At 36.5% G+C, this 144,179-nt stretch overlaps 1 long non-coding RNA gene across 1 annotated transcript; it reads right to left on the bottom strand.

Moving 5' to 3' along the window:
- Nucleotides 1-23,526: 23,526 nt before the first annotated feature.
- Nucleotides 23,527-140,733, bottom strand: LOC309849037. The gene is made up of 4 exons (XR_014303444.1): nucleotides 140,505-140,733; nucleotides 110,957-111,024; nucleotides 36,880-36,928; nucleotides 23,527-23,710 (listed from the first exon to the last, which is right to left on the bottom strand). It is a non-coding gene; the product is annotated as an uncharacterized lncRNA (long non-coding RNA).
- Between the last annotated feature and the right edge of the window lie 3,446 nt (nucleotides 140,734-144,179).

Here is a 144,179-nt window from a genome sequence, read left to right as displayed (position 1 = left end):
TTTTCTCCAAGTCCTTAATATTTCTTAGTTCTGCAGCCATATTTCCCCGCCTTTTCATGAGGTCTTATCATTTGTTGTGAATCCAAGGTTTGGCAATGTCTCTATGGTTTCCAAGTTGAGTAATGGTAATATTAAATTTAAATTCTATACGATAAGGATAAATAATGAAATTCTGTACCTCAGATCAACTTTGCAACCTGTAATTTTTCATAACTAATTATAATGAATTCTTGACTTTCTTTTGTTTTTATGTCTCTTTTTTGGGGGGTTGCTATTCTCCAACACTAGAGAGTAGAATTATTGTTATATATGAGTTTTTTCATCCCCTCACTAAGACTTACATCCATAAAATGTTGCAAAACAATTTTTAAATAGGTTTGGAGAAGAGGCCATTGTGTAAATATGTGTAAAATTGGAACATAATTAACCTCGTAAGATAGTAGTAAGAATAAAATGTGATGGCTAAAATGTTTTAAATTGATATATATCCCACAAATGAGATCTATTTCCATGAAATTATGACTAAGATTTTATCTTATATTTAGCCAGTATCTTTACCCACAAAAAAAGTGAGAAAAAAGTTCCACAACATTGGGGCACCTGGGTGGCTCAGGGGGTAAAAGCCTCTGCCTTCCACTCAGGTCATGATACCAGGGTCCTGGGATAAAGCCCCCCATCGGGCTCCCTGTTCAGCAGGGAGACTTCTTCCCCACCCCCCTTCTCTGCCTGTCTCTCTGCCTACTTGTGATCTCTTTCTGTCAAATAAATAAATAAAATCTTTTAAAAATTTTAAGAAATAGTCTCTTCAACAAATGGGGTTGGGAAAATTGGACAGCCACGTGCAGAAAAATCAAACTGGACCATTTCCTTACATCACACACAAAAATAGACTCAAAATGCATGGAGGACCTCAATGTGAGAAAGGAATCCATCAAAATCCTTGCTCAGCAGGGAGCCTGCTTCCCCCTCTCTCTCTGTCTGCCTCTCTGCCTACTTGTGGTCTCTCTATCTCTCTGTCAAATAGATAAATAAATAAAATCTTTAAAAAAAAATTTCCACAACGTTCATCTGTCTGGTTTCCTCTTCACTCTACATCTTGGGTACTGATGTATGCCAGTTCTTAAGAACAATTTAATCAGGACTCCTGAGTTTGGACCCAAGCACTTATAGTGGGAAAAGCTCTCCAAATTATCAGAGTGCACAATGACAACTTAATGTTGAGTTGAAAAATAATTGGTGAAGATCTTCCAGGACAATTTTAGGCAACAACAGTCATACCAGAAACCTTCATCTTCTGTGTGAGTTTAATTAGAATGTTTTCTTTTCTTTTTTTTTTTTTAATTTTTTATTTTTTATAAATATATATTTTTATCCCCAGAGGTACAAGTCTGTGAATCACCAGGTTTACACACTTCACAACACTCACCAAAGCACATAATTAGAATGTTTTCAATGTCTCATTTTAAATATAATAGTCTATAATTTTAGATATTCTCAAATTATGAAAGTACCCTTCTATTCTTTCTTTTTTTTTAATTTTTTATTTTTTATAAACATATATTTTTATCCCCAGGGAGTACCCTTCTATTCTTAACAAAGAACTTTTCTGTATTCAGAAATTGATATATTTTTTAATCCAGACAGCTGCTTTAAATGTCTTACTTTCCTCTGTCCCATTTGATGTTTTTATCCTGAATTCTACTTGGATCTTTATCTTATTTTTATGTATATCAATATCTTACATATTCATCCTATTACTTTTTATCATGCCATATTATTTTGCCTTAAGCTTTGTTTCTAAAAGGCATGGCTTGCTAGGCATAACTTGCTTTAAGGTATCTTAAAGCAAGCTTCGGCCTTGAAGTCTAGAAAACTAGGTTTGTATCGTTTCTTTTGCAATTCCAATTATAAACTGTTTTCACCTTGGGCAAGTAATTTAACCTTTCTAGAATGAGACCTCTTATCTTTAAAATGGGGGTGATAGTACCATGTATCTATCTATTAAATAGAACATTTTACTGAAAACAGTTTGTAAACTGTAGAGTTCTAGGTAAATGATAAAATGATAGACGCCTTGTAAGTTTAAGAATTAGGACTAAAACCCAGGTCATCTAATTCCTAGAGCCATGTATTTTCCACTCATTCTTATAATTTTAAAACAATGTGCTAAAGTAGGCTTTTGGGAAGCCATGGATTTCTCTGTCATTATAGACAAGTTAATCCTTCTCAACAATGGCTAAAAGGAAGAAGAAAAAACATGGAGACAAGAAGCCATATTCTATTTCTGTATGCATTTGTCTCTCCATGAATTTGTCTTTCAATTTCTTCCCAAAGCCCAAACAAGCTACAGGCAAGTTTCCTATAGCATCTGTGATTAGCTAAACAGAGAATATGAAACAAATTAAATAATGTCACCATGACAACCAATGAAGTTACGTGGTACTCATCCACACTTTTACTGTATATGTTTGGTAAATACTTGACCTAGAAATGTTCATGCAATGAAATTTTTGAATTATGATTTCTACTTCCTTCTTTTTTTTTTTTTTTAAGATTTTATTTACTTACTTGACAGAAAGATACAGCAAGAGAGAGAACAGGGGGAGTGGGTGGGAGAAACAGGCTTCCCACAGAGCTAGGAGCCCAATGCAGGGCTCAATCCCAGGACCCTGAGAACATGACATGAGCTGAAGGCAGACACTTAATGACTGAGACATCCAGGAGCCCCAAATTGTACTTCCTTCTTAAACCATTCTCATTATGTTTTCTGTAAGGTCTCTTTCTTACAGTTTAAATTTACACAAGAAGTAGAAAAATTATTGTGTTGTAATAAAATTAAGCAAAGCAGAACCACAGAACTTAAAAAAGGAATGTTCCTCTCTTCCTGCTTACACCAAGATATTGCTTTCCCAGAGTAGTTGCCATTAATAGTTTCATGTGTATATCCTTCTAGAGCTTTTATTAGGCATATGTAAATATACATACAAAGACATTCCCATTTTTAAAAAAGATTTTATTTATTTATTTATTTATTTTAACAAGAGAAAGAGTACAAGTGGGCAGAGGGAGAGGGAGAGAAGCAGACTCCCTGCTGAATGCAAAGCCCAATGTAGGGTTCGATCTCGATCATGACCTGAGCTGAAATCAAAAGAGCTGGATACTTAACCAACTGAGCCACCCAGACACTCCTACACACTTGAATTTTTTAATGCATTCACATTATGTATATGTGTGTGTGTGTGTGTGTGTGTATTTATTTATTTATTTATTTATTTATTTTTAAGAATAGATTTCCCAAAGGCGAAACTACTGAGGACAAAGACATATTTGTATTATTTTATTTAAAAAACATTAACAGATTTTTTAAATGTATCTAAACAAATGAGAGTAAGGATAAGAATGGAGAGGAGTAGGGAAAAAAGCAACTTTTTCAGTTATTAAAGGTCTCTTAAGAGTTCCTTTGAAGCCAAATGCACCATCCTTTCTGCATTTCTGCAAGCCAGTAGTGTCTGTATTCTTCCTTAAGCTAACTCAAATATAGTTTTGCACTTGCAGCTGAAATGTATCTAACTAGTAACAATCTACAGGGAAAGGAGGTCAAGTCCGTGGTTCTAGGAAGCCGCAAGCAGTGGACTCTTTCCCCTCACTTTTTGCTCCAGGTTCATTTCCTTGGTATTATCCTTGAGGTTAGGTAAAGGCACTCTTCAGTTTTGTACTACTATTCACCTAGGCTGCTGCCTTTTGATGTGAGTGACTACAGCTCACTGCCTGCTACTTCGAGAATTCACTCTAGAACTCTCTTCTAGGCACAATTACCTTAGATATCACATTTTATCACAAAATACCACCTTGCACTTCCAGTTTTCACAAAGATTATTAATTCTAACCTTTCTTTCAGCATTTACACATGCTCTGTCTCTCCTCAGGGCTTAGACCCAACTTAGTGATGCATCTGGCCAGAAGACCAATCATTAATGCATAATTCTGTACTCCAAAGTTTCTCCCATTGTTTTCCCAGGATACCCTTCTTCTACCAAAGCTTTCCTTCCTCTGTCCAGTGATTCTCTAACCTCCAAACCAGTCTGGTTGACACAGACATTGTGCAACATTTTGAAGTTTTTGTTGCCTCAATAAATGTCACTAAACATATTTTTTCCAAACGATAACCTTCAAAAGGAATAAAGCTCATAGATCCATTATGTGTCATTCTCAACAGTAAGACAATGACATTTGCCTAACATAAACTTGGATGACAGATTTACTCTGTCATCACAAGCATGGACATATATTAAGTTTATGCACTGATTCCAATTGATAATGGTACAGCTGTCAGTAGGAGACACAAACTCAAAAATAACCATTGGAGAAAATAACCATAAAGGCTATTCTTATAAAAAAATTATGACTCTGACAAATATATTCAGATAAGTTTAGTGGTTATTCATTTACATATCTGGCATACATTCAGAATACTTAATGCATTTCTTCAGGGTATGATGCATAATATTAAAAAACTATACCAACATTATGTTCATTTATTCAATTTAATTTTATCCAATATCAACAGAAACTTGGGAGAATTTGCTGAAATTATAACATGTCTAATTAAACATCATCACTATTGCTTCATTCTAAAACATGTGAGACTTTTTTGGCTATTTGAGGTCATTTGGTTTTCCAGGACTTTTAGGATTGTTTCTTCTATTTCTGTAAAAAACACTTTTAGAACTGTGATAGAGATTATTAAAACAGTAGACTTTAAGTGATCTTACCACACACAAAAAAAGTAATTATGTGGGATAATCATTATGTTAATCAACTTGGTTGTGGTAATCATTCTCTCTCTCTCTCTCTCTCTCTCTCTCTATATATATATATATAATGTATATATTATATGTATATAATGTATATATAATGTGTATATAAATCATAATGTGTGTGGGTGTGTGCATGTATAAATCATCACATTTTACACCTTAAAAAATCACATCATGCAATCTAAATATATATAACTTTTATTTGGGAATCACATTCAATAAATTAGGAAAAAATAAAATGTAGGTGAGACTCCACTGTCCCAACTTCAAAATATTTAAATCATCAAAATATTTAAAATGACATCAAAATATTTAAAGGAAAATACTTTAATTAAATCCTTAATTTAAAAATAACTGACTAGCTGCAATGATGGCCATGTGTGCAGTATTTTCCCAGGCACAATCTGTGCCCGGTTTTAGTCTCACATGAATTCTGTGATTGGTTGAATCACAAGATTGTCACTAATAAAACTGAAAATCAGAATGATGAGAATGTTTGCTACCTCTCTCAGTATGACACAGGGCTGAGAAGTGCAGAATGGATGACTCAACCTGTTTTTTTCAGGCAACATCTTTTGGTTAGGAAAAATATGAAATGATATGAAAACAAGCTGATTTGATTACAGACCAATCACAAAAGTGACTTAGGAGATGTCTAAGAAACAGGGTCTATAAAACTAATAGAATCACTAAAGAAAATAAATTCTAGGTATAGTAATTAGGGTTAAGCAAAGTAACTCTGAGGAATAACAGTTCTCATGTGGACAATCTCATAACATTGCTCCACCAGGTTTTGAAAACTTTATGCCTTTATGCCTATTACCAAGCTCAAAACGTGATTTTGAGGATACTAAGTAAGAGCTACTAAAGGGACAAGTATATCTATGGTGAGTGTTTTATTAAGTTCCCAGAGTAAAGTGTATATAGAAAGTTGAAGAGAATATAACCCATTTTGGCATTAGAACATAAAATACATCATTAACACAAACCTGCACATATCCATAGATAATTACACATCTATACAAATACATATGTCCACACTAATGTGTTTATTATAGAGCAAAATATAAGTATAAAATTATCAAAATGTAATCTTTTACAGGATTTCTATATCTGGCAGAAACAGACCAATTTGTGACAGAATGATCCTTACAACCACACAAGTGCGCACACGTGCACACACACACACACACACACACACACACAGATAAAATTTAAAAAACCATCTATGTAAAACATTAGGAAGCTACCATTGCAGGCAGAATAACTTCCTGATGAACAAAGAACTCATTAACATAATAACCTCCCAACATTATTTTTCTCCTCATTTCAAATGCAGGAATTAAGCTATCAGCAGTGTCATGGATTGGGGGAAAAATAATATTGATAGAGCCTAATAAAGTAAAGTAGCCTAAGTAAATATCTCAGCTTTAAGTTGAAACCCATAAAGAACAGTAACGTATTATAAACCATAAATATAGCAAGTCTCAAAAATATTGGAAGTCAAGTTGAATTAATTCAATCCAAGAGAATAGGGTAATCTCCTTCTATAGAAAAATCTAAAGAAAATAACCTATAGAAATAGACAGTATCATCCAAAGTCTTAACAATTTTTATACATTTGACTAGTATTTAATAAAAAATTACCAGAATACAGGCACCTGGGTGGCTCAGTGGGTTAAAGCCTCTGCCTTCAGCTCAGGTCATGATCCCAGGGTCCTGGGATCAAGCTCCACGTTGGGCTCTCTGCTCCACAAAGAGCCTGCTTCCTCCTCTCTCTCTCTGCCTACTTCTGATCTCTGTCTGTCAAATAAATAAGTAAAATCTTAAAAAAAAAAAAAACTGTTTCTTATATAAAATAGGTATAAAAGAATAATTTAAAAAAATAAAAAGAGATTAGCTTTTATTTATTTTATTTTCCTTTTCAGGGATGATGCCTTACTTAAAACTACCAACTAAACAATGCTTTTCAAACTTTAATGCACTTACAGTGTACCCAGAAACCTTGTTAAAGTGTACATTATAATCCAGTAGGTATGGAGTGTGGCCTGAGATTCTAGGTTCCTTATAAACTCCTAGGTTAGGCTGATGCTGCTCGTCCTTGAGTCACACTAGTAGGAATGTCACAAAGAACCAGGATTTGAAAGTCTAAGAAGAAAATATCAGAGGACATGCTGTTATTGTTACTTCTCAAATGATCCAAGGGCTTTGTTCCTTAGAGAATTTTTTTAAAAAATCAATATTTAATAATCTAACAATTATTGCTCATTAATGCCTTTGATGGAACTAACTGAAGGAATACCTATATGTTTCTTGTTTTCTTCACTAAATGCTTAAGAAGTTGGGTCCCTGGGTGGCTCAGCCAGTGAAGTGACCAACTCTTCAATTTCAACTCAGAAGATGATCTCAGGTCATAAGATTGAGTCCCATGTCGGGCTCCTCATTCAGTGCTCTCTGCTTAAGATTTCCTCCCTCTCCCTCTGCCCCTACTTACAACACAAACTCTCCAAAACAACAACAACAACAGCAACAAATTTAAATGTTTAAGTAGCAAACATTCAAAATACTCTAGGATGGGAAAAAGAAGTCATATATGATTGCTTTCTAAGATGGTTCCTACCTCCTTTAATACGATATTACACGGGTAACCTTAGAATTGAATTCCTAATAAAATACACATCTATCTATATTGATATCATCCATATCCATATCTATATAGGTAGCTACCTGCCAAACAATGGTGACAGTTTTTTATACTAGAATATGAAATATTTTTTGATGAAAGATGAACATTAAAGTATGACATGTTACAAGTTACTTTCTTTTATATATAAAATATATTTTGTTAATTTTTATGACAGCTAGTTAAATTTCAGGTAAGGAAATACCAAAAGACCTCATAATTAGGCACTACAGCTTCTTACATTCTTCAGAAAAATATTAACAGAACTCAATTCAGAAACAAAATTATACTAAAACATTTCAAATTGTATAGAGGAAAAAAAGTATTAGAAAATGAAAGCAGGTCATAAATGCTTCAACAAAGTAGAAACCATTTATGGTCTAACACTACAAAGACCAAAAGTGTGATTTAACCCCACTGATTACAGATTCTAGGCAACTATTATAATCACTAAAAGCTAAGAAATCCTAGGGTTCCATTGCAAATAGTCTATAACTCATTGTGCTTTATTTCAAACTACAGAACAAAGAAAGAGGGGGAAAAAAAAAAACCTTCTGCAAAATGACAATCCTAAAGTAAAACACTTTCAGCTTAGTATAGAGGCTTCATGACTGATATGGTATCCAAGGCAACATAGGTAATAAATAAATGGTAAAATTTAAAGTGAACCATCACAGAAAAATGCAGAATCTTAAACTACACACAAGGGTCTATATTAGCAAGCAGTTTTTAGCTAACTCTAGAATTTCTAACATACACAAAATGTCAAAAATATATTATAAAAAGATCTACTTCTAAATAGTTTACATAATAATCCATTATATATTTCTACAAAAAATGTAATCAATAATAATTTTATGAGCCTAGTTATACATATAATACATGTGGACAGTGCATTACTGGAAGAAAAATGTCTAAAATTTTCACTGGATTGACCTTATTTGGAAAAAGTATGCATATGAAAATTCTATTTATGATGCAATATAGTTATAATTCATAAGTAACAGTTACTATAGTTATTCTGGCATTATTTTAGTTATTCTAGATACTATGTTCATGTTTCCACTGTACATATTGTGTAGTATTGAATTTATCTATTATTTTGATAAAGATTTGTTTATATGTTTGGGGTACATAGGTGGCTCAGTTGGTTAAGCGTCTGCCTTCTGCCCAGCTCATGATCCCAGGGTCCTGGGATCAAGTCCTGCATCAGGCTCCCTGTTCGGTAAGAAGCCTGCTTCTCCCTGTCCCTCTGACCCTGCCCCTCAACTCTTATTCTCTCTTGTTTGCTCTGCTCTCTCTCAAATATATTTTTTTAATCTTTTTTTTTTTAAGATTTTATTTACACAGTGAGAGAAGGAACACAAGCAGGAGGAGGGGAAGAGGGAGAAGCAGGCTTCCTGAGGAACAGGGAGCCCAACGCAGGGCTCCATTCCAGGACCCTGGGATCATGACCTGAGCTGAAGGCAGTTGCTTAACAACTGAACCCCCGGGTTCCCAGATTTTTTAAAAATCTTTTTAAAAAACCATTTTTTGTTTATATGTTTGTTTCTGTCACTCCTTTGTGAACACTTCAAAGGCATGGATCATATCTTTTTCATCTTTGTATCTCCCCATTAGCATTAGTTCCCCAAAATGTTAAATAAATACATGATCACTTGAGAGTCTTTTATGGTTAGAAATGATACTTTGATACCCATTAAAATAATTTTCAAGTTATTAAGAAACATATCCATTTTAATGTGAGCATCAGTAAGTCAATGGCTTCTCACTTCAGGAATTCAGAACTCTTTCCCTTTCATTTAGAAATATGGATAAATTCTCATACCATCCTACCCATTCAATCTTATAGTCAAAAGATAAAGCAGTTGCCTACAAGGACCTGCTCCCTCTCTCCTGCTGTCATCTAATAAAAAAGTTGCTTATCTTTTTTTTTAAGATTTTATTTATTCATTTATTTGACAGATAGAGATCACAAGTAGGCAAAGAGGCAGGCAGAGAGAAGAGGGGGGGAGCAGGCTCCCCGACGAGCAGAGAGCCCAATGAGGGGCTCAACACCAGGACTCTGGGATCATGACCTGAGCCGAAGGCAGAGGCTTTAACTCAGTGAGCTACCCAGGTGCCCCAAAAGTTGTATCCTTTAATAAAAATTTATTTTTCAAGATGTACTCTGTGTCTGACACTGGGAAAATATATGAAATACATAAAGTTTGAACTCTGCAAACTTTGTTTACTATGCAGTTGGAAAGAATTGATGTATAACTAATTATTTTAAAAAGAGCTATTCTATACATTGAAAGTGCTTGAAATATGCCCAGGAATCATTTTCTTGATTTAATCAGCTATTTTATTGAAGAACTAATAATCTTTCATTTGTAATTACTCATCTTGGAAAATTATTCCAATAACACTACCACTGTTCAAATACAACTGAAATTCATCCCTTGCTATTATCTTTACAGATTTTTTCAAACTATACACAGAAGCCAGTTTTACTACTTTATAATTTAAGTAACTCAAATTCCAGTTTGGATATCCACAACTCATGCAGCTTCTTCTCTTCTATGTGTACTACTAACCAAAATCAAATTAAGTGAATATTAATATTTAATGATTATCTCTATTAAAATAGCCTGAGCCCCATCCTATATATAGGGAAAATCTAACCTCAATATTTTTCTCATAATTCAATTCTCTGCTTATGATGAATTATTATTCTTGTTCTTATTCCTCTTCTATGGTTATAACCTTCTATTTAATCACCTGGACACAGAGTAGCTCACATTCCTTTTCCTTGATAAAAAATAAATAAATAAAATAAAAAGCAGACAAACAACCTTATAGGTACTAGTGTGTAATAGGCTTTATTATAGCTTAGAGAATAAAGTAAAGAGGTTATTTCACAGCAAGTGACACTAAACAGTAAACATTAGACAACCACTAGAAATTTTTCAGTCAGTTTTTAACAGGGAGTATATTCTCATTGCAAAAAGTACAAAAGGATGTGGAGAGAAAACAACTCCTCCCAACTAGTCCTCTAGTTTCTTTCTCCTATGGCAATCACTGCTGCTGATTGCTTGTTTTTCCTTCCAGAAATAGTCCTCATTAGGAGGATTTTCACCGCCTAGTCCTCTCTTTGATAGCCAATGGAAGAAAGACCCCATCTTCCTCTGCCATAACTTTCTTAAAATAATAAATGGGTAATTTTATTTTTTTAACTGAAACTGTTTGAATTACATTACAGGGAGAAAAAGTTTCTCAAGATGAACCAGTGTCAAGACTGAAATCATTTACAACTCAGCAACTTTTTCTTTTAAATTGATGTATTGTGGTAAAATGCACATAATGCAAAATATGATATTTTAAAGTATACACTTCGGTGTAACACAATGCAAAATTTGCTATTTTAAAGTATACAGTTCAGCGGTGTCAAATATATTCACAATGTTGTACAACCATCACCACTACCTGCTTCTAGAACTTTTTCATCACTCCAAATAGAAAACCACAGCTATTGAGCAATCACTCCCCATCTTCCTCCCCTACAGCCTTGGCAACCACAAACTGGCTTTCTTCTCTGTGGACTCGACTATTACAGATATTCCATATAGATGGAATTATACCTATGTGGCCTTTTGAATCTGGTTTCTTTTACTTGGAACATTTTCAAGGTTCATCCATGTTACAGCACATATCAGTACTTGATTCTTTTTCATGGTTGAATAATATTTCATTGTGTGGCTCCATCACATCCTGTTTACCCATACATCCACTGATGGGCATTTGGATTGTTTCTATTTTGTCCTATTGTGAATAGTTCTGCTATGAACATTTGTATACACATTTTTCTTTGAAAACCTGTTTCTAATTCTTTTTTGTATATGTATAGGAACATAACTGCTAAGTCATTTGGTAATTCTAACTTGTTGAACCCTGTCTCATAACTTCTTGATGTCATCCTTCCTTACAAAATTTTCTTGGACATTAAACCCTATCTTTTCCTTTAGTTAAATGTGAAAAAATCCCAAATTCACCTCATCTTCTTGGGCAGAGGAGTTCAATCCTACCTTAATATCTTTATCTCCTTTCTGATAATAAAATGAGCCCATCTTGACTAACCCTAATTGTCTAACAAATGGTTAGCTAACAATAAGATTGTTCTGTGCCTTAAAAAAAAAATAGCACTTTTCTGATATAGTAAAAAACCAGCCTCACCAACTATATTCACTAGCTATATTCACCATGATTAAATACCGAACAGAATTAGTGTTTCTCCATGGCACAAGGTTTCCTAACATAAACTGAGTAGTATACAATTGATTAAGAAATGTTATCCAAATCACACTGACCGGCTTTGGTTATGCCATGGTCGCATAGTAGAAACTAGATTTGAAAATGCAGGATACTACATTATGCCAGAATCGACAGATAATTTAGGTCATGAGGAAGGTGTAGTAAGTTCAAAAGGCAGAAATTTCACTGGACATATTGCCTGATTATAGCTCACCAAAAAACATAAACTAATAATATCAATTTAAGCCACAAAAATACATCTTTTAAATTAAAAAGAATTCTCCAAAATGATGCTGGGTCAAGTGAAAATACATTAAGAAGAAGATAGCACCAATTATTTTTTTTTAATCAATAAAAATAAAAGAGGGGGACAAACCATGAGAGACTCTGGACTCTGGGGAAATAAACTAAGGGTTATAGAAGAATGGGGATTGGGGGGGAAGGGGTAACCAGGTGATGGGTACTGAGGAGGGCACATGTTATGATGAGCCCTGGGTGTTATACACAACTAATTAATTGTTGGACAATACATCAAAACTAATGATGTAATATATGTTAGCTAACTGAACATAATAATAAAAAAAGAACACAATATATCAAAGGCCAAGTATGAGGACAATGGTATGTTCAAATATAAATGCCTTGAGTTATAGGTATTTATTATTGAGATGCATAGGAGAATAATAAAATAAACTCAGCTTCCAACTTCAACTTTTATAAAGATTCAAAGAATCAATCCTAATGGAAACTAGGGGAAAGAATTTCTAAAAATCACAACAGAAATAGACACACACACAGTGGAATTAATAAATCTAAAAGCTAGTTTTTTGAAAATTTAATAAAATGCTGAAACTACAAACAAATCAATCAAGAACAGAAACAAAACCTAAGAACTAATCACATAATGGAAGAAAAAACATTACAAAATAAAATGTTTTAAAATTGTCACTACACAGTAAATGATTTACTAAAAACAAATTGCCAATGCTGACTAAAAATGAAGTAGAAATCAAAAGACAACTGATGATCCCAAAACTGATGTCTTTCCATAGGGTTTGATGTAATTCATCTTAAGTTCATGTTCTTTGTAGAAAGCACTAACTAAAGAACATCTACAAAAATTTGAAGAGCCAAGTGGAAACACTGTATCCAAAATGTCTGATATCAAGATATCAGAAGTTAAGGCAGTATGGTACTAATGACACAGGGACAGACAACAGAACGGAACAAACTAGAGAGCTCAAAAGTTCCTACTCAAATATGGAACTTGCTTTATATCAGAAGTGGCTATGCGTATTGAAAGAAATGTAGGCTAGTCAATAAATAGTAATTACTAGAGTAATTAGTTATCTGTATGGAAAAGTATGGATTCCTAAATCATATTCTACACAGAAGCTAATTCCAGGCTAAACTGAGAACATATTCAAACAACTATTACTAAAATTGTTTCACTAGAAACATGGTCATTAAATCCGTGAGTCAAGTAACAATACTTAGTATCACTATCATACAATATTGTTTAGAAGCAATGATCAGTACAGTAAGACATAAAGCAAAAATAAAGTGCATGCAGGTGGGGCACCTGGGTGGCTCAGTGGGTTAAAGCCTCTGCCTTCGGCTCAAGTCATGATCCCAGGGGCCTGGGATTGAGCCTCGCATCAGGCTCTCTGCTAAGTAGGAATCCTGCTTCTCCCTCTGCCTCTACTCCCTGCTTGTGTTCTCTCTCTCTCTCTAAAATAAATAATAAAATCTTAAATAAGTGCATGTGAGAAAAAAAAAGACAAAAATACATTTGCCACTGATGTCACTGTATTTCCAGAAAACTTGAGGGCATCATCCAAAATTATATTAATTAATAAACTAGTATAGAAAGTACTCCTGCTCCATTCAAGGGAAATCCCACTCTGTTTCATCGTTTTATTATTTATTATTCTTCACTACTGGGATCATTAATAGTCTATACACTGTTGCTAAATAAACATACTTAAAATGTTTTGGGGTCATCCAAAATGGTACACAATTTAAATTTCTTTTATGTAATATTCCTCTAGTGAGAAACTATTATATGAAATAAACTGGTGATTGTATTTTTGCAGCTATATTGCAGAAACAGCCCTTCTTATCATGTATTTCTTTAGTATCATTTTGGGTGAAAATGTCATTATACAAAAAAGAAGTCATTCAAAAGGTGCCATAACTTTCCAAGAACCCTTATGTGAAAAGTCATAAACTGAACAGGAGTGATGTGAAGCAAGTCTGTGTGGACAAGCAAACATGCCCCATGCCACTAGCCAGTTCCTCTACCTCTCATTTAGGAACTCACCTTCCATCAACCTTTAGTTAACTTAACTTAATTGCCTTGTAGTTAAAGAATGTTGCTTGTCTGATATAAATTATTTGAAATTCGTTGAAACTTGTTCTATAAATCCACAATGTGGTTAGTTTCTGCCAATGTTTCATGTGTACATGAGGGAAAAAAAAACGTGTATATTCTCTAACTGTTGGATGCAGTGTTCTGTATGTGATTATTTCAACATGCTTGGTGATTGCATCAAATTTCTGAAGACTACTACTCTTTTGCAAATCTGGAGGTCTTTTGATGGTATCTTCTGTTTCATATTTTTTATTATATCTATGGTCATTTTTATTATTTCAAAATTACTTATTTTATAATTGATATCCAGAAAAACCCATTACTTTAAGTTAATTGTATTCTAAATATGCTTTGTTGTCTCCAATGTCTACAGCTAATTAATGATTATTTCCTTTTGTATGTTTAATTTTAGATTGTAAACTCATGTTTGATGAAATTTCATCAGTGGAAAACTTAAAGGACCTAAGTTAGAGTGATTTTATATTTGCTTTTTCTAGGTATTACCAGTATTGTCAATCAAAGACCCATTTTTAAATATTAATATTTATTTTTTGCTAAGATCACAGGAGTATATAAATCCAAGTACAAATCTTGTGAAGACAGAACTATAGTGACAAATCATTACAGCAGGATTTCTTTAAAATGCCTCCAAAGAAAAAGCCAAGATAGGCCAGCTTGCCTATCATCTTATTAGCCAGGGGCAGACATATATAAGGATGTAGTCTCTTAAGAAATCTAACTTTGAGGTGTGCCTGGGTGGCTCAGTGGATTAAAGACTCTGCCTTCAGCTGGGGTCATGATCCCAGGGTCCTGGGATGGAGCTCTGCTCAGCAGGGAGCCTGCTTCCTCTCTCTCTGCCTGCTTCTCTGCCTACTTGTGATCTCTGTCTGACAAATAAATAAATAAATAAAATCTTTAAAAAAAAAAAAAGAACTCTAATTTTGAATGTTTTAATTTGAACTCCCCCTTTTTTAGGAGCCTTAAGTCTTAAGTTCACCTTCATGCAGCCCTTATGACCCAGGTCTCCTGATCACTAAGATTTATAATACTCCCTACAAATTCAGCAGAACAGCCTCTATTCAGAATTTTTTTTTCTATTTTCATTTTAATTTTCAAGTTCCTCTTTATCTTTGGCCCCAGTAAATCTCATGTATTTCTTCTGGGATTAGTTTTGCATTTAAAGAATGTAAGTCGTGTATTATCCAACATCTTCATATATTTTTGTTAAAGCTATTTAAGAATATTTTATCTACCTGGCACTGATGAAAATACACCAAATATTACTTTCTTATATTCGATCTTCCTTCTCTCATATTCTTGCTTCCCCAGAAGAACCCCTGAGAATTCTCGACCCTTTGAACACATGTGGATCAGAACAAGCTGTTCTTGCAGAGAAATCTCCTTCTGATTACAAATATACACCTTCATATGAGAGGTTAATCAAACACAACCAACAACAAAAAAGAGAGCAGAAAGTGAATAATTTCTTTTTCTTTCTGCTCATAAGCCTGCTCTATCTTTCTAATGTTATGAAGAATAAGACATTTTGCTATTTTAAGCCAAAGGCAAATCTAAAAATCCTCTGGGCCTCTCTGATCACCCAAAACTCAACATCTTTTTTCTATTAGGACTGCTTTTCATCAGACACATCTTAGAGAAAGTCTTTGTCTACATTGCTATGCCACCATCCTTCTTCTTCCTACTATCTCTAGTAATCTATTTAGAAATTGAAAAAAAAATACATAACCATCATTTTAAAGTGTCGTACCTTTTTCTTTGATGGGAAACAGTTGTAACTTAATAGCAGGGTGTCCCTTGGGCATAGCAACAACATGATGTAACTTGACTACTACTTCCCCCACACCACCTGGAATGTGCTGTGCATATAGTCGGTGTCCAATAATAACTTGTTCAATAATTTATTAAATAATTATTCAACTGGCATCAATTCCCTAACACCTTCCATATGTCAATGTCTTCAGCTAAGTAAAACACTATATTTTAGAAGAATGAAGGCAAGTGTTCACTAACACTGCACATTTGCTAGGTGGTGATAAACCAAATTTGTCATTTTAGTTTTTCCCTGGTGAGTTTCTAGATTGTGTTATCCTTTGGCTTGGCAAATTTATATATTCTATAAACTTCTCTACTTTGTTCTTGAATTATTGATGACTCCATTTGAAGGAAATTCTTATGTGTTTTTAACCTTTTACAAATACAATAAACAAGCCCTTAGTTTTAGGTCCTTTCAAATCAAAACTAAAAAAGAAATAAAGGAACTCTCTAAAAGTCTTCCTTTATTCAAAGAAAAATTATTGAGGATGTCTTCTATTTCTACATCATGTTGAAATATTCTCTTTTCTACTGATATGATTACATTTTTTCAACATTATCAGAGGCCTCTACTGCCAGTTTTAGCTATGTGAAAACAGGCAGCAATTTTTTTCATCATTAAAAGGAAAGTGCGGGGCTCCTGGGCGGCTCAGTGAGTTAAGACCTCTGCTGTTGGCTCGCATCATGATCGCAGGGTCCTGGGATTGAGCCCCACATCAGCTCTCTGCTCAGCGGGGAGCCTGCTTCCTCCTTTCTCTCTGCCTGCCTCTCTGCCTATTTGTGTGATCTCTGTCTGTCAAATAAATAAAATCTTTAAAAAAAAAAAAAAAGGAAAGCATATAGCCCTTTCATTTATTCAGGGTTTCTTATCTACCAGCCTCATGTTGCCATTTGCGACAACATGGATGGAACTAGAGCGTATCATGCTTAGCGAAATAAGTCAAGCAGAGAAAGACAACTATCATATGTTTCAGAATCAGGAAATCAGCCAAAGAAATCACAGGGTGGCCAAGATAGATGTTACCAAGTTCATGTGAGATGTATAGAATAATGATGAGAGGGTTGAGAACAAGAACATAACTAGAAGGGGCACCTGAGTGGCTCAGTCAGTTAAGCATCTGCCTTTGGCTCAGGTCATGATCTTAGAGTCCTGGGATCCAGCCCTGTGTCAGGCTCCCTGCTCAGCAGGGGAGTCTGCTTCTCCCTTGCCCTCTCCCTTTCCTCCAGTTCATGCTCTCTCTTGCTCACTCACTCTCTCTCTCTCAAGAAAAGATAAATAAAATCTTTGAAAAAAGAATATGGTACTGGAAGATTGCTGAAAGCTAGCATATAGACAGAAGTAGAAGGGAGGGACAGCTGGGATTTTTACAGTGAGGCATGCTATAGAAATTATGAAAGTGAATACTTCAAAAACACACCAGTCTGGTAACCTTTAGAATTGGGGCAAATGATATATCTAGAAAGCAAGAGAGAGATTCAACCTATTACACAGAAACTGATAATTATAATATCTGTAGTCAACCAAAAGATATTGTCTGTTGTCAACCAAAAGATATTTACTATTTGAGAAATAAATAGAAGGGAGGTTCAAACTATTCAGTATAACAGATTATTCTTAATTAATTTTGAAAACATTTTCATCAACTTGGTTAATTTCTAATAATTCTCCAAATATATTTTACTGTGTATAGGGATGGCCCTCCTATGTTCTAAACAAATTAACATATCACCTCTTGATCTTGATAAATGAACAACTCTCTCACAGTTTCAGATTAACTCATTTCAGAGTTAGCTATCCAATATTTCTAATGTAGCTTTATTTCCCTTAGATATTTTTAATATTTAAATAACTAATATATAAAAAGGTACAAGTACATATGTTAATGCTTCAAAAATGTTAAAATAATCCCTAATATAATTTTTGAAATTATAAACCATTTTAACATAAAATAATTCATTGATACAGAACTTTAAGTTATTCTGAAAGAATGACTTTTTCTTGAGCTCTATTTTTATGCTGGATTCTTATTCTTTAAGAGGGAGAAGAAAAAAAGGATTTTTAAAATTATGGCTATAAAGAATATGTATAATATTTTCTAAGCATCATATACACAAATTAGTAGCATCATGGTAAAGACCTTAGAATCCAGTTCTACTTCAGCTGTGTTAAAGCTGCTTCAGATATGATGAGCTTTTTCATTGTTGCATACATCATAAAAGGTTCTCTTTTTTAAATAGTTCTTCATTTTGAGTAATTTCTATCCATTCTCATATTTGGGTTATACAAGACTTTCTCAGGTTCAAGTTTCAGAAACAGAATTTAAACCTGCCTTATGAGAAAAAAAAATTGTGTGCTGGTTCACATGACTGGGGATTCAGAACTAGAACTGGTCTCATTCAAACCTAGAGTCAGAGGTCAATGGCCTCTCTGTCTCTCTCTGTCCCTAAGATGATCAGGAAGCAAAATATAGCTATAAACAATTCTAGTTACCAACCCCATAATTAAAAAAAGAAAAATTCTGTTACCTTTTCCTGCTTTGTTTAGAATGTATGTAGGGGAAGGGATGATGTATCTATAAAAGGGAATTCTAACTACCCAGCTTTGCCAACCCTCAACCATAAACCCATCCTTTTGGCCATAAAGACAAGATAGTTTTATTGACCACTTCACTAGATCAATGAAGGAATATGAATAGAGGTGGAGAATTAATGATACCAAATAAAGAGAGGAAGCCCTGTTACAGTAAAAATATAGATGAAGTACATGATTCCTCTTACGAAAATGACTTTAGATGCCCCTTTCCTACCACCAACAAACATCTATATAAGAAATTCTGTGAAAATCATGGACATCTAAAAATAAGTCTTAGTTGTCTATAACACTTAACATAAGTGAATATAGCATGATGCTCTTTTGAAGAGCCAAGTTCAGCCATTCACCAGCAGGATCCTTAAATCCTCAACTGAAGGTGGGTTCAGAAGAGCTTTGAAGGTGTCCAACGCCATGGTCTGTAGGAAAAATATCACCTGCTCTAATTCCCAGCTGTGTTATGGGACTGAGGATCACTGTCCAAATATGACAAAGTTAGTACCAAGAAACAAACTTGAAAAATATCCAGGATCCCAGTCTCTACTTTTCTATGGTTGTATGTATGACATTTAGAAACTCCCAAGGCTATTTCCGATTAAAATGGTGGCAGTATCCATCTCCCTTAAGATCCCTGATGACTCTGATTTTAAGGGGAAGAAAAGGGATTAAAGATTAGGAAGGAAGTCATCTGGTAGTGCTGGCAAATGAAGAATTGGGGATGAACTGTCGGTTTTCAGAAAGGTATTTTCAGGTACAAGTTATAAACACACAAGCAATAGAAAGAAGTGCCATTTTAAGTGGAAATTCACAGAGAAAATGGCACCTAAAGCAAAAAAAAAAAAGGTAAACTCAAAGTGGCCTGAAAGAGGCTACCAGCAGGTGACAGGAACTAGTGAATCTGGCTATGTAAGTTCGCATCTATGACCTAGTGAACCAGTAACTGCAATAACTGCAGTGCACAGTTATCTTAAAGTCCTTATTCACGGACTTTAATGTCTGCATCTCCTGTGGACCTATGTCTGTTTCCCATAGTTTTTAATTATGGAATCTCCTTCCTTCCCGTGTGTAATAATTTGTGACTGAAAGTCAAAAACTCCATATGAAAGACTGTGGAGTCAGTTTGAGTCTCTGGCTGGGCTTCCAGGCAGGAAGTTATGATAAGGCATAATCCATCTGATATTGCGATGCTTCAAAGGAAAGCTTCAGTTTATATGAAGCTTGTTCTTTACAAAAGGTTTCTCTGATTCCAAGGTTATGGTCCTTCACTAATACCAAATGGAAGACTTGGGTATATACTAGGCCCCTCCTCCTTGGACTCTAGTGTCTGACTCTATAGACCCCAAGACTGAAAGAAGTTTTTCTCAGCTTCTAAGAATGTTAACAATCCCCATTAAAATGGGCAAATGCTTTGAAAGGAAAAGTGGTACCAAATGTTCATTTTGCTTTACCCTTTTCTTCATTTGTGCTCTTGGCCTCTTGAGTCCTTGCTGACTGGACAGCCCCCTGATATTTTCTGACAGACATTTTTCTTTAATTTTGTCTATATTTTCCAGGTAGTCTCTTAAAGAGAGGAGGTCTATAACAAGCTAGATTATAATTTTAATATCCCCAAACAAAAGTCTTCTTTGATCCAAGAGCCCTGTCAACTTTTCACACCCCTAAAATTTTATTATAATTTCATACTCAATGCCATCTAAAATAATACTTTTAATCTAAGTTTTTAAAAATGTAAAATGTTTACACGTAGGTGATAATATCCTTGAAAGTCAGATTTACATCATACATTTTTTAAATATTTTATTTATTTATTTGACAGACAGAGATCACAAGTGGACAAAGAGGCAGGCAAGGGGGTGGGGAAGCAGGCTCCCTGTCAAGCAGAGAGCCCGATGTGGGGCTCAATTCCAGGACCCTGAGATCATGACGTGAGCTGAAGGCAGAGGCTTAACTCACTGAGCCACCCAGGTGCCCCTACATTGTATACATCGCATATGTCCCCTGAAGGATTAAAATATTTGATTGGAAGACTGTTTGTATGTTATGCAAAGGTAGTGAACTAAGCACTAGAATGATCAGTTTCTATTTGTAATACCAATAGGGTAAGTCCCTCACCATCTCTTACAAAACATTTTCACTCAGAAATCCAAGCTACAAACATATCTACATGTGCACATACAGATCCATATACAAATATAATACAATGACCATGCCCATACAACACTAATTTATGCTAATTTTATCTTTGCAATATTTTACTGATACATAATACATATAAATATGTGTATATGATATGTGTATTTTAATCCTTTGCAATAAACAATGTGTATGTGTCAATGAATGTATATTCGTGTTTTCCCCATGACTTGAGTTCTCAACCACTGAGAACTGGTGAAGCATATTCTACTGAGAATCCCAGCCAAAATAATAAACATCACAGCCAAGACTGCTCTATCATTCTACCCAGTGTCAAGTATATTCTGCAACAAGTATTGTTTACTCAGCTGTGACTTCTTTTTCTGCCATTTACTTTGTGGTCTGGCAAATAGTATAAACACTACTGGATATCAAAAGTATGCAAGTGATAATGTTGAACTCCTTCAAAGAGAAAGAAGGAAATGCATCGGGCTAAGTATGAAAACTACGAGGTTTATCATGATTCAAGTTGCCCTCTGCAAATGAAAGACAGCTTCAGAAGGTAAAGACGAACAGATGACTTTGGATTTGTGAAAGTCATGTGACAGAATGAAGGACATCATAAAGATCACTGCAAACTGGGACAACTGAGCAAATATGTTATGGAATCTATCTGGAATAAAACAGGAAAGAAGAAAAGTTACGATTTCAGAGGATGTGAAAATAAAGGAATATGGATTGCTACAGTATGAAACTAGAATACATCTCCACAGAGAGTGGTTCAAAGCTTCTTCTGGGCTCTATAGCACTGATTTGGCTGATGTTTCTTTTGAATTTGTGCTTCTCTGTATCCCAATTCCTCACAGAGACTGTGTGTACACAGATGCCCACTCTAGTAGGGGATGGTTTAAATAAAAATGGCAATCCTTAAAAAAGAAAAACTAGCACTTAAAATGTATAGATTTGTAAATATCATCAAAACAAATTTTAAGTTAAAAAAAATTTTACAAGAAAACAGATATGGTATAACCGCACATCTTTTAAAAGCCTAGAACTATATAGATATATCTGCATTTTCCTCTTTACTTATATCTATATGCTATGAAAAGCTGTAGAAGGATACATGCTAAATTTTAACATGTACATAAAGGGAAATGAGTGATTGGAGGTGAAGTTGAGGTTGAAATTTAAAATAATACTGCATTCTACTTTATATGTAAGTATTGTTTGAATTTGTTGAACAAATTTGTACTTAAACATAGAAATATATTGGGGCACCTAGATGGCTCATCAGCTGAGCATCCAACTCTTGATTTCAACTCAAATCATAATCTCAGGGTCATGGGATCAAGTCCCATGTTAAGCTCTGCCCTCATCGGTACCTGCTTGTCCCTCTCCCTCTACTCCTCCCCACAACCTCTCTAAAATAAATAAATAAATAAAATCTTTTAAAAATTTAAATATAGAAATGTATAGAATAAAAGGGTATATTCTCTATTTTGACTGATGCATCCTTTTTTGAACCATTTAATGCTTTACTTTAATAAAAACCTATCATGATACTTATAACAAAATTCAAGAATGTTATAATAACAATTATTATATCATTTTATTTGCTGTCATGGAATTGAAAAAATATGGCAAATGGCCTATTTTTTCAGAATATTAAGAATATATATTATTGTTATCCTTAGTAGTATAGACTCTAGCTCTTACCACCTGAAACTTGTTCTGGTTGAACTTCTGAAGAACAAGAGAATCCTTAAAGAGAGAGAAAAACAGAGACAGGTAAAGAGAGACAGAGACAGACAAAAAAAGAAAAATTATGCTCCATTGAAGAGAATCATTTACGTTTGGTTAAGCAATCTATAGGATTTTCTACTAGAAGAGTAAGTAAAAGCCACATTATTAATATATTGCCAAAACTTCTACAGAATTAGCCTAACCGGTGTAATATTAACCAGTAAAGAAAATCTTTCTGTTTATCTTTAAGAAATTACTTTCTCCAAACTTGAGCTGAGTTAAAATTTTTATATTTGTTTCTTCTTTTTTTGATCATAATGTGGGAATGTGGGCAAATGCAATTTCTTGTAAGAGTCAAAAAGAAAAAAAGTGGTTTCTAAAATGCAGTCTGTGAACAATGGTAATAACAAAATGTCAACTAGAAAAGTATATTGTCTCTTCATTTAAGCATCATCACAAAAGAAAGTTCATTTATTTGTTTGAAGTCATAAGGAAACTGACAGTAACATGAGATATTTCTTCAATCCAAAAAAATGAAAATTAGATATTTAAAAAACACTGAATATCTAAAGTTGTTGTTTCATTTAACGCATTACAATTTACTTCCCCAGACATAATGATGGGCTTCCTATTCATTGAGTGAGCAGTATTTAACCAGAAATATTCAGAGCCTTGAGATTTCTCATTAATCATGATCATCATTTCTCTACCCCCAACCCCACCTCCAAAAATCACTGTTCAGTGGTTAAAAACCAAAACCAGGAGATTTAAAATTGGCCAACTGAGTTTAACAAACAGATTCAAAATCTATTTATTTCAATACTGCTTCTTCTGTTGATACTCATATTTTTCAGGTTCTTGTTTAAATTATACTCCACCTATTACCTAAGTTATACTGGACAAGTTACTTAACTTTTCTGGGCCTCAGTTTCTCATATGTTAAATAGAAATACTGATTGTAACTAGAAAGGACAGTGATAATGATTAACATATCTAATGTGTTCAGAATGGTACATGCTACATAAGTGCAAAGAATGTCTTTATTGTTGCTGTTGTTTGTCATCATGGTTATTGTTGTTGTGGACTTTATAAAGAGACCAAATACCTTTGCTCGTAAGTTTTCTCTCTTGACTTACTGATGTACCCAGGGGAGAACATTAGTTGGATCCAAAAAATCTCAACCTGACAAGAAGAAGAGCTTATAGTTCACAGATTCCAGAACATTCTTAAATAAGCCAGATGATCTAAAAAACAAAACAAAAAAATGAACAAACAAAAAGCAGAAACAAACTCATAAGTACAGACAACAAACTGATAGTTATTAGAGGAGAGTGGGTAAGGGGATGGGCAAAATGGGTGAAGGAGAATGGAAAATACAGGCTTCCAGTTGTGAAATGAATACGTCATGGGAATAAAAGACACAGCATAGGGAATATAGTCAATAGTATTGTAATAACTTTGTATGGGGACAGATGACAGCTACACTTATGGTAAGCATAGCATAATGTATACAGTTGTCAAATCACTGTGTTTTACACCTGAAACTTATGTAACATTCTGTGCCAACTGTACTTCAATTAAAAGAATAATAAAATAAAATAAAATAGATTGAATTACTTAAGTCACCTGTACATGTTTTGGAGGATACATTTCTCCAAATAGAGCTTTGGGGGATGAGAAGAGCTTTATGTTTCTATTAGTCTCTAAAGCTCTCCTTTTTAGACTGTTAAACTCAATTTTGGAGAGAATAAAAAATGGAAAATTTTGCACGCTGATTTTTGTGTTTCATTTATAATCACTGAAATATATTTTATTGTACACTGAAGACAAGGATGACAGGATGCTGCCCTGGCCACCTTTAGGTTTTCTTCCCATCTGGGTTTTTTGATTTTTTGACTTCACTTGCTTTCTAAACACCTACTCTCTTAACCCCAAGTTATCCTAGCTAAACTATTTAGTTTGACTTTGACTGCTTATCAGAGGTCAATGCAAAATAACAACAACAAAAAAAACCCTAACTTGATAGGCAATTGCTCTCCTTCTCATTAAATTCTGGGTTCTAAAAAGATAAAGAGATTGCACAGAAATGGCCCAGAATTGCTAGTGATAAGCAAAAACAGCAATTCTGAGAACATTATGATTTGCAGTATTTTAAGGTGCTTCCTGTTTAATTATTGCATTTTTTTAAGGACAGTGCTTTATTGACAGCACCATTTCTGATACTTATCAAATCACAAAATAAACTGAAATATGGCATTCTTTCCAAGCCATGAAATTATCACTAGAGCAATTCCTTAAATGGTTGGAAAGAGTAGATGTACACACATTCAAGGCCTTTACAAATGACATTGGCAAAATATGTCACCTATAAAGATAAAAATGAAAGTGTCAAAATATACCATGCCTTTATATCTGAGAGAAAAGCAAAAAAAAAACTTTTAAAAACATTTTATATTAGGAGCATTTTGTTTTCCTTTGATAAAATTTCTTACAAAAATTTTCTAAATAATAAATTAGCCAAAGTTATATATCTCTATAAATATAAATGGCAAGCAAATAAACACAGGAAAAGAAAAAGCAATTGGTAAAATATAAATTTATTCCACTTCTTTAAATGTCAGTATTTTTTATTTTTCTCTATCCAGATCAGGCTGTATCAAAAAATCCCAAAAAGTACAACTTAACATATAACAGAAGTTTTTAAATTGTCCAAAAATTATTTTTAAATGTGGGATTAAAAAAAGATGATACAAACTATTCAACAAAAGATATTAGATTTTTTTTCTGAATAGTAAACTTTTCTAAGTTCTACTCACATCATAAAACACATCAGAATAAATTCCATATCCATTAAAGAAATAGCTATAAATATTAAAACCATGAAAAAGTGGTATCTGGATAGCACAGAACTTTCACATCACAAAATCATTCCACCAAAGGAAAATAAAGAAATAAATAAAATTTTCTACAGCTCACAAAAAGACAACATTAAAATTCTGCAGAGCAAGGAGGAGAAGATGGCAGCAGAGAAGGAGAACTCCAAGCTCACCTCATCCCACAAATACAACTAGATAATTATCATATCATCCTAAATACCCCAGAAATTGATCTGAAGTCTGGGAGAACAAACTCAGCAAGTAAAGGTAGAAAAGAGGCCACACTGAAGAAGGTCAAGAAGTGTGGAGACGCTGCTTGGGAGAAAAAAGGATCATGGCTACTGTGGTGGGGAGAGAGACACAGTCACAGAGAAGTGTGAGAGACAAACACACAGGGTCGTGGTCAGGGGAAAATGAATCCCCATAGCAACTGGCTTGGAAAGCAAGAGGGCCTGAATTTCACGAGTTTTTGCAACAAGCAAGGCTTCAAACTTGGAGTTTTATAGGTCAACATGCCTGGCTCTGAGAGAACTTATAGAACACTGGGGCTGCTCTTAGAGAAAAGCACAGGGCAAAGAGCCCCCAAACAGACAGCATGGAAACAGCAATCTGAAGAACACCTGGGGCACAAAGTGCAGAGGTTAGTTGCTCATCTCAGAGTGTGTTCCAGAGAGGCAGCATTCACACAGAGACCCCTGTGGGAACAAAGGAACTATCAGGCGCCACTTGCTTCCCCTGCCCCTCAGGATAAGCACAGAGCCATCTGTGGGAAGCAGCACAGCAGGATACCAGCTGCTTAACTTGCTTACACCAATCCCAAAGAAACAAATTAATGACCAATCCCTGGCCACCTGCTTTCCAGAAGAATTACCTCCCCAGTCACACTTGCCCTAGTCCCAGCACAGCAGGCCCTCTTCCCCAGAAGACCGGTCTAAATCCCTGGCAATACCACATCTCCTGACCTGGGAGTTTTGCTAGGCTTTGGTTCTAATAGCAGCAGTGACAGGTCTCATTTCATAAGCAAACCAGAGCACACCTAGTTAAAAGGCATCACACTCAGGCTAAGGACCAACGTTGCCCATACCAGGTAAAGAGGGCCTCTGAACACAATTGGCCTGAAGGATAAAGTGGCCAGGACACAACAACAGAGCATATGCAGCAAACATGGGAGACACTCCGGGAAGTGCCAAACTCTCAGGAATAGAAGACATTACACTGCAGGGCACTAAAGGACCTCTTCTTCATAAAGCCATTGCCCTTGAGAGCTAGAGACACAGCCAACTTTCTTAACACATGGTAATAGCCATAGAGACTTAGACAAAAATGAGAAGATGGAGGAATTTGTCCCAAATGAAAGAAGAGGATAAGACTATGACCAGGGTTCTAAGCAGAACAGATATAAGTAACATGCCTGATGGAGAATTTAAAGCAACAAGCATAAGGATACTCAATGGACTTGGGAAAACGGTGGAGAACATCAACACAACCATTTACATAGAGATAAAGAATAACAGCAGAGATAAAGGGCTCAGTAAAAACTAAAGAAACACATTTGATGGAATGAACATCAGGCTGGAAGAAGCAAAGAAACAAATTAATGACCAAGAAAACAGAAAAATGAAAAGTAATCAAACTGAATAAAAGACAGAAAGAAGAATTATATAAGAGAATATATGAGAATGACTTAGGGAACTCAGTGACTCCATCAAATGTAATACCATTGGTATTGCTTAACTGACTGAGCCACCCAGGCACCCCAAGGTTTTACTGTTTTGAATCAAAAATGTTAGCAATTTTTTTTTTTAAATAACAAAGTTGGCAGGGGGTAGTATGATTATCACACTGATATACTCTGTGACTATAGTGTAAGTTTCCACAGGTTTTCTGGAAAATAATTGGTTGTGTTAAAATCTTGAAATTTTCTGAGCTTTGATGCATAAAGTTTGCCTTTAGAAATTTATCCTAAAATACAGAGAAAAGAATAATATAACCATCAAATTTAATAATTACTAAAAATAAAAATAAAGAACCCATGTATTTACTATCAGAGAAATGTCTAAATAAAACAAAGAACACCTATATTATGAATATTGTAAACCTTTTTTTAAAAGATTTTATCTGTTTATTTATTTATTTGAGAGAAAGCACACAAGCAGGGGGAGGAGCAAAGGGACCAGCAGATTGCCCAATGAACATCTCACATGGGGCTTGATATGGGACTGGATCCCAGACCCTGAGATCATGACCTAAGCTAAAGTCAGATGCTTTAACTGATTGAGCCACCCAGGCGCCACTGGAATATTATGAACCTTAAATGATAGTGTCACAAAAATTTTAATAAAGTGGGAAAATGTTCATTGTGTTATATTGTGAAATAAGAAAGATATATATATATATAGATTTTTTTTTTTTTAGTGTCTGGGCAGTGAGTGAAAGGAAGGATATGTATTCTCCTTGTGTTCTAGGAGCAGCAGCAGACAGCAGGCAAGTAATTTCAGTCACAGTTCTCTGTATTAGGGCCAAAAGAAACCTACTGAAGACCAACAGACCCACAATGGGAAGCAGGCGAACAAACATGAGGAAGAACAGATAATCCTCAGATTGAATCCAAGGCTCCCTGACTAACATGACTGCTGTTCATCCACAAAGAGGAACTTCAGTTTTAGTTGGGATAATTCAGTGTGTTAGAGAAGAATTAAGTCAGGAGGCAAGTTTTCATGCCACCCTGCTACAATCTATGTTGATTTTTGCAAAGGACTCAGTTTGCAGCCTTGGATCCCTCTTCCCCTTCAATCCCACAAAACTACTTAAAACAGAGCCCAAACCTCTTGAAATATCCTCTAGCTACCTTATGGATTTGCTACTACACACGAGTTCCTTAATAAGCTTGTTAGGCTGAAACATTCACATCCAAAATACAACTGCTCAAAATGCATTGTGACTAAAACCCTTCTATTGAGGGGTAATAATGTCTTCATGAGCCAATGCATATTTAATGGGTGGTACTGGGTATTGTTTTTGTACTAATATTAATTTAATGAGCACTTCTGTTTGTTACAGATTAGCTAATACATTTTTTATTTCCTATACTTTGGGTCAGGCCCTTAAGTAATTGGCCTCTAGACAATTTCACATGCAATGCACAGTTTTTTAATGGAGGTCTAAATAAAGTGTGGTATTAAACAGTCTGCTTATGAAAGAAAACTTCTAATCTGATATCTGCATCAGATGATGTACCCTGGAGGGTTGCCATCTGCTTCATGTATTTTTAATAATCTCAAGATTAGGTTACAACAGTTCAGATCTACACTGTTCTTGGTTTTATTTAGTTGTGAGTTAAAATGAGTGACTGTAAAACCACAAGCAGCAACTCCATATGACTGAAAGGGATGTGGGGTGAAAACCCTCAATAAACTTATAATGTCCTTAAAAACAACATATAGGGGCACCTGGGTGGCTCAGTGGGTTAAAGCCTCTGTCTTCAGCTCAGGTCATGATTCCAGGGTCCTGGGATCGAGCCCCGCATCGGGCTCTCTGCTCAGCAAGAAGACTGCTTCCTCCTCTCTCTCTCTCTGCCTGCCTCTCTGCCTACTTGTGATCTCTGTCAAATAAATAAATAAAATCTTTAAATATATATATATATACCTCAAATATGAGCTTAATTGGAAATCAACAAAAGTGACAGAACTTTTGCTTTAAGAACTTGATGAAATTTTACAATATTGAGGCAGCTTTGATTGAAAATATTAGTTGAAAAATATAAAATTTATTTAAATATTGAGTTTTTAAAAACAAGAAAAAGCTGGGTCACCTGGCTGGCTCAGTTGGAAGAGTATGCAACTCTTAATCTTATGGTTATGAGTCCAAGCCCCATGTTGGGGGTAGAGATCACTTAAATAAATAAAACATTTATAGGAGTACCTGGGTGACTCAAGTCAGTAGAGCATCTGCCTTCAGCTCAGGTCATGATCTCAGGGTCCTGGGATCGAGCCCCACATCAGGCTCCCTGCTCATCCGGGAACCGTCTCCCCCTAATCCCCTCCCGCCCCTCCCACTCGTGCTTTCTCTCTCTCTCTCTCAAAAAAAAAAAAAAAAAATAATAATAATAATAATAATAAAATCTTTTTTAAAAATAGGGTCGCCTGGTTAGCTCAGTTATTAAGTGTCTGTCTTCGGCTCAGGTCATGATCCCAGAGTCTTGGGATCGGGCCCCCACATCAGGCTCTCCGCTCAGCGGGGAGCCTGCTTCTCCCTCTCCCACTCCCCCTGCTTGTATTCTTTCTCTCACTGTGTCTCTCTGTCAAATAAATAAAATCTTTAAAAAAAATAAATAAATAAGATGTAGTAATGGAAAGTTGATAGGCCCAAAATAATATTCTTGCTCCTCCTAAAAAACTATATAAGGGAATATCAAACCTTCTTAGTGAGTATGTCAGGCACAGAGGATACTACTTTATCTCTTTTAGATCACTGGACCAGTATTTCACTAAAGGACAACGAAAGGTCATCCCAAGTGATTTAGAGAATTAATGCCTGCTGACAAAATGATTCATTCACTCCCAGAGAGAAAACCACAACTGGGAAAATACACAGAGCATCTTTCTGTGATCTTGCCATTTATTTTCTGTGTAGAAATAGCAATTTTTTGTTTACATTTTAAATTTCCTCCCTTCACCAGAATATCTTTTCTTAACTCATTATAATTGGTAGTAAAAAACCACATTCTGTGTCAGTGCAGTTTTAAACTGGGATATTATCTGACAGAATATGTTTAGTAAAATTATTAGGCACATCATAATTAGACATATTACAAATTTAAAAATTAAAAATTGTATTTAAAAATCCTAAATATTACTTTTCTGTGTATTTTAGTATTCTTATTGAAGAAATTCATTTTCATTTCTACACTAAAAAACACAGAATGAAGTTAAAGGAGAAATGTGAAAACATTTCTACACACACCCCTCAAAGAAAATCACTTAACAGCAATTGATGTTGATGTACTGTCTTCCACTTATATATATCATCTATATATAAAATTAAAATCATGATATGCTTTTGATGGACTCACTACATAACTATTTTGTTCAGTTAATATTAACTATTCTTTAATGTCATTTCAAATGACCATGTCATATGGCATCCCACTGAACAATTTCTTTAACTCTCCATTGCTGCCTATTTATGTTGCTTTCAGTATTTCACTCTTACTAATAACATACTTTTACAGAACTATTCATTCAGCTTTCTGAATGGACTCATTATAATTCCTAAAGGCAGAAAACAATGGGCCCAAGAGACCCTTGTTACATATTACTAAATTATTTTCCATTTGGATTCTAATAAATTACATTGACTGGCAATATAAAATCTCACCCCTATCTCATCAGCATTAAGCACACTATTATCTTTTAAAATACATGTTACTCTGGTGCTTGAAAAAATATTTTATGAATTGGTATTATCATGAGCGTCAACCCATTCCCACATGTCTGCCCATGTGTATTTATTCTTCTATAAATGTTTTTGTTCACTGTTCAAAGTTTTCTTAGTCTTTAGAAAATTTGCTTTCTCATGTTTGTCTTTTCTTTACCTATGGGTATTCAACTTTTTCTGTACTGCTTAAAGGTGGAAAAAAATTAAAACAATATCAGTTATATTGCAACGAGCATGAAAGAAGGGCATGGAGAGGCTTCATATCGTCTCTCAGTTTAAAGCCAAGGCATTTCTGTGTAGCTCAAAGCTTATGTTCTATTTAAAAGAGAGAAGAGCAAAAGGAAGCTAGAAGGAACTCACAAGTAAAATTATATATTTAAGGTACTTTTTTATAACATTTTTTTATTTTATAGATAAATTCAGGCATGTAAAAGCTGGTTCATGATATGACCAAGACTAAAGACTAAAACCTGGGCCACTGGACCCCAGATTAATATTAACTCACATTTGGAGAGACAGAATCTTCTAGAACCCTTTGGCACTGTGCCTCAGGCCTGTTCCAGTCAAGAGCCAGAGAACAGTGTTGATTTGGGTATGGGGGAAATGGTATTAAATCCATGGAGTGGAGAACAGAGCCAAACTGCCTTTTGTCCCTCTCTTCTTTGCATAGAAGACTTGACTGATGTGCAAAGTATAAATAATATACTGAGATATTCTGGTTGATTTTTGTCCTAGGGCTTAAGATTTGGCCAACTCACTGCGCCAGAAGGCAGTATGACAAAAACTGATTTGAATGAGACACTGCCTAAAATGGTTATGATACAAACCTGATTAAAAAGATTTTGGTAAAACCCCAATAAACTTTGATTTCTGATGAGGCAATATTTAAAGAAGAGTACTTAATAGCAGAGAAAGAAATTATAATAATTGAATCAAGGCACAATCAGCAAATGCTTGCACTGGGAACCTACCTGGTTCTTGAAAATTCCTGTTTTGATAAATCCAACTATGATTTCCAAATCTTCTGGTATTCTTATGAGTTTGTGTTTCTTCTTGTACAAAGATAGCTAATAGGTTATATTATATGTTTCAATTCAAATCATCTGAATCATTGTACATAGAATAATTCTGAGTCAGCAGTAGGAAACATCAGAGTTACAATGATCATCAGGCCATGTCTGCCATCTGTCCAGCAGAGGACAGCAATAGCCACACACTGGTCATGTCTCTGTGCCACCACCAATAATCAGAAAATGGTGTTGATCGACCTAAAAAAAGTAGAGACCAACCAGTTTCCCTGCATTGTATGTATAGCAGGCTTAATGAACTACACACCACATCCAGATCCTGTTCCGAGACACCTTATAGAAAAATAAAAGCCATCTCAAAGCTTTCTTCCCAGGACTTACTTTTAAATCTCCTTTAAAAGAAGTATAATTTCTAATTTAACTTCTTAGTTATTTCCTTTACAGACTTATTTCAAAACTGTCCTCCAACATTTTGTACCTATGATGACAAAAAGGCTTTTTCTTGGTCCTCTCCAGTTCACAGTGAGTTCAAACTGGCATGAACAATCACCATAGTTATAATTATAGCAGTTAATCCATTCTACCTTCCAGAAGCACTAATTGTTAACGGTTATGAACTGTTAGTTATTACTAATATCTGTTAAGTGAAACAAAAATAAAACCCCCAAATAAGAGTTATAGCTCTCAAGAAAAAATAACTTGTAATTGAAATACAAATATAGCCCTGAAATAGCTTTTACATTTATCAGGAAAAAGTAATTTGTACTTTTGAAAATATACAATTTACTAACAGCTCCTATAATCACAGCCTTTCTCCATTGAGCATAGAGCACATGCTCATAACTTTGTAGTCTGGCAGTTCATTGAACCAATCTTTTTTTTTGTTGCTGCAATTTACATCTTGATTTTAACACTCATATATTCTAAAAGGACATGAGTGAATAAACTGAGTTTTATTCTTTAAGGTATCTTCATATTCAACTCATGTATCCCTTTTGAAGTAAAATCCATCCATACATTACTATTTCCAGCACACATACTAAAATTTTCAAGGCACATGTCAGGCCCCTGGAAGAAAATAACTCATTATGATGCCTGTAAAAAATGTCTTCTGAATCCATTCACCCAGATCTCTTCTGATTTTCAAACCCACATTTCCAACCTTTGTGTAGACAACTGCATCAATGCCGATGGTCCCCCTTTTTATTGAGATATCACTAACCACATTTAGCTTCTGGTTCTCATTCTTCCTTTTTCCATTTATCTCACATAGTAAGTCATCAAGTCCTTTTCCATAATATTATTACACCCCTTATTCCTGTAAAGAATCACAACACTAAGCACCAAATCAGGAGACTGAATCCAATTATCAGCCCCAGTCTATATTCTCGAGTACAAAATGCACTTGACAGATATTCATATATGAAACCCTGGCAGATTGCACTCAGTATCTCAGTTTAAAGACTCTGAGTCCACGGGATCTCTTGAAACAATTCTCATCATCCACTGCCACTCCCGTAACCCTACTAAGCCCAGAGGTCAGTGGAAGGAACAGATGGCAGAGATTTCAGGGTTCCTTCCTTCCTTCGTCTTCATTTATAGACCGCAATGAGAAATTTCAAATGGCAAGTCCTTTCCCCAACACCAGCAGTGCCCTTTTGGAAAACTCCTTAAAACTTATGAGTACATAGCTTTCTCTCACCACCAACCTCCACCCTAAACAAAGACACTGGAAAGACAGTACACACCAGAGGGTCTCAAGAGGGACACCCCACCCCCATTTTTATCCTAAGTGAAAACTATTTGTCACACCTTGCCTCCAGAGCTTGTGAAATGCATCTGCATTCTCCAATAATGGAGTGCTCCTTGGAATGGAAAGGAAGTAACTCTTTTGGGGACTAGGACAGTAAATATACAAGATGAGCCTGAAGTCATCTTATAGAGCCAGAAAGTAAAAAAATACCCCCCCAAATAATAATAATCACAATGATGGAGATATGTCAGAGGGACTCACAGGGACATCAGACGTGCAGAACCAGGAGATGACAGGACACACAGATCCATGAGACCAGATCTGACATGGAGAGCTAAAAAATGAGGTGGGCACACAACCTCCAATGAGTTAACCCAATGACTGCTTGTCTGGAATAAGACGGGTAGATGCACCAGCTACAGGAACCATCCTATAAGCTGTCAGGTCACCACCATTCTTAAATCGGTTTTAATGTCAAAAAGCACAGAGAGGAATTGGACTTTCATCCCAAATCGTCTCAAGCTTTTGACTTGGAGTGACAGCTCAGAGTGATGGAAGAGGCAAATTAGCTTCCGATTTGTTCTACTAAAGAAGTCATCTTTTTAGGACTAACTTTGTGGAGAAAAGTCCCTGACTATAGAGAGAGCCAAGGTGGGAAATGAAAGTGGAATACATATGGAGGTGATGTATAAACTCCTGTTTCCCAAACCCTAATCCAGCCCCTTTCAGCCCTCTATACCATACACGCTTCTGACCTCAGCAGTAAACTATTTCTACATTATGCAATATTCACTGAGAAACACAGAGCAAATACACACCCATATGTGCGTGTTCTGTCTTGAATAAACAACAGATCTAATAGTACAAGAATAATTGTATTACGTTTCTAAAAATTTCATGAGGAAATGAGTCTCTGGTTTATAAGTAGATGTGTCTGTATCTTACGACGCTGCTGCAATTCTTGCATCATTTTTTCCACAAGATTATATGTATTTTTTTTTAGATTTACACTTCAGACTGTAGAGAGAAAGTAGCCCCTGAAGTTTGATGTCATTGAACCATGGAAGAGACAGAATCTCAGATCACTTAATCAATCAAGAGATCATCATCCTTAGCCTCTCTGGTTCATCTGGAAGTTGAGGAATGCAAAGGTCCAAAGGGGAACTCTCACTGGATGGAGGCAGTGAGGTGGAGAACTTGTCAAGAGCTTATTTTATCCATGGGAATGGACCAGGTCTAACAATGTAGAGCAGGGGTCAGCAAACTTACAGCCTGAAGGCAAAATTTGGCTTTGCGTAAATTGATTTCCTAATGCTTTGCTGAAACACAATCCATTTATTGATACATTGTCTATAGCTTCTTTCACAGCAACTACACAGTTGAGCAGTTGCAAAAGAGACAATAGGGCCCACAAGACTAATATAATATATTCATTACTAGTCCTTTACAGAAAAAGCTTGTCCATCTCTAATGTAGAGAAAGTGCAACATACTGTTACCTAGAAGATTCATAGTGTCATCCTAGGACTGTTTTCCTTTTTATTCCTGATTTTTTTCATAACCAATATTAAAAAAATATTCCACCATGTCTCGGTTATATAGTAAAGCAAGAGCAAAGTCCTTTCTCTAAACTGGGGCCAGAAAGTTGAAGGACAAACTGTGCCCCTGGAGGTGACAATGGGAATAGCAAATAATCCCAAGGGGATGGTGACAGCCTCAGAGTGCAGCTGGACCATGAGATTCTTCTCCAGTGCCAAACTCCAAAGGCAGTGTTTCTTCCGAACAACAAAGGTGTATTTATTTATTTGCTCTTTCACTTTTCTAATCAGCTACATTGGGATAAGATAACACCTAAAAAAAATTCACTAACTTTATGCATACAGCCTTAAATATGCACGGTGTCACACCACCACATGTAGTATCAAACAGTGCCATCACCCCAAAAGTTCATTCATATTCTTTGTAGTCAATACCTTCCTTCACTTCCTGGCCCCAGTGACCAGAAATCTGCGTTCTGCCACCATAGTTTTACCTTTTCTATTTTTTATATAAATGGAAACATAAAATATAGCTTTTTAAAATGAAAACTGCATATATTTAAGTCATACAGCATGTTGGACACACACGCATACACACAGAGTGAAATAATTACTACAGTGTGCTAAGTGAAATAAGCCAGACACAGAAAGGAAAAGAAAAAAACAAACCCTACTTGATCGCACTTCCATGTGGAATCTAAAATAAAGTTGACTACATAGAAGCAGAGAGTATGACCATGGTTATCAGAGAGAAAAGAGTTGGGGGACTTGGGGAGATATTGGCCAAAGCTGCAGCTATGCAGGATGAGTAAGTGTAGAGACTCAATAAAAACCACGAGGACTACCACTAATAATCCTCATTAGATATTGAAAATCTGCTAATAGATTTCACATACTCTCATAACATCAAAAAAAAGGTAACTGAAGTCAGGATATGGTATATTAATTAGCTTGACTGCAGTAATCATTTCACTATGTAAAAGACAGTGTTTCTTTAGTCTTATTGTGTCTTTATTTATAGTTTATTTCTGACATATTTATGAAAAAATAAAGAAGTTTCCAACAACAAACCACAAAAGATAGAATTTTTTTAAGGGAAGACTGAAGAGGAGATCCAAAAATCACAGAATAGCCTTTCACTAAGAATCATATTCCCAGCTGACCACATACTCAGAGCAAGCTCTATCTTCAAAGCACTACTGCTAAACCTACAGTAATATAATCAGGACACAGTCTGCCAGATGATAATACTATTTACAATCCTAGATTCTGTTATAAAACATGAATGGTCTTCCTGTGTGTTTAGTAGGGCTAGCTCTCCTTCTCATTTTCTATTCACTCACTCATTCATTCAACAAACATTCTCCAGTCATTCCCGTTTGGGCACCTGCATTCCAGGAAGCACAACCACAGCACAAGTCAAACTCTTTCTGGAATTTTCCTGGGGCATGTAGTAGGCTCCTATGCCCAGGCAGAAGTTTCCCAAATGTACATAAGATAAAACTATTTACAAAGTGCTGACTTTGTCAATACTGAAGAGCTCAAAGAGCATTTCCCATGTTCTCTGCCTTTTGAAAATGAGCTCAGAGAGTGGAGCAAACATGAGCAACCAAGAAAGAAAGACAGAAAAGAAAACAGTAAACTGACAGGAAACTGCTTCCATTTTTGAGAGGAATGTTAGAAGAAAGACATCTCGGTGAGGAAAGCAGAGGAAGTAGGCACTGGCTAAAGGGACAAAAAATATTAGACAAGTTAGTGAGAAAATAGTAATGAATCTACTCACTGTGTCTGGGGAAGAATTATACAGACAGTCTGAGCTTTTACAGGGTCTCCTAGAAAAGAGGAGGAAATTAAGTCAGTAAACGAAGACTCTGCCAGCCAAATATCACCATTCCTTCAACAACTCAGATAAAAGCATCATTACTGGGGCACCAAACTGAACAGGCCTCCACCATCATTTTCTCCAGAGCCTTGCTTATCCATCCTGGGAGTAGCTTCAGCTCAGGTGCCCTAACCTACAGGGTGGGTAGCCTGTATGCTTCATGGTGGCAGAGACACTCGGGGCAAATGAGATGATGTTATATCTCAAAACATTCAGTTAACATTTAATAATTTTAAAATGAAATAGTTATATTTCATTTTTTAAAATCTTGATGAAATGTAATATGAAAGCCCCTTACTATAGAAGCAGAATCCATTCAGATGTGCTACAATAAGGCCCTCAACCGCATTCAGCTTTGCAGGGAAAAAGGAAGAGTTAGAGTAAGAACTGGTGTGTTAGCTTGAGTCTCTAAGGTGATCAAGAGAGAAAACAGAAACTTGTGACCAAAATGAATGCTCTTGTAAGGAAAGAAAGAAGAATGAATGCTGCTGAAATCATAAAAGCTGATTATTTGTTTAGATAAAAGGAAAGAACTTCAAGTAGATTTCTTTTTTTTTCTTATTTTTATAACCCACACTTAGCTTTCTATTCAAAGCTTCCTAGTCTATACTTGTTTCTATAGAATCAAATATACTTAAAGTTAAGTGGTGAGCTTTAATATAAATCAGTCACTATGTAATTACTCAAAAGCCATGTTCATAACCATAAAGGAAACTACAAAGCTCTCTAAAACTCCTTGCATGCCGAGAAAACATTTATTTCTTCCAGGGTATCGTTTTTTTTTTTTTTTTTTTTTTCAAATTATGTTCAGGCTTGCTAGATTTTCATGGAGATTTTCATAAACAAAGCAGGGTTTCAAATGGTTTTGTGAAATTCTATAATTTGCTAGAGGATATATTTCTGACTTGTTCCTTTTTATTTTTCTGCTTCCAAATTACATTTTCATTTATACTTGTTGCTCTGCAGTTTCCCCTCCTTCCAAAGCAAGTGATGAGTGAACCGTTTTGTAAATATTTATTGAATAGCTAGCACGGCAGCCAACATAGTGTCTGGAAAATACTGCTCAAAAAAACAAAAACAAAAAACAAACAAACAAAAACTACTGAATGCAGCTGGAATACGTGGCTATTCTGAGGGCACCCCATAGCACTTTGGGAATAGGAAGTATAAGAAAAGCAGGTTCTATATCTAGTCAGGTCTAGAAAACAGAAAAGTCTCATGAAAGTGGCATAGAAAATTATCATGGAAGTTCAGAGCAGGCAAGACACTCCCTGTGGGGGTATCAGAGATGCACTCTGACAAAGGAGGCCTTTGAGCCTGAACTGAAGATCTCTTCAGAATCTGGGTCTGTGCAGGCACAGGCTAAGGCCATCATGGGCTGAAGAGGACATGGAAAAGCACAGAGTTGCCAGTTAAAAGACAAAGAATTCTACACAGAGACTGAAAGAAGGAATAACATAAAGGCAGGAGAGAAAGTGATCGACTAGATGCTCAGTTAAGCACATCTCAGTCCTGCAGGGAGACTGTGTTGAGCACCTACTGGATAGATCCAAGAACTACTCGTGCACAGACAAGTGAAACAAAATTTCTGTTCCTGAGTTACTCCCAGTTAAATGGTGGAGAGCAACACATAATTCAATGTTATCAATATAAGTATTATGATAAAGGGAGGCACAGAGGTGAAACAGCTGACTTTGGGGAGGCTTCCTGGTAAGACAGAAATGAAACTCAACCTTGAAGGATAAACAAGAGGCTTTCAGGCCAGTTGGGAGGCATGGGTCAGGAGGCCCTTCTGATCCAAGTAAGAATATGCATGTGCAGGCAGTGAAGTGAGGTTTCTTAAAATTATATTTCAACACGCTCTTCCAACATGGATTATTAATAACAGACCTATTTATATTGTGTTATTAGCACTTACTTTATAAGTAGAATATTAAGTTTTCATTCACTCTACAAATATTTATTGAACCAAGCTTGGTCCCACAGTGTTCTCTGCTCTTTTAATTCCTCCCTGGCTTATCTTGTGTAGTACTCTCTGCCCACATTCCAGTCTTCACCGTCTTTACCCAGCAAACTGCTATTGGCCCACCAAAACCATCTACCCAGAGCCCATCATTTTAATGAAACCTGTGCTAATACTTCAAACAAATTCCTCCACCTCTTTTAAGTACCCCACACACTGCCTTTGTATTATCTCATTATACCCACCTCATTTGCCCTACAGAATCACATTTATACCCCAATTTTTATAGGAACAAATATTGTGTTTTATTACTTTGAATTCTATACAAGACTATAACAATGCTTTGCACCACCAGCTTTTGTTGAAATGAGTTGTCAAGACCATTCCAAGAATAAATCAAATACATGTATGGGTCAATACTGTCCCTACTTCCAGGTCTATGCATGATCCATATATTTGTATATACAGATCCTTACATAAACAACTATTGACTTATATAAAACAGTATCTTCAGCAATACTTTCCATAGTATTTATACTACTTTTCTCCAAGGTATTTATCTGTAAAGTGGAGATACTAGAGAAATGAAACCTTGGAAACCATACTAGAAGGGTGACAAAGCTATATGACTCCAAGTATGACATTATGGAAAAGAAAAAATTATAGTGGAAAAAAAAAGTAGATCAAAATTTCCAGGGTTTGTGCACCAGGTGTGAACTTTGATTGCAAAGGGAAAAGTGGGGTGTGATAGGGTGTGATTGGGGGAGTGATGAATATGTTCTAAATCTTGACTGTGGTAGTAATTGCATGACTTTATATATTTACCAAAAGCCACTGACTCTATTCTTAAAATGTATGTATCTTACAATATACAACTTATACCTAAATAAAGATATTTTTAAATATATATTATACTAAGTGTGGTTTTGATTTGTATTTCCCTGATGCCGAGTGATATGGAGCACTTTTTCATGTGTCTGTTGGCCATCTGGATGTCTTCTTTGCAGAAATGTCTGTTCATGTCCTCTCCCCATTTCTTGACTCTTAATCTCACAAAACAAACTGAGGGTTGCTGGGGGGAGGGGGTTTGGGAGAAGGGGGGTGGTGTTATGGACATTGGGGAGGGTATGTGCTTTAGTGAGTGCTGTGAAGTGTGTAAACCTGGTGATTCACAGACCTGTACCCCTGGGGATAAAAATATATGTTTATAATAAATAAAAAAATTAAAAAAAAATCTTCAGCTTTCTGCCAGGTCCCCTGGAAACCAAATACTTTTGTATATTATATAGATTTTAACAAACTTATTAAGAAATTATAACTTTGATGAGGACAGGTGAATTTTTATATCATGCAGAAATAATCCACAGATTCACAAATAAAATAGTAAATATTTTGGGGAAGTTGGAAATCTTATATGATATTTGTCAGTTTTGCTGAAAATTCATATTCTAAAGACAGGAAAAAACTTCATATGCACTATGGAGTATTATGCCTCCATCAGAAAGGATGAATACCCAACTTTTGTAGCAACATGGACCGGACTGGAAGAGATTATGCTGAATGAAACAAGTCAAGCAGAGAGAGTCAATTATCATATGGTTTCACTTATTTGTAGAGCGTAACAAATAGCATGGAGGACAAGGGGAGTTAGAGAAGAGAAGGGAGTTGGGGGAAATTGGAAGGGGAGGTGAATCATAAGAGACTATGGACTCTGAAAAACAATCTGAGGGGTTTTGAAGTGGCGGGAGGTGGGAGGTTGGGAGAACCAGGTGGTGGGTATTAGAGAGGGCACGGATTGCATGGAGCACTGGGTGTGGTGCAAAAACAATGAATACTGTTATGCTGAAAATAAATAAATTAAAAAAAAAAAACCCTTCAGCCATGACTTGAGATATGTAACAATCACTGTAGCATCCCCGTAGGGGAATTAGGCACAAGATAAACAGAGTGGGGCCGAGAATATTTATATACCAAGAAAATTTTAGCTCTTTTTAATAAAAGGGAGGAAGGGGAAAGAGAAGAAATGAGGAAAGAAAGGCTAGTGACCAGGAACTCAGAAAATTTGATCATTTGATCACTGGAACTTAAATTACCCTTTAATTGATTTCAATTCTGCAGTCCTAAGTTGATGTTGAAAGAACACACACTGGAGGGAGTGTATAGGCAGTTAAACAGTGGGGCAGTGATGAAACCAACACACAGGAAATGACTTCAGGATATTAGAAATGGAAATATGCAAGGGAAGGAAACTCTGGTGCTCCAAGCCACAAAGGTCAGATATTACACAGGGATATTCTAATATTAGTCTCCAGTTAAAATTCTATTTTCAAATCTCATTACCAAAGAACTCCACAGTACATCCATTTTCTGTTGTCTAGAATTTCATTATCATGAATGTTCTATTCCCAGTCAAGACATCCTGGAAAGCAAAGGCCTCTCTAATTCAACCAGGAGTTGAATTAAGAAGTAGAAAAAAATCTTTGGAATTAGCTGCTTAGTTTTAAGGAACTATTAAGTATTTACCTCACCCTTTCTTTATCACAAAATCTTGTGTGTGTGTGTGTGTGTGTGTGTGTGTGTGCACATGTGCACGTGCTGGAACACTGGATGGGTTTCCCTGAGCAGATGACTGAGATGATGTGGCCTAGAGTTTGAAGTCAGTTGTTTACTAGTATTGTCACTAAGGGATCCTGCTCTCTTGTCCCTCCTTGCCCATTCCCCCATTTCCTTTGGTGACCTTCTGTAGGAGTCCCTAAAATACCAAAATGCAATGTTGTCAAGACCCAGCTCTTCTCATCATTGAAGTTTAATTTTTCACATGTCATATTTACTTTTGTGAATCAAATTCCACTAGATATAAGATTGAATCAAAGACAAAAAAGAGAAAGGGTGGCTTGAGCCCTGCCCTTGGAACCATCCACTCGGTTGAAGGTCCACAAACTTCTGCACAACGGATAGAAATACATGTCCCACACATACTCACAGCACCCTGCACATGCATTAAGTACAATTCCATTCACTGTAATGTAATTATCTCTTTATTTGTCCTCCCACCCCGCAAGGACTATAAATTCTATGAAGGCAATGATTACACAGAAGAATATTCTCTTCTTACACAGAATTAATATCTGGCATGACTGTGAAACAAATGATTGTAAAGAAGTCATTTCACTTCCCACATGTAAGTTGAAAAAAAGTTTCATTTTCCTATATGTAAGTTGAAAAAAAAAAAAAGCTTCTTTGGGGTTATTGTGAGGTTTAAGTGATATATATAAATATAATGAAAAAACCTTCATAAAGAAGAAAGCTATATGGCATCTCTTTAGTTCTTAAATTCATCTAATAATTAAAAACTTACTCTATTGCAGAATAGCTCACTATAGCAAGCACCACTATAATGAAATAATTTCAAGCTCTTATTGACAATCTATGTTTCTAAGCAACAGGTTAGGTAGATAAATACAGAAAAAAATACAGAATATGAATGATCCTTTCAAATTTGTAATAACAAATTGTCTGGCAGTGAGATACAAAAGAAGAAATTGGCATTTATTTCTTGCCCCATGCTTTTGAAAATTGGGAATAAAAGACAAATACGACACAGGCGGAGTCAAGATGGCAGAGAAGTAGCAGGCTGAGACTACTTCAGCTAAGCGGAGATCAGCTAGATAGCTTATCTAAAGATTGCAAACACCTGAAAATCCATCGGCAGATCGAAGAGAAGAAGAACAGCAATTCTGGAAACAGAAAAACAACCACTTTCTGAAAGGTAGGACCGGTGGAGAAGTGAATCCAAAACGACGGGAAGATAGACCCCAGGGGGAGGGGCCGGCTCCCGGCAAGTGGTGGAGCAAGGGAGCACAAAATCAGGACTTTTAAAAGTCTGTTCCGCTGAGGGACATCGCTCCAGGGGCTAAACCAGGGCGAAGCCCACGCGGGGTCAACGTGGCCTCAGGTCACGCAGGATCACAGAAGGATCGGGGGTGTCTGAGTGTCGCAGAGCTTGCGGGTATTGGAACGGGAAAGCCGGCTACAGAGACAGAGCTGACAGTAAGCTCACAGCTCGGTGTTACCTTGAACCTGTCGCAGGCTCGGTGAGCTCGGAGCGGGGCCGGAGGTCAGGCAGACGAGAGTAACTGGGCGCTGTTCTCTGAGGGCGCACTGAGGAGTGGGGCCCTGGGCTCTCGGCTCCTCCAGGCCGGAGACCAGGAGGCCGCCATTTGTATTCCCATCCTCCAGAACTCTAAGGAAAGCGCTTAGGGAACAAAAGCTCCTGAAAGCAAACCCCAGCGGATTACTCACCCCAGCCCCTGATAAGGGCGGTGCAATTCCGTCTAGGGCAAAGACACTTGAGAATCACTACAACAGGCCCCTCCCACAGAAGATCAACAAGAAATCCAGCCAAGACCAAGTTCACCTACCAAAGAGTGTGGTTTCAATACCAAGGAGAGCAGCAGAATTCTAGAGGAGGAGAAAGCCAAGCACGGAACTCATGGCTTTATCCCTGTGATTTTTTTTAGTCTTGCAGTTAATTTAATTTTTTTCTTTTTCATTTCTTGTTTTTTTTCTCGCCTTCTGGTAAAATTTTTTTTAACTTTTACCTTTTTCTTTTTTAACGTTTTTTAACTAGTTTATCTAATACATTTATTTTTTCTTTTTTATATTTTTCTTATTTGTTTTCCTTTTTTTAAAATTCTTTTCTTTTCTTTTCTTTCTTCCTTTTTGAACCTCTTTTTATCCCCTTTCTCCCCCCTCACGATTTGGGATCTCCTCTAATTTGGTTAAAGCATATTTTCCTGGGGTTGTTGCCACCCTTTTAGTATTTTACTTGCTCCTTCATATACTCTTATCTGGACAAAATGACAAGACGGAAAAATTCAACGCAAAAAAAAGAACAAGAGGCAGTACCGAAGGTTAGGGAACTAATCAACACAGACATTGGTAATATGTCAGATCTAGAGTTCAGAATGACAATTCTCAAGGTTCTAGCCGGGCTCGATAAAGGCATGGAAGATATTAGAGAATCCCTCTCGAGAGATATAAAAGCCATTTCTGGAGAAATAAAAGAACTAAAATCTAACCAAGTTGAAATCAAAAAAGCTATTAATGAGGTGCAATCAAAAATGGAGGCTCTCACTGCTAGGATAAATGAGGCAGAAGAAAGAATTAGTGATATAGAAGACCAAATGACAGAGAATAAAGAAGCTGAGCAAAAGAGGGACAAACAGCTACTGGACCACGAGGGGAGAATTCGAGAGATAAGTGACACCATAAGACGAAACAACATTAGAATAATTGGGATTCCAGAAGAAGAAGAATAAGAGAGGGGAGCAGAAGGTATACTGGAGAGAATTATTGGGGAGAATTTCCCCAATATGGCAAAGGGAACGAGCATCAAAATTCAGGAGGTTCAGAGAACGCCCCTCAAAATCAATAAGAATAGGCCCACACCCCATCACCTAATAGTAAAATTTACAAGTCTCAGTGACAAAGAGAAAATCCTGAAAGCAGCCCGGGAAAAGAAGTCTGTAACATACAATGGTAAAAATATTAGATTGGCAGCTGACTTATCCACAGAGACGTGGCAGGCCAGAAAAAGCTGGCATGATATTTTCAGAGCACTAAATGAGAAAAATATGCAGCCAAGAATACTATATCCAGCTAGGCTATCATTGAGAATAGAAGGAGAGATTAAAAGCTTCCAGGACAAACAAAAACTGAAAGAATTTGCAAACACCAAACCAGCTCTACAGGAAATATTGAAAGGGGTCCTCTAAGCAAAGAGAGAGCCTACAAGTGGTAGATCAGAAAGGAACAGAGACCATATACAGTAACAGTCACCTTACAGGCAATACAATGGCACTAAATTCATATCTCTCAATAGTTACCCTAAATGTCCCTGTCAAAAGACATAGGGTATCAGAATGGATAAAAAAACAAAACCCATCTATATGTTGCATCCAAGAAACTCATTTTAAGCCCGAAGATACCTCCAGATTTAAAGTGAGGGGGTGGAAAAGAATTTACCATGCTAATGGACATCAGAAGAAAGCAGGAGTGGCAATCCTTATATCAGATCAATTAGATTTTAAGCCAAAGACTATAATAAGAGATGAAGAAGAACACTATATAATACTCAAAGGATCTGTCCAACAAGATGATTAACAATTTTAAATATCTATGCCCCCAACGTGGGAGCAGCCAACTATATAAACCAATTAATAACAAAATCAAAGAAACACATCAACAATAATACAATAATAGTAGGGGACTTTAACACTCCCCTCACTGAAATAGACAGGTCATCCAAGCAAAAGATCAGCAAGGAAATAAAGGCCTTAAATGACACACTGGACCAGATGGACATCACAGATATATTCAGAACATTTCATCCCAAAGCAACAGAATACACATTCTTCTCTAGTGCACATGGAACATTCTCCAGAATAGATCACATCCTGGGTCCTAAATCAGGACTCAACCGGTATCAAAAGATTGGGATCATTCCCTGCATATTTTCAGACCAAAATGCTCTAAAGCTAGAACTCAACCACAAGAGGAAGTTTGAAAAGAACCAAAATACATGGAGACTAAACAGCATCCTTCTAAAGAATGGATGGGTCAACCGGGAAATTAAAGAAGAATTGAAAAAAATCATGGAAACAAATGATAATGAAAACTCAACAGTTCAAAATCTGTGGGACACAACAAAGGCAGTCCTGAGAGAAAAATATATAGGGGTACAAGCCTTTCTCAAGAAACAAGAAAGGTCTCAGGTACACAACCTAACCCTACACCTAAAGGAGCTGGAGAAAGAACAAGAAAGAAACCCTAAGCCCAGCAGGAGAAGAGAAATCATAAAGATCAGAGCAGAAATCAATGAAATATAAACCAAAAAAACAACAGAACGAATCAACGAAACTAGGAGCTGGTTCTTTGAAAGAATTAATAAAATTGATAAACCCCTGGCCCAACTTATCAAAAAGAAAAGAGAAAGGACCCAAATAAATAAAATCATGAATGAAAGAGGAGAGATCACAACTAATACCAAAGAAATACAAACTATTATAAGAACATACTATGAGCAACTCTATGCCAATAAATTTGACAATCTGGAAGAAATGGATGCATTCCTAGAAACATATAAACTACCACAACTGAACCAGGAAGAAATAGAAAGTCTGAACAGACCCATAACCAGTAAGGAGATTGAAACAGTCATTAAAAATCTCCAAACAAACAAAAGCCCAGGGCAAGACGGCTTCCCGGGAGAATTCTACCAAACATTTATTTTTTTTTTAAGATTTTATTTATTTTTTTATAAGAGAGAGAGAGAGAGAGAGAGCGAGCACAGGCAAACAGAGTGGAAGGCAGAGTCAGAGGGAGAAGCAGGCTCCCTGCAGAGCAAGGAGCCCGATTGGGACTCAATCCCAGGACGCTGGGATCATGACCTGAACCGAAGGCAGCTGCTTAACCAACTGAGCCACCCAGGCGTCCCTCTACCAAACATTTAAAGAAGAACTAATTCCTATTTTCCTGAAACTGTTCCAAAAAATAGAAATGGAAGGAAAACTTCCAAACTCATTTTATGAGGCCAGCATCACCTTGATCCCAAAACCAGACAAGGATCCCATCAAAAAAGAGAGCTATAGACCAATATCCTTGATGAACACAGATGCGAAAATACTCAACAAAATACTAGCCAGTAGGATTCAACAGTACATTAAAAGGACTATACACAACGACCAGTGGGATTTATTCCAGGGCTGCAAGGTTGGTTCAACATCCGCAAATCAGTCAATGTGATACAACACATCAATAAAAGAAAGGACAAGAACCATATGATACTCTCAATAGATGCTGAAAAAGCATTTGACAAAGTACAGCATCCCTTCCCGATCAAAACTCTTCAAAGTGTAGGGATAGAGGGCACATACCTCAATATCATCAAAGCCATCTATGAAAAACCCACCACAAATATCATTCTCAATGGAGAAAAACTGAAAGCTTTTCCGCTAAGGTCAGGAACACGGCAGGGATGTCCATTATCACCACTGCTATTCAACATAGTACTTGAGGTCCTAGCCTCAGCAATCAGACAACAAAAGGAAATTAAAGGCATCCAAATCGGCAAAGAAGAAGTCAAATTATCACTCTTCGCAGATGATATGATACTATATGTGGAAAACCCAAAAGACTCCACTCCAAAACTGCTAGAACTTATACAGGAATTCAGTAAAGTATCAGGATATAAAATCAATGCACATAAATCAGTTGCATTTCTCTACACCAACAAGAAGACAGAAGAAAGAGAAATTAAGGAGTAGTCAATCCCATTTACAATTGCACCCAAAACCATAAGATACCTAGGAATAAACCTAACCAAAGAGACACAGAATCTATACTCAGAAAACTATAAAGTACTCATGAAAGAAATTGAGGAAGACACAAAGAAATGGAAAAATGTTCCATGCTCCTGGATTGGAAGAATAAATATTGTGAAAATGTCTATGTTACCTAAAGCAATCTACACATTTAATGCAATTCCTATCAAAGTACCATCCATCTTTTTCAAAGAAATGGAACAAATAATGCTAAAATTTATATGGAACCAGAAAAGACCTCGAATAGCCAAAGGGATATTGAAAAAGAAAGCCAACGTTGGTGGCATCACAATTCCAGACTTCAAGCTCTATTACAAAGCTGTCATCATCAAGACAGCATGGTACTGGCACAAAAACAGACACATAGATCAATGGAACAGAATAGAGAGCCCAGAAATAGACCTTCAACTCTACAGTCAACTAATCTTCGACAAAGCAGGAAAGAATGTCCAATGGAAAAAAGACAGCCTCTTCAATAAATGGTGCTGGGAAAATTGGACAGCCACATGCAGAAAAATGAAATTGGACCATTTCCTTACACCACACACGAAAATAGACTCAAAATGGATGAAGGACCCCAATGTGCGAAAGGAATCCATCAAAATCCTTGAGGAGAACACAGGCAGCAACCTCTTCGACCTCAGCCACAGCAACATCTTCCTAGGAACATCACCAAAGGCAAGGGAAGCAAGGGCAAAAATGAACTATTGGGATTTCATCAAGATCAAAAGCTTTTGCACAGCAAAGGAAACAGTTAACAAAATCAAAAGACAACTGACAGAATGGGAGAAGATATTTGCAAATGACATATCAGATAAAGGACTAGTGTCCAAAATCTATAAAGAACTTAGCAAACTCAACACCCAAAGAACAAATAATCCAATCAAGAAATGGGCAGAGGACATGAACAGACATTTCTGCAAAGAAGACATCCAGATGGCCAACAGACACATGAAAAAGTGCTCCATATCACTGGGCATTAGGGAAATACAAATCAAAACCACAATGAGATATCACCTCACACCAGTCAGAATGGCTAAAATCAACAAGTCAGGAAATGACAGATGCTGGCGAGGATGCGGAGAAAGGGGAACCTCCTACACTGTTGGTGGGAATGCAAGCAAGTGCAGCCACTCTGGAAAACAGCATGGAGGTTCCTCAAAATGTTGAAAATAGAACTGCCCTATGACCCAGCAATTGCACTATTGGGTATTTACCCTAAAGATACAAACGTAGTGATCCAAAGGGGCACGTGCACCCGAATGTTTATAGCAGCAATGTCCACAATAGCCAAACTATGGAAAGAACCTAGATGTCCATCAACAGATGAATGGATCAAGAAGATGTGGTATATATACACAATGGAATACTATGCAGCCATCAAAAGAAATGAAATCTTGCCATTTGCGACGACATGGATGGAACTAGAGTGTATCATGCTTAGCAAAATGAAATAAGTCAAGCAGAGAAAGACAACTATCATATGATCTCCCTGATATGAGGAAGTGGTGATGCAACATGGGGGCTTAAGTGGGTAGGAGAAGAATAAATGAAACAAGATGGGATTGGGAGGGAGACAAACCATAAGTGACTCTTAATCTCACAAAACAAACTGAGGGTTGCTGGGGGGAGGGGGTTTGGGGGAAGGGGGTGGGATTATGGACATTGGGGAGGGTATGTGTTTTTTGAGTGCTGTGAAGTATGTAAACCTGGTGATTCACACACCTGTACCCCTGGGGATAAAAATATATGTTTGTAAAAAATAAAAAATTTAAATTAAAAAAAAAAAGCCAAATACGAAGTACATGTTCATGTTCCCCAAAAAACTATCAGGCTTTTTTTTCCCCTAAAGATATATGGCAAAGTATCAAATATCTTACAGAGTGTTGCATGTAAAAAAAAGCCAACAATTCATTTATCCATTCGTCCTTATAGTCCATCCATTCAACCAACACTGAATATCCATTCAATAAATAATGTATTGCACAAATAAGTTTTGAGCATCTACTAGGTACCAAATTGCCAGTGAAAAAAGACAGGTGAGACATACTGCATGCCTTAAAGGCACTCACATGTAGTTGGGGGAAAATGTCATCAATTTGTGTGCACAGGAGCTAAGCTATTTACTTTAGTATTCAGTATTGTGCTATGTATATTGCTGCAGAGGATTTTGAATAATATTATAATGCCTTATTTGTAAGTGCAGAATTTTACTCTAACCAGATTATAAAAATAATCTTAATGTGGACCTTCAATGTCACATAAAAGTTGTTTTCTTAGAGAAATAGTTCCATTGAAAAGTATATGTCTGAAAGAGGTTTTTTGTTTTGTTTTGTTTTGTTTAATTTTTTTATTTTTTATAAACATATATTTTTATCCCCAGGGGTACAGGTCTGTGAATCACCAGGTTTACACACTTCACAGCACTCACCAAAGCACATACCCTCCCCAATGTCCATAATCCCACCCTCTTCTCCCAAACCCCCTCCCCCCAGCAACCCTCAGTTTGTTTTGTGAGATTAAGAGTCACTTATGGTTTGTCTCCCTCCCAATCCCATCTTGTTTCTTTTACCTGTTCATTAAGTCACTAGTCAATTATATAAAAAAACAGGGATATACATTATAAATGATTCAAGAATGAAAATACGTACACATTTTTATTGCCAGATAAAAAGTGTTTCAGTTATTAGGGATGATATATAGGAAGAATGAGTATTTCTAGTAAGAGTAAATGACTACTGGGGCGGCTGGGTGGCTCAGTGGGTTAAAGCCTCTGCCTTCGGCTCAGGTCATGATCCCAGGGTCCTGGGATCAAGCCCCGCATCGGGCTCTCTGCTCAGCGGGGAGCCTGCTTCCCTTCCTCTCTCTCTGCCCGTCTCTCTGCCTGCTTGTAATCTCTGTCTGTCAAATAAAATAAATAAAATCTTTAAAAAAAAAAAAAAGAGTAAACGACTACAGCTTGTCTTTGTAGAACCATGTCCAGCACACTGCAGACACACAGAATATTAAATAAATGAAAGAATGATGAATGGTGCAATGGTGGCAGCCAAGCTTTATAAGTGAGAGCTAAATCAAATGAAAAAGGGATTAATATCTCTTTCATTAGTCATCTTTTCATGTGGAGCCCACCGCTTCTCACCTCGCCTATAAAAGTATAGCAATATGAGGGGAACCTGGGTGGCTCAGTCCGTTAAGCACCTGCCTTCGGCTCAAGTCATGAGGGTCCTGGGATTGAGCCCTGCAACAAGCCCCGCCTCAGTCTCCTTGCTCAGTTCTATCTTTTCTCTCTCTTTCTCTCTCTCTCTCTAACAAATAAATAGATAAATTAAAAAAAATTTTTTAAAGGCATAGCAACATGAAATAGATTGGAATCTGGAATTCACATCCAGCCTACTCCACACCTGGATAAGTAATATAACCCTTTATAAACTCTTTATAAAACCATTTATAAAATGGATACAAATACGTAGTATATGAAAACATCTAGTGCACTGAGTTACTGGCACACAATTATGGTTCCATACATTGTAATTGATATTTTAGAAATAATTGAGGGGGTGGAGTTCAAAACTCTGCTATGGTTCTAAAATAATAATGTGCTGGTACTCCATCTGAAGTCATTCATCCTGAGATTGTCTTTATAGCATTAATAATGTTTCCAAGGACATGTAATTGTAGAAGAAAATACCCTCTGCTTCCCTCTCTCAAGTCAGGCTACTGCTCCCAAGCTCTCTTGATCATATCAAAAGATGCCTATAGGATGTGATATGAAGGATATGTAAAGCTACTCCTGGCTTTAAATATCTTCTCCATCAATCTACCTTAGAGACTTAAATGCCATCTTTGGCACTACTTGTTCGAACTGATGCACTGCAGTCAAAAGTTATCACCAAAGGTCAATCCTTGGCTTCCAATCCACATAGCTCTGAGTTCCTGCCTTAACACAACTCTCTTACTTGAAACAAAGACAGATAAAATATTAACAGACAAAAAGAATGAGACAAAATTAGGCTCCAAATGTTTAACCAATCAGTGGATCAAATATAAAACAAAAACAGTGGACATTAAATCCAAGCTTCATGGCCTCCTGGGCAGAAAGCAGGTGCTAGTAAAGAGGAGCTGATTTTCTGGGGTATGATGGAATTAAAATATTTCTATATAGGACAGGGGATAGGACTCATGCTAATTACTTAAAACCAGGGCTCACATAAGACTCGCCTTCATGAAGAGAGGCTGATCATTTGTCATCCTGAAGCAATTATTTTATGGGGAGTTCTGAATCTCAGGAAGTAGGATGACAGACACAGCCTCACAACCAGAAACTGAGAGAAGCCAACTGTTGGCTCTGTGACTGGATTCCTGATGTTCACAATATCATCATGGAACAAAAGTAAAATATCATTCTAAAACAGGTCATGGACTAGTGCCCCCAGAGGCAGATTGAAAGCACCAGAACACCTGTTAACTACAAAGAAACAGAGGAAAAAAAAAAAAAATAGAATCCAACCTCACACTATACACACAAATTTCAGAAGGGCCAAAGACCTAAATTAAAAAGAAAAATTAGAACTAAGAATATAAACTATCTTAATGAATCTGGGATAATGTTGCACAAAGATAAATAAACGAAACAGGTTGGGGTCAAGATATATTATGAAAGCAGAGAGAAAAGATCTTCCAATCAATAGATTGGAAGAAAGGTTAGTCAAGATGGCCCAACATTTTTGACCCAAGCAATAGAAAAATCATGTGCTAAATCCTAGGTTCGGGAAGACAGAGGAGAAGCAGGCTGGAAAAGAATTGTAGGGGTTATCTTTGTGCAAATTAGAACTGAAATTCCCATGAGAGGTGTAGAATAGCAAGTTGAATATGTGAGTCTGAGCTCTGGGGAGAAATCAGATCTGGAGATAAAAATCTGGAAGTTGGAAGCTTATGGATATTATCTAAGGCTATGGAAACTGATTAAATTGCCTAAGGAGTAAGGATGGTTAGGGAAGAAAGGGTGAAGGAATAACCCTGAGGAATTCCATCAACCAGGAATTAGAAAGAACAGCATAAAGAGACTGAGAATGAGTGGCCAGTAAGAGAAAAGAAACCCAAAAGATCTAGAAGCCATCTGAATATTTCAAGAATGAAAAAAAAGAGCTATATCAGAAGTTTCTGAGAAATCAACTAAGTAAGGGCTGAGAATTGGTCAAAGGTTTGGCAATGTGGAGACTGGAAGTGACCGTGACAAGCGAAGTTTCAGTGGAGCTGGTGATGAGAGATGCCATGTCTGACAGGAAAGGTAAGAAGTGAGAAAAAGGATGGAGAAGGTGAGGTGGTGAGTCTAGACAGCTCTCTTGGGAGTTTTCTTAGAGAACAGAAAAAGGAATCAATAGCTGAAAAGAAAGAGGAGGGAAAAAATTCTTTTTCAAAGATGGGAAGTATGGCATCTTTAGGTTAGTAGAAATATTTAATTAAAGAAACTGATGATGTAAGAGAGACAAAGTAAATTTATAGGAGTCAAGTAGGCAAAGAGGGACAAGGATCCAGGCCATTAGGAAGGATTTGGCTCTAGGTGGGGGCAGGGCAGTTCTATTGCAGCCTTGTATGCTTTGGATCCATATTTTAGCTTTGTACAGAGTTGTTATTTTATTTTGTGGTTTTGGGTTTGTTTGTTTGTTGTTTTTAGTTTTCAGATAATAAGATGGCTAGCTGGGTTATAGAATATGTACATCTATATAAGGTGCCCACATATTTGGAATTACACACTTCCCACTCACACCAGAAGTCAGTGTCTGGCTCATATTCACAAGGCTTAAGTCAGGTGATCCTAGGGAACTCACCAAGCTTTCAAAAAAGGAGTCCTTCAAATTGCTTGTTCCACAACTTTAAGGAAAAAAAAAACAGGTACACACAACTCATAGATCTCTAGGCAGAGTTTTATGAGCTGACTTAAAATTTGATGTAATTTTTTTTTCTTTTTTTTTTCTTTTTTTTTTTTTAAAGATTTTATTTATTTATTTGACAGAGAGAGATCACAGGTAGGTAGAGAGGCTGGCAGAGAGAGAGAGGGAAGCAGGCTCCCTGCTGAGCAGAGAGCCCGATGTGGGACTCGATCCCAGGACTCTGAGATCATGACCTGAGCTGAAGGCAGCAGCTTAACCCACTGAGCCACCCAGGCGCCCCATTTTTCTTTTTTTTCTTTTTTTTCTTTTTTTTTTTTTTTTTTAAATTTGATGTAATTTTTGAAGGCTTGGTAAGATTTCTCATGAAAAAAATGGAAGGAAATGTCTTTGAGCATACTCAACACTGATTTGAGAAATGTTTTAATTTCTTATTTTGGAAAATGCTGAATTTTTCAGATATCAATGCAATGTAAGGTCCCTATATTTAAAAGATATTTCTGAGTTTCTAATTTCACACATTTTACTATCCATTCTTTGTGTGAACTATACATATGTAAAATACAATACTATAGTCTGGAATAAAAAATATTTTCTGTTATTTCTTCAATGTCATGCTCCCCTTTTTACTTTCAGTTGAAATAACAATTTCTAATAGTCCGTATCAAAGTGACTGGAAAATTACCAAATGCCATAAAAATACCTTATACAAAATTCTGAAGAAAAAAATTAAGTTTGAAAATTAATTAAGGTTATATTGCTTTGAGGTTTTCGTCTATCTGAGATTTTATTTCAAAGTCAGAAGTCTAACAGTTGCCAGTAATGATAGGCAATTCAACATCTATCAATTATTTTTCTTCAGAATTATTAAGATTCAATTTAAGCAGCTTCAAAAGCTTAAATTTTTTTTCTTTCTATATTAACACTCTAACCAAGCCAAGAACTAACGAAAGTGTGGTGATTTCAAATGTTCTTACTACATTTTCACTTCTGTAGCTCACTGGAATAGTTAGCTCGGGCTGCCGTAACAAAGTCCATCAACTGGGTGGCTTAGGCAAGAGGAATTTCTGTCTCACAGTTCTGGAGGCCAGGAATTCTAAGATCAAGCTGCCAGCTGACTGAGTTCCTGGTGGGGACTCTCTTCCTGGCTTGCTGTATCTTCATATGGCAGAAAGAAAAAGATCTTGTCTCTTTTCTTTTCTTATAATTCCATCCTTCATGACCACATCTAAACCAAATTATCTCCTGAAGACCCCCCTCCCCAAATACTACCATTTTGGGGGTAAGGGGTAATTCTGGAGGGACACAAACATTCAACCCATAACATTCACCTTCTCATGTAATTAATCAGAACTAAATATTGCATCATTTCTAAGACACAAGAGCTAGCACATACTACTTTGTCAAAGCCTTCCCATTGTTCAAATTTTTATGCAACTTATGCCCAACTGCTAAATGGAGCATCTAAAAGCAAGGTATTAGTCCTTGTTCATAAAGCCATAGTACTCAGTGTACCTCTTATCAGACCCCTTTACCTAAGGCCAAATACTTGACAACAGATTTGAGGATTACTTTCTGAGTGCCATAATGCTACAGTGCTTCAGCAAGTCTACCACCTGGATATTCATTACAGGAGACTTTTTCCCCCCCAATTTAGCTTTCAGATTGGTAGTAAATGAATCCAGTAACTCAACATTACTTAGTTGGCAATTCAAGTAGGTTTTTTTTTTTTAATTGAGCAGAAAGAAAAAGACTTTGCCATGTGCAAATATAAAATTTAGTTTAAGATCTTAAGGCAATAAATTTGGACCCATCAATGAATGACTTTTTTATTCTTTAAAGAAGAGGTGGTTCCTTATCTCTGACGATCTAAACTACAGTTTTATTTTCACCTATTTTCCATAGGCCCATGTCTTCAGATTAAATGGAAGTGAAATACAGTTTAAATATTAAGGTCTCCATGCAATGTCAAGTAGAACAAGTAACTGTCAGGGAATTCCATATTTTACACATTGTTCTGGGAAAAGCTCACAAACAACAGATCAGCAGCACTGCCTCTCCATGGTCTGCACTGTTTTTGTTTTCTTCATACTTACATTTAGATTATGTAACTAAAGAGCAGAATGCATAATTTTGCCTTGATCATTGAAAGAAAATCAGAGACTTTCTATGCAAAAACATTCCCATACATATAGGTAGATGGGAGGCACTTCTCCCCTTCAGGCAAAAAGATGAAAGACGTGGGAAAGAATAAGAACAAGAAAGAAAATAATACTAGATTAGATTGTTAACAGCATCAATGGGATCTAAAGTTATTTCCCCATATCATCACACCAAATCACATCATTTTTGTGTCCCTGTTATTCTCTCCATGTTAACAAGTCAGCCTGGACTGACGTATTAACCCTGACATTGCTAAGCATTACTGAACTAGGTTATGAGAAAGAAGTTGGGTCTTTCTATGGACTCTTCCTAATAGTAAAGAAATACATCTCTACTAGAATAGTAGAGAAATAGTAGACCCATGGGCCCAATGGACAACATTTGCAGTGAAACATGGAAACACAAAATATCTATGCCTTCAAAAAATTAGAATGAGGGGATTTCTGATGAAGGTTAAGTTTTTAGAGTGGAGTGTATATCTGGAAAGATAGTGAAAACACCTCCATTTGTTCTTTCTTTAAAAATGTTAATATTCCCTCCCAATCCCATCTTGTTTCATTTATTCTTCTTGTACCCACTTAAGCCCCCATGTTGCATCACCACTTCCTCATATCAGGGAGATCATATGTTTATAAAAAATAAAAATTTAAAATAAAAAAAAGGAAAAAAATGTTAATATTCCCTACATTTCTTTAACTTTAGTGCCTTACTTCTAAAGGCTGTAACCTCAAGACAAGTCGTCCCAAGCTTAGGAGCATTTATTGGATGTTTGTCCTGCTCAGTGCTAAGTACAGGTGAGAAAACGTCTCTTGAGGGACTATGTTACAAGAGCAATTCTCCAAAGAGAAGCCAAATTAGTTTGTCCAGCCTAATGCTGAGGAGTAAGTGGTGATATGTACTAGCAGAAGGAGGCTGACAACCAGAATGTTCATTCTCAAAATACCAGACTTTCAACTATTGTAGGCACTCAAAAATTGGTGAATTTTATTAAGTGAAATGTTAAAATAAGAATTTCCTTTACCAATAAAGACTTCATCCTTATCTATGAAATTTTCTGACCAACGGGATGATTCAACACTGGAAGGAGCTAGGAAAGGATGATATGAAAAGTCCTTCTCTACAGACTGCTAAGAAGAAAGAAGCTCCTGGTCTGGAAGTCTTGTGATTCTGTGATATAAAGATAGATGGGGCACCCTCACCCCTCTGTTTAGAGCAGCAATGTCCACAACAGCCAGACTACAGAAAGAGCCCAGATGTCCATCGACAGACAACGTTAAAGAAGATGTGGTATATATATATATATATATACATATATATATATACACAATAAAATATTACTCAGCCATCAAAAGATGAAATCCCACGGTCTGCAACTATGTGTATGAAACTAGAGGGTATTATGCTAAGCAAAATAAGTCATCAGAGAAAGAAATTATCATAACTTCACTCGTATATAGAATTTAAGAAACAAAACAGAAGATCATAGGGGAGGGGGGAATTATATAAGATGAATCAGTGGGGAGAAAAACCATAAGAGACTCTTAACTAAAGGAAACAAATTAAAGGTTGCTGGAGGGGTGGGGAGGGGTGAGGGGATGGCGTCACTGGGTGACGGACATTAAGGAGGGCATGTGATGAAATGAGCACTGGGTGTTACATGCAACTGATGAATAACTGAACTGTACCTCTGAAACTAATGATATATGTTATTGAATTGAGTTTAAATAAAATTTTAAAAATTTAAAAAGACACGATGAACCATACTATTTCCCAAGTCTTTCCCATTCTATAAATAATATAAATTTCTAATTTGTGTAAGAAGTTTCTGTCTCACTGAACGCATCTGACAGTGTAACAACTGGAACAGGTGTTGGGGGCTCTAAAAAGAACATCAGGTGAATTGGGAAGGAATATCAAAGTTCAAAGCACCACCAAACCAAACCCATGGTGAGCTGATCATTTTTTTCTCCTGATAACTCACAGCCAGGATTCAGGGCAGCCAGGGACCCTGAAGTGGGCTGCAAATTGGATCTCTTGCCATACAGAAATAGGGAGAGAAGTCCTCTGTTTTTGTTTTTGTTTGTTTCTTTGTTTGCTTGCTTGTCTTTTTTATAAATTTGGGTATGCAAGACCATTTTCAGATGTTATACCTTAACTGCTAAGAACAAGCTGACTGTAGTCAGTATCCTGAACTCTAGCTCTGGTCATCAGAGAGACTGAGTTTCAAGATGGTAGTTGTACCACTCAGAAGTTCTGTAACCTTCATAATCGCTTAACCTCTGTGAGACCCCTTGTCTTAATCAGCACAATAATAATAGTACATTACAGGACTGCTGTGTACATCACACCTCTGGTTTGTTAAGAGTTTTCACTCCAGGAAAAGACCATGTTTTCTGAATTCGTATATAAAATGGAATACAAGTTCTTTCATAACTTCTTAATTTAAGGTGTCAATTAGGTAAGTTCCTCAGTCAAAATTTTATGGACTAAAGTTTTCAGAAAAATATACATATATAATTCCTACTCACATTATTCTAAGGTTATTACTCTAGTTTTCTCTCCAGTGCTCAAAAGACGAGGTTAAAGACATAAGCTTCTTTGATTAAAAATCTCTGCTTGTCCTTGGCATTCAGATTAGCCTAGACATTTTAGTCACTTGAAACTTGTTCATATAAAATTATTTAATAACTGGGTATCTTACTCATTTCAGTTTCAAAAATGCTCTAAAATTTTCCTTCACGGTGTTTCAAAAGAATGATTGCTCCAATTGGCACTTTAAGAGGATAGACCAAAGAGATTCTTAATGTACCTTCCTGCTTCTGACATTCTATAATTCCTTGATTTGTTGGATCTTCAGAATATAGAAATGTATAAGAAGTTTTTTCTTTCCCAGTAAACCTTAGATAAATAATTAATCCCTGTTTCAAAGATAGCTCAAGAGCATGTGTATGAAAGGGTGAAGCAATTTCTCTCAAATTAAATTGTGAGCCTCTTGAGAACAAGGGCCACCTCTCCTATTTCTTTTCTACCTCCCACAGCATACTCCATGCCGCCGGGCTCTCAGAAGATCACAATATAATTCTAATTCCCAGGTGGCCAAAGCCAGAGCATTCTGCAGGTTCAGCAGAATAGGGTTAACATTCATATGGTGGATCTGTGCATTTTAAAGGGATTTTGTTGTTGTTGTTGTTGTTGTTTTGTTTTTTCATGATAAAGCAAGAGAGTACACCATAGAAAGTACTACATAAAAGTTCACTTCTTTTTTGTGACTGATTCAGGAGGAACTGAGGTGGACCCATAAGTAAAGTATCACTCAGTGTTTTTTAGGGAACCCTTTCGATCAGGAGCTAGTTAACCATCTTCAGAACAAGTGATTGTCTTTTTCATCTGTTTTCCTTACATTTTCTTCTACCATCATTATTTTCCATTTAAAACCTCACAATCCCCCTCACTAAAAGAAGCTTTCAATGGGGAAAAAAACATAAGGATTGGGCCAATTTTGCCACTGTTTGAAGGAATCCTTTTTAAAAAAAGAAATGTCTATCATTTCTGCTTCACTTAGTTTTGATTATCCTCCACAATATGTTTCCTTAAGAATGATCATGAGAAAATTTGTACCCTGAATATTCATGACTTTTATATGTCCCTGGATGACTGAGTGAAGACTATGCCGGTGCTACGTGTATCTGTGGGCCATATGCACACAGCTCAATGAACAAGATCAGCAACGCTGGCAAAGCCCATTGAAGACTAGAATGCAGATTGTGTCACCACATATGCAAGCCATCCTGACAGAATGTCAGTCACCTCCGGGGTGTGTGTGTGTGTGTGTGTGTGTGCGCTCGCACACATGCACGCTCAATATAGAACAGTTTTTTCAAGGATCCACAGACTCTAATTTCTAACATGAAGAGGATTATTTCAGAAATCTCATGTACACAGAAAAATGACATGACCAGAAAACTTCTGTTTCATTCATGAACATCTATGAAGGAAAATTTTACTTTATTCCACTCTCAGAAGTTGGGTTTACCACACATAGCCACAGGGAACTGTTTATGAACCCGTTGATTCAACTGTTGCTAAATCTAGTTTTTGTTAGCCATTAACAATGGCATCTTCAACTATTCTTAACTTGTGTGTTATTCTTAACTCACACTACACATTTAGTCTTTAAGACTTTCAAACAAATTGAGAAACTTACCAAGAACTTCATGGAGTCCATACGAATTCAGAAGAGATTAAACCTCAAATTTCTGTTCACTTCACTATATGCACACCACTAAGATTAACTGCTAATAATTCGGCAACAAGTTAAATTACAAAGTGCCAATAGAATGAGACGGGAAAGGTCAATGTTCAAAGCCATCTAATATCTCATAGCTCTATGTACCAGGATAAGGAAAAACAAGTTCATGATATGTGTATTTTAGTAAATACTTTCTAAGAGTGGGGTACTAGCACTCTGAGAAGTGTAAAACCTAATATTACCGTCACATTGTAAACCTCTACTCTGTCTGAAACAACTGTTATTTATTTATTTATTTATTTATTTATTTAGTACTTCAGTGTTTCCAGAGGTTACAGAATAGCTGAAGAAGACAATCGCACTCTTCTACCTAGCTCTCATACACCTTGTCAGTTAAATTAAGATTTCACCCTATTTAGCCAAGGGGACATAAACTTCTCAGAAGTGAGTTGAGCACACATAGCAGAAAGAACCTAGCTCAGGGAGGCCCTCCCCAGTGACTAGTTCTCCAATGGAAAGTAAGGCTGCCAGGGATACCAGAGTTGTATCTATACTACAAACTGAGGATAATATTACCTACCCCAGGAAAGTATAAAAATGACCTGAGAAAACCATAAACAAGAGCGTCAGCTTTGATTAGCACTCTCAATCCTATAACTAATCCCACACAAATTCAGTTGTATTTCCTCAAATTTTCCCATTCCCTCCATATGCAATGACACTTGTGTGATCCAAGAAATTTTCCAATTTTTCTGGGCCATAGTCTTTTCCAGTCAGAGCATATATTCTTCTGGGAGACTCTCTATACGATTTATCAAGCACTTCCATTAAAGAAAATGTGACTCAGAATCAGCAAGGCCATATCCTTACCTGGAGCAAGGAGAATCAAAGTCTGCAGCAGGTACTATGAGACTAGAGAATAACTATGTCTCTACCTCTTCAGCTTTCTGGAAACCCCATGTCCCTACATTCACCTTATAGAATTCAACAAATACCTGTTAAGAACATGACCTGTGCTCAGTGCTGGGGCCACTCCCTGTTCAGGAGTTTGACAATCAAATAGTGATATAATTAATTAATTATATAGCTACAAAGAATGAGAAGTAATATGAAGGAAAAGCAAAGAATGGTAAGGAAATGTGTTGTCTCTGTGTGTGTGTTTGTGTGTGTGTACACACGTACCAAAGAACTAGAGTTATGAATAATCTCTCTAAGGAATTTTGGAAAGAATCAATTTGGGCTAAATAAGCAAAAAAAAAAAAAAAAAAGGAATGATAAGACTATCCCAGGCAATGATGAGCAGCACTGGGTGTTATGTACACGTAAGTGAGGAACGACTAAATTTTATACCTGAAACTAATACTATATTGTATGTTCAATGACTGAAATTTAAATAAAAATTGGAAGAAAGAAAAAATAAAAGACTATCCCAGGCCATAGCTAGGAAGGCCCTGAAGCAGAATGAGCTTCTCTAGAGGATGTGCAGAACCATGCAGGTAAGGGTGAAGACCAGGCCAAGAAGCCCAGGCAGGGCCTTGTGGGCCACATTAAGGATTCAGAAAGTTTTCCTGGGAGCCCTAAGAATGTGTCTAGTGCACTGTAGCTGCAATGTGGAGAAGAGACAGCAGAGGGCACAGCAGTGGAAGCACAGAGGCTGGTTCAGATACTATTGTACCAGGCCAGCTGAGAGATGGTAACTGCTTGGACTCAGCTGGTGACCGGGAGATGGAAGGAATGGACAGATCTGAGATGCATCATGAAAACAAAATCATTTAGTCAGGGATGCTAAAAAGAGAGAGAAATCAAGGCAGTTCTCTAATTTCTGAGGTTCTAAATTAATCTTGAAAATTGTATGATATGGCTAATGTTATATGTTATCTTACAGATTCAGGTGTGCATTTGACAAATATTTCTGGAACTTGGGCACAAAAATTTAGAGTGCCTTTGAATATTGGTTCTTCCTCTTAACTGTGTGACCTTGAGCAAGGTTCTTAACCATAAGTATGAAGGACCTTGAACACCATCCTGAACCACCTCTGAGCTTCCTGAGACCTAAACACTGTGGGGAAACAGATGGAATTCACATCTCTGAGGCAAACCCTGCTCCTTTAAGGATTTGATCTTGCATCACCGGAATAGAGAGGGCTTCAAATCCTATTCCAGAGAAATGCCTTTTCTCTTAGCAAAGGTCACCAGATTACTGCATCACCTAAGGGTGAGATGGCATTACAGAAGGAGTTCTTGGGTTAATAAATGGCAAGGAGTGCACCAATGAACTACTCTTCTGAGACAGAGACTGTTACAACAGTTTGCACACCTTGGGTTCTACAGGGTGATAGGTGGAGTGGAATGAAGTGAACCTATCATAAGAATTGTAACATTCCAGGGGCGCCTGGGTGCCTCAGTGGGTTAAGCCGCTGCCTTCAGCTCAGGTCATGATCTCAGGGTCCTGGGACTGAGTCCCGCATCAGGCTCTCTGCTCAGCGGGGAGCCTGCTTCCTCCTCTCTCTCTCTCTCTGCCTGCCTCTCTCTACTTGTGATCTCTCTGTCAAATAAATAAATAAAATCTTTAAAAAAAAAAAAAAAGAATTGTAACATTCCAGTGTCACATACTCACTCTTTAACAGTGCACATGGAAAATGCAGTCTCAGGGTCAGGAACACAATACAGAGTGATGGAGACTCTGGCTGGCTGGAAAGAATGTGCCTAAATAAACAGGTCAGCAGATACTCATTTCCCACTAATTGTTACCAGAGCACCTAGTTTTGTTTTGTTGTTTTTTTTTTTTTTTTAATCTAGAAAGCAGGATTTTTTGAGAATTCTCCTAATATATAAATGCTGGCCCTTTTTTTTTTTTTTTTTTAAATAAATCACATACCTCTGAGGGCCAGATGCACCCCTTTGGCCACCAGTTTGGAATCTCTGGTTTCCACTACTTCAATGAGTCCCCTATGGGATACAGTAATGGAACAAATGAGCAGGATGGAGTTTCGACTGTGACAACAGAGCAGTGTGGTGCTGGTATGGAAACCTGCCTCCCTGAATGAATGAGCAATATTCCAAACACATGAGCTGGCTCAGAACAGGACAATAGGGGAAAGGGATGGAAATGGGAAGCTGAAAGAGATACAAATCAATCACTCCTCTTTATGATTAATTACAAGTTTCTAAACAGAAAGAATTTCTGCCTTTTATATATATATCTAAACTTAACTAGTCCAATTTAAGTATGTTAGGTCAAAAATCAATTCAGTTTCTTTGATCTGTAGAGTGAACTCTTTTTTTTTTTTTAAGATTTTATTTATTTATTGGTCAGAGAGAAAGGAGCACAAGCAGGGGGAGAAGAGAGGAAGAAGGCTGCTTGTTGAGCAAGGAGCCCAGTTCTGGACTTGATCTCAGGACTCTGGGATCGTGATCGTGATCTATGATCGTGATCCAAGGCAAAGGCAGATGCCTAACCCACTGAGCCATCCAAGCATCCCCAGAGTGAACTATTAATAAGAAATCAAACAAATTCTCTACCTATTTTAAATAGGGACGCCTGGATGGCTCAGTTGGTTAAGCAGCTGCCTTCGGCTCAGGTCATGATCCCAGCATCCTGGGATCGAGTCCCACATCTGGCTCCTTGCTTGGCAGGGAGCCTGCTTCTCCCTCTGCCTCTGCCTGCCACTTTGTCTGCCTGTGCTTGCTCTCGCTTCTCTCTCTATGACAAATAAATAAATAAAATCTTTAAAAACAAAAACAAAAACCTCTTCTTAACAATGTTCCTTCTATTTAGTTCAAGGAATAAGCAAACTACCTAGACTAGAAATGTCACATCTAAGGAATTAGAGAATTTAGATTATAACTAGCAACTTCTCTCTGTCCAAATTTCCTCAACTGTTAATAAATGCTGACCTGGTGAGTGTGTTTTAAGGATGAAACTCATTGTATTTCTCATAAGGCTGATGTTCAAGGAACAGAAGTTACCATAAATTTCACCACATGCAACAGACAGTGCTAAAATATTTGAAGCCTAGGTTGTGACAGAAAGGTACAGGATATTCATATATAGCTGGCAATGAGATCATATTCTTGTTTCCCAGCCCTGAAGGCCTTGTACCCAAAGAAAGGAAGGAGAGACATGGGGACAGAAGGCAAAATCCTTGCAAGAGCAGGAAAAAGAATGTAAATGGGAGTGGAGAACATGCAGAGTAGTATGCAAGAGAGGCGCCTAGAATGAGCGGCTGTGGGGAATTTCTCACCTAGAACACCTCCAGGTTTCAGGAGGGAGGTGGAAGGCCAGTCACCAAAACAGGTAGGATGTTGTATATCTCAATATTCTGCTCTTTAGTGGCCAGGGTCATAGGCCCTGAGCCACATAGCAGAGAGGCCCTGGATTGGGGGTGATGTGGGGGGGTGGCATGGCACATTCACCATCCGATGGTGCCCACAGCTTTTCTTTCCCATCTCAAAAGACAAAGACTGTGTGGCAGAATTCTACCTGTAACTTAGCAACTTATGGAGCTGATTTTGCTTTACCCGGCTGCAAAGTCATCTAAGACGGCTCACCTCAATTTTTTCTGTGCTTCCCCAACCCCCCCATCTAAAGTACTCAAACCAAATTAAAGACAAAATCAGGCATTCTGCCTCTGAATAATTTCATTGTAAATTCAAATCCACCCCGCAGATGCTTTTGAGCACCAACCGTGTGCACAGCTTTGGGGAATACATTGGTAGAACAAAAGCTAAAAAATACCTATCTTAATGGTGCTTATATCCTAATGAGAAAACAAAGATTTAGAGAAATGGTTCCAAATACAAATACACTATACAGTAAGAGAAACTCACATTCATTTATGCTGAATTCAAAACAGCAAGTTAAGAGGGCAGATGGAAGGACATCTCTGGGTATTTTTTAAGGAGGAGAAGGAGCCTTGATAATGGAGAGGAATATTGTTTTTTAAAGAGGTCCTTCCAATAAATACAAAGAAGTTTAGAATTTTTTAAAATCTTACCTTCTGTGCCTTATAATTTTGCCCAAGTACTGCCCTGTCTACCCTCCACTGTGGTGGTAAGTAGATGGTACTTCTGGGGTCCTTTATGCTGTTTATGACTGAGCACAGGTGCAGCTAGGAAGAACACTGCTGCAAATCACTGTTTTCATCACATTTTGCAGATATAATTTGCATCCAATCTATAAGAAACCTCTTCAAACCATTGCAAGAAACATTCACTTCTAAAAATAAAGGTGAATGTGTTTTTCCTACTGGTATTTCGAGTTCCCTAAGAATGAAATCAATTACATGGTTATTATCTATTGCTCTCAAAATCCTCATTATGCAAAATCTGAAAGGGTGCAGACTTTTTTAAATTTCACTTTTTCTTTTAGATACTTTACACTCTACCACAACCAGTCATTTTAAATCTATGAAACTTTCTTTTCTCACATCTCACAGTCTCAATGGCTGCTGCTCCACTGAGCCAGATTAAGCTCAGAGAAATCTGCAGGCTAAGATTAGCAAAGGGTAAGGTTCCCAGAAGTTGGTAGTTTGGGGTCACAGAGACTTCTACCAAGGCTAGATGCTTATCTTGACTTATCCCAAATAAACTTTTTCTTTTCCAAAGTCGGAGAAGCAATCTTTGGCAACCAAAATTTCTCCAGAGATATTCCAGCAGGTCAGAGCAGTGCTGGGGTGCCTTTCTTTATCATTTCTGTTTGATGTACTTCAGAAAGGATAAAAGCACAGGAACCATTCCAAACTCAAAAACCACGAAGCTTTGTGACTTCAGCAATAATCCTAAAATAGAGAAAAATAACTCATTTTATGAGGCACACCTCACTTCCTGAGAATTTTCCAACATCTTCAATTGAAGCTAAACTATCCAGTGAGAGTATAAATAAAGTGTTTAACACTTGGTAAACAGTTTTGCTTGAAAAACTCCAGTAAAAGTCAATGGCGCTTGAAAATACTTTTGAGTTTCTCCTAAGGAAGGTTATGTATCAAGGCTGAATGGTTTAATTTAGTAAACCTAAATGAAATTGGATAAAACAAAATAGCAACAGAAAACTGATCAGTAAGGTTTAGTCTCATGCTATGGCCAGGTATCTTGCATTATTATTTTAAGATTATTCAGGCAGCACTGATTTTAGTGGCTATTATCTATCCTAGTGTTAGGATTCTTCCTTTCAAGTCACTGGAATGTCTCACAGTGTAGATACAGACTATCTTCCCTTTGAATGAAGCATCTGAATATTTAAGGTATTTCCTTAAATCTGCCTAGCTTTTCTTTAACTTAGAAAAAAATGAGCAAAAGGAAAGGAGAGGAAAGGGAAGGGAAGGGAAGGGGCAGGGAGGGGAAGGGAGGGCAGGGGAGGGGAGGGAAAAGGAAGGGAAGAAGAAAGGAAGGGAACAGGGAACTTAAAGGAAAGGAAATTAACATTTCCCTGACTAAAACCTGCTCTGTGGTGTCCTCCTTCAATAAGTGAGTAAGTAAAGATGAGTAACTTCTGAAGAAGTAGATGTGAATAGCCTGAATCACAGAAAGAGCCTATGAGACATTCCTACAGCCAGCACTTCACCATGCCGCAGAATGACTACTTGAGAGCCTGCCATAGGAAAATGCCATAGGTGTGTTCCTAACACACCCTGAGGGCAGTGCACCCCCAACCGAGAACTGCTGATCTTATCCAAACCTCTTATTTTACAGATAAATAAAGGCCAAAGAATTCAATTGATAGTTTCCATCACTTAAAGAATTAAGATCAGAAACCAAACCTCCTTGACTTCAAATTCATGAAGGTCCTTCCTACTGTTATGAGATTATATACATGAATTTTTATTACAAAAAATAAGGAGAATATATCAGACTCTTTTAAATTTCTTTAAATATTATCTTGAATAATTTTCTAGTTCTACACTTGTTATCAGTCACCAGAATGTCTACCTCAGGGGTCATGGGATGACAACTCTGGACACACATCTCTAAATCCAGAGTGACACAGGCAGTATTTGACTAACTTTATTTCATCCACTTCAAATTCTCATGTTTCTTTGGAATGATTACCTTGATCAATAAATGAAATAATGTATGAGAAAGAAATCTGTAAATTATAAAACAAGATACAGATATTAGGTATGTTCTTTATATATATTTATTTATATCAGTGTTAGTATTTATTAGTGTCATATTACTATTTATTAAGTATCATTATCATTACCTTCTATTTTACCCATGCCATTTCATAATGGATACTCATGATGGTGTTCTTCCACATCTTCTCATTATTCTTCTTTTCTGGAATCTTCTGGAACTAATTATTGATTTATTTTTACGTGAATTTATTTCTACCTGAATAATTATTCATTATAGCTCCATAATCTTGAAATGTTATTGAATATTTTTTACTTTATCCTAGATTTGCCTCTTTACCCAGGATCTATTAAAATATGAAGCCTGAGTGTATTACTTTCTGTTGTTTCATAGGCTTTCTAGTCGTATCACTGCTCCTTTCTCTATGTGTAATGTTTTTTTAAGGCCACTTATTAGTCATAAAGTTGGGCAAATTTAGTACCTTCCCTGAAAATCAGATGCTTCCTTTATAAAATGGAAATTAAAAATATATACTTAAGGTTGTTTTGAGAAATTAAAATAGTGATTTTTTTTTTGCCCCAATCTTCCTTTCTTCAATTTTTTTGAGGTGGTGAATAAGTAAAAAATAAATTGGAAAAAAACTGAGGGAAAAGACCCACAATATGCTAATACTATGCTTATATTTGCATAAATATATCTTAGGTGCAGAAAACTAATACCTTACTAAATTATTGGGATTTTTTACTTCCTACCAACAAGAGTCCTTTGAAGTCCTTTGATCTTATAGACAAACATGTATGTTTGTATGTTTCTAATAACTAAGAAGTTAAAGAGCAGGGAGACTAAAAGCTCATAGAAAGTATAAATTTCAAGATTAAAGAGGATGATAGCTTATTAATATAATGTGCAAGAACAATAAACTCTATTCAAAGATCACTTCACAGATGACAAACCACCTTGGCTTACATATTTTATGAGAATTGGGTGTCAGTAGAACCAACAGTATGTGGATGTTTAAGAATGAAGGGTAAAATTAGATGATTATATAAAGCTATCAAAGAGAAACTTTACAAATAGCCTCAGAATACAAAGCACAAATAGAATAAATAGGTGAGAGTTGGGAATGGCAGGTTGCAGTTAATACTTAGATAAAATTTTAATTATTAATGATAACCTTTTTATAGACTAGAATAAGGGTGGATATTATATTTATTATTGTGTAAAGCAAAGGTTGTCAGAGCTATGACAGAGCAAAGTCTGCATTTCCTGAGAATCTGGAGAGTATGATCATTCAGATAAAATGCCTTCCAACTCTTGGATTCAAGGAATTACTAAGGAAAAGTGGCAAAAGAGTTTAAAGAGACAAAAGAGAAATTGTATTTAATCAAGACCATTTATCAAACAGAGTACTTAATGCATGGGAAATAAAACTGACCACAGCACTGTCTTGTGGGATAGAATCCTTAAGGGTTTCAGATAGGGTGAATTTTGTACAAAGTATACATAACTCCAACTACCATCAGAACAATATACCAAGAACTTTTTTTTTGTTACACTGCTTAAGAAGATAAAGAATTAATAATTTTTGCAATTGTTCTAGTGACTTAATTATAGTAGCAGCTATGTGCCTGCCTAGCAACTGATGTTTCTTCAAAAACAAAACCACTTTCAACCATTTTCCCCATCCTGGATATCACTCTACCCTACCAAGAGTCTCTCTGAAATTCAATTCTTTGTGCAGAAAGCATGTTTTGCAAACATAAAAGGAGGACTTTCGAGCTCAGACTGCATGCTTGAATATTTGTAAGTGAAAATGAGGAGCAAAAATACAGAAGATTGACAGCAATTGGGTAAATTTTCTTCACAGTGGAAAATTTGAGAGACTTTTCCATTGACACAAAACCAGAAAACAGTAAAACAGTGATCATCCCAGGAATTTTAACCCAGGCGCCCCCTGGTGCCACCTAGGCACCCCCATCCCAGGAATTTTAAAAATGCTTCATGGGGTCACTAGTAATTAAAAAAACAAGTCTTTATTTCTGAAATATGATTAAAGTTCCACAACTGATATTTAAATCAGCTCTTGGTTCTCCCTTCACTTGCCACAACTTTTTGTTGTTGTTGTTGCCACAACTTTTTAATGAGGTAACTAAAACTCATGTAAAGAAAAAATACCAAAAATGTTATCAGCATTTTTTTCCTGTTTTTATTTATTTAATTATTTATTCATACAACTCTAGTTGAACTTGAAATTTTTTTTCTAATTCTCCTCAGAATATTTCTATTTCCTAATGATTAAACATCCTCTTCAAAATTCATTCTTACAATCATAGTAAGAATTATAGTGACCGAAAATAGGCAATAAGTAGTATAAAGATAGATAATTGTTACTTAAGAAAAATTTGTCTTATACTAATAAATTCCTTCATTTTTAATAATAAGTTTCATTTTTTTTTCAAAAAGATTTTCTAATGAGATAATTCTTTAGCTTTTTATTTAACAAGCAACTATTGCATAATTATCATACACCAGGCATTGTGATCAAGGGATATAAAGGTTCTGGGGACATGCAGATGAATAAAATATAACCCATACCCTTAGAGATGCTTCTTCAGTTCAAGAAACAGATTCGTATAAAATTACTTTAAGAATGCACAAGGTGCTGAGATAATCACAAAAGAGGGGAAATCAAATTCTAGCCTCAATATGTTAGGTGCACGTAAGTACATCATTAAGTAACATTTTAAGTATCAGATGTGAAGTACTATTCATCATATAGCATTGTTTCTACAGAAAATCAGAGTCAAAATAATTATTCCTCATGAAATACTTTTCTAGAAATGTAATTTTCCATGAATAAAAAAGGTCTTTGTTACTAATAAATATGAAGTGTTTCCGTTCTAAACTGCTATCTTATTTCTTACTAAAAGTAAAGTGAAATATACATTCAACTTGATTTCAAGAAACCCCACGAACCCCAATGGCTTGATCAACATTCCCTTAGTAATCATACATCTCTGCCTCATTACCCAAAAATCAATGGGCATGAAGTGAGAAATAAGTAAAAGAACTGAGTCATTGTAACCAGGAAAAAAAAATATTTAGTAGTATCACAAATCAAACATAACCTTAACCTTGTGTCTGAACAATTCAACATCTGATTCTGATGCAGCATTATGGTGAACAAAGTGCTAGCAAGTCCCTTCCACGCAACCAAATCTCTCACTACACATACTATAGGGGAGGGGACTCTCAAAGGACTCCTTTTCCCATTCCTTAAAAAGAGCAAAATAAACTGAGCTGGGGTCTGATGGGAGGCAAGTAAGATAAAGCAGTGATACTAGTTGTCCCCTCTTGAGTCTGTATCAGATATAGGTTGGTGGTCATCTAAAACAGAAGCATATGCAGATTAAATGAACACTTTCTTGAGTCAGACCCACAGAAGGAATGAGGTGACAATTAAAATCAAGGTTGCAGTGCAAGCCACTATGAATCAGAGTTAATAGAAACAAGAGGCAGATCTCCAAGTTTGCAGAAGGGCCATGTATGTAATATAAATAAATAAGGGAAACAATCACAATGCTGAGTATATGAAAGGAGACTATCTAGAATAAAGAGCTGACTGAAAAAAAAAAAGTAAAGGACTTCTAGAAATAAAATATATATTTGTTGAAGTTATTTTTCCAACTCTTATCTCATTGTCTGGCTCATTTCTCTTTATAGTGTCTATTTTCAGGAGTTTTTTTTTTTTTTTTTTTTTTTTTTTGGGTGCAGTAAAGAGGGGTTTTTTCCTGGGTTTGGGTTTTTGTTTTTAAGATATAAAGAGGCAGCTACAACTTTGCAGAGCATATAGAATACAGCCCAGAAATCCATAAGATTTGATGCTTAAAGTATCAAATGCAGAAGTAAAGGCCATGACTTGGTAATAAGGGCCCAGACACAAGCATCTAGCCATCTAGAACAAATAGCTGAAAAGAGGAACAGAGCAGCAATGGGGACTCACAATTCAAAACCAGATCAAAGACTGTTTCCTCAGTTACACAGATAGTCACCAAATACTTAGTGACACTGAATTCGAAAGTAATATAGAAATATACTACATATCATTTGTAGAAAGTTACATATGATTTCTCATTATGGAGCTTAAGCTCAAAAATGTGCAGAAACTTTTTTCTGTTGCAATGCCTTCCTAAAATCCTAAAAATCCCCTTCAGGTATCATTCTATGCTGACACATGAATCCAAAAGAACCTTGAGTAATGAGCCTGTTACTTAAGACTCCAGTGGTTGGAGGCAGCCATAAGTGGCCAGCAGCTTTCAGTCCCTTCTTACTGTCCTTATGTGACAGGCAGAATTCTAAGAATGACCTCAGTGATCCTCATCCTTACATAATCCCTCCTCTAGTATGTGCAGAACCTATAAATATGATGAAGTATCATTCCACTAATCGTGTTTCCAAATTTAACAAGATCCAAAGGGATCTTGTAGATGTAATAATGGTTACTAATTCATTGACCTGAAGATAGGGAGATTATCTGGGTTGGCCTAAACACATGAATCCTTAAGAGCAAAAAGATTTTTCCAGCTGGTAGCAGAGGGTATTTCAGAGACATGCAAAGCATGAGAGGGATTTGACAGAAGGGAGATTTTTCCATTGCTGAGATGTAAGGTCTTGAGGCAGCCCTGCTACTAACAACCAGTAAGAAAATGGGGACCAGAGTCCTAACAACCACAAGAAACTGAATTCAGCCAACAACCCAAAGCTTGGAAGTGGATTTTTCCCTAGGGCCTCCAGTTAAGAATCCATTCCCATCAACATCTTGATCTTGATTTTGCCCTTTTGAGACCATAGACAGAGAGCCCAACCAGGTAGCAGACTCAGAGTTCTGTCCTACAAAACTGTGTGCTAGTAAATGTACTTTATTTTAAGTACTAAGTTTGTGTTACACAACAATAAAATTTATTGGATTTCATTTATTATTTATTTGTTACTAATTTATTTCATTTATTATAAAGCAATAAAAGCCTAACTCAGTCTCTTTAAAATTAAATTTGTTTAAATCTTGTTTAAATCTTTCCAAAATTCTGATTTGATTATATCATTTCCTCATTTGAAGGCTTTACAGGCCCCCTTGCAGAAAGGAAATGAACTCTCCTTACTCCCAGCATAACATACCAGACTTTTTATAACTTCAATTCATCTGCCTCTCCAGCGGCATCTACTGAACTATTCCCAGGATCCTAGGCTCCAATCACAATGGACAACTTCCCTGCCCAGAAATATAATGCTGTAGGTACAACACACTGGCTCTCTCAATGTCTCTTCCCATATGCGTACTGCAGATCCTAGAACACTAAACATGGCAATAAAAACCACAGCACGACATGCCTTTGAATGATCTCCTCTTACTAAGTACAGACAGAACTTGTGACTTGCTGCTAACCAAGAGAGTCTGTCAAAGGTCATAGGATGTCACTTTCTCTGTTACCTTATATTATGCTAACACTATCTTAGCAGCAAGTCTTCTGGTACTTATCACAGTATATTAACTGGGATTTTGGGGGGGCATGGTTGGCTCAGTCGATTGAATCCAACTCTTGATTTCAGTTCAGGTCATGATCTCAAGGTTGTGGGATCCTCAGGGCTCTGTGCTCAGCAGGGAATGTGCTGGAGCTCCCCTCTCCTTCTCCCTCTGCCCCTCCCTGCTCACGCATGCACACATACTTGCTCTCTCTCTAATAAACAAATCTTTTTTAAAAAGCAAAATAAAAAATTATAAACTGGGGTTTTTTAAGTGTCTCATTTTTCTGCTCTACTATTTCAGCTTAGAGGGGAAAAATGTGCTTTATTTATCATTATGCCCTGTACACTAGCATAGTTAATAACTCTTGCTGAATGGAACTTCACAGTACTATAAATGCCAAATACCAGGTACATATGACAGTGATCAGAGAAGCATCCCATGTTCTGTCAACACTAGATTAACAATGCCTGATTATCTTCCTGAAGGCCAACCCAGCCATGGGAATAATTTAATTTGCAAGTCACACACACACACACACACACACACACACACACACACACACGGTGAAAGGAAATCTCTACTTTCATGCTGTTTTCTGTTCTCAGAACTATCCTAGAGATGCTTTTTTTTTTTTTTTTTTTTTTTTTTTAGCTCTTCAAAAATATCCCTGGGCTTGCTTAGATAATAATTATCTCTCCAGGTCAGGCGCTTTTCTGACTCACTTCTCTAGGTTACTCCAAACTTTGAGCACCTTGATAGACATTAGAATGCTTTCCAAAATAAATTTAGAAACTTCAAAAAGTGAAAGTAAAATCCGCCAATTTTGTTTTTATTTTAACCAAACCATTAAACTCAAAGAAAGACTGATAACATTAAATTTTCAGAAATGCAAATCTAAGTTGTCATCCCTTTTTACAATTAAAAATCTAAAAAGAGGAATTTTTAAATCTGGAAAAACACTTCTGAAAAAGGTTCAGGCAGGTCCTGAATCAGATATAAATAAACTATTAATTATGGATGGTGGTGGCAGAAGGATTCTAAAGTGTAGTTTTCAAGGGATTCTGGAGCCAATATTAAAGGCCTAAATAACTGTAAATTTTATTCAACATTTTATTGCACTTATATTTCTACCTAGGTAGATTGTAAACTACTAAGACACAGGGAGTATGAGATATTTATTTGCATTTATCCCTATTAATAGTTGTGTCTTAAAGACATTTGTTGAAAGTCCTAAATTCCCAGATCCTAACTCAGCTAGTATTTTGGCTAAAAGATCGCTCCTCTATGTTCCAAAAGAAAGTACGAGTAAGTTAGACTTCATCAAAATAAAAATTGTGCATCAAAAGACAGTATCAGGAAAATGAAAAGACAACCTACTATTAGCAGAAAATATTTGCAAACATGTATCTCACAAGGGACTTGTTTGTATTCAGAATACATAAAGAAAACTTATGACTCAGTAATGATATAATCCAATTTAAAAATGGGCAAAGGAGGGGTGCCCGTGTGGCTCAGTTGGTTGGATGGCTGCCTTTAGCTAAGGTCGAGATCCTGTCCTCCTAGGATCTAGCCTGTGTCAGGCTCTCTGCCCAGTGGGGAGTCTGCTTCTCCCTCCTCCTGCCCTTGTGCTCTTGTTTGCGTGCGCTCTCTCTCTCCCCCTCTCAAATAAATAAAAATATTTATTTGATAACTGGGCAAAGGATCTGAATGGACATTGCTCCAAAGAAGATATGCAAATGGCCAATAAGCACACAGAAAGATGTTTAGCATAAACAGCCATTAGGAAAATGCTAAAGTGGAAAACAGTGTGGCAGTTCTCAAAAAGGTAAATATAGAATTACCATATGATCTTAAAATTCCTCCCTTAAGTATTGATACACAAGAAATGAAAATACACATCCACATGAAAACTAGTGTATGAATATTCATAACAGCATTACTCAAAACAGCGAAAAAGGGGCACCTGGGTGGCTCAGTGGGTTAAAGCCTCTGCCTTCAGCTCAGGTCATGAACTCGGAGTACTCAAAACAGCGAAAAAGGGGCACCTGGGTGGCTCAGTGGGTTAAAGCCTCTGCCTTCAGCTCAGGTCATGAACTTGGAGTCCTGGGATTGAGCCCCATGTTGGGCTCTCTGCTCAGCAGGAAGCCTGCTTCCACCTCTCTCTCTCTGCCTGCCTCTCTGCCTATTTGTGATCTATCAAATAAATAAATAAAATCTTAAAAAAAAAAACGCTAAAAAATGTAAACAACCCAAATGTCAAGCAACTGATGAATAAAGAGAACATGGTGTAATTTGGTCCAAAAAAGGGAGGCTGTACTAATAAAGCTACAACATAGATGAACCTTGTGATATTATGCTAAACAAAAGAGACCTGTCCCTTGATAAGCAGGGGCCCCCATGCCGGACTTGATTCTAGGACACTGGGCTCATGACCTGAGCTGAAGGCAAACATCTAACTGACTTGAGTCATCCAGGCGCCCCAAAAGTGACCAGTCTTAAAAGAACACATATTGTGTTCCACTGATTGCATTTAATTGTCCAGAATAGACAAATTGATAGTCAGAAAAGCGTCTGACCTGGAGAGATAATTATTACCTAAGCAAGCCCAGGGATATTTTTGAAGAGCTAAAAAAAAAAAAACAAAAAAAGATATGAGATTTCTTTTTGGGGTAATGAAAATTGTTTAAAATTGTGATGATGGCTGCACAACTCTGAATATATTAATAACCGCTGTATATTTTAAAAGGTGAATTGTATGGTGTGTGAGTTATATCTCAATAAATTGTTTAAAAATTCATGTTAAAGTTTGTACTAAAAATCAGAAATAAAGTAATATCAAAACTAGTATTGGTGGGAAAAAGGGAGAAAAAAAATTAAGTGAAAAAAACAACAAAACTACAAATCTTTCAGAAAAAAAGTTAAAAGGAGTAAAAGGAAAACTACATAAAAAGCACACTAAACAATTATAAATAATAATTAATCCAATAAATATAATTGCAACTAATAAGTAATTCAAATCTATATAAATGGATTAAAGTCTCAAATTAACTTCCCAACCTAAAATATGAAATATTTGGAAATTGAAAGCAAATATTTAGAAGATACATACCCAGCCAATAGCCATAAAAAAGCTAGAACAATAATAAAATCAGACCAAATAGACAATAGAAAAAAATATATTGCTAGAGATCAAAAGAGTCATTACATACTAATAAAATTTTATCTTCCTAAAATATAGAATTCTAAATTATATGCATGTGAAAAACTAGCTTCTATGCAAACAATGAGCACATGCAAAGAAAAGTTATCAAATCCATTGTGAAAGTGGAGTATTTTTACATTCTTCATTCAATAATCAAAAGATAAGTAGGAAAGAAATAGTAAAACTAAAATTAACAAGTTTAATTCAAGAGACATATGTAGAATGTTACATTTAAAAACTGGGGAAATTCACATATTTTTCATCATACATATGACATTACCAGAACTCCATATGCCAAAAATCAATTCTCAGAAACATTCCAAAAGCTACTAAAAACTATTTTCTGACCTCAGTATACTTAAGTTAGAAACCAACAAGAAAAACACAACCTTTACACCTCCTACACTTAGAAAAATAAAACAACTAACATGGACATTAGAAAATACTTAGAAATACAAACAGACACTACTATGTATATAAACTTAGAGGATGGTATTTACAGAGAAATTTGGAGACTTAAATATGTAAACTGGAAAGGGAGAAATGCTAGAAATGAATAAACTAAATATATACCTTTGAAAAAGTAGGGGAAAAAGACAGAATGAATCCAAATAGACTAGACAAAGTAAAAAAAAAAAAAAAAAAGAAGAACTATATGGGTCAAAATTAACAAAAACAGAAGACAAAGATTTAAAGACAGCTTCAACAAATCCATAAACTGGTTTAGCCATCATAAAAGAGAAATAAAATTTTCAAATTAATAATACTAGAAAGGAAAAAGTAAGGAGAACTACAGATTTAGCATATTAAATATTAATATTCTTAATAACCTATGAAAATAACTGTTAAAGTTTAGATAAAATGGCCAAATTCTAGAAATTATTATAAAAATCTCCCTAGAAAAGTTAAAAGTACCTGAAAAATCCTATATTTACTAAAGTAATTTAATCAGCAATTACATATCCCCCATAAATAAAATGAGGTTTTGCAGGAGAATTGTAGCAAACATCAATGAAAAAAATCCGATCTGTAGAAACAATTCCAGAGATTAGAAAAGAGGAAGCATTCTCTGTATCCCCCAAAGCATTGTCTGTATCCTTCAAAGAGGCTAATAAGACCTTGATTTTGAAAATAGGTAAGAACTGTGTGAGAAAGAAAATTTGTGGGTCAATCTAAACCGTGAGTATTAAAAAGAATGTGAACAAATCCAATACAACAATACATATAGAAGATAACTTATCATGAACCAGTTACGTTGATGTCAAAACATGAAAGTTTAGTTCAATATTAGAAAATCATTAAATTAAGAAATTAAGAGTATTATCTCAACCATCTCAATGAATTTTTTAAAGCAATTGCTAAAAGTTACTATACATTTGTGATTATTTTTTTACAAAACTTTAATAAATTTATAAACATAAGCTGTTCATGGGTCTATATATATTTATTAAAACTATTTTTAGAAAAGCACAATGATCATTAATCCAAAAACAAAACTGAGGTTAGCTTAAAGAATGAGACTGGGGGTGAATATCGGGAACTTCAGATATATCGTCACTATTTGTATTTTTAAGCTCCATGGTAGCTACAGAAGTGTTTGTTTCATAATCATCCTTTATATTCTTTTATTGGTAAGAACTATTTCACAAAGAATAAACAAACATACAAATAACCTAAAAGTCAATAAAAAGGCAAAGTTTCAATAATGTCTAATACATAAGATCACTTACAAAGATGGCAGATAAAAATCTTCAAATCTTTCTTTTGAGCTACAAAACAAACATTAGAGGATCTTAAACTTACTAGAATGATGCCCACGAACTAGGTTTAAATGTAGCTAGCTCAGTCTTCCTGCTTGCTCTCTGCCAGCCCGTCCAAGGATATCCACCATCTGAGTACAGACATGACCCTGACTAGAGAAAGTACAGCTTATAATAAAATTGAAATCTATGACAAAGATGCAGTAGGAAGACCATTCTGTTTCTCAGCTCTGCAGGGCTCCCAAGACACCCAGAATGTCTAACCTTTGTATGATAAAACGAAGAGTGGCTACTAATAACTGAGAACCTAACTTGTGCCAGCTATTTTGCATATACCAATTCTAATCTTTACAGTGAATTTGGGAGGTAAGTATTTTAATTCTCCTTCTACTAATGCAGAAACTATTATGTAAATTAAATGATCTATAAACTATCATGTAAATTTAATGATCTGCCCAAGGTCACACAGATAGTAAATCACAGGTTCAGAACTTTAATCCAGATGTAATTGAATCCAGAACCTGGAAATCCAGAATGTATTAACCCTTCTATTATTCAGCAACAAAATTTTTTCATACAGTGAACACAAAAATTCCTGACAATGTTGAATAATTACCATCTGTATAATAGACAAGCAGCAATAAATAAAAAGAGAGCACTTCAGAGTTACTTACTGCCATATTTCTGTAGGAATCATACTGCTTGCTTTTATTTTGTTTTTTAATATTTATTTATTTATTTATTTGAGAGAGAAAGTGCACAAGCAGGAAGGGCAGAGGGAGAGGGAGAAAAGAATCTCCAGCAGACTCCAGGCTCAGCGTGGAGTCCCACACAGGGCCCAGTCCCAGGATCCTGAGATCAGGTCCTGAGCCAAAACCAAGAGTCAGACATTTAACCAACTGCACCACCCAGGACCCCCTGTTTGCTTTTACTTTTAAATACATCTAAACTGGACTTTAAGCTGGCTTTGAATAAGACTAAACAAAGTCAGTTACAGATTTATTTCCTTTTCTATTCTCTCTGAAAAGACCAGCTTGGATCTAATATCATAGCAATCATCTTATGAGCATTTACAGAGTAAATTTTAAATTTCAGAGGCCTGACAGCCATTCTCCTAAACTTCTAAAAAAAAAAGAGAACCTGCTACACTCAGGGTCACTAATTGAATGCAAGAGACAATTGGCTGCCTACCCTCTGGATGCCCCACTCTTTCCTCTTTGAGTAAACTTCTATTTAGTGTCGCAGCAGTCATTGGTTTGTATAGAGTATCTTCAGAAATTTTCAGAGCAAACCTAAAATTTAGCAGAATTTAGCACAGCTTCCCTCTCTTTATTTTAAATACCGCTATATCAGCATGATTGCCTGGATAGAACCAAGAATCCAGGAGATAGAAATGAAGTGTCTTCACTCAACAGACAATAACATTGCATGATTTAAAGGAAAATGTCAGAGGTTAACTGGTATGAATGATTTTGCTACATTTCCCAATAGCTACAAAAAAGGTCTGTCAGTATTGCTAAGAACTAAAAATCTTTCCAACTGATAGGCAGCTTGAAAGGTCAAGTGTACACAAAAGCAATATATAATCCCTTTTGCATTACTCCAATACTTCTACATAATAAATCTCACTTGCTAAGAAGCTTTATTGTAATGAGGCTATACAGTATCAGAAAAGTAGGTCTTTAATTCATATGAAGATAAAACAAGTATGTATATAAATTTACACACACACACTGCCAATCAAGAAAAGTAAATTCTTTTCTAGAGCAAATATGCTAAGTAGTACAATTTTCTTAAATCTTTACACTATGTTGAGTTATTCAAAGATTTTTAACAGTTTTTCTTTCATTCAATAAATAAAAGTGAATTTGACTGTTCAAGCCATTAATGGTAATGATGGGTCTTATTAGCAACCAGCATTTTGCAGCTATTCTTAGGATAAATTTAGCTAAACTCAGCATGTCAAATTAGAGCAAGAATCTGATATGTTTTCCTCCTCTTCTCACATTACAATGACTTCTCTGCTGTTCTTTACTTTGTGAAAGGGGTGACTGCAGAAAATTGGAAACATTCTTGGGTGCTATCCTTCCCTTTAAAAAGAGTATCCATGTGTTCAAATGCACACCCAGTTTTAATGTCTGGAAAAATGCTAGAATTCTATTTCACATAAAGCAGTTCTAAATGTCAAAGGAACTCAAAAGAAGAGTAGAAAATATATATGCATATGAAAACTATTTTATTATTGTTCAATGACTTAGTAATTACAATAATCATAAATATCTCTTGCACCAGTATTAGCACCCATAATCAAAGCCTTACTCCACATATTAAATACTACATGGATGTCTTAGCTCAGGCTTTTCCTGAAAACAAGACAGGGTTGGTACGCAGGTGAAATACTTCATAAGTGATGTTAGTGAGCAGAAGTGAAGGACTAGGGAGGAGGGCAAGATGGTGAATTTTATGTGTCAACTTGACTGAGCCAAGGGATGCCCAGATATCTGTTCAAACATTCTGGGGTGTTCTGGGGAGTGCTTTTGGATAAGATTAACATGTAAATCAGTAAACTAAGTAATGAAGATCACTCCCCCTAAATGTGAGTTGGCCTTCTCCAATTTGTTGAAGGCCCAAATAAAACAAAATGGTAAGAGAGAATCCCTCCTTCTTGACTACTTTTGAACTAGGATATTGGCTTTTTCCTGCCTTTGGACTCAAACTGAAGCATAGACTTCAATGTCTTGAGCCAACTCATGCTGAAGAATCATGTGAGCTCACTCCTTATAATAAATTTAGACATACACAAATCTGATTAGTTCAGTATCTCTGGGGAACCTAATAAAGAGGATAAAAAGAAAAGGGAGACAAGACAATGTAAAGACATGTTATTAGGTTGTAAACCAGCATGGATAACTGGTGTTCAATGAAACTGTAGAATGCATCTCAAAATTGTCCACCAGTAATCATGAGTCACACTGAGTGTCATGTGTGCTCCCATGATCATTCCATTCCCTAAGCCAGAGAAACTCCAGGACAGAAACAAAAGACCAGAATAAAGTTGGTCAAATCCTGTGTAGAACTATTGGCTGAATGCAGAGATGAGGCAGAAAGTACACAGGGCAGTATGCAAGAGGAATTCAGTATAATATTTGCCTTAAACCACTATGATCAATTTAAGCCCTTAATTTAGCTCAATTGGACACAGTCTTCTAGGTGATTGTTAGCCACAATATATACAAAAGATTTAACACATAAGGGTTAGTGGAACATATAAAAATTAATTTTCTACAAATCTACCATACTCAAACAGAAAATAAAATTTAAAATTAATTACTCTTGCAATAAAATCTGCAAAGTATCTAGGAACTAATAAGAGTTGACAAAATCTCTATGGAAAAAAATGTTAAAACTGTAGTAATCAATACAGAAAATAATCTGAATTAATGGAAAGATACCTCATGCTATTGAATAGTACGACTCAAATTAGTCTACACATTTAAAGTGATCCTACGGGTGCCCAGGTGGCTCAGTCAGTTAAGTGTTCAACTCTTGATTTCGATTCTGGTCATGATCTCAGGGTCCTGAGATCAAGCCCCACTTAGGGCTCCACCCTGGGCGTGGAGCCTGTTTGAGATTCTCCCTTTCTCTCTGCCTCTTCTCCTCCTCAAAAAAAAAAAAAAAAAATGATCTAAAGCAAAATTTTAATTATTTTGAGAAACATGATAAACTTACTATAAAATTTATTTGGAACAATAAAGGAACATGAGTGGTCATTTTTTTAAAAAAAGCAACAAAGTTTTGGTATAGCAACACATGGGTAGAACAGTAAAACAAATTATAGGTTATAGACAAATGACACATATAAGAAAATGATACTCATAAGACTACAAATACTGGTAGAAGAAAGAATTGTTTAATAGATAGTATTGGAATGGCTGACTCACTATTTGAGGAAAATAAAACTGAATACCTGTGTAAAATCACATAAACATTTGAAGTTAGATTCCTATTGAAATAAAGATCTAAACATATAATGTAAAATAGCTGGAGAGTTTTTGTGACCTATAAGAGAAAACCCCCTTAGTATTTCAAATATACAATCAGTAAGGCAAAATTCAATGAAAGTTTCTATGGACAATATTCAAGGACATTGAACTAAATGAAATAAGCCTGTCACAAAAAGACAAATACCATATGGTCATGTTTATATGAAATACCAAATTCACAGAATGAGAAAGTAGAAATGGTAGTTTCCAGGAGCTGGGGAAGGGGAGAATTAAGAACTATTGTTTATGGGTATGGAGTTTACACCTTTCAAATGAAAGAGTTCTAGAAACTCGTCCACAACAATATGAATGTGCTTAAAACTACTGAAATATACACCTAAAAATGGTTAAGATGATAAACATTATATGTTTTGTACCATAATTTATTTAAATATTTTATTTATTTATTTTGAGAGAGAGAGAGACCAAGCACACAAATGAGGGGAGGGGTAGAGAGGGAGAAGCAGACTCCTTGCTAAGCAGGGGGCTATGCAGGACTGGATCCCAGGACCTTGAGATCATGACCTGAGCCAAAGGCAGATGCCTAACCTACTGAGCCACCCAGGTGCCCCTGTGCCAAATTTTTTAATTATAGTTTCTGTTCGATAAAGGATAATTAATAAAATGGGAGAAAATATTTGTGATATCAAAAGCTAATGAGATTAACATCAAAGTTGTGTGAGAAATTTTCAGCCCAGCATATAAGCAGATTGCGAGTTGCCACTCCATCCTAAAAAGTAAAAAGCTAAGCAAAGTGAAAAATCAACATCTCTTCCTAGTTCCATAAGAGGTCAGAGTAAACTGCTACCACCAAAATTAAAGAGACCCACCAGGGAATTCAGAGAATCCCAAATCACCCGAGCAGGAATCCAGAAACAGCAGCCACCACAGGAACCAGTGCCACTTGGGGAAACCTGAACTCTAATTCACAAATACCTGTAAGTCCAGAGAGGACAGTCTGAGAGAGAAAAACTCCAGGGAACCCAATCATCAGGGGACCCCACACTTTTGTTGAGTTTTACCTCCAGAAGCTCTATCTCACAGTAAATATTGGAGAAAAATCCCCTGTGCCTCTGGAAGAGAAAGTGAAAAAAAGAACCATTTTGAAATACCTTAGAGCATCTCTTCTTAATAAGGTCTGCTGGCAGGGAAAACTAATTAGTCACAGCCTGACCGTCCCGGAGAAGGGAAGTAACCAGCTCCAGCTGGGTAGAGTTTTCCACAAGGTGAAGGGAAAGGACCAACTCTAGCCCCCCTCCTTCATCCTCTCATACCTAAGAGGGGAGGAGGAAATGAGAAAAGTATATAAAGCTCACAGTCTAGAGGGATAAGATGACTCAAAGACTGATACCTAATTACAGGACTATCACATTACCAATTTACAGCATCTCCTTTTGCCCGGTGTATCATGCCTAGCTATCAAGAAAAAATGTAAGACATACAAAAAGGCAAAAAAATGGTTTGCCAAAGTATGGAAGTACGCACTGACAGGTAAAGAAGATGTGCTATATACATGCAATGGAATATTACTCAGTCATAAAAAAGAATGAAATCTTACCATTTGCAATGACATGGGTGGAGCTAGAGAGTATAACATTAAGAGAAATAAGTCAGGGGGCGCCTGGGTGGCTCAGTGGGTTAAGCCGCTGCCTTCGGCTCAGGTCATGATCTCAGGGTCCTGGGATCGAGTCCCGCATTGGGCTCTCTGCTCGGCAGGGAGCCTGCTTCCCTCTCTCTCTCTCTGCCTGCCTATCCATCTACTTGTGATTTCTCTCTGTCAAATAAATAAATAAAATCTTTAAAAAAAAAAAAGAGAAATAAGTCAGTCAGAGAAAGACAAATACTATATGATTTCATTCATGTGGAATTTAAGAAACAAAACAAACAAGAAAAGGGGAAAAAAAGAGAGACAAACCAAGAAGGAGACTCTTAACTAGAGAGAACAAACTCACAGTGACTAGAGGGGTGGGTGGGCAATGATGAGCACCAGGTGGTAAACGGAATTGTTGAATCACTATTTGTACACCTGAAACTCATGTAACAGTGTATGTTAACTATACTGGAATTAAAATTTTAAAAAAGAGAAAACACAAAAACAAAACAAAACGAAAAAACCCAACCACATGTTTTCTATAAGAAAATCAATTAAAATATAAAGACATATATAGAATAAAAGTAAATGGATGAAGGTATGCCATGCTAACACTAATTAAAAGAAACTGGGAGTACAATACGACTTTCAAACAGAGCCAACTTTACTACATGGAAAGTTATCAAGGATTAAAAAGTGGCATTATATGATAAGCAGGTCAATTCCCTAAGAAGAGATACCAATCCTTAATGTGAATATGCCTAGCAATACAGCTTCAAAATACATGACAAATTACATGAAGCAAAACCTGACTTCAAGGAGAAACACATGAATCCACTATGATAGCTGGGGACTTCAACATCCCTCTCAGAAATGGACAGATCCAGCAGACATAAAGTTATTAAGGATGTATTTGAACTCAGCCATACCATAAATCAATTGGATATAATGGACATCTATAGACTATGTGATACAGCAACAGAATACATATTCTCAAAATATCAGGGAATATTCATCAAGATAGACCACATTTGGGGCCATAAAACACACATTAACAAAATTTTTTTAAAAAAAGAAATCATACAATGTCTGCTCTCAGACCACAGTGGAACTAAACTAGAAATCAGTAACAGAATGGTAGGCAGAAAATCACAAAATACTTGGAGATTAAACAACAGACTTCTAAATAATACATGAGTCAATGAAAAAGATCACGAGAGTTTTAAAATATTTTGAACTAAATGGAAATAAAAGCATAATTTATCAAAATTTATGGGATACAGTGAAATCTGTAGTAAATGGGAAATTTATAGCATTGAATGAATATATTTTAAAACAGAAAAAATGGGGTGCCTGGGTGGCTTGATCAGTTAAACATCTGCCTTCAGCTCAGACCATGATCTCAGGGTGCTAGGCTCGAACCCCACACGAAGCTCTTTGCTCAGGGGGGAGTCTGCTTCTCCCTCTCCCTCTGTGATCTCTCTCTCCCCCTCAAATAAATAAAATCTTAAAATAAAAAGATCTAAAATCAATCACCTATACTTCCACCTTAGAACACTAGAATATGAAAAGAAAATTAAATCCAAAGGAAGCAAAGAAATAAAATTAGAACAAAAATTGATGAAACCTAAAAACAGAAAATTAATAGAGAAAAACAACAAAACCAAAATCTAGTTCTTTGAAAAGATCAAAATCAATAAACCTCTATCCAGGAAAACAAAGAAATGGAGAACACAAATTACTAATATCAAAAATCAAAAAGGGTACATTACTCCAATCCCACCAACATTAAAAGGATAATCCAGGAACACTTCGAACAACTCAATACCAATAAATTTGATAACCTAGATGCAATGGACAAGTTCTTCAAAAGATACAATCTGCCAAAGCTCACACAAGAAGAAATAGACAATCTCAATAGGCATATATCACTAAAGATTTTAAGTCATTAAGTTTACTGTTTACTCTGCTTTGCCTCGCCTTTCCTGTGGAAAACTCAATACAGACTCTGCTCTAGACTTTCCCTTGGCGACTGTTTCCTGCCACCTGACTACTACCTGGCTACCCCTGGGGCTCTGCATAGCACAGGGTGACCCCCACATCTGGAGCCTGTGAGTATAAAAAATGCCTTCCTTCGAAGCTTCCTTCTTGTTTCTTCCTATGGCCATCCTGAATTTACCCTATTATATCCAACATCTACATTCTTAGGACAGTCACACATGTGTTTAATTTATAAAAATTAGTCAAGTTGCACCCTTATAATTTCTGTACTTTTTCAGTATGCAGTCTATAAATCAATGAACAGTTTTTCCAAATTTTTTAAATCCAAACTTTCATATTAAAATTCAAGCTATTAAAACTCCATGAATATTATTTTCTACCACAGTGTGCGGAGTTAAGACTCAGCCTACCCATCATTCTGTGCAGCTAAGTAGATTATAAATCAGGAGTTTCATTTCAATGTTTTTAAGTCAGACAGTTACATTAAGTGATCACATTGTTTCAAAGTTAAAATTCACTTAGGTTGTTTCCTTGTTTGTTCACAGTGACAAGTAATGGAGTTAAAGGAAAGAACACCAGTTTTAAAGACTGACATAGATGGTAAAAAGTCCTGGTTCCCCCAACCTTACCTCTAAAGTGGAGATAACATGGGTTCAATAACCTAGGTTACTATATTACTTATAACCTATATTACTGTGTAGAAACCACAGTAATGTAATACCCAGCACAGTCTAGAGTAATAATAATGATTTGCATCAAGTTTCCCACTGTATGTTAGTTGTCACCACTGTGTGTACAGGCATATCTGTATTTATCAACATAACCTCCTCATTTGAGAGCTAGTATGGCTTTCTGCATTACAGTCAGAACTCTGTCACCCCCACTAAGAGATTCTTCCTACAGTGGCCTGGGTATTGATGTACTCCTTCATTTCTGATATGCCTACACAAAGTTATTATTGCCATTTTCCTTATGACCTATCACCTCATCAAAATAAAAAATAAAAAAGTTCTCTCTACAGATTGCTGTTTGTGCATTCCATTTCCAAAACATTCTTTCTGAAGATATTATTTCCTCTCTAGTATATTCTCTATCAGTATTCACTTACTTACACACGTTTTTCATTCAACACTTATAAACTGAGCGTAGATTTTGAAGCATCCCTTCCGCACGCTGAGAAGAGTGAACAAGTCTCAGTCTCTCTGAGTTTAGGAGTTTATTTCTCATGTGAATGATAGAAAAATAAAAGAGCCAGTTCTGACCATATGCAAAGTGCTGTGAAAGGCTTAATACAGAGAGTACAGGAACTTCTGAAACAACCACCTGAGCCGATCTTGAAACATCAGCACAGATTCCAGAGAGGAGCTGAAATTTGGTGGGATGCCTGGGGACCAAGTAGAGAGTGGTCAGGCACCGGAGAGCAGAGATCATGAGGCGTATCAGAGGATACAGCGCTGTGCTGCAGACGGGAGGTGGGAGAGCATGTGGGTTATTGAAGAAACTGCAACAGGCTCAGGGCAGCTGGAGCCACAGGGCTAAGTGCTAAGAGACCAGAGTAGGACCCAGGAACCAGATATAGAGTAGTTCCTTTCTCCCAGCATTTCGCCCTAAACAGTAGAGTCTATGAACCAGTTGTTTCAGTTGATTTTTTCTTCTTTTTTTCTTTTTTGGTAAAGATTTATTTATTTATTTGAGACAGAGATTAAAAGCTGGGGGGAAGAGACAGAGGGAGAGAATCTTCAAGCAGACTCCTAGCTGAGGGTGAAGGCTGAGGCAGAGCTTAATCCCATGACCCATGAGATCATGACCTGAGCCAAAACCAAGAGCCAGATGCTTAACCTACTGAGCCATCCAGGTGCCCCTCAGTTAATTTTTTCAAAGTGATTAATGCATCATCAAATATTTCTTTGGAAGCTCTTCCATTCCCTGGGCTGTGTTAGTCCACAAGAATACAATGAAGAATAAGGAGAAGTCCCCGCCCTCATCAAGGTTACATTCTAATGAAGGAGATGAGCAATAAGCAAGTCAATAGATTAACAAATTTATTAAAATGCTAATTATTGCTGTGCTATAACTGTGAGAAAAATGAAAAGGGGTGGGCCACTTTTTAGAGAGGCTCAGAGAGGCCTCTCTCAGGAAATAACCCTTAGCTACGTTCCGCATGATGAGGAGCCAATCATGCAAACGAGGAAAGAGCAACAGAAACCATGGAAGGGGCAATGCTGCTAAACAGAGAGGTGTGTTCCTGGAACCAAAGATTTTGAAAATAAGAACTAGAGGGCTTTATGCTAAGTGAAATAAGTCAATCAGAGAAAGACAATTATCATATGATCTCACTGATATGAGGAATTTGAGAAACAAGACAGGAGTATAGGGGAAAGGAAGGAAAAATAAAATAAGATGAAACCGGAGGGGGAGACAAACCATAAGAAACTCTTAATCATAGGAAACAACCTGAGGGTTGCTGGAGGGGAGGGGGAAGAGGAATGGGGTAACTGGGTGATGGACATTTAGGAGGGCACGTGATGTAATGAGCACTGGGTACTATATAAGACTGATGAATCCCAGACCTGTACCCATGAAACAAATAATACATTATATGTTAATTAATCGAATTTAAATTTTTTAAAAGGTTTATATGATACGATAAAAAGGCTTGTTTCAATTTTTATAGCCTAATCTTTAAAAAATAACAATTTGCTTTGATATTCTTAGGAATAGTAATTATTTTCAAAATAATGAATAAATGATATCTTTAGGCAACTAGCACTAGCTTTGAGGGGATTGGCCATTTATTCCTTTAGTTAAATCTGTAAGTTGTCAATATATTTTTAACCAAACACTATAAGTTGGAAATTCTAAATTTACAAGTTAAGAAGCTGTGCATTTAACAGGTTTCTTCCATGTGTGAAGTAGAAACATACATGCTAATTAACATGTTCTCCGTATCTTTATTATAATTATTTCAGTTTTTATGATTAAATAAATTCAATTTAATCATAATTCAGCATAACCTAAAAGGAAAAAATATATTAATAACAGAATAATGAAACATATTCAAACAAAAAATGTAAATTTTTTAAATTTATTAATATATATTAACTGTAAGGAAGAAAAAAGTTAGAAAATGGAATATCACAGTATATCAGTTAGCTGACAGCATATTGGCTGATCCAGGCATAATTTAAACATTGGCTGTTACCAATTCAACTACATATATATAGTTGCTTCTGGGAAGCAGGACTAGGAATAGAAAGAGGTGAGACAAGGACCTTGTGTCTCTCATTACTGTATGACATTTGGGAAAGTATGTTCATCTATTACATTTTCATGCCAAATCTCTGCCCTTCCTGTCTTGCTTCCTTCCTTATTTACTGCTACCACACTCTAGCTCCAGGCCAATTCCCTTGGCTCCTGTGTCCCTTTGCCAGACCCAATTCTAGAAGTGATACTACAGAACATCTGATCAAGATTTTACCCATTTTTTACAACTTATGGTCCCAATCTATCCAAACTAGTTCTAAATTCATTTTACTTGTTCACAGTGTTTCATGTCTGTGGCATGCCTTGATTATTTATACATCTTATATACCTATGAGTTTTACTCTTTACTCATTTTTCTTCCCTAAAGACTGAAAGTACAATATAAGAATATCAAACTACCTCTACAGAATATCTCCCTTTAGTTGATCTGAAAGAAATTTAACTCTGAAAGAGGTTTCTGCAAACAGATAGAGGCAATGTGCCCACATCACTGTTCTATGTTCAGTATGTTTTGTTATGCCCTCAATAGCAGTTATTTCACATAATCTCCCTGTTTCCATTCCACATTAGCCCTATTAAAGAAAAAAAACTTATTAAAAACTTAAGTCACCTTTTAATTTGAGGATTATATAGGTAAAGTTAAGTTGGTATGAATGGTTTGCCAAATATAGTATAAATTCCCATAATCACATCTAGGTATAGGCCACCTCACAGGGGCCATTCATAAATTATGTGTAGTATCTAATGTTTAAACATGCAACCAATAATTTCATTTATAAAATTAAGGTTATGGCATTTCAAGTATATTTCTGGAATTCTAATTAACACAAGTTAATGAATTGAGCACTGGGGCCAAGGACACCATTAGAAGAAGCTAATGAAAGTCCAACAGAATGTAATTATCTTTCAAAACAGGAACACTTGAAGGGACCATTACTATTTGTATAGCATATGACAATGCAATCTAGTATATAGAAATGATGACTTCACCTATTGTCAAATGAAAACTCCCTGAGGGCAGTGATTTTGCTATACTTGTCAACACTCCGTCCCCTATGCCTTAAATAGTGGAAGCATCTGGTAGGTACTCAATATTGTTCTAAATTAGTGAATAAAAAGATGATGTGTCACATTCTATTAACTGATACTTTGTAAGACCAACTGCACTTCTGTTCTATAGAAACACTAAATTCAGTTATCAAAATTGGGGCTTCACCAAAAATTAGAGTGCCTTCTGAATCATCAAAAGTAATAGGGCATTCACATTATATTACTCAATTATAATATAATTGTAATTGTATATATAATTGTAATGTAATGTTTTCGTATTTCAACCCTTTGATCAGTGGCTGGGCCTCAAACTAGATATAGAATATTAATGAAGTTTTTTGGTTAGAAATTTATTCTTCCCATTGTTTAGAAGAGGTCCACAAACTTGTGTTCCTCCATCTAGGTCCAGTTTTCAGATTTATTTTGTTTGGTCTTCACAGTATTGGTGCATATAAATGCTCTTAAAAAATTGGAATCATTATCAAAATTCACAAATCAGGTCACTTCATATAAAATTTTAAATTTGTGGAATCTCTTAAAAAAATATTAATATTTGACAACACTGAATTTGAATTGTGCCCAAATTCCCCACATGGAATCAACTCAGCAGGAACTGAGGAACCCCACTGCTTTTCAACAGAATGTATATATCTCTGTGTGGCCATAATTCTCACCCTCTCTTCTGTCCTCCCAATCAGATGTAGTTCATTACGGTGCTCAGATTATTGATTCTTGGAGGATAATGTGAAAGAATACAAAATACTTCCCTTTGTACTCTTCACTCTTTAATACTACCTGCAGGAATTCCAAATTTGTAAGTTCTGGCCTGAAGGATAAAATACTATTGCTTTAGTATGGCAGACATGTTTAATCCAATCTTACTTACTTCTCTTAATAAAATTTTATGCTTTATTTCAATAATTCCTGCATGGTTCTTACCAGAATTATTTTTACTTACTTAAGATTTTTCATTGTTATTGGCATAGAAATGCTTACCATTTTATCTTTTACCTGGATATTACCTCTAAATAGTGTAGACATTGGTATTTCTTATATTTGTCTTGTGTCTTTCTATTATCTTGAGCCTCTTTATTGTTAAGAGCTTAGTTCATTCTTAAAATTTCCAGTTACATATAATGACTGAAATAATAATTTGAATCTTCATTTGTAAAAGCTATATCCCTTATTTAAATATCTTTGTTTTTAATGGACATATAGATGTGATGAATTACATTCATTAATAAATTTCCTGAAAGAAAATTATCATTGCATTTGGGATAAACCTTTATAGTGAGGGATTTTTTAATGTGCCATTTAATTCAGTAAGTTTTATTTATACGATATTAGTTTAATCTTTTTATTGGCGAAATTACTCAGTATCATTACTGAACTTGATTTATGCCATGTCCTTATGAGGCCTTCCCTGACCATGCTATATAAGCAGACTTCTTATTACTCACCAACACTACAACCTCTTTGCCTCCTTCAAAGTTTCTCACATAATTAGTAATCATAGATCTGTTTCATTGTAAATGTCTCATTGTTTAGTTCTGATCTATATATTATCTGACATAAACATGTTATACTTATCAAAATAAGGAAATTAACATTATAATAATATTATCCAATAGTCTTCAAATTTTGCCAATTTAGATACTAAAACCAGTAGGTAAAATTTCATGACAAGCAGGACATTGACATAATTTCATGTACGCTTTACAAAATACTTAAAAAGCACATAGAGAAAAGTAGTAACTTTACAGTGAAGAAACTTGGCAGATATTACCCTAACCAAGAGATTAATGTAACATCATCAGTAGTGGGACAAATCAATATACTGTGCCTGCTGAGATCTCCCAGTGAGAAAGACAATACTGTATCTTTCTGCATTACTCCTCACCCCAAATAACATACATAACCTAAATCTAATATTAAGGTAACATCAGAAAAACACAATTTAATGTAAATTCTATAAAATATCTGACCTGTATTTATATAAAATGTCAAAGTTGTGAAAAAAAAATAAAGGAAGTATTCAAGATTAAAGAAAACATGATAACAAATTACAATAGATGACCTTCAAGTGGATACTTGGTCCAGAATTTTTTTTCTTCTCTTTTTTTTTTTTTCCAGAATGTTTTTTCTTAAATTGTCTTTTTGCTCTTATCTGCTTTCCTGGCATTGATGGTCTGCTCAGGGAGAGGTGGTTACTGCATAAAAAACTGAAAAGTGTTTCAATTAAAAAGAAATTTCATATGTTGGCTATCAGAAAAGATCCCTCATACATGCTTTCCCCTGAAAACGATGCACTGAATATGTAGAAACAAGCTGAAATTTAGATGAGAAGGTGAATGGCAGGTGAATGAAGGAATCTTGAAATAACAGCCTAAAGAGTGACAGAAGAAAATTAAAAGGTGTCATGGCAGCGCCTGCCAATGTCTCATCATCTCTAGATTAGACAGTGAAAGCAATAAGGAAAAAAATAGAGAGAAAGCATTGCCGAATACAGTAAGAAAGGAAACCTCAGCCAGCAGGTTTGTGTGGATTCTTTCAACAGAAGCAGACACTGCTTTTCATGACAATTCCAAGCAGTCAGGAAAACGAAGGAGGCCCATGTCTAGAATCTAACCTGGCCTTGGCTATACCAAAGTTGGAATCATAACCTGGACTGTAGCTCTCTATTCTGCATGTTGATTACAACTCTCCTATCCTAATTTGCCCTCCATCCAGGCTGCCAAAAACCAGGAGAGGAGCATGGAATTATGATTTACAACTTGTGAAGACACTGTCAAACAAATGCCTTATTCTTCCTGAAGGATTCCCAACCCTAAAAGTTTTAGCTTGTCATTTATAAGTCAAAAATTTGCAGGCACATAATTTAAAATTCTTCAGTGAAGAAAGGGAGCTGACATTTCCTGTATCTTGCTAGTGCATCTTTCTTTAAAACATCTTTACAGAGGAAGAGACAGAGGCTGAATAATTTAAATTACATTTAAAAACCCAGTATTTATGGTATTTTGTTTACTACAAGGAAACAATAGACCAACATTTGTTGAGGTGAACTGAACTGGATATATTTAACCAAGTTTGAAATAAAAAGCCTTACAGTAGCATTTGTTTATCAGGAATTTGTCAATAACATTAAGAAATGGAAGTTTCCACTGCATAAAGAACCAGAATTTGAAAATGAGGGTGACAGGGCATCTGGATAGCTCAGTGGGTTAAGCATCTGCCTTCTGCCCAGGTTGTGATCCCAGAATCCTGGGACCAAGCCCCAAGTCCCCGAGCTGACTCCCTGCTCTGCAGGGGAGCCTGCTTCTCCCCCTTTCCTCTAGTGCCCCCCCTGCTTGTATTCTTTCTCCCTCTTTCTGTCAAATGAATAAATAAAATATCTTTTTTAAACTAAATGAAAATGAAGGTGGTAATGGGGAGAGTGTGGGGACAAAGAAATTGGAAGCATTTGGGCATGGGTGGAGTTGAAGGATTTAAAGAAACCAATGAATAAAAAATATTTTTAAATTATATTGACCATAATGTGCTTTGTTCAGAGACTAAAATATATACATGTGTGTCTGTGTATCATTACATATGAACATATCTGAATATGTTTCTATTTGAATATATTTAAATATATTTAAAGGCTTATATAGACATAGATACTTCATTTTAAGGAAGAGGTAGGATCGTAAAAAGAATTTCTGGGATACTGTCTTAAAGAAAATTCCACAAAAACTGAACAGTGTAAAGAAGGACAAGGTTGTTACCTACATTAAACATACCACAAATCATGAAGACGATGTATTTACGGACGTTCATGCTAGTTTTGCCTGCTTTTCCACTGTGATAATGAGATCTGAAGGCTATACCCTGCTCACCTAACGATTCGGGGAGCTGATACAAACTGCCCTAAGCAGAACCAGACTACAGTCTTCTGAACTAAAGTGAAGTCAAGTCATCTGAATTGACATCACCAGCAATTAAGCAGTGCTTTTAAACTCTGAATTTATGAGAAAGTGATGAGAGATTTTTTTTTAATTTTTTATTTTTATCCCCAGGGGTACAGGTCTGTGAATCGCCAGGTTTACACACTTCACAGCACGTGATGAGAGATATTTAACCAAATGAAAGAGAAAATGAAACAAGCCGTGGTCACAGCAACCAATGAGAGAGATCCTCTTGTTCGGGCTGGTAATTTTCACAGTGGAACAGGGTAGGTAGAGGCAAGCAGTGTCCAAGAAAGGACAAAAGTTTTGGTGATGCTAAAACAGTGTAGAGATGAACTTTTAAGTAAAGACTTTATCCTCACATACTTATACATGTCTCCTTCTCCTAGAATGAATTTTAGAAAAATTAAATTAAATTATCAGTTCACCTATCTAACTTAACCAACTAAAAGAGAGCTCAGCAAAGAATCAATGCCTTATTCAACTTGTAACTATGGTTTCCACCACAGTGTACATAGCAAGTATGTAGGTATGAAACACATATTTACTGACTCGCCCCTTATAAAATTATGATGTACAACATGCACCTCCGTGGGAGAATCTAAATATTTGAAGTTTTCCAGTTAGCTGGCTTCTGATTGATTAAAATTTTAATACAGTCAAAAATGTCCCTGAAACTTGTGTGCAAGAACCAATAAACTAATATGGTTTCTATACTATGAAGCATAGAAATGGCAATAAATATTAAACCTAGTCTATCCTATAAATATGCATTTATGAAATTTTTGAAAGGTAAATTATGCAAATATGTGTTTAAGGAATTTAGAAATCATGGATCATTAACCTGTTCGGCCTTAACCACTTCTTCAAAACCATTAGCAACTATTATGTAAATTCATATTTACAGAGCTAATAAAATGCACATTAATCACCCAACAGGAGGATAACTTATCTGTGCATTTATATGTCCAGATTTCTTTTGCTTTTAAGAAAAGAAATGAAAGTATATTAATCTAAGAGCGAAAACTTCAATATAAGCATGGAGTTTTTGTCTTTTTCATTTTTAATACCTTTAGACTTCAATTTGGCTGAGACAATTCAGGGTAATTGATGGGTTTTCTTATAATGTAAACAACCAAGTCAGAATATCTAATATAACTGCACTGCTACTGAAATATGTATGACTTTCAATTTTTTTAATATAAGAACTGGTGATTTTAAGATGAACTAGAAGTTATGCAATACAAGAGTTCATAGAAACAAATGGAAATTAAGTAAAAATGATCTTACTCTTCCAAGTCAACTATAAATTCACTGTTAAATTCAATGCTTTTGAATAATGTTATCTCTAAATAGTCTACTATTGCAAAAGAAGTCTGGTAGTGGCATCATGTCGTTAAGAGACAGTTTCATCCTGTTAACATCTTATTGAGCTACTTGGTTATTATTATTTATTTAAATATCAAGCAACTTCATTCTTTTTCAATTAAAAAATTAGATTGCATTAAAATTTTATAAACCATATCAGAACTAACAAAGATCAGAGAGAATCTTTTACAGATTCTTCAATTTGAAAATCATTGAATTCATAAATATAATATATGAAATCACTATATTAAATAAAATTAGATACTTCACGATATTTTCTTTCAGATATTAAATTTAGCTATTATCCTAAAAGCCCCTCTCTTTTTTTCTGTTTGGACTATCTCACCTTCCTCCTAACATCTGTGGCACAGCTCCTTCTTGTCTCTTTCTCTCAGATAAAAAACAGAGCAATCTCCCATAAAAAGTGTATTCACTCTAAGGATTTGCAAAGTTTAATAATTTCCTCATAATCTTAAGTAATTTCTGAGTACTCTAAGTATCTACCACAGTAGCTAGTACATAATTGGTGTTCAGTAAAAATGTGTGAAATTAAACCAATAACTCAAAGTAATATGGTTTTAATGGTGGACAATGAGCCTTGGTAGGGCCATGACAAAGATATTTATTTACAACTGGGAATATTCACAAACCCCTCAATTTACAAACATGAGCAATGGCTATTCATAGGCTAGACCTACTCAAAAGGACTAATTTACAAACCTATATAAATACTTTAAATGGTCATTTATTATTAAAATCTCACTGACACTTGACAAATTTAACATGAAATTTAAGCAAGTTTGTGACTACTTTTCTAAGGTTCTTTCTGAAAGCATTTCTAACTGTAACCTCAGTGTCTAGTCTTACTATTCACTTAATAGATGCTCAAAAATGCTTGTTTAATACATAAATTCTGAATTACTAGATGAATTTGACTAAAGTTAAGTAGTCAAAAATATTTGTTTCATTCAGTCAAAACAATTGATCCAAAAGGTTGATACAGCCTGATTTTTGGTTTTTGGTATATATATAACACATTTCACTTCTTTCTTTTTAATTTTTTATTTTTTAAATTTCTATTCAGTGTACCAGAATTTATTGTTTATGCACCATACCCAGTGCTCCATGCAATACATGCCCTCCATAACACCCACCACCAGGCTCACCCAACCTCCCACCCCCACCCCTTCAAAACCCTCAGATTGTTTTTAAGAATCCATAGTCCCTCATGGTTCATCTCCCCCTCCAATTTCAACTCCCTTCTCTCCATCTCCCCTTGTCCTCTTTGCTATTTCTTATGCTCCACAAATAAGTGAAACCATATGATAATTGACTCTATGGAAATTCCAAATTACTAACCAAGTCAATCCAAATGATTAAATCAAAAAGATAGATCTTATTTTTTATTACATACTGTATTTGAACTATATCCTAAGCAATATATTCAATATATTCAATAAATAGAGATACGCTATTTAGGTCTTCTAGAAAAAATGAATAAGATGAAAAGTTAATTTTATGCAAATCTGTCAGTAATCCTAATTTGATAGTGAACACATTGAGAATTGGATTTGTGACCTGGTTTCTACATAGAACCTTGTACATGGTACACCTCACAAAAATTTATTGGGCTAAATGAGGGAAAATGGATTCTATAAAACTTTTTCTCAGGGCCTGATTAATTGTACTAGGTTTTTTCCCCCCTCAGTTCATTTAGATTTTTATCTAGCTATCACTCAAAGTAAAATTCAAAAAACCATTGTATCTCCATTTATGAAATATGTAACAAACTCATACAAATATGCTATTCTTGGTGTTTCATTACCATATAAAATGGGATGTGTCCATTTTCAAAATAAATGGATATGAAAATATCATTTAGTTTATATGACAAATGAGAGTTAGGTTTGTTCTATATGATCTTCTAAAATGCACACCTATTGAAACATGATCTACAAGTTTATATCCAAATTCTTGTACATCATTAACTATGATACAAGAAAGCTGTTTCTGTTCCTATGTTCCCTGTTTGGTAAGCATCATGGGTTTCAAAATTTGTTGTGATACCAAAATAGCATTTGAAAACAAAAGCACATAATCTACCTATCTATTACAACTATTGGTAAGAATAAAACTTTTAATACTTTATCAGAGAATTGGACCAAAAAAAGCACCTGAAACCTTATCATTGTAAAAAAGGAAGCAGGACAATTCCCACATTAGAGAAAGTTAGATCAGAATTTTATTCTCAATGTAGTATCATTTAAAAAATTTTTAATTTAATAATCAAAATTAAACATTATTGCTCCAGTATTTTCTTATCTCTCATACCCCACTTTCCCAAAGAACTACATAGGAAAAAGAATGGGAAGTGCAATTTCCTTCAGAACATCACATCATTTCCTCTCTAATCTTTTAGTCCACCTCCTTGTGTCTCAAGCTAACTTCTGAGCTCTTTTAGACCAGCTTTTGAAGCCTGCACTTGCCTGTTGTGCTTTAAGCGTGACCAATACCAGACTTGGGAGTCCAGCTTAAATGGAGACAATGGAAGAGAAAGTCATGAGAGTTGAAATAGGCTAGCCTCTTCCTGCTCTCTCTGATTTTATCTTCACTAATCTACTCTTTCTATAAATAAAGGTAGAATGCAAAAAAAAAAAAAAAGTATTAATCCTTCTAAGCTAAGAGGAATGTTCTCTTGTATTATTAATGCAAAAAAAAAAAAAATGGTGGGGATATCCAACTATGTTCAGCGGCAGACTCCATAGTGCCTGAAATCTTGTGAAAAGACAAAGCCATCAAAAGTTTGCAAGATCTACTCAAAGTGAAGGGCTGGACAAAATCTACAGTGTGAAGTTTTAAGCTACCAATGAAAAATTTAAAAAGAAAAAGGCTGAAGGATTATTTTATGGTAATTGACATACAAACTGTTCAATTTCAGCACTAATTTAGTTCAGCATTTTGTTTTTCAGTCAAACTTGGATATTCTCCAAAACATGTTAAGACAAAACTGGTTCTAAAATAATTTTTTGCTTAGGTCTGCATATACCCTACATAACCCTCCAAACTAATTCACAGTGGTGTCTAATTTATTCTCATCCTAAACTTGTCAGGATTCAAGTGTATTAAAGTCAAAAGTGATTTTGCATGATTACTGTTAAAAATAAGATGAGATTTATGGTATTGCAGCCAATGCCTACGAAAACTTAAATCTTTCTCCACGAAAGATTTTTTTTTTCTCTACTTTCCCTCCTCATGATTCCTGAGACATGTGGAGACACACACACACACACACACACACACACACAGTGACCAATTTGGGGATGGGGGAGTAACTTACCATTTTGTCATAATCTGACAAAGGCACCTAATCTTCTAATATAGAATTACATGGTAAACAAAGCTTAGTGCTCACGGTTCAGGCCAGAGTCTAAAACAGGACTTTTCCCTTATCCTAAGTCAGAATCCAAATTCTTTGGCAAGTCCCATGATAAATAAACCAAGGATCCAAGGATGATGAGCAGGCAAGCATCAAAAAAAAAAAGAAAAAAAAGGAGGAAATTTAAATAACCAGACTAACCCCAAAAGTTTTGCCTGGCTCAATAAATATACCTCCAGCTCCTGGAAGCAATGACGTTGAAGAAAAGAAGGGTTTTGATTCTGATCACACAGCAAACTTACCCATCAATAAACATAGCCTATCAAAATTTTAAGCTAGAATTAGTCATTCATTCAACAGATTTTGAGCATCTGCTATTGATGAGACGCTGTTCTAGATAATAGAGATTTAATTACCAATTTCTTCCATGGAGAAGTAGAGTTGATGTGGAGAAAGTTGAAGCAATGGCCCCTCTGCCTGCTACATGCAACTTATTCTTTCAATGATGAATAGAACTCATCCATAAATAAGACTTGGACTTATCATCAAAGAACATACAGTCTAATTAGAAAAAAGATAAGAATACCAAATAAACAAAAGAGTGAAACTATGTCATTCCCTTTGACTTAATGATCCCACTTTTAGATTATTTATTTTTTGAAGACTACTCTTTAATTAATTTATTTATTTTAGAGGGAGAGAGAACATGCATGAGCAGAGGAAAGACAGAGGGAAAGGGAAAGAAACAGACTTCCAGCTGAGTGCAGATCCCAACAAGGGGCTATATTCCAGAACCCTGAGATCATGATCTGAGCCAAAGAGTCAGATGCTTAACTGACTGAGCCATCCAGGCACCCCTAGATTATTTCTTAAAGCAAGAACCAAAAATATGGAGCTAGGTGATATCAGCATCATGGTGGCATAAGATGTCCCTCATTTCTGTCCCCCCTTTAACATCTAAATTTCAGCCTCTAGGCATGAACAAAAGTGCCTCTATGGGAGCTGTGGATCCAGCACCATACACTAAGCAGCCCAAGAGGAGTCTATCTCACTTATGAATTGGTAATAGGCAGAGAGACCCCAGTATGGGTTGGAACTAGCTGGAGCCTGGGAACTGGCCCCAACTCCTCTCAGCTATGCTCCAAAAGCACCTGGAAAACACTGACTTGGGGGGATACTGACAGATGAGAGCATTTGTGGAAGTCCAAGTTTCTAGAGAAGTTTAAAACTCTGTTAGAGAAAAAAAAAATTTTTGAGTTCATTAGAGTGGCAAGAGAAACTTTGCCTACATCACCCCTCCCCATAAAGGCAGCACAGTTTAGAGGACACTGGGGGAAGAGAGAACAGTGAGTGAGCACCCAGCTGTGTAGGATGCTACTACAGAAACTCTTTTCATGAAGCACCCAGGGCATTAAAGTAAGAGCTACAGGACTGGAAGGAAGGAGGAGATAGAGAAAGAGATAGGGAGATAAGATTATCAGAGGGCGTTAAAAGGATGCGTTTCCTGCTTAAGTATTCTATACTCTGGCAGGAAACTTGTCCAAGAGCTAGGAAACTCTCACCTAAGATGTCCCAGTTGATTCATGGACACCCCTAAGGCGCTACGTGCCAAACCTACACCTTCCCATAACTCTGCAGCCAGGTCCTTATGTGGCTAAGGGTGGTGGTGAGTGTCAGCTCAGACAGACAGGGACTACACACAGAAAACAAGCCAGGGTCTGCAAGCAAGGGAGAAATCACAATCCTGAACTGTACCACCACTTTTAGGAAAACAAAAGCGCAGTTACCAACAGCCAGCCTGATGGTGCCTTGTAAAATTTAAGAGAAGACATGCAAGCTTTAAAATTCTCTCACGAGAGGAAGCAAGAATAGTGATGCAGGAGTATCCATACAAGGTCAGAGAAAGACCCAGGATATAAGTAGGACCAACAAAAGATATCCTTCAAGTGAAGGCAGCTAGTAAAGATTAGAGTAGGTGACTGCTGCTTCATATGTGAAAACAGTGCAAAACTTCAAAGAACATAAAAAGTCAAGGAAACATGACATTAATAAAAGATCATAATAATGCTCCAATAACCAAACCCAAAGAAACAGACATCTGGGATTTACTTGATAAAGAACCCAAAATAGCTGTTTTGTGGAAATTCAATGAGCTACAATAAAACACAGAAAGACAAGTCAACAAAATCAGGGAAACAATACACAAACAAAATGAGGAATTGAACAAAGAGATAGAAATAAAGAAAGAACCAAATGGAAATTCTGGAGCTAAAGAATCAAGGAATGAAATGAAGAAAGCAACAGAGGAGATCAATAATGGAACAGATTAGGCAGAAGACAGAATCAGCAAGTTAGAAAATAGGAACATTGAAATAACTCAGTCAGAAGAAAATAAACAAAAAAAAAGTCAAAAAGCGAAGAAAACCTAAATAATCTATGGAACACCATCAAAAGAAGCAATATCAGAATCAGAGTTCTAAAAGAGGAGGGGGAAGAAAACACAAACTTTATTGGAAGAAATGATGGTTTGGAATTTCCCAAACTCAGGAAGAGACTTGGACATTCAAGTTCATGATGCTAAAAGAGCACCCATTATTTCAGTTCAAAATGATCTTCACCAATGCACATTAGAATTAAACTGTCAAAAATCAAAGACAAAGAGAGTACCCTAAAAGACTGTAACCTACAAAGAAAGCTCTCTGAGATTATCAACAGAGTTCTCAGCAGAAACCTTAGGGTCAAAAGAGAGTGGGATGATGTATTCAAAGTTTTAGAGGAAAAAAAATTGCCATCCAAGAATAGTCTATCTGGTAGTTATCCTTCAGAAACAAAGGACAAACAAAAGCTCAGGGACTTCAGCAGCAAAACTGCCTGACAAGAAATGCTGAAGGAATTCTTCAAACTGAAATGAAAGACACTAATTAGTAACAGGAAAACATACCAAAATATACATTGGTAGAAGTAAATATACAGTCAGATTCAGAACCCTAATTCTGTAATATGATGGTGTGTTAATCACCTAACTGTATTATAAATGTTAAAGTATTAAAACTACTTAACACTAGTATAATTTCTTAATGAATACCCAATGTAAAAACAGGTAAATTGTGACATTAAAAACATAAAATGGAGGGACAAAAGGTTAGAGTTGAGTGTTTGGTTTTTTGTTTTTTTTTTTTTTATTTTTTTTTTTTTATAAACATATATTTTTATCCCCAGGGGTACAGGTCTGTGAATCACCAGGTTTACACACTTCACAGCACTCACCAAAGCACATACCCTCCCCAATGTCCATAATCCCACCCCCTTCTCCCAAACCCCCTCCCCCCAGCAACCCTCAGATTTTATTTATTTATTTGTCAAAGGCCAGAGAACACAAGCAGGGGGAAGGGCAGGCAGAGAGAGAGGGAGAAGCAGGCTCCCCACTGAGCAAGGAGCCTAATGCAGGACTCGATCCCAGGCCTGGGATCATGACCACAGCCAAAGGCAGATGCTTAACCAACTGAGCCACCCAGTTGACCCAGGGTAGAGTTTTTATATGTGATCAAAGACAAGCTGCTTTCAACATAAAATGGACTGATACATCTATAAGATGTTTTATGTAAGCTTCACAGTAACCACAAAGCAGTAAATTCACAAAAAAATAAAAGGAAGGGAATCAGATGATATCACCACATAAAACCACCAATTCACAAAAGTATACCTTTTCTTTAACCACAATATTATGTTGATATCACTTAATTACTGAGAGACTACAGGGCTTTAAAGAACAAAGAGCAGTTTTTTTTGTTTTGTTTTGTTTTTTGTTTTTTTTACTTTAATATAATTTTTTATTTTTTAAAAACATATATTTTTATCCCCAGGGGTACAGGTCTGTGAATCACCAGGTTTACACACTTCACAGCACTCACCAAAACACATACCCTCCCCAATGTCCATAATACCACCCCCTTCTCCCAAACCCCCTCCCCCCAGCAACCCTCAGTTTGTTTTGTGAGATTAAGAGTCACTTATGGTTTGCCTCCCTCCCAATCCCAGATTCTTACATTTATTCTTCTCGTACCCACTTAAGCCCCCATGTTGCATCACCACTTCCTCATATCAGGGAGATCATATGATAGTTGTCTTTCTCCGCTTGACTTATTTCGCTAAGCATGATACGCTCTAGTTCCATCCATGTTGTCGCAAATGGCAAGATTTCATTTCTTTTGATGGCTGCATAGTATTCCATTGTGTATATATACCACATCTTCTTGATCCATTCATCTGTGGATGGACATCTAGGTTCTTTCCATACTTTGGCTATTGTGGACATTGCTGCTATAAACATTCGAGTACACGTGCCCCTTTGGATCACTACATTTGTATCTTTAGGGTAAATACCCAATAGTGCAATTGCTGGGTCATAGGGCAGTTCTATTTTCAACATTTTGAGGAACCTCCATGCTGTTTTCCAGAGAGGTTGCACCAGCTTGCATTCCCACCAACAGTGTAGGAGGGTTCCCCTTTCTCCGCATCCTCGCCAGCATCTATCATTTCCTGACTTGTTGATTTTAGCCATTCTGACTGGTGTGAGGTGATATCTCATTGTGGTTTTGATTTGTATTTCCCTGATGCCGAGTGATATGGAGCACTTTTTCATGTGTCTGTTGGCCATCTGGATGTCTTCTTTGCAGAAATGTCTGTTCATGTCCTCTGCCCATTTCTTGATTGGATTATTTGTTCTTTGGGTGTTGAGTTTGCTAAGTTCTTTATAGATTCTGGACACTAGTCCTTTATCTGATATGTCGTTTGCAAATATCTTCTCCAAAGAGCAGTTTTTAAAAAATTAATCTCCAATCTCTCAAGATCTATTTAAATACATGGCACATAAAAGGTTGTATATCTAGTGGTCTTGAACTTGGCTCTGAAGTTTTGCAGACAAGGATTAAAATTCCATCTCCATCAGTTACCTCTTATACGACTTTGAGAAAGATATTTACTCCCTATAATGCCACTTTCCAAAAAAAAGTATTGCCTCTTTTCCTATCACCATGATGTTGTTAACAAAAAGGCAGAACATGAGTGAACTTCTCACTATGCAACAGAGGAGCTGACATTTACCTAGTTCTAAGAAATCACTTCTTGGACTTCTGTAAAGATGTATAGCCCACACTATAACATAGTCAATCTAAGCCATTAACGTTAGAATTAATGAGAAAAAAATCTTCAAAATGCCAATGGGTATTGGACAGATATTGAAGATCCCACAATAAATCTGCTTTCCCTGGGATACTAATTAAGGGTCTCTGGGTTGTAGTCAACAGGCAACAGATACTCTTGCTAGATTAAATATGAGAGAATTTATTGAAAGAGTGCTGCTATTTCTCAAGATGTTGCAGAGGAATTGAACAAAAAAGGTCAAGAAAAGAAGAAAATAAGACAGCTCTAGGAATCTCAGCACAGAATTTCAAGGACACATTTATTTCTAGAAAACTACCACTCAAGTGACTCAGTTTTAATCAGTCATAATCACTAGGTCTCACTGTTTTCATATTTCAATTTTTTAAATTAACATATAATTTTTATTAACATATAATATATTTCAATTTTTTAAAAGATGGGTAGCTCAGTTTGTATCAGTAGCCTGACCAAGGACCAGGGTTATATCTTATAGAAACTACTCTCAGTGAGAAGAGAAAGTGTCATGAGCTTTTTCAAAGAACCTTATACAACTAACTTTTTCAGCATTAAAACAAATTTCATCTTTTACAACTAATACAATATGATGCCAAATAACTGTTCTATTTATTGAGTTAGAAACAACACAAAGAATTAAAAAGAAAATAGAAATAAAAAACAGCTTCCTTGGTGCCAGTAAAATAAGAAACATTTTAAAAATATAAAAAAATTCTGAAATAAACATTTTTTGACAAACGCAGAAATCAAGTGATAGAAAAATAAAATGGTATGGCAGATAACTTATCTCTGCTTTCACACAAATGTGGTAGAGAGAGACAGCTATCTTCCAAAACTTTTCCTTCCCCCTCTACATTACAGAATTGTTTTGAGGAAGCCCATGCATAACCATAGCTAGGTTTTCCAGGTGCACGTGCCACTATCTAGATGGGTCCCATGTCTCCAGTTTTTTTTTTTTTTTTAAGATTTTATTTATTTGACAGATCACAAGAAGGCAGAGAGGCAGGCAGAGAGAGAGGAGGAAGCAGGCTCCCTGCTGAGCAAAGAGCCCAATGCGGGGCAAGATCCCAGGACCCCGGGATCATGACCTGAGCCGAAGGCAGAGGCTTTAACCCACTGAGCCACCCAGGCGCCCCCCATGTCTCCAGTTTTTCCCAACAGTGGAGCGTGTGTGTAACTATCTACATAGACTTAATTTAAAGATGCACATGAGCTTCTCCATGTGCTCTTCCCTTTTTGCTGGCTGGTTCTGAAGAGTGGCAGAACCAGTGGAAGGAACCAAGGTTTCTGAAATTTCTCAGAGAGGAAAGCCTCCCACAAGTCAGGAACTATCACATGAAGAAGAAATAGCTTTCACTTGGGATAAGCCATTAAATTTGGGGGTCTAATTATCAGAACAGATAGAATTAATCCAGAATTTGATTGTGGAAGAGGTGAAAAGCCAGGATAAGATATTGTTTTGGATGACAAATACTAGATTTAGCAAGATATTACAAGAAAGAGCAGAGCTCAGGCAAAAGTTAGCTGGTTTATGAGGCAAGGAAAAAAAGTTTATAAGATCTGACCACTTCTAGACCACTTCTAGACCTAAATTTCCTCTAGAGGAAATTTAAAAGTACTTTATGGAAACAAAATGTTAATCTTAGTTTTAAGTCACTTAGATGAAAAGTACAGTACAGGGAATATAATCAATAATAAATACTGTATTAACATTGAATGGTGACTACACTTGTAATAAGCCCTGAGTAATGTACAGAATTGTTATATCACTATGTTGTATATCTGAAACTAATACAACACTGTGTGTCAACTATACTTCAATAAAAATATTAAATAAATTTTTACAAACTTAAAATCTGTTAAAATGGCCCAGTTAGAGTTTAGTCTTATAAAATCAAATGATTAGATATGTTGCCTTCCATGTCAAAACTATTGTTTCAGATGGTTTTAAGATAACCATCATTACAATGAGAAAAAGTTATAAGGACTAGGAACCATAGAAACAATGAATACTAGAGAACTACATCTAGAAAATTACACTGCTGGGGGTGGAATCCTGACAATGAAACAGATTGAAAATAAATAAATCAGGTGTTTGGCCAAAGACATGATAAGCATACCCTCAAAAAACTTTTGACTATTAAGACTTTCAAACAATTCTAGAGGCTCCCCCTGTAAACTTGAGTAAGTAGAAAGTTGTTGGAAAACATAAGCAAATACGAAATATGATACATACTCACCAACACCCACTTCAGGTGTGTCCATGAAAGATAATGGACAAGAAGGGGTGTAGGTGGCTCTGGAGAGCAATGAACAAAAGAATTTCTTCCAGAGTTAAATCAAGTTCCATGAAGCACCCGGGTGGCTCAGTCTGTTAAGTGTCTGACTCTTGATTCCAGCTCAGGTCATTATCTCCGGGTCATGAGATTAAGCCCCACATAGGACTCCATCCTGGGTGAGAAGCATGCTTAAGATTCTCTCTCTCCCAAAGGGGAACCCTCTTACACTGTTGGTGGGAATGCAAGTTGGTGCAGCCACTTTGGAGAACAGTGTGGAGATTCCTTAAGAAATTAAAAATAGAGCTTCCCTATGACTCTGCAATTGCACTACTGGGTATTTATCCCAAAGATACAGGTGTAGTGAAAAGAAGGGCCATGTGTACCCCAATGTTCATAGCAGCAATGGCCACGGTCACCAAACTGTGGAAAGAACCAAGATGCCCTTCAACGGACGAATGGATAAGGAAGATGTGGTCCATATACACGATGGAGTATGATGCCTCCATCAGAAAGGATGAATATCCAACTTTTGTATCAAAATGGACAGGACTGGAAGTGATTACACTGAGTGAAATAAGTCAAGCAGAGAGAGTCAATTATCATATGGTTTCACTTATTTGTGGAGCATAACAAATAATACGGAGGACATGCAGAAATGGAGAGGAGAAGGGAGTTGAGGGAAATTGCAGGGGGAGATGAAACATGAGAGACTATGGACTCTGAAAAACAATCTGATGGTTTTGAAGGGGAGGGGGTAGGAGGTTAGGTGAGCCTGGTGGTGGGTACTATGGAGGACATGCTTTGCATGGAGCACTGGGTGTGGTACATAAACAATGAATTCTGTTACACTGAAAAGAAATTAAATTTTTAAAAAAGAAAAAAAAAAAAGATTCTCACTCTCCCTCTCTTTCAGCCCCTCCCTCCCCACTCTGGCTTTTATGCTTTCTCTTTAAAAATAAATAAATAAATAAATAAAGCTCCTAAATAAGGAATTTCCTTTTTTGGCAGAATCCTGCCATCAGGATTCGATCACTGCTACAAACCAAAAATTATTGTGTTTATCAATTCTTCTCTTTCTAGACAGGTGGCTCTACTCTATCATTGTACATTATGTGTATGTGTACATAGAAAAGTGTCAGGAAACAAAGGAACTTGTCTTTTATTCTGTAAATTGTGAAACCATATGCACCTGAATCTGATATAAATGATTCACATTGTCCAGGCATACTGGATTTTGAAATGGATAAAGAAATAAAATTGGAAATTCAGGCTATACTCATTGAGGAGGGAGTAAATTGGTTCTACATATGGGGAAAATAGGGATACAAACGAACATTTGGTAGCTAGAAAGGAAGACTAGCAGAGATAATTAGCTGGGAAGCAAAATACTGTATTTCCCCAGCAGCCAACAGCTCCTGTTCCCTCCCTTTTATGCAGCCATGTGGCAATTTCTTATTAATGAATGAGGCAAAAATAATGCCTGTGACTTGCAGGCCAACGTTTTGAAAAATCAGGTATGTATTCTCAATGTTTTATTTTGGTTCAGCCAGCTTACTTCAAAGACAAGGAGTTCCCAGGGGATAGATGATTCCTAAAATGGGAGGTGCCTGGGTCCCTGGATTATAACATGGAGGAAAGATATACAATAATCAGGAACACACACTTGAACAATTACATAAGGGAAAAATCAACTTCTATTGTGCTAATTACTAAAACTTAGAGAATGGAGAGTTAGTTTGTTTTATTATCTAGAATTTGCTAACTATAATTTATGCTTCAACATGAAAGGAAAAACACACAGATTTACTCTGTTACCCAAAAATGCCAAATAACAACTAAAATGACAGAAAAAGGAAAAATAAACACAAACAGAAAGATAACAAAATAAATGACAGAAGTAAAGTGATATCAATGATATTTGGAAAACTGGGAAATATCTAATTTAGGAAAGCTAATGAATCATCAAGAAAATTCTTGCTATAGAACATTAGATAGGTTTAAGGATTGGAGACCAAAGATACTTCTGAAGGTAGATATGGAAGAGATACTGATGACAGAAGAGTTTACTGAGCAGTTGGGCCTCTAGAGCCCCACAGAGTTCAGCTGCTGCTCTCTGACCTAGGCAGAGACTACGGGTCTACACTAGGGAATCAGTACACAGGGACATCAGGAGTATATGAAGGAAGGATGCCATTCTTAAAACAGAACTGAACAATGACAATCCCTTCTGCCACATAACCTCCTTCTTCTGACTGAGTTCTGAGGGACAAGTGGAAGCCAAGTTTGCTCCCATGCACTCTGATGCCAGTGAGAGGTTAAAGAGAATTTTCCTGAGGAAAGTGGCCACTGGTCAACGCAGAGCCCTCAAATGTACTAATGGTTGTAGGTTCCTTGGGGGAATATTCAGGTTTGAAGCAGCCATAATACAACCCTTAATAAGTCCTGACAATATATAAACAGCTTCCAATTGGTTTTTAAGGACTCTATCTTAAATATGAGTAGACATCTAAGGTTCACTGGACATTTTAGGGAAGTCACCAGTATAAATGAGAAGGACCAAGACAAACTAATAGCTATAAGGAACTCAAAAGCAAAGAAAAGTCCAAGAAAAACTCCAGTAAAACATAAAATTAAATTAAGTTCTTCAGAAAGACAGAAAGTACAGAACAGTCCAAGAGAGAACTTTCAGGGGACAAAATAGAACTCTTGGGTATGAATAATTTGATGACAAAAATAAATAATTTAATGCCATGATTAGGAAATAAAGCTGAGGAGAACATCCCAGAAAGTAAAACAGAGAAGGAAAATGAGACAAATACAAGAAAATTAGAGAATCAATCATCTAATTGATGGGTACTCCAGAAACAGAGATCAGGGGAACAGTGAGAGAAAAGTTGTAAAGTACAAAATGAAATAAAAATTTCTAAGAACAAAAGAGAATGAACATCCAGTTCAACAGGCACAATAAAAATAAATCAATAAACGTTTAAAAACACACCACAGCGCATTTTTTCAGTACTCTGGAAATAAGGAGAAGATCTTAAAGACTTTCAGAGAGAAACAGACTCATAAACAAAGACATAAGGATCAAAATGGCACATGGCCTATCCACAGCACCACAGGCCCTAAAGGACCATAGAGAAATTCTTTCAAAACTCTAAAGGACCAATGCATTCTAGGCCAGAATTCTGAAACCAGTCAATCAGTTAAGAATAAGGACACAATAAAGGTCATTTTCAGATATGCAGGTATTCAATCTTCACCCCCCATGCATTTTTTTCTTCATCAGGACTTACTGGAGACTATGTTCCCACAAACTGAGGGGCTGGGCCAAGGAAAAGAATACATGGGATCAAGGGCACAGAGAATCCAATACAAGAGAAAATTAAGAAAACTAAAATGTCAAATAGTCCTAGAGAACAATCAACTTAGCAGTCTGTAGCAAAAATATTTGAAGCCTACCCCTCCTAAAATTGGTGTTTAAGTTGGACAAAAACAAAACTGGAAGAAGTATTCTTTTTTAAGAGCTGGAAAGGAATTTATAATCTTCTACTTTCTCATTTTATAGATGACAGAACTGAGACTCAAAATGGTTGTCACCTACCTTCTTAACAGACAAAGTCTGCCTCTACTCTGAAGCCACTATAGAGAAAGCTGGATGCACACAATTAGGAAAGAACAGAGCTGCAGTCTGGAGTGGAGGAAAACTTCTTAAACCCTGCCTTTCCTCCTTTTTTTTATATTTAGCTCAGTTTGGATCTAGGCCAAAACTGATTCCCATTTTTATGAACAAAGATATACTTTGCAGTTTATTTCTGTCCATTTACTCTGGCATCAAATGATTTGCTTTTAGCTAAACTACTGTATAATCACATTGCTTTTATTGTATAGCTTTTGCAGCAGTAGCTATAAACTTCAGGCAAATTTTTGTTGTCCTTTCAAAAATAATAATTGGCTTCTCTCAATTTACAATGCATTCTATTTTTATCCTGATGAATTGTATCACCCATAACATATATGCAGCTTTGGAGAGAATGCAAAGATTTCTTGCAGGCCAGTAAACTCTTTCATCTGCCTTTTGTTTGTGATTGTTGAACACGTGCTGCATAAATCTGTTTCTCTTAAAAGAGCCATAGTTTCAACTTTTTAAATTTTAAAACTGGCATTTTTCCCATTCTTTAGTTCTACCTGGGTTACTGTCTTTTTGAATCTTCTTCTTCAAGAAAGTGCTGATGATTAATGAGAAGTTGCTGTTCTGCATTCTGAGTTTCTGTGCATGGGACAACTTCCTATACACTGTTGGCCAGGTGGAAAATTTAACCTTTTGTTAATAAAGTAATTTCATATTTCACCTGCTCCAAAAGACCTATTCAAAATATAGATAAGATGACTGAGTAGTCTGCTACTTCCTTTTTTCAAGTTTTTAAAATTTTGTGTAACTTTTGTTAGACTTACTTTTTCAGGTTAAGGGCACTGTTAGAATGTGTAAGATCTCATACCAGAAATTATGCCTATTTCAATTTTTTTTTTTACTAATCTTTGCAAGACAATCACATGGTTTATTAACATCCTATGATTTTGCTCTTACTTTGAAAAGACATGTTTCCATTATTGCTTAGTTTTTTAAAGATAATTGGCTTGCATTCAAAGGGAAGCAACACTTTAAGGAGCAGAAGATGATAATTAAGACCTAAGGATAAAATTTTCGGAATGAAGTAGAAGTGATCTCAACCTAAATTACCATATCCCTCACATTCTGTAGTGATTTCTAGTTTTTCAGGCATTTTCAGATACATTATCTCTTTATCTTCACAACCACTCTATCAAGTATATTGAAAAGAGACCAATATCTACATTTTGCAAACATAAAACCTGATTCAAGTTACCTACCTCAATCAAAATCACGCAGTGAGAAACTGACAGACCTGGACCTTGGAATCAAATCCCTTGACTCTGCATTCTAGTACAGGGTTGTTGGGGTAAAACAGAACTCTTAGAGATTAAGTCTGTGAGAACTTATTTATACTACACTTGATCTTAGCCAAAAGGCTGAGAAGCGATTCGTGAGAACTTACTTATAGTTATTTAAAAATCTTTGTAAATTTAAATAATGAGTTGTTAAACTTTTTATCACTTGACAAAAGTAAATGCCTTATAGAAAAAAATATACAAAAAGATACAGCTATTACCTAAATTAAAGAGATGACACTAAGTTATATTCTTAATGTATTTACCTTTTATAAATAAAAAAATATTTCAAAATAAGAGTTCCAAATCAGGATGGCAATTCAGGAAGATCTTGAACTCCCCTTCTCCCATAGACACACGGAGTTTAGAGCTATGTATGGAATAATTTCCTCTCAAAAAAAACTAAAGGTCTGCTAACTGGTGACTACACATTGAACAAATAAGAAAACCACATTGGGAGCCAGGAACACAAGCTCACTATAAACTCTATCCCCAGTACAGTGATCCACAACTGGGAGAAAACTTTACCTGTGGAGCTTCTCCCCAAATAACGAATGGCACATCAGGCTTTTAGGACACAGAGACGTTTAGGACATGCACCTGAGACACAAGCCCCCAAAACATCTAACTTTGAAAACCAACAAGACCCATAAGATTGTAGAGACCTGGGAAACTGCTCTTACAAAGCCCAGTACTCAGATTCACTTACCACAGACCAAGCTCAGAGACAGCCAAAGGTGCCCAGATTCAGTGAAGGACACAATGAATTCTGTTATGCTGAAAAGAAATAAAAATAAATAAATAAATTATATATATATATATATATATATATATATATATATATATATATTAAAGTGAAAGACACTCAACACTCATATTAAAGCGTCAGCCTGAGAGTCAGGCATCTAACTTAACACACACAGCCAGGAGCCCACGAGAACACTCTCCAGGGACTGGAGGCACCATCTTCACACTCTCCCTTTGCCATTCTCTAGAGCACCAGTATCTCCCAGCATGGAACATTTACATGCATCTTGTCACCCAATTTTTATGGATGATGCCTAAGGGACAGCTCTTGACTACTAGCTCTGGAGGCCAAGGAAGCTTGCATTCTTGGTCTCATGGGACTGTAATAATTGGTGTCATGCAGGAAAAGTGCATACCCCTGTCTGGTGCCCCAATTTTTGTGATTGCTGCCAGGCAACACCTCTATGTAGCCTGACTCTGGTGACCAGTGGGGCTTTTGTTCATGGGTCCCATAGGACTGTAACCAATGGATAGAGATCTTAAACAGCTAACACCCAGGAGCACTTTCTTTCTGTAAAGGAGGTCTATTAGCTAATTATCATGGCTATAGCATATTTTCTAATTAAACACACATCTAGGTGCTGACTGTAATCCTTCCAGAGACTTTGGAGGGAGGGCACTATCTTTTCCCTCTCCCTCTGCCACACCCAGAGCACCAGTATCTATGTGAGATTTACATCATAGCTAGTGCCCTTGGATTTTACATCTGATGCCCCAGTTTTGGCAGCTGCTGTCCAGGAGAAGTCCCTTGATCACCTGGCCCTAGTGGCCAAGAGGCCTTATACTGTGGGTCCTGTGGGTCCACAAGATGTCAGCAATTAGAGGTAGTTTTTGACAGCCAACCCAGGCACTATGCAGACAGCAGAATGAGGTACAACCCCAGTCTTTCTGTGAAAGAGGTCTCATTGCTTGTCCTGGAGCTTTAGTGTAAAGGCTGACTTCAGGTTTCATACACATCTAGTAGATTACAGGGATTTCCTCAAGGAACATAGTTTGTGGACACCATTTTGACATTCTCTCTACCTTGTTCCAGCTTGCCAGTATCTCCCAGAAAGAAGTCTATATACTCATTTGGAGCTCCAATTTTTATGACTACAGATCAGAGGACAACACCTAATGCCCTGGCAAGCAGGCTGAGTGCTGAGATCCTCCTCTTAAGAATACTGACAGGTCTTGGCATATCTTCAAATACTGGAGCTATTAAAAATATGATACTCTGCTTGGACAAGCACAAAGGTTTGGGATATGACAAAGAACTGGGAAAGGGTTGAGCATAAAATCTCACATTATTCAAGAACTTGGAGAGGTGATTATTTCATCTGCTGTATCAAAACCAAGACAGAAAGTCAAGCAAAGTGCAGAAACAGAAGAATATGCCCCAAATGAAAGAATAAGATAAAACTTCAGGAAATAAAACTTAATGAAAGAGAGATAAGTAATATAGCTGATAGAGTTCAGTATAATGATACTTACCAAACTGGGAAGAAGAATGGATAAACATGGAAGGTGAAACCTTCAACAAAGAGATGAAAAATATAATAAAGTACCAAACAGGAGTCACAGAGCTAAAGAATACAACTGAACTGAAAAAAATACATTAGAAGGGTTCATTAGGAGACTAGTTGAAGCAGAAAAAAAGATTAGTCAACTCAAAGATATAAATTGTATGTTAGGCAACAAACATGTCTTAATTGATTGGGTGTAATTCACCAATCAGAGCAGCAAATAGGAAAAAAAAGAAGAAATAAAAGAAATGAAATAGCATAAGGGGTTTATGGGACATCAAATAGGTTAACGTTCACATTATACCGGTCCCAGAAGGAGAAGAGAGAAAGAGAAAGGGGCCAAAACCTTGAATAATGACTGAAAACTTCCTAACCTGAGGAAAGAAACAACATTCAGATCAAGAAGCCCAGAAAGTTTGCAAACAAGATGAGGACAAGAGACATAACTAAAGTGTCAAAAGTTAAAGATGAAGAAAGAATGCCAAAGCAGAAAAAAGAAAACAACTGTTATGTACAAGTGAATCCCCATAAAACTGCCAGCAAAATTTTCAGCAGAAACTTTGCAGGCCAGAAAAGAGTGGTACAAATGTATATTCAAAAAAATAGAACTCCCAACCAAGAATACTCTATCTGGCAAAGTTGTCATTTAAAATTGAAGGAAAAATGAAAGACAAGCAAAAGCTAAAATTCATGGTAACCACAAAGCAAAAACTTATAGCAAACACCCAAAAGATAAAGAGAAAGGAGTATAAGTATACCACTATAAAAAGTATCCAAAACACAAAGGGAAAAAAAAAGAAAAGACATGAACAGAGAGGAAGTACAAAAACAGCCAGTAAAAACAACCAATAAAATGGCAATGAGTATATGCCTATTGATAATTACTTTATTTTTTTTTAATTTTTTTAATTTTTTTATAAACATATAATGTATTATTAGCCCCAGGGGTACAGGTCTGTGAATCGCCAGGTTTACACACTTTACAGCACTCACTATAGCACATACCCTCCCCAATGTCCATAACCCCACCACCTTCTCCCAATCCCCCTCCTCACAGCAACCCTCAGTTTGTTTTGTGAGATTAAAATAATTATTTTAAATGTAAACGTACTAAGTTCTCCAAGAGACATAGAGTAACTGAATGGATTAAAAACAAAACAAACAAACAAACAAAAAAGACCCATCTATGTCCTGCCTACAAGAGACTCACCTTAGATGTATGGATACACACAGATATAAAGTGAAATAGTAAAAAAAGAAAGATATGCTAGGCAAATGGAAACCAAAAGAAAGCTAGAGTAGCAATACTTGTATCAGACAAAATAAACTTTAAAATAAAGACTAACAAAAGACCAAAAAATGGTGTTACATTGTGATAAAGAGGTCAATCCAAAAAAAGGATACAACATTTATAAATATTTATGCACCCACCACAGGAGTACCTAATATATAAAGCAAATATTAACAGACCTAAAGGGAAAAATAGACAGTAATATAATAATATTAGGGGATATTAATACCCCATTTACATCAATGAAGTAGTCATGCAAATAGAAAATGAACTTAAAAAATCAGCCTTCAATGACACATTAGACCAGTTGGACTTAATAAATATGTACAGAACAGTCCATCTAAATGGATGGCAGAATGCACATTCTTCTCAAGTGCACATGTAAAATTCCAGGATAAATCATAGGCCACAAACAAGTCTTAATAAATTTAAGAGTACTGAAATCATATCAAGGGTCTACTGAGTGGCTAGTTGGTTAAGCATCTCTCCTAATTTCACCTCAGATAATGATCTCAGTGTCTTGGGTTGAGGTGATGGGTTCTGTACTCAGCAGGGAGCCTGCCAGAGGAGTCCCTCTCCCCCTACCCTCTGCCTTTCCTACCCTGCTCTATCTTTCTCAAATAAAATTTTAAAAAGAAATCATTATCAAACTTTTCAAACTCAATAGTATGAAATTAGAAATTAGTGGTGCCTGGGTGGTTCAGTCCTTAGGCGTCTGCCTTCCGCTAAAGTCATGATCCCAGTGTCCTGGGATCAAACCCCACATTGGGCTCCCTGCCCAGCAAAAGCCTACTTCTCCCTCTCATTCTGCCCCTGCGTGTATTCCCTCTCTTGCTGTGTCTCTCTCTGTCAAATAAATAAACTTTTTTTAAAAGAGTTTATTTATTTATTTGACAGACAGAGATCACAAGTTGGCAGAGAGGCAGGCAGAGGGAAAGAGGGAAGCCAGCTCTCCACTGAGCAGAGAGCCCAATGTGGGGCTCCATCTCAGGACCCTGAGATCATGACCTGAGCCAAAGGCAGAGGCTTTAACCCACTGAGCCACTCAGGCACCCCTAAATAAAATCTTTGAAACTGGAAATGAATTACATGAAAAAACTGGAAAATTCACAAATATGTGGATATTAAACAATATCCCACTGAACAAGCAATGGGTCAAAGAAACCAAGATAAATTTTAAAATACCTTGAGAAAAATGAGAGTGAAAATTTAATATACCTAAAATTTGTGGGATGCAGCAAAAGCAGTTCTAAGGGGCAAGTTCATAGCAATTATGCCTACCTCAAGAAACAAGAAAAATCTCAAGAAACTCAATTTTACAGCTCAAGGAAGCAGAAAAAGAAGAAATGAAGCCCAAAGTTAGAGAATAAAGGAAATAATAAAGACTAGAGCAAAAATAAACAAAATAGAGATTAAAAAGACAATAAAAATATCAGTAAAACTGAGAATGGGTTATTTAGAAAGATAAATGAAACTGGCATGACTCACGGGGGCAGGGAATAGAAAGGATTATAAACAAATATAAATATATGCTAACAAACTGAACAACGTAGAAGAAATGGATAAATTCCTAGAAACATACAACCTACCAAGACTGAGTCACGTTGAAATAGAAAACTTGAACAGAATCATTCTAGTAAGATTGACTTAGTGATCAAAAACTTTCCGAAAAACAAAAATCCAAGACAGATGGCTTCACTGATGAATTCTACCGAACAAAGAAGAATTAATAATAATCCTTCCTAAATTCTTCCCAAAAAAAAGAAGAGGAGGAAACTCTTCCAAAATTCATTTTCAGAAGTCAGCATACCAAAACCAAACAAGGTTACAAAAAGAAAATAAAATTACATCCAAATATCCCTGATAAATAATAGATGCAACAATCCTCAACAAAATATTAGCAAACTGAATTCAGCAATATACTGAAAGGTTCACACAGCATTATCAAGTGGGATTTACTCCAAGGATTCACGGATAGTTCAACATCCACCAATCAGTCAATGTGATACACATTTTAAAAATGAAGAATAAAAATCATATGATGATGTCAATAGATGCAGAAAAAAGCATTTGGCAAAACTCAATTCTATTTATGATAAAAACTTGCAATAAATATGGAGGGAACATACTGCAACCTAATAAAAGCCACATATGATAAGCCTGAAGCTAATATCACACTCAACAGTGAAAAGCTGAAAGTCTTTATTCTAAAATAAAGAAAAAGATGGTGATGTCCACTTTTATTCAACATAGGATTAGAAGTCCTACCCAGAGCAATTAGATAAGAAAAAGAAATAGGAAAAGGAGATATAAAAGTGTCACTATTTGCAGATGACATGATTTTATAGAAAACAATAAGACTGCATCAGAAACTGTTAGAACTAATAAATGAATTTAATAGTTTTAGGATACAAAATCAGTACACAAAAATCTTCTCTATTTCTATACATTAATAATGTACTATTATAAATAGAGAAATAAAGAAAATAATCTCATTTAAAATTACATCAAAAAGAGTAAAATTCCTAGGAAAAAATGAACTAAGAATATGAAAGACCTGTATACTGAAAACTGCAAGACATTAATGAAAGAAATTTAAAACACAAATACATAAAATTGTAGTCTGGGGTGCCTCGGTGGTGTAGTTAGTTAAGTGTCTGACTCTTGGTTTCACCTCAGGTCATGGTCTCACAGTCATGCAATCACGCCCCACATGGGGGTCCCCACTCAGCATGGAATATGTTTAAGAATCTCTCTCTCCCTCCCCTTCTGCCCCAAGCCCCACACTTGTGCACTCTCTCTCACTCTCTCTCAAATAAATAAATAAATCTAAAAAAAAAAAAGTCCATACGCCTGGATTGGAAGAATCAATTTTGATAAAATGTCCATACTACTTAGAAATCTATGCAATTCCTACTGAAATACAATGGTATTTTCAACAAAGAAATAGAACAAATAATCCTAAAATTTATGTGGAACTTCAAGAAAATCCAAATAGCCAAAGCAATCTTAAGAAGAAAAAAGCTCCTGGCATCACACTCCCTGACTTCAAACTATATTACAAGACTATGGTAATTAGAACAATATGGTATTGGGGTGCTTGGGTAGCTCAGTCAATTAAGCATCTGCCTTTGGCTCAGTTCATGATCCCAGGGTCCTAGGATTGAGCCCCACATCAGGCTGCCTCCTCAATGGGGAACCTGATTCTCCTTTCCCTCTGCCCTTCCCCCTACTTGTGCTTTTTTTGCTCTCTCTCAAATAAATAAATGAAATCTTAAAAAAAAAAAAGTATGATATTGACATAAAAATTGCACATAAATCAATGGAACAGAATAGACAACCCAGAAATAAATCCATGCATATATAGTCAATTAATTTATGATAAATAAATCAATAACATACAATAGAGAAAAGACAATGTCATCAATAGATGGTGTTGGAGAAACTGGATAGCCATATGCTAAAGAATAGAACTTGACCACTATCTGACACCACATACAAGAATTAAGACAAAGTGGACTAAAGATTTAAATGTAAGACTTAAAACTACAAAATTCCTAGAAGAAAATATCAATGGTAATCTTCTTAACATAGGTCTTGACAATGATTTTTTTTTAAGATTTTATTTATTTATTTGAGAGAGATTTATTGAGAGAGATCACAAGCAAGCAGAGAGGGAGGCAGAGAGAGAGGAGGAAACAGGCTCCCTGCTGAGCAGAAAGCCCGATGAGGGGCTCCATCCCAGGACTCCGAGTTCATGACCTGAGCCGAAGCCGGCTTAACCCGCTGAGCCACCCAGGAGCCCCTTGACAATGATTTTAATATGCCACCAAAACCAGAAGCAACAAAAGCAAAAATATATAGGGATGCTTGGGTGGCTCAGTCAGTTAAGCCGCTGTCTTCACCTCAGGTCATGATCCCAGGGGCCTGAGATCAAGCCCCACATTAGGCTCTCTGCTCAGTGGAGAGCCTGCTTCTCCCTCTTCCTCTGCCACTCTGCCTACCTGTGCTCTCTCTCTGTCAAATAAATAAATAAAATATTTTTTTTTAAAAAAAGCAAAAATAAATATGTGACACTACCTCTAAAAAAAGGTTCTGCACAGCAAAGGAAACCATCAAAAGCAACATAATGAATAGGAGAAAATGTCTGCAAATTATATATCTCATAAGGGACTAATATCCAAAATATATAAACAACCAACATACAACCAACAACAAAAAATATCCAATTAAAAAATGGGGAGAAGATTGAAATACACATATTTTCCAAAGAAGAGATACAAATAGCCAATGAGTACATAAAAAGATGTTCAGTACTATTAATCATCAGGCGAATGCAAATCAAAAACACAATTCTGTATCATCTCATACCTGTTAGAATGACTACTATCAAAAAAGATAAGAAATAACAAGTATTGGCAAGGATGGGAGAAAAGGGAAACCTTGTGCAACGCTGATAGGAATGTAAATTGGTGCAGCCACTCTGGAAAACACTATGAAGTTTCTTCAAAAAATTAAAAATAGAAGTACCATATGAGCCAGCAACTCCACTTCCGGGTATTTATCAAAGAAAATGAAAACAGTGACTCAAAAAGATGTATGCACTTCCATGTTCATTGCAGCAGTATTTACAACAGTCAAGATACAGAAACTACCTGTGTGTCCAATAGATGAATACTTAAATTAGAGTGTGTATATATAGAATGAATATTATAGCCATAAAAAAGGATAAAATTTTGTCATTTGTGACAACATAGATAGACCTCAAGGGCATTATGCTAAGTGAAAAACAAGTCAGACATAAAAACAAATTCCATATAATCTCTCTTACACATGGATTGTTAAAAAACAAAAGAAAACAATTAAAAAAAAACAAGATCCAAGATATAAAAAACAGATTGGTGACTGCTGAGGGTGAGAAAAATGGATGAAGAGGGTCAAAAAGTAAAAAATGATAATAATAATAAATAACAGTCTGAAGGAAAATGGGCCAAGAACCAAAAAAAAAAAAAAAGAGAGAGAGAGAGAGAGAAAGAGAGAGTAGGAGTTCAAATCTTCAGAGACTGCATCAGGTAGGGTCTTATAAATTATTGTAGACTTCGGCTTTTATCTTCAGTAACATGGAAAGTTATTGCAGGATTCTGAGCAGACGACTGACATGGTTTAATGTTATTCTTTTTTGAAGACTTTATTTATTTATTTATTTATTTATTTATCTATTTGAGATAGAGAGAGTATGAACAGGGGGAGAGGAAGAGGGAGAAGCAGACTCCCCACTAAGCAGGGAGTTCAATCCCAGGACCCTGGGATCATGACCTGAGCTGAAGGCAGATGCCTAACTGACTAAGCCACTCAGGTGCCCCAGATATTATTTTTAAGGTACTACTATATTAAGAATAGACTATTGAGAGTCAGAAGGAGGGAGATGAATTGAAAAGGTAGTATGATAATTCAAGCGAGAGATAGCAGTGACTTGAATCACAGTAGCAGCAGTGAAGGCAATGAGAAATTATTTAAATATTGTGTGTTTTAGAACGTAGAGCCAACAGGATTTGCTGATGGATTAGAGATAAAATGTTACAAAATCCCAGATTATGGCTTGAACAACTAGTGAATAAGAATGCAAAAACACATGTCATAAAGACTAAAACAAGAAAATTTGGTTTTAGGAACAACACTATCAAATAAGAAACAAATACGCAGGGGCACCTGGGTGGCTCAGTGAGTTAAAGCCTCTGCCTTCAGCTCAGGTCGTAATCTCAGTGTCCTGGGATTGAGCCCCACATGGGCTCTCTGCTCAGCAGGGAGCCTGCTTCCTCCCCTCTCTCTCTGCCTGCCTCTCTGCCTCCTTGTGATCTGTCTGTCAAATCAATAAATAAAAACTTAAAAAAAAAAAAAGAAAAGAAAAGAAAGAAACAAAGAAACAAATAAGCAGGTGTGCCTGGGTGGCTCAGTGGGTTAAACCTCTGCCTTTGGTTTGGGTCATGATCCCAGGGTCCTGGGATCCGGAGCCCTGCATCCAGCTCTCTGCTCAGCAGGGAGCCTGCTTCCTCCTCTCTTTCTCTCTGCCTGCCTCTCTGCCTACTTGTGATCTCTATTCGTCAAGTAAGTAAATAAAATCTTTAGAAAAGAAAAAAAAAAAAAAGAAATAGGCAAACAAAAAACAGTATTTCAACTTAAAAATGAATAACTCATTTTCTCATGGCCTAATTAATGGATTTATTTTTGCAATGATTTTCGCTTATCCACTTCCATTAAAATTTTACAGTATTCTTTTTACTAACTTTTTAATTTAAATTCAATTAGTTAACATATAGTGAATCATTGATTTCGGATGTAGAGTTCACTAATTCATCAGTTGCACATAATACTCAGTGCTCATTTTATCATGTGCCCTCCTTAATGCCCATCACCCAATTACCCCATCTCCCCACCGAACCTCCCCGATTTCATCTTATTTCATTTTTCCCCTTCCCCTATGATCTTCTGTTTTGTTTCGTAAATTCCACATATGAGTGAAACCACATAATTGTTTTTCTATGACTGACTTATTTCACTCAGCATAATACTCTCCAGTTCCTATTAGTGAATATATCATTTCATGTTTTCACTTAACATTATGTTGTACATATTTTCCATGTTATTTCTGTACCACTGTAAACAATGTTATAATGACCATTTTTATAAATAGAGCCTTTTTCTTTTACTGAAAAAAAATCAAAATAGGACCAGTGGCTAAAGGCCTACAATACAGGTTGTATTGTTGCTTCTTTAAAAAACTATGAAATTTAAGAGTTATTGGTAATGTAGAACCCCTATTTATTCGTCAAACTCCATGCTCTCAACTGCTCAAGGCAAAAACCTTGAAGGCATTCTTGACTCCTCTGTTTCTCTCAGCAGCAAATCCTACCAGATCAACCTTCAAAAGGTTGAATCTGACCACTTCTCACCACCACTACTGCTGTCTAACTTCTCTTCAGTTTTCTCTACTTTCATACTAGTACCTCATAGAGTCTATTCTCATTTTGTCCACTGTCCGTTGTGCTGATAAAATGAATAGGGGAATTGAATCTTAAAGACCAGTTATGAGACCACTGTAATAATTCAGTGAGAAATGAATTGTGGCTATACATTAGGCTAAGTGTACTAGAGTTGATGGTAAGTGATCAGATTCTAAGTATACTGAATACATTTTCAAGATACAGCCCAAGCAATATTCTAGTGGATGGAAGTAAGATGTAAGAGACTCGCCCATGCTGGAGATATAAATTTAGGAGTTACTGGCATATGAAGAATATTTAGAACTATGAGACTAGGTGAGATCCAAGAAAATGAGTGGCAATGAAACAGAGAATCATAAACTAAGCCTCTGGGGACTCCACCAGTAGGATGTAGGGAACAGTGAAGGAACTGGCAAAGAAGCCTCAGGAGGAGCCACCAAAAAGGTAAAAAGAAAACCAAGTGAGTTTGGTGTCCTGGAAGCCAGTGGTTAATTGACTGTTAAAAAATAATGATCATAGGTCAAGTAACGTAAGACTAGAAGCGAGCAGAGGATTTGGTAAGGTGACCTTAAGGCCTTGACAAGAGCAATTTTAGTGGTGATGGCAAAGATGAAATCCTGATGGGGATAAATGTAAGGTAGAGTGGAAAAAGAATATGAAGTCAATAACCAGAGACAATGTTTCTGTAGAATTTTGTTGTAAGGCGGGACAAAGGAACAGACTGGTGAGAGAAGAGGGATTAAAGGAAGATGTTTTGTTGTTTTTTAGAAATTGTTGTTGCTGCTGTTGTTGCTGTTGCTTTAATGAGGAGAACGGCCACATATTAATGAGTGTGTTCCAGAAGGGAGTAAAACAATTGACTCTGGGATGGATGAAGTGATGTGCTTTAGTAGACACTGAAAAATGGGGTCCGGTGCACAAGGTAGAGGAATAAGCTTTAGATAGTAGCGTTAAAGTTTATTTTTGGTTGCAGGCAAGAAAGCACAAGATATCAGGCTGCTACTGATAGTAGGTAGATCGGTATGGAAGTCTGTGGAAAGACTTTTTGATTTTCTTTTTTTTTTCTTTAATTTCATATACATTTCTTTTATGTTTTATGCATTTTTATTTTTATTTTTCAATTTAAGTTCAACTAATTAACATATGGTGTCTTATTAGTTTCAGAGATAGTGTTCCATGATTCATCAATCTTATATAATACCAAGTATTCATTATATCACATGCCCTCCTTAATGTCCATCACTCAGTTACCCTATCCCCCCACCTTCCTCCCTTCCAGCAACCATCAGTTTATTTCCTGATTAAGAGTCTCTTACGGAGAAAGGAGTCAAGATGGCGGAGAAGTAGCAGGCAGAGACTGCTTCAGCTAGCCGGAGATCAGCTAGATAGCTTATCTAAAGATTGCAAACACCTGAAAATCCATCGGCAGATCAAAGAGAAGAAGAACAGCAATTCTGGAAACAGAAAAACAACCACTTTCTGAAAGGTGTTTTCTTTTTTTAATTCTTTTCTTTTCTTTTTTTTTTTTCATTTCTTTTTTTTTTTTCTTTCTTCCTTTTTGAACCTCTTTTTATCCCATTCCTCCCCCCTCACGATTTTGGATCTCTTCTAATTTGGTTAAAGCATATTTTCCTGGGGTTGTTGCCACCCTTTTAGTATTTTACTTGCCCCTTCATATACTCTTATCTGGACAAAATGACAAGACGGAAAAACTCAACACAAAAAAAAGAACAAGAGGCAGTACCGAAGGCTAGGGAACTAATCAATACAGACATTGGTAATATGTCAGATCTAGAGTTCAGAATGACAATTCTCAAGGTTCTAGCCGGGCTCGAAAAAGGTATGGAAGATATTAGAGAAACCCTCTCGAGAGATATAAAAGCCTTTTCTGGAGAGATAAAAGAACTAAAATCTAACCAAGTTGAAATTAAAAAAGCTATTAATGAGGTGCAATCAAAAATGGAGGCTCTCACTGCTAGGATAAATGAGGCAGAAGAAAGAATTAGTGATATAGAAGACCAAATGACAGAGAATAAAGAAGATGAGCAAAAGAGGAACAAACAGCTACTGGACCACGAGGAGAGAATTCGAGAGATAAGTGACACCGTAAGACGAAACAATATTAGAATAATTGGGATTCCAGAAGAAGAAGAAAGAGAGAGGGGAGCAGAAGGTATACTGGAGAGAATTATTGGGGAGAATTTCCCCAATATGGCAAAGGGAACGAGCATCAAAATTCAGAAGGTTCAGAGAACGCCCCTCAAAATCAGTAAGAATAGGCTCACACCCCGTTATCTAATAGTACAATTTACAAGTCGCAGTGACAAAGAGAAAATCCTGAAAGCAGCCCGGGAAAAGAAGTCTGTAACATACAATGGTAAAAATATTAGATTGGCAGCTGACTTATCCACAGAGACATGGCAGGCCAGAAAAAGCTGGCATGATATTTTCAGAGCACTAAACGAGAAAAACATGCAGCCCAGAATACTATATCCAGCTAGGCTATCATTGAAAATAGAAGGAGAGATTAAAAGCTTCCAGGACAAACAACAACTGAAAGAATTTGCAAATACCAAACCAGCTCTACAGGAAATATTGAAAGGGGTCCTCTAAGCAAAGAGAGAGCCTACAAGTGGTAGATCAGAAAGGAATAGACCAAATACAGTAACAGTCACCTTACAGGCAATACAATGGCACTAAATTCATATCTCTCAATAGTTACCCTGAATGTGAATGGGCTAAATGCCCCTGTCAAAAGACACAGGGTATCAGAATGGATAAAAAAACAAAACCCATCTATATGTTACCTCCAAGAAACTCATTTTAAGCCCGAAGACACCTACAGATTTAAAGTGAGGGGGTGGAAAAGAATTTACCATGCTAATGGACATCCGAAGAAAGCAGGAGTGGCAATCCTTATATCAGATCAATTAGATTTTAAGCCAAAGACTATAATAAGAGATGAGGAAGGACACTATATCATACTCAAAGGGTCTGTCCAACAAGAAGATTTAACAATTTTAAATATCTATGCCCCCAACGTGGGAGCAGCCAACTATATAAACCAATTAATAACAAAATCAAAGAAACACATCAACAATAATACAATAATAGTCGGGGACTTTAACACTCCCCTCACTGAAATGGACAGATCATCCAAGCAAAAGATCAGCAAGGAAATAAAGGCCTTAAATGACACACTGGACCAGATGGACATCACAGATATATTCAGAATATTTCATCCCAAAGCAACAGAATACACATTCTTCTCTAGTGCACATGGAACATTCTCCAGAATAGATCACATCCTCGGTCCTAAATCAGGACTCAACCGGTATCAAAAGATTGGGATCATTCCCTGCATATTTTCAGACCAAAATGCTCTAAAGCTAGAACTCAACCACAAAAGGAAGTTACAAGAACCCAAATACATGGAGACTAAACAGCATCCTTCTAAAGAATGGATGGGTCAACCGGGAAATTAAAGAAGAATTGAAAAAAATCATGGAAACAAATGATAATGAAAATACAACAGTTCAAAATCTGTGGGACACAACAAAGGCAGTCCTGAGAGAAAAATATATAGGGGTACAAGCCTTTCTCAAGAAACAAGAAAGGTCTCAGGTACACAACCTACCCCTACACCTAAAGGAGCTGGAGAAAGAACAAGAAAGAAACCCTAAGCCCAGCAGGAGAAGAGAAATCATAAAGATCAGAGCAGAAATCAAGGAAATAGAAACCAAAAAAACAACAGAACAAATCAACGAAAGTAGGAGCTGGTTCTTTGAAAGAATTAATAAAATTGATAAACCCCTGGCCCAACTTATCAAAAAGAAAAGAGAAAGGACCCAAATAAATAAAATCATGAATGAAAGAGGAGAGATCACAACTAATACCAAAGAAATACAAACTATTATAAGAACATACTATGAGCAACTCTACACCAATAAATTTGACAATCTGGAAGAAATGGATGCATTCCTAGAAACATATAAACTACCACAACTGAACCAGGAAGAAATAGAAAGCCTGAACAGACCCATAACCAGTAAGGAGATTGAAACAGTCATTAAAAATCTCCAAACAAACAAAAGCCCAGGGCCAGACGGCTTCCCGGGGGAATTCTACCAAACATTTAAAGAAGAACTAATTCCTATTCTCCTGAAACTGTTCCAAAAAATAGAAATGGAAGGAAAACTTCCAAACTCATTTTATGAGGCCAGCATCACCTTGATCCCAAAACCAGACAAGGATCCCACCAAAAAAGAGAGCTATAGACCAATATCCTTGATGAACACAGATGCGAAAATACTCAACAAAATACTAGCCAATAGGATTCAACAGTACATTAAAAAGATTATTCACCACGACCAAGTGGGATTTATTCCAGGGCTGCAAGGTTGGTTCAACATCCGCAAATTGGTCAATGTGATACAACACATCAATAAAAGAAAGAACAAGAACCATATGATACTCTCAATAGATGCTGAAAAAGCATTTGACAAAGTACAGCATCCCTTCCTGATCAAAACTCTTCAAAGTGTAGGGATAGAGGGCACATACCTCAATATCATCAAAGCCATCTATGAAAAACCCACCGCAAATATCATTCTCAATGGAGAAAAACTGAACGCTTTTCCGCTAAGGTCAGGAACACGGCAGGGATGTCCATTATCACCACTGCTATTCAACATAGTACTAGAGGTCCTAGCCTCAGCAATCAGACAACAAAAGGAAATTAAAGGCATCCAAATCGGCAAAGAAGAAGTCAAATTATCACTCTTCGCAGATGATATGATACTATATGTGGAAAACCCAAAAGACTCTACTCCAAAACTGCTAGAACTTATACAGGAATTCAGTAAAGTGTCAGGATATAAAATCAATGCACAGAAATCAGTTGCATTTCTCTACACCAACAGCAAGACAGAAGAAAGAGAAATTAAGGAGTCAATCCCATTTACAATTGAATCCAAAACCATAAGATACCTAGGAATAAACCTAACCAAAGAGACACAGAATCTATACTCAGAAAACTATAAAGTACTCATGAAAGAAATTGAGGAAGACACAAAGAAATGGAAAAATGTTCCATGCTCCTGGATTGGAAGAATAAATATTGTGAAAATGTCTATGCTACCTAAAGCAATCTACACATTTAATGCAATTCCTATCAAAGTACCATCCATCTTTTTCAAAGAAATGGAACAAATAATTCTAAAATTTATATGGAACCAGAAAAGACCTTGAATAGCCAAAGGGATATTGAAAAAGAAAGCCAACGTTGGTGGCATCACAATTCCGGACTTCAAGCTCTATTACAAAGCTGTCATCATCAAGACAGCATGGTACTGGCACAAAAACAGACACATAGATCAATGGAACAGAAATAGACCCTCAACTCTACAGTCAACTAATCTTTGACAAAGCAGGAAAGAATGTCCAATGGAAAAAAGACAGCCTCTTCAATAAATGGTGCTGGGAAAATTGGGCAGCCACATGCAGAAAAATGAACTTGGACCATTTCCTTACACCACACACAAAAATAGACTCAAAATGGATGAAGGACCTCAATGTGCGAAAGGAATCCATCAAAATCCTTGAGGAGAACACAGGCAGCAACCTCTTCGACCTCAGCCGCAGCAACATCTTCCTAGGAACATCGCCAAAGGCAAGGGAAGCAAGGGCAAAAATGAACTATTGGGATTTCATCAAGATCAAAAGCTTTTGCACAGCAAAGGAAACAGTTAACAAAATCAAAAGACAACTGACAGAATGGGAGAAGATATTTGCAAATGACATATCAGATAAAGGACTAGTGTCCAGAATCTATAAAGAACTTAGCAAACTCAACACCCAAAGAACAAATAATCCAAACAAGAAATGGGCAGAGGACATGAACAGACATTTCTGCAAAGAAGACATCCAGATGGCCAACAGACACATGAAAAAGTGCTCCATATCACTCGGCATCAGGGAAATACAAATCAGAACCACAATGAGATATCACCTCACACCAGTCAGAATGGCTAAAATCAACAAGTCAGGAAATGACAGATGCTGGCGAGGATGCGGAGAAAGGGGAACCCTCCTGCACTGTTGGTGGGAATGCAAGCTGGTGCAGCCACTCTGGAAAACAGCATGGAGGTTCCTCAGAATGTTGAAAATAGAACTGCCCTATGACCCAGCAATTGCACTATTGGGTATTTACCCTAAAGATACAAACGTAGTGATCCAAAGGGGCACGTGCACCCGAATGTTTATAGCAGCAATGTCCACAATAGCCAAACTATGGAAAGAACCTAGATGTCCATCAACAGATGAATGGATCAAGAAGATGTGGTATATATACACAATGGAATACTATGCAGCCATCAAAAGAAATGAAATCTTGCCATTTGCGACAACATGGATGGAACTAGAGCGTATCATGCTTAGCGAAATAAGTCAAACAGAGAAAGACAACTATCATATGATCTCCCTGATATGAGGAAGTGGTGATGCAACATGGAGGCTTAAGTGGGTAGGAGAAGAATAAATGAAACAAGATGGGATTGGGAGGGAGACAAACCATAAGTGACTTAATCTCACAAAACAAACTGAGGGTTGCTGGGGGGAGGGGTTTTGGGAGAAGGGGGTGGGATTATGGACATTGGGGAGAGTATGTGCTTTGGTGAGTGCTGTGAAGTGTGTAAACCTGGTGATTCATACACCTGTACCCCTGTGGATAAAAATATATGTTTATAAAAAATTTAAAAAAAATTTATAAATAAATAAATAAATAAATAAAAGAGTCTCTTACGGTTCATCTCCCTCTCTGATTTCATCTTGTTTTGTTTTTCTCTCTCTTCCCCTATGATCCTGTTTTGTTTCTTAATTATTTTAGTAAGATAGTAGGCAAGACGAGAAAGATGTAGAGAATGTGTTGCAGGTTTAAAGCAAGACAAAAGGTAATAAATCATGGAGGAGGGTGGGAGCATGAATGAGCACTCAGTAGAGTATAAACCCTGGGATGACTGCCTGAAGACATTCAGAGTGTATCTGAGGTTCATCGTCATGAATTCAAAGAAAGACAGGTCCTTGAAGATGTGATTTCTCTCCTGCCCCATTCAGCTGCACCAATTCAGGTATAGAATGTGGGGAGCTAAACTTAACCAGGGTTATGATTTTATCACACAACTACAAAGAAAAGTGCAGTGAATGGCATGATCATACTGATTAACCAACCATAGGATTTCACCAGTCTAAGAAGTAGGGGGAAGACATCAAGGAATAAAGGAGGAAAGAATGGAGCTGAGATCCATGGATTGGAGGTTACCACAGGATCAAAGAATTGTGGAAGTTGGGTTTCTAGAGGAAGTAAGCTGAAAAGACAAGAGGTGGTAGTCATAGAGCAGGATTCATGGAATGGAGTTTGTGGAAGGGTTAGTTGGATGGCAATAACAGGATCTAGATCACATCTCACTTCTGTTCAACAGCCTCCAGTGCTCACCTCTGCAAATAAAGACTACAGCCCTAATGTTACCTTCAAGACACTCCACTCTCAGCCTGCTTCTTGGTATTTGCCCCTGTACCCACCTCACTACCTTCCCATCCTCAGCTCTTAAAAACCCCTCTAATTTATTTCACTTCAGCCATCCTGACCTCTATGCTCCAAATACGGTCATGCCTTGAGGTCTGCATGCAGATTGTACCCCCAGATTCTCCCCTCCCATTCAAAGTCTTTGCCTAATTGTCACTTTCTCAAGAATACCTTCCAGGGCTATCCTGATTAAATTGATCTAACACTTCCTACCTACATGTCCTGCTTTATTTTCTCCATATCATTTGCCATTTTCCAATATACAATATATTTCTTTTGTTTATTGCCTATCTTTCTCCCACTGGAATATGAGTTTGTGAGGACAGAGATTTTTGTCCATTTTAATTACAACTGTTTTCTCAACATCTAGCATACAACAGAGAATCAACTAATATGCACTGTGTGAATGGATTACTTTTATTCATTGTCATATTTAAGTTCTGCCATATTAACTCATATAATGTCAATATGATCTTATTTTAATGTTCTGATGGAATTTCAAAGAAGTATTTGTGTATCCTTTAGATTTGAAAAATTTCCAGTTTTAGGGATTTTAAACTGTGCAAGTAATCTATAAGAAGCTACCACATAATATATAAAGATATAGATATACAGACATAACATGGATTAATATCTACTATTTTGAAATTCTCTGAAGGAGCAAAGTTCTATTCAAAAGGGTAGTTGCAGTGAACTTTTGAGTCATTTTGATTTATTAATTCTGTAATTGAAATCTAAAATGTTTGTGATGGTATAGGCTTCCCCTCTTAATTTAGTATGTTGCTTTGAGACTTCACAGAAATACTGATGTTTGAGCTGATACTAGGAAAAATGGTGAAGTTATACCAAAGTGTCTACTTCTAATTATGAAATAAGCGAACTTTAGGTGAATTTTTTTCTTTCAGATTACAAGTATGTTTGTTATCTGCAAACAGTTTGCACATTGCTGTGCTCTGGTGATAACCTGTACCACCAAAAATCTATTTGGGTGATAATTATCTCACTACACTTCATATTGGAGAAGGTCACCTTGAAAACTAAATTTGAGAGGAAATAAAATGTATTGTCAAAATAAGCCTGGTCCTAAAGACAAAAAATCCTATACACAAATATAGTATTCTAGTCAGTAAATGTGTTTCTCACAGAGGCATGAGTTAGCAATTCTGAAACTACCTTATATGTATACAAGGACTGAACAAATAAGTAAATATATTGTCAATAATGGAAGCCAAGTTTCTTACAATTGAAGAAGGCAGTTAAAAATAAGAAAAGAGGGAAGGACCCTACTGTGTTGGATTGGAATAAGAGGAACAGTATAAACTGAATTTTAATTTTTTTTTAGATTTATTTATTTATTTGAGAGAGAGAGACAGCGAGGTATACAGAAGCAGAGGGAGAGGGAGAAAGAAATTTAGCAGACTCTGCTCTCAGCACAAAACCCAATGCAGGGCTCAATCCCACGACCCTGAGATCATAACCCCTGACGGGGACTGTCTGTGCCACCCAGGCACCCCTAGATTTTAATATTCTTACAGATAGATACAGAAATAAATACAGATGCGTATATATGCAGAGTGCATATGCCTACATTTATTTCCTAGTTTTGTCCACTGAAAGGGCATAGTAGCAATAACATCCCAATAGCAATTAATATATTTAGCTCCCAGATGTTGGTTTTTAACATTATTCTCTAATAAAGAAAACCAGGACCCCTTAGAAAAGTGGTAGATTCCAAGGTCGGGGCAGAGAAAGCATAAGCCTAGATGCAAGAAGCAATGTGAAGGGACTCCTCGTGGCCGAAAGAGAAAAATCTGAGCAATAAAATAATGATGAAATTGGATTAAAACCCATACAATAAAATAAACATCCCTAAATCTATATTTATAAATTGAATTTTTAATAGTTAAATGGGAGAAAAGATACATTGCTTCCTTGCTTCACATACAGCCACTGTCACTTTCATTTCTTTCTCTCTTGAAACAGCATGCAGAATCTTGAGATACTGTCTCCTCCCAGCATTTCTTAAAAGTCTTCCACAGAATCCTCAAAAACATTTATTTTAGCTCTGCTCCCAGAGTCCTGCCTTCTCTCCTTACGACAGGTACGAGCTCTGCTTCTAAAGCTGTATGAGGTCTTCCAGGGAAGCCCAGGCTTGTTTTATCGACTTATCTCTATCCCGTCCCAGCAGTATGAGTAGAATTTAGGGAGACAATTCATCATGTGGCAGGCATGGGACAAGTTAGAGAAAGAAGAGGAGGAACTTCATGGCCCTACCAGCTGTACACATGTGGTCATTCGCCTTTGTGCATTGTTTTCTACCAGGCCTAGAGAAGGGCCTCAGGGTCCATTTCATTCTTATGCTTCCCTGAATCCTAGCCATATCCACTGGCCGGAAAGAGACGGCACATTCCCGTTGTTTCACTGTCCTCCAGCAGAAGCAAGGATTGCGCTTATTGAATCCTCCCATTTGCTCCCCACCCGCTCCAGGGCCAAAATCTGCCACAGTCTGAGATTCTCCCAGAGGTAGTCTCTACCCAGATCCCCTCTGAGGGAACTGTCATTAGAACAGCATGTCATTAGAACAACTCAGGATGCACATAATTTACCAGAACAGACACAGAAAACAACAGTATGGTGTCCAATCGAGTGGGTTAATGCTACAAAGACAGATGGCTGTAAACTGACTAACGAGCTTCAGCAAGTACAGAGAGTGTGAGCTGCAGGCCCAAAACTCCAGCAAGGCCAAGGGGCAGAAAGCGAGGCTTTTTTTGCTTGTGCTGCAGAAAAAGAAATGGCAAGCTGATCACTTGGAAGCAGAAAACCATCATTCCACGTGAATATAGATTTTAGTGAGCATCTGAATGGCTGGCATTAACTCACCCACAGAGCAATAGCCAGCAATAACAGATTGTCCCAAAGCTAGCCAAGACTTTTAGCCAAAAATGAGAATCAGAGAGGCTCATTTCTCATATTGTCTCTAATCGGGCAGCATACTAAAATACTTCAGCAGAAGAGGCTCGTCTCTGCAAAAGTATCACTGTTACTACTTTTCATTTTACACCCAGTGCCCTGTCAAGCATAATAAAATTCTTCTGCCTTGGGTAGAAGTGCTCTGGAATACTTCTCTGTTTTCCAGTGACCAGGTTTACGGAGCATTCCCTACCTGGACACAGGATTAAAACGGCTCATGTCTGAGTTCCTGGTCAGCCGCATTATGTTTAACGCTAAATTCATGATTTCCCAAGAAAAGAGTCATTGAGCTTATTACAAAACTCAAGAATATAACTTTTTCAAGAACTGGTCATAGCTAGTATAATATAGCAAACAGCTACATTTTGCCTGTTCTATGGTGTCATTATTTTTCTAAGCTCACTCTTAAAATACTAATTCTAGACTTTCCAGTTCCGTGCTAAATTGTAAAGATGAAATTACAAAATGCTACGGTGCTTCAGATTCCTGACAGCTGGTTCTTTTGCCTGTTACCTAATGTCTACCCTCTGGATAGACACTGGGGTGGATCTCTCCCCACCATCAGTCATGTCATAAGGCATCTGGTCTTCAAGAATATAAAGGGATTTGGGTCTTCATTTTATGCTTCTTCAACCATGTTGTACAGAGGTAGGCAGATGGTCTGTTACAGCAAAATGACCACATATCTATATGGTGTCTTCTGTTATCAGACATTTTATTCCATGTTCCATGATGAAAATAATAAAAACTGTTACAGATGGATGTTCTCATGCCTTTAATACATGGTCAGATCAGATTGCATTGCTTTTTGACAAACCTCCCAATCAGAGAACAGATAACACACAGACTTCCAAATTAGTATGAAGTTAGATTATGTTTCCAAGCATGAAAATGGCATTTCTAGTCTGGTTGCATTTATATCTGTCTCGGACAAATATAGCTCCACAGCAATGCACTGTTGGGTATAAAATGACTTTTGTTTTATGTGCTCCTTCAGAGCAGATATTGTGTCTTGCTCTGCATTAACAGGTCAAGCCCTAGCCTCCCTAGTGCAAATTTTTGTTACTAGACACTTTTTTTTACTCAGTTTGTGCAAGATAAGAAACTATTGCATTTATAAATATGGTTGCATCAACAAACATCTTCAAGAATGTTACTTCTTAGCTTCATTAGGGAAATCTTATTTTTTCATAATGCATTTTTGGGCCAGGTGTCATTTCTTACATCCACCATTTCACATTTGGAACAGCAGAATAATTCTACACATCTCTAGGTGCTTTCTGGCAACAGTCTTTCAGGTCTTCATCACTATAATATTCCTCCCGAGACATTAATTATCTTCTAGAAGTAAAAGTCCACAAATTCTATCTCTGACTCAAGACCCCATCACAATATTCTGACATATTATAAATTATTTAGTAAATATCAAAGTATTCTTCTTATTTTCCAAAATGGTGTCCTTCATACAATTTCTTCCTTTTCCCTATCCCTTATCCTGAAGTATTTAAGCAATTGACATTCCTCTCTTCCTCTTAAAAAATCAAATTTTGGGGCACCTGGGTGGCTAAGTGGGTTAAAGCTTCTGCCTTTGGCTCAGGTCATGATCCCAGGGTCCTAGGATCGAACCCCACATCAGGCTTCTTCTCAGTGGGGAGCCTGCTTCCCTTCCTCTCTCTCTGCCTGCCTCTCTGCCTACTTGTGATCTCTATCTCTGTCCAATAAATAAATAAAATCTTTAAAAAAAAAAGTAGTCTTTAAAGTGAGATTAAAGAGTCTCACCTTTTGAATAACAGAACCTCCATGCTCCCACCTTTTTTAAAGCCACAATAAGAGTCCTGGTCTTAGTTCTGACTGCTATTCTGGGTTGCAAGCTGCTGATTTTTCATTATGTCCTCACAAAGCAGAGAGCAGAGAGGGAGAGAGCTCTGTCATGACTCTTATAAGAACACTAATCTCCTTTGTGAAGGCACTAACCTTCATGAACTCACATAATCCTAATTATGTCCACAGGCCCCACCTCCTAACAACACCACACTTGGGGTAGGGTTCAACATGTAAGTTTTGGGAGGACAAAGACATTCGATCCATAACAGTCTCCAGTAGGTGAAGGAAAGCATGTCACACAGAATACAGTCCCAGCACCATGGTTCTATGGTTCCTCTCTTTTGACTATAATTATCCCTGTGTATCTGCTCCATGTCCTAACCATCACCCTACTCAGCAATGCCTCTCTCTGTCAAAGGCTATGTTCTTCCTTGAACCACTACTGTCCCTAGAGGAAAAAAGTATCTTCACTCGTCAATACTAATGCCTTGGAATTTCCACCATCTTCTACCAAGTCTTCATTCACTTTTCACCTGGTTCTCAGGCACAAAGAAACACCTTCAGCAGATATTCAGCCTTAAAAAAGGAAGAATTCCACACAAGAGAGCTATGTCTACCAGGATCCTTTTTATCATACTACCAGGGGGTACAGCCATGTGGTAGGGCTGCTAAGGAGGGCAGCCAAGCCCAGCCTTGCACTGCACTTGGAATTACGTTCACTGTGGCCCACTTTATTATGATTCCTTATACATTCACATGATTTTTCTCTCAAGATCTCAAGAACTAATTGTGTTGGCTTCCTATCAGTGTGGCTTTTGGGGGTTGCATCTCAGTCTTTCAAGTATGTTTATATATTTCTAAACTCTAATTAAATTCAGGGCCCTAGTTAATAAAGAAATGGCTAGAGCCTTTTCTCTGAGAAATACTTGACAGTTAAAGGACTGTCTTCCAAGAGGAAACAGAGGTGCTCTGGGGGAGTGTGATAACAAACTTCATGTACTTCTAGGAGTCTCAGCCAAAACACCCTCCTTCACATCAAGTAACTAAGAGTGCCTAGGGAGAACATTTTAATTCACAAGACTTTGTGAAAGAAATGTCATTACTAAATAATCGAAACCTTTATATTATGATTAGGATTAGAAATATAGTTTTCTCAGGAAAAACATATATAGCAAGAACAGTACTTAAGAGGCTAGAAAAATATAGTAACCCATATTCATGTACACATCTTGCCAAATGGAAAATCAGAATTATTAGTATGACTCTGTAAATTCTTGGTAAATAACTGAGTTAAGAGTAAGCTAGGAATAATCCACAAATGCTTCCTTATGGTCCCCCTTCACCAAGAACAAGAGAACTTTGTGTTCTCTACTTTGGAAGATTTTGTGTTATTTTCCCAGTGAATTAAAATTAATCATTTACACTTCAATTTCTGGTAATGATGGATCAACCCTCTTACCAAGAACTACTAGAAATGATAAACTATATATGTGTGTGTGTGTGTGTGTGTGTGTGTGTGTGTGTGTGTGTGTGGTTGAAGACATCAGAGTACTAAGTCAGTAAAGACTATCTGGCAGAAGAATTAAACCCAGTCTGTTGAGCCTGCTTTTGAGACGAGAGGTCTCCATTAGGGGTATATGCCAGTTCCAAAAAAAGGGACTGAGAATCAGAGTGCTAAATCCTCCTTTCAGACATAAATATGTATTATTTCTGGCAGATAATAATGCCATCCTAAACTTCAAAATTAGTTCATATTTTAGATACATCATCTAGTAATCAATCAAAAATAGCCTAACCCATGAGTACACAAAGAAATATAAGCAAATGAAGAGAAACACAGACAGTAAAGAAAAGACACACAGAATATCCAAATAATGGAGCTATCAGCTAAAGACTTTAAATGCAGTTACCATAGTCATGAAGACAGATGACAAGACGGGATTTTTGTAGTAAACTGGAAATAATAAATAAAAGCCAAATAGAAATGCTAGCATTTAAAAAATAATAATAATGGTTAATAAATTTCATAGCAGATTAGACACAGTTGAAAGGAAAATAAGCAAAGCAGAAAATAGGTCATAAAAATATGTAGTTGAAATGTAGAAAAAAAGAATAAAAAAATTATGCAAGGGGCATTAAAGTTATAGTGCAAAAAATCTAATATATATGCATTGAAGTCCCATTAAAAAGGGGGAGAGGATGGGAAGGGGATGTGATATGGTGAGTGCTATTAACTGTGTAAACCTGGTGATTCACAGACCTCTACCCCTAGGGCTAATAATACATTATATGTTTATTTAAAAAATAAAGAAATAAAGAAAGAGACTAAACAAATAGAAAAAAGGGGGAAATCACTGGGAAAAAAACAACAAAAAATCAAGCCACAGGTTCAAGGAAGCCTACAAACTACAAACTATATCAATACAAAAAGAAGACTACGTAGGTGCAAACACTGGTATAATCCAAAGACAAAAAAAAGAAACCTTAAAAGCAGCCACAGGGGGGAAAAAATTGACGTATTACCATAAAAGGACCAACACATCACCTCATACACAGAAAAAACAAAAAACACCACCATCAACAAATGAAGATGAAAAGATGAAATTTAGATTTCTTCAGACAATATAAACTAAGAGAGTTTATTACCAGTGGCTCATACTACATAACACAGTAAAGGAAGTTTTTCAGGCAGGAGGAAAACGATCCCAAATGGAAGAGTGGACATGCCAGAAGAAAGGAAAAGTAAATTTTAAAACAGGTAAATATTTGGTCAATCTAAATGAATATTTTCTGCATAAAACAATAATCATAACAGATTTTTATTCCCCTAATAAAAATGATGAAGATACACTAAAACATTAAAAATAAGTGTTATGATAAAAAAAATAAATACCATATACATGGAATATTAAGGCAGACAGAAGAGAGTGACTAAGTCACTTATTTAAAGGGGCTTGGAAAGTCATCATTAAAACTACTGCATTTGGATTGAGTCTGGAAGGATCAATTTTTCAATAGGATAGATTCAGGAGGAATTTTCAGGCAGAGGCAGTACTGTAAGCAAGGCACACGGAGGAGAAACAATCTGGAGTATGAGTAAACTGCATACAGAGACATGAGGAAAGCAAAGGACTGCAGTGGTATAAAGCAGGAGATATACTGAAAAGCCGTGATGTGAAGGGCCATGTCTACAATAAAAGACTGCATTTTTAGGGCATGTAGGTGAATGTCACCTTTAGATATGTGGCCAAATTATTTTACGCAATGAAAAACCATTAGCTTTGTGTTTCACAAAGATTTCCTAGAAGTACAAATGAAGCACTACAGGATATAAGGCTAGAGCTAGAAGCATATCAATTAGGAGACTATTAAAAGAGTTTCAGTGAGCAATAAGAAAGAACTATGGAGGGAGAGTCCAAATTGCTTTGACTCCTCTGTTGAAAGAGTTAGACACATACACAAACACACACACATACACACATAGACGTACACAGTACCATTATAATATGGCAACACTAGGAGACTATAACACTAGGAGACTATAACACTTACAAAGAAAACACAGCTCTCAGGAGATTTCTCACAGAAACCATGACAGGGCTTTAAGCCTTGCCTTCTGTACAAACCCACAGTGGGTCCATGAAAATCCCCCCAATTTAATACACAGCATTAACTCTTCTGGGATATCCAGAAATTGCAGTTTGCAGAAGTACTAATGATTGACTTAGCTCAAATCCCACCTTCGTGTTGCTAATTCTGCGTACTTCCACAATTCCATAGCAACAAGGGTTTTCACTTCCAGCTCACCACTAAGCCCACTTCTACCTTGCTGTTGCCTGAAGAGGCTGCTGGCCACCCAACACAATACAGAATGTGATCCACAATCCAAGGAACAGAGCCAAGAGGCATCATTTGGGAGACAATCCAAATTAGTGACACCATCTGCCTCTCCTTCTAATAATGTCACACCACCCACCCACCCTACTTTTTAAAAAATGGCAAAATACTTTTTAAGGCCATTTCAAGATACAGAGCTAATTGGTCCTGTTAGATTTGTACTTTCATGTCTCCTATCCAGCAATCCATCATCTACCTTCCACTGGTCCTGCCAGCCATGAACTTTGGCTAGAAATCAAAGTGGTTTCCCAAGACCCATTATCAATTTCCTTCAGCTTTGCTTGTTTCTGACTCGCTTGGTCATTAATCCAACATGATTTAAACTTTGGCTCAACTCCAATTTTAATTTTTTTCTCTGACTTCTCCAATTTTGCTGTTCACGTATTCACCTCTGCTCACATTTTTGAGTCCTAGATTTCTAACCTGTTGCCCTATGACCTTTAGGAAAAGAAACACTCAACAAGGCAAAAGCCAAGGGGAATCTAGCTCGCTCGTATCCAGTTGTGTCAGTCATAAATAAGAAAGTTGGATAATTTGAGGTAACATAATAATTCTATACAACATATGCTTTGGAGGAATTTTTCCCTTTTGATAAGGGAAGGCAGAAGAATGGAAATGTCACATTTGGCTGAAGGTGTTAGGTTTCATGGAGCCGGTGGCATTTGTCTGGAAGAACAGAAAATATAATAGAGAGACAGCTAAGGAGAAAACAGCTACGTGAACCAAAGCTATTGAGCAAGAGAGTAACTTGATCGAGTTCTGGGCAGTGATGTGTAGGAGGATTTAGGAAGTGACCCAGGAAAGGCCGCAAGAAGAGCACATGGACCAGAGTAACAGGAAATCTGCTATGGTTGTTGGGCTACAGTGGCAGAGTGGACGTCAATAATTGCATGCTGAGCAAAAGCTGTTTTTATTTTTTTTTAAGATTTGTACGTTTATTTTAGAGAGAGAGAAAGAGAGTGTGGGGGGTGGGGAGCCACAGAGGGAGAAGGAGAGAGAGAATTCCAAGCAGACTCCCCACTGAGCACGGAGCCCAGTGTGGGGCTAAACCCCAGGACCTTGTGATCGTGACCGGAGCTGAAATCAGGAGTGGGATGCTTAACTAACTGAGTCATTCAGGTGCCCTGAAAGCTGAAAATAGGTCATAAAATAAAACACATTAGGTTGTTAAGAATAATTAAAGAACGCTGCCGATTTCAGCCAGGTCATGAACACTATTGAGATGAAAGTATTTAATCAATGTTTTTAAACTTTATTTTTAAAGGATATTTGAAGAGAAAAAAATAAATGGAGTATGAGATTTGGCAGAAGTGCTTAACTGAATGTCTGAATTTTAATCCAGAAATAAGGGGTTGCTGAGATTGACTGGACAACATTCTGTTTCACAACCTTCTGTTTGCATAAAGAAAACCTAGGGCAAAAAAGCGGAATAATCTTCCAGGTGTGGTAAATATTATAGAAGAAACCAGAAAACCTGGGCACAAGGGACATCAATGCTAAAGAAGACAGAATAAAAGATGATGCCAAAAAAATATTTCGAGAAATATGTCACATTTATATGTGCAGCCTAATTGTTTCAAGCCTGTGATTTAATATGGCCTGTAAATTTGGGCACCTTGAGTTTAAATGTAAACATAAATATTCCAAATATGAAATTTTGGTATAAACATAAAAATGACTTATCTGAGAAGAGTATGACTGGCAGGTTACTGTTTAGTAAATTATTGTATCAGTCTCTCACGTCTGGTGGCATTTGTTCTAAGATCTCTCTCTTAGATTAAATTATACAATATGATAATACCAAGGGAAGCTATCCTTTATCGAGCACTTGTCACTGGACTCTCTCCAGATGAGTTTTTCATAGGCATTATCTCATTCATTCCTGACAATAGACTTCTGTGGTCCCCATTTAACAATGAAGACACTGAGGCAGAGAGATAGCTAGATAGAGAGCAAAGAATCAGACAAGAGTTATTCCAGAGCCTGGGCTGCTAAGCCTTCCACTCTATGGCTTACACTATGTTTCTTGGTCTCTTCTGAGATTGATAGTGATAGCAAGAATGGCAAGAAAGTGAGAGTAGCATACGTGTATTAATCAGGATTAGATCTGACTCATGTAAGTAAGAGAAAACCCAAAAGAGTGGCCTTTTTAAAAGACAGAAATTTATTTTTCTCTCACATGAAAGAAATTCAGAGTTACCTAGTCCAGAGCTGGGAGGAGAGCTCCACACCAGCAGGCCACCGCTCAGCTATCTTTGCTGCTCCACTGTCTTCAGCATTGTTGCCTCATGTTTCTTTCTTTCTTTTTTTTTTTTTCCATTTAAATTCAATTAGCCAACATACAGTTCATCATTAGTTTCAGATGTAGTATTCAATAATTGATCAGTTGTGTACAACACCCAGCGCTCATCACATCACATGCTGCCTCATGTTTCAAAATGGCTGCTTGAGTTCCAGCCAGGGAGTACATAGACAAAAAATAATATGATAAACACCACACATATTATCTTTTAAGAAACTTCCTAGAAGTTGCTGTGCAACATTGTCAGGTCAAAAACGCAGAAACACATCCAGCAATTAGGAAATACTGGGAGATGTAGTCTTTATTTTGCACAGCCATTAAAGGCAATTAAAAACTAGATTTCATTACTGAGGTAATAGAAGAGAACAGATCTGGGAAAAGCAACATGGCAAGACATAATTTGACCAGTAACTAGATACAGAGCTAAAGGAAGGGGAGAAGACAAAGAGGCTCCCAGTGTTCGGATTCTTGCTGATTACAGGAAGGATACTGAATGCCTTGAGCAGAGATGGGGTAGAAAGTAGGAAGACAAACAGCGTAGGGGAAGGGCATGCAGGAACAATGATGAATATGACCTCGGGATTGTAGTATTGCTGAATTATGAACAGAAATTAAACAAATCAGTATAACAATGGTTTTCTTCATCACCATAACTGTAGAAATATGATGGTAATTCTGAATCTCTTTAAAAATACAAAGATTAAGCAGGCAGATGAATTTAAGTATTTTTCCCATTGGAGTGCATTTGAAAAATGTAAGTCATTCAAACATCAATAAATATTCCAACCATTATTCTTCAGACTTAATGATTACTGCAGTAAAGTTAACATTCTTGCTCTTTGGTGGTTATGGGTAAGATTAAGTTTTGAAAAGAAGACAAATGAACTTTCTTAGAATTTAGGACATGAAGGCCAGTGTCACTGAAATCAGCAAAGTAAATAGCCCCAGTGCCATTGCCCCAGATTCAAGACCTTTCAAGAAGACTCAGAGGGATAGCAAGAGCATGGCTTGAATGACTGGTTAACTGAAATTCCATGTGTTTCGCTCCTGTTTCACCTGGATGGAGAAAACAGCCTACCTTTGGCCAGATGGATAGGATGTTGTTATCTTCCGATAGATGCAAGAAATATAAAGATGTTAAGTCTAATATTTCTCCATTTCCATCCAGAAGCTTTTCCAGGGTGGGAAGCATGGTTTTCTCATCTTGTTTCCCCTCTCTGTGGCTCAGCAGCTGTATACGTGTGTTGATAAATACTGTTGGTATGTCCTGCTCCCTTCTGAATAGCATCATAACAGCATTTGAGTTCCTCGACCTAAAAAGGAAGATGTAAAGTTGCTCAGATCCTGCCTGCTCTGACACATCCAGCCTTCAGTGTCACCTGTGCATCAAAGGCTTCCGGGCTGAGTCAATCTTTCCATCTTCTGAACGCCTTAGGATTAATGCAACTTGAATCACACAAGGAATTCTCTTATTCAACCATTGCAAACCAGGGTCGGGTTGACATACTGGCTGAGCAAGACATTGTGAGACGAGAGTGGTTTTCAGGTAGCCAGAGAACCAAATACAGACTGGAGACTTATTTCTGATGATAGCATGCCTTTAGTACTATGCAAACAATATGGATGGTGACTCTTCTGACAGTCTCTCACTGAGTTAACTATTCCCCATTTGAAGTCTGGTTTTGTCATTTGAACTGCAAGCTTCTTAAGGCCCAGACTGAGTCTCAAGCCTCTTGGCTTCCCTCATATGCCATGGTCCTTCCTAGTAAAGGTAAGCTAGTGATTCCCAGAGAGGAAAATGACCCAACACCCAGGCAATCTTCAATTTCTCCTCCCAGGTACATTCAATCCTAGCTGGATTCCTTAGCAACAAAATCCACAAGACAGCACAGGGAATTTGGAGGAAGAAAAATCTGTCTCCAAATGATTCCTGCAACGGGGCTGTCTAGAAGGAGATGGTGAGTCACTTAGCCTTCGGTGCCCTTGTCTGTACTCTTCTACTTTCTTTATTTAAGAAGGGAAGGGCAATGCTAAGTTGGACAGCAATGAGTTTCTATTAAACCCACTTTAAACCCATCTTAAACCACTAGGTAAATTGTTTCATACTCTTCACAATTACAGTGAACCACAGTCATGTTTATACTCTACATTTAGATATTTAGCTTTCTCTGGCTAAAAAGGATCTGTCTTATGAGGGGGGCTTCGCTAATTAATTAATGTTTAATTCAATAGTGCTTTCAAGCCTTATGGTATTTCAGAAAGCCATGTTAGCCTTAATAGCTGGCAGGCAGCTCCTGAAAGAGAAAACTGGCAGAAGCGCAACAGACAAAACTCATGACAGGGAAGGATGGTGTGAAATGAATATCCAGGAAGTAGCCAAAACATGCTGTGAGGTGGGTGGAATACATTTATAGCTTCTGCAGGTACTACCTCAGAGGTTCTCCCCTGTCATCAATACCTTTGTTCTGGATCATATCATGCCCGGTGTAAACAGAGGACACCCTGAAGAGTTTCTAGTCTCCTCCTTCTCTAAGTCGTCCTTCATCCTGCCACCAAACTTATCTTTTAGAACACACGTCTGATCTTACTTCATCACTCTTCAAAACCCTTGACTAGCTCTCCATTGCTTGGTGGTAAGATACAGTCTAAACTCATCAGCCAGCAGTGTGTCCTATATATTCTGACCCACGCTATCTTTCAAAACCCTCCCACTGTTCTCTCTCCTCTCCATCCTCCCTGGCTGCCAGCCATTCACAACAATCCTCAATGCCAGGCACCCAACTACATTTCCCCTAAACAACCATAATGCTCACACCTTGTCTTGCAGATTTTGCTCCACCCACCTAGAATGCCCCACTTTTTTTCTTGAGCATTCAGTGTGCTAGGCATTGGGCTAAGTGCTTCAGAAAATCCTCTCATTGCTTCTTTGATGTGAAAAAGGAAGAACAATAAAATACTATTCTTTTCAGAACTAACTCAGATATTCTCTGGGACCCCTTCCCCTGTTCTACCTCCCCCAAGTTAGAATTAGTCACACCTCCATGGGGACCTCCATAGTATTTTTTCTACACATTGTAGAATACATATTTCAACCTGACCAGCACAAATTATTTTCTGAAAACTTTTTTTAAAAGATTTTATTTGTTTATTTGACAGAGGAAGAGAGATCACAAGTAGGCAGAGAGGCAGGCAGAGGGGGAGGGAGAAGAAAACTCCCCGCTGAGCAGAAAGCCTGATCTGGGGTTGATCCCAGGACCTTGAGATCATGACCAGAGCTGAAGGCAAAGGCTTAACCCACTAAGCCACCCAGGCACCCCTGTTTTCTGAAAACTTTAAAGCCCCTCTTTCCTGGCCCCCCAAATTTTTCTTTACATCTATAACTCTACTCCCTTATATCACCACGAGAATATTTTTATTTCTAAAAGTGTGATATAAATAGTTTTAAGTCTTCTAGGCTTATTTCTAAGCATATGAAAAATACACGTTTGAGAGAGAAAAACAGATTTTAAAAACAGATTTTAACAAAATTTGGGTAATACTCTACATCATCATCTTTGTTTTGCTTATAAATAATTTTGTAAGTCAATTATTTAATTATTTTATAAATTTATAAAATGTATCATATTTACTCAGAAGTAATATTCTTTTTCCTTCAGTGTACATTGAGTGTATTTCTCCACACTGGAACATACCGAGCTACCTCATTTTATTAATGGTTCTACCGTCTTTTTGTTATGCATGCACAGATTTAAATATGTACACAGTGATACACCCTTGTATGTGCATATATGTCATAATTAACATAACAAATCCCCTACAGACAGGTGTTCATCCCATTTCCATGTGGAGTGAACTATAAATAGTCCTGCAATTAATCTTTTACACACATCTTCATCTTTATGTGAAGTGGCATTGCTCAGTCAAGAAGTAAGCATGTTTTAAAATTTTACATTCTTACCAAATTTCTTAACAAACACATGGTAGCCATCTCTATTCCTTTTGACAGTATGAAGGAAGTCTTGTGTTTATTCTTTCTTAAACTTTGACAGTATGACAGGTAAAAAGGCATATCTCAATGTTGTTTTGTGGAGGGTTTTTTGTTTTTTTTTTTAAAGATTTTATTTATTTATTTATTTATTTTTTTTTTTATTTGACAGAGAGAGATCACAAGTAGACAGAGAGGCAGACGGGGGGGGGGGGGGTGGAGCAGACTCCCTGCTGAGCAGAGAGCCTGATGTGGGGCTCAATCCCAGGACCCTGAAATCATGACCTGAGCAGAAGGCAGAGGCTTAACCCACTGAGCCATCCGGCGCCCCTGTTTTGTGTTTTTTTAACTAGAGAAATTGACCGTCTACTCATAAGTCAAATGCTCATGGCATTCTTTCTTTTTTGGAATCATATTTAATGAAATGATATTTTGAAAGGATATTTAATATTTAATAATATTTAAATGAAAATATTCATTTTCCTACTGAAGATTTACCTTTTTCTTCTAAGATCTATTTATTTATTTTAGAGAGAGAGAGAGAGAGAGAGCGCATGCAGAAAGTAGGGTCAGACAGGGAGGAAGAGAACATCCCAAGCAGACTCTGCCTTGTGCATGGAGCCCCACATCAGGCTCGATCATAAGACCCTGAGATCATGACCCCAGCCAAAACCAAAAGTAGGAACACCCAACCGCTGCTCCACCCAATTTACGTTTTTTAAAATAAATCTTCAAGAGTTCTTTAAATAGCCCTTTTTGTCAGTTAGG

Source organism: Mustela nivalis (assembly GCF_964662115.1).
Source record: "Mustela nivalis genome assembly, chromosome: 15".
Taxonomy (NCBI): domain Eukaryota; kingdom Metazoa; phylum Chordata; class Mammalia; order Carnivora; family Mustelidae; genus Mustela; species Mustela nivalis.
Note: the sequence above shows the minus strand (reverse complement) of the source record. Positions and strands in the feature narration are given on the sequence as shown.